The 114753-nt window shown below is 41.2% G+C and overlaps 5 protein-coding genes across 11 annotated transcripts; 4 read left to right on the forward strand and 1 right to left on the reverse strand.

Moving 5' to 3' along the window:
- The first annotated feature begins 2538 nt into the window (after positions 1-2538).
- anxa6 (annexin A6) lies at positions 2539-14451 on the forward strand. Of its 2 annotated transcripts, none has more exons than XM_028588926.1 (25): positions 2539-2646; positions 3634-3688; positions 5660-5744; positions 5889-5983; positions 6114-6227; positions 6333-6423; positions 6515-6594; positions 6713-6769; positions 8326-8419; positions 8886-8981; positions 9065-9123; positions 9310-9432; positions 9532-9590; positions 9892-9970; positions 10586-10667; positions 10754-10848; positions 11055-11168; positions 11719-11809; positions 11894-11973; positions 12150-12203; positions 12296-12389; positions 12507-12602; positions 12718-12776; positions 13040-13177; positions 14353-14451. In XM_028588926.1, exons 2-25 carry the CDS (start codon positions 3686-3688, stop codon positions 14410-14412), a joined length of 1998 nt encoding a protein of 665 aa, XP_028444727.1. In that variant the 5' UTR covers positions 2539-2646; positions 3634-3685; the 3' UTR covers positions 14413-14451. The 2 variants fall into 2 exon arrangements, with proteins under 2 accessions (XP_028444727.1, XP_028444728.1); XM_028588927.1 differs by having other exon boundaries at positions 13040-13162.
- Positions 14452-16126: 1675 nt separating this feature from the next.
- tnip1 (TNFAIP3 interacting protein 1) lies at positions 16127-34889 on the forward strand. 4 transcript variants are annotated; one of them, XM_028588920.1, is made up of 19 exons: positions 16135-16233; positions 21303-21447; positions 22594-22776; positions 23531-23674; positions 23830-23915; positions 24130-24189; positions 24931-25140; positions 26295-26389; positions 26849-27026; positions 27242-27334; positions 27471-27536; positions 29077-29208; positions 30963-31091; positions 31178-31312; positions 31417-31542; positions 31699-31782; positions 32274-32483; positions 32745-32829; positions 33221-34889. In XM_028588920.1, exons 3-19 carry the CDS (start codon positions 22629-22631, stop codon positions 33307-33309), a joined length of 2070 nt encoding a protein of 689 aa, XP_028444721.1. In that variant the 5' UTR covers positions 16135-16233; positions 21303-21447; positions 22594-22628; the 3' UTR covers positions 33310-34889. The 4 variants fall into 4 exon arrangements, with proteins under 4 accessions (XP_028444722.1, XP_028444721.1, XP_028444723.1 ...); XM_028588922.1 differs by having other exon boundaries at positions 32364-32483; XM_028588921.1 differs by lacking the exon at positions 21303-21447 and having other exon boundaries at positions 16127-16233.
- Positions 34890-35057: 168 nt separating this feature from the next.
- gpx3 (glutathione peroxidase 3) lies at positions 35058-44199 on the reverse strand. The gene is made up of 5 exons (XM_028588928.1): positions 43983-44199; positions 37365-37512; positions 37147-37264; positions 36474-36573; positions 35058-35603 (listed from the first exon to the last, which is right to left on the reverse strand). Exons 1-5 carry the CDS (start codon positions 44055-44057, stop codon positions 35385-35387), a joined length of 660 nt encoding a protein of 219 aa, XP_028444729.1. The 5' UTR covers positions 44058-44199; the 3' UTR covers positions 35058-35384.
- Positions 44200-46130: 1931 nt separating this feature from the next.
- On the forward strand, positions 46131-61607 carry dctn4 (dynactin 4). 2 transcript variants are annotated; one of them, XM_028589635.1, is made up of 14 exons: positions 46131-46354; positions 47072-47142; positions 47291-47469; positions 47996-48039; positions 48704-48811; positions 49602-49622; positions 52598-52671; positions 53684-53796; positions 53892-54001; positions 54108-54181; positions 54666-54720; positions 57807-57914; positions 59979-60076; positions 60163-61607. In XM_028589635.1, exons 1-14 carry the CDS (start codon positions 46220-46222, stop codon positions 60380-60382), a joined length of 1410 nt encoding a protein of 469 aa, XP_028445436.1. In that variant the 5' UTR covers positions 46131-46219; the 3' UTR covers positions 60383-61607. The 2 variants fall into 2 exon arrangements, with proteins under 2 accessions (XP_028445436.1, XP_028445438.1); XM_028589637.1 differs by lacking the exon at positions 49602-49622 and having other exon boundaries at positions 46132-46354.
- A 40060-nt stretch (positions 61608-101667) lies between these two features.
- On the forward strand, positions 101668-114103 carry synpo (synaptopodin). Of its 2 annotated transcripts, XM_028588944.1 has the most exons (3): positions 101668-102535; positions 106932-108994; positions 110946-114103. In XM_028588944.1, the coding sequence occupies exons 1-3, from the start codon at positions 102367-102369 to the stop codon at positions 112158-112160; spliced, it is 3447 nt and encodes a 1148-aa protein (XP_028444745.1). In that variant the 5' UTR covers positions 101668-102366; the 3' UTR covers positions 112161-114103. The 2 variants fall into 2 exon arrangements, 1 of the variants encoding a protein (XP_028444745.1); XR_003693506.1 differs by lacking the exons at positions 101668-102535; positions 110946-114103 and adding an exon at positions 103069-104475 and having other exon boundaries at positions 106932-107018.
- The last annotated feature ends 650 nt before the right edge of the window (positions 114104-114753 follow it).

Raw genomic sequence — 114753 nt, forward strand, 5'->3', positions numbered from 1 at the left:
CCTCCTGGCATCCACTTCAGCAGGCAGGAAGTGAGTAGGAAAGCAGCCTGTGTGGACGGTCAAAGTACCTTATGACCAAACTTAAAGCTCAGGCTTCCTATCTGCAGATCTCACAGGTTGAGATACGGTTTCCAGAAGGACAATGTGATAATGCTTAACTAAATAACATCTACTACGCACGTGATGTGCAGCTTTATGATCAGAAGGTTGATGTGGACCTCAGTGAAGCTCAGTTAATGATCATCAATGTGTCATTTATGGCTGTCTACTGTGCATTTAAAAGATGCTTTGCTTTATCAGATTACTGACAAATATTGCAAATATTGCAGTCCAGCATTCAAATTCACAGAAGTTAAAGCAGAGGTCAGGGATTTAAATGTGACTGGTCAGTTTATTTAGATACACAAGTTGTTTACCTTGTCTTCAGTCCCACGAGGAGTGACTGGTGGCTCTGTGGTGAAAACAGCGCAGTGAAGCAAAAATATCCGTGCTGTTGACTGGATGAAGGAAACATGATTTTTTAGTGCGATATATACAAGACTGGCCTGCGTGACCCTCCCACTCAATGGAATTACTTACAAAGTAGCCTTTCTCACTCGCGTCCAGTTTGGATCATAATGTGCTCATTATTGCATGGAAGGCACAGGGTGAGAATTGTGAACAGCAAATCCCATTCAGAATGTCAAAAATGCTTTTGTGCTCACTTCATTTGTTGTTTTGTTTTCACTAGTTTTTATTCCATTTTTTTTATTATTCATGAATTTGGGGTGATGGATAAATAGATATTGTTATTGCCATAATTAACAACTGTTAGTTTGGGTAAACATATCTAAAAGGAGAAGAAAAGACAAAATAGATTGTGAAATCATGGGTGTGAAATCAATCATAAAATATAAATTTTATTTAAAAAGTTTAAATACATAATACACACATTTCCTTTACATTATAACAACCTTATGAACCTTATTTAGTGTCCCGATGTTATTGAGTCCAATAATTGTTGTCTGTACAAGATTGCATTTGGACTGGCAAGTTCTTCCAGCTCTGTCTGAGTTACGGTCAGGTTCTCATTGTAATGCGTTGTCAAAGCAGAAGAGGTCAGTATACAACAATAACTGGTGCCTTCCACTGCCGTCTGTGTTTACCTTATATGGGCCCCTCTCCCTCTGAACACTGGCAAAGAAAAATGTAAAGAAGCTCCAGGATAATATGATATGATAAAATAAAGGAAAGCAAGTCAGAAACAACCATATGTTTTCCTGATAGGCTGTGGACAACAGGACCTGTTCAAGTAAAGGCATGAATGAAAAAGTGTCATCATGTTTATACAGTAAGCTGCGGTCAGGTGGTGTCAGGAAAATAAAATAGTAACCACAAAGCCAATGACACTGAGATTGACTTCCAGTCAGGATGAAACATACTGAGCCATGCTTCTGCTATGTGTGCCTGTGGTCACACCTCTCCTCTCTCAACATCTCTTTTGCCAAACTCCATACAATTCTTACCAATTATAAAAGCAGTAGATACAAAACTCTCTGCATAAAACATAACATAAGATACACCCATATAGGACATACACTGCCTGATCTTTTTAACGACAGATCATTTTACTGCAGCAGGTCCTAAAACTATTTGGTCCTTAAAAAACATTATGTTTATACTGAGATTGGGAAATTGGCTCATATTATAAATAATATAAAAAATAAACACTACACTATTCTGCAGATTGTTCAAGTTGTGTGTGTGCTATTATTGTTTTGTTGGCTACTGTAATCAGGCCCCACAGCTTGCTCAAAATGGCATTTTCTGTTTAAATACATGTTTCAATTAAATCTGGTGGCTAGAAATAAAAATCATTTCTGATGCCATATTGGCTACATAAAACAAGTTTGTATCAACGTCTGTGCCCCATAACCACTGAGAGTTAAACTGTACTATTTGATTCACGTTATCATTTTCTGCAGTCCACAATGCTGACATGGCCTCTCTCACCTGATCTCCCCCCCCCCCCCTCCCGGTGTCTCTATACCCCTCTTACTGGAACAGACGGCTGACAGGACAGAAATAGAGCAGGCGAGCTCTCCGCTCCCCCCCTGGTAAAATCAAATGTGAACTCTGCAGTCATGAGACAAAGTTCAGAAATTCCGACAAACGAGTTTAAAGTGAAAACTGTCTTATTCCAAGCACAACAGGAAGGTTTGCGTGTTACCGACGCTTGACGTATTTAAATAGCTTTTAAGTGTTTTTAAAAAAAGAGGCACACGTTTTGCAGCAAAATAAATAGGAGAATGCGGAAAAAAGATGTGCGTAAAATTGCGCAGCCTCCGTGCGTTTAGTTATAGGTCTGGATGTAACATATGTGTTTTAAATAGTAGGCTATTATTTACTGTAAGACATTGCTTCGCTACTGTATATTCACACACACACACACACACACACACACACACACACACACACACACACACACACACACACACACACACACACACACACACACACACACAAACACACACATAATATAAGAAGCTGCGCGAGAAAGCGACGCAGTCGTTGCGTCATAGAGGACACGTAACGGGACTGCCTGACCGGAGGCACAGAGCAGAGACAGCAGGACCAGGACCACTGGATACTTCATGCACACAGAAGGTAAGCCATTATCGTTGTTATTTGGAAACCTCTTAAGTCTTAAGCCAAACTATCGAAAGATTTGCTGTCGTTATTTAATATGTCAGAATTGCAGTAGACAGCAAGATTCCCCTGAACAAATTTAATGTAGTGAATTAGTGGATATAAAAGCGATATCCTATACTACAACGTCTTTGTATTGTTGCAGAGAAAAGTCTTAAGTTAGAGAGACCCATATTAAAACTCCAACGTTTATTTAATAGTGGGGTACAGAGAAGGGTGTGGCTCTGTATAGAGGCCCACTCTGATACTCCCCAGACCTTGATTCTGACATTAAGTTAAACTGTGCATGCTATTTTGGGAGAGGTTCACTTCTGTCTTAAACAAACAGCAGCATTTCACTCCCTTTTTTCTCAGTAGAAAAGCTAAACGGGTATTAGTTTACATTTGTCCTTTCTTTAGTTTGACCTTAGCTGTAGAAACGTAATTGTAATTTTAGCACTGTGATTTTAGAATCATAGTCAAGTCAAGAAAAGTTAACAGAAGTAGTTTTTCTATAGCAGCTGCCTCCATATGCTATACTGAATGGCTGCATTATTTGTTGGAGTATGGCAGCACGGAAAATGTGACTAAATAATTTCCCTGCCAATTGGCTTAATGCAAATTCCATCCGCCAATGTGTCATTTAGGTGAATGTGAGGTCTTATAGAAACATGATAGAAACTCGTCTCCCTGTTCTGTTCCTTGTGCTGTTCGGCTGTGCTCTTGCTCAGAATGACTGTATGAGGTGATCACTTGTAACCAGGCAGCACACTGAACAGACCACCTCATTAGATGTACTCAGGAAAAGGAGGAATCTTCATCATGCATAACATGTCTTTGCAACATAATTCCCTGCACACTGGAGGGTAATGACAAAGGACAGTTTTTTTTTTTTTTTTTTTTTTTTGCAATGCTGCTATCCAGCCCTACATCAGCATTTCTCTCTCTCTCTCTATCTCTCTCTAGCCTGAAACAATTGATTACTGCACAGCGTTGACACAGAAGACCAAATATAGAGATGGTAAGTGGACCGGACCTTTCTCATCTTGCATTATGTATGTATAATGTGGATTGTATCATACTGCTGAGCAGATCTTGTGTCAGTGGAACGTGCATGGTTTTGTCTACCATTGAAGAGGTGTGGGCAGAGTGAGGTCATTTTTCTGCCATCATGTAAGTCCTCCCCATCAGAAAGGCAGCAGTGTAGGGTCAGGTGTCAGTGCTACCTGTGGTGCCTGCACATCTGAGTCGCCAGCATCTTTTCAAAGGCTTTGTCGTCCAACGTTATTGTCCGAGCTGTAAGTCGGTGTCCTGTCATTCTGATCTTACTTGAGGTGAAACACACACTTCCTCTTAATTATACTCTGCACAGTTGGGGCCTTGGCAACCCAGCACCCAGTGAGGAAGGAAGGGGAAGAAATTTAGCACTTAACATTTACTCCACATTAGGACTATTTCCACATAAGAGCCATCATAAGAAATGTGATTAATTTAGTTAAAGGCCTGTTGCTAGGGGCTGATATTTGTGGACCTGTTGCTATGTGGGTGAAGCTCTCCAGCTGTCGTGAAGAGTGATGGTCGCCGTAGTGAAGCAGAGGATCAGAGCATGTGCAGTGGCCCCTCACCAGTGTGGATAGCATATTTTGGCTGACTGCCTCAATGCAGCAGTAATCTCTACGGCAGCAGCTGCAGTTTGAGCTTTCAAAATGCAGGCCCAGCTTTCTTATTTCCCACATTGAATGAACATCACAACTTCACATGGTCAAAATGATCATTTTCAAGTGTGCACTGTAGCTTTCATTTTAAAAACAATGTCCCAGATCATTATATTTTCCTTGCATGCCCAGTGGAGTTTGTATGCATACTCTGACATTTTGAGCTGCTGTATGACAGACCCCTTCAAAGATAGCTACTTTGCGTGCAACCTGACTCCCTGCTGCTGCTACAAGGCCAATGTCCCACCCCCACACGCATGCACCGACCACACACACACACACACACACACACACACACACACACACACACACACACACACACACACACACACAAAGACTACAGCCATGCTAGCGGCTCTGTGAGGCTGTACTTCTGCACAGCAAGGCATTGAGCTAAATGCTAATGCCAACATGTAAACATGCTGACAAATGACATAATCACAATGACAATATGCCTGAAATAATGTTCACAATCTTAGCTTAGTGGGTTAGCATGCTAACATTTGCTAATTAGCACTAAACACAAAGTATGACTGAGGCTGATGTGGCATTTATTTTGCAGGTTTTAGGTCATAAACCAAAGTATTGGACACGTTAAGGTTTTGACCTGATGATAGCACAAGATGAAAAGTTAATGTATCGCCAAAGTCATTGAAAATCTTCTTAAGGGGAACCTGAATGTTTGAACTAAATTTGAGATATTGCCATTACTAGAGAAAAAATCATTTTGATATACAGTATAATATAATATAATACAAATGAATGCTATACCAAGAATTACAGATTTATACCTTTAAGCGGACAATGTTGTTTCCCCCAGCTGTATTGTTTTTGGTTTTTGTAACTTTCTCCTGCCATCAGGGTTCAGAATTAACTTTTTTATTTACCAGCCAAATGGCTAGTGAATGTTCAAATTTTACCAGCCACTCAGTAGACTGCCATTGATATTTTGGCTGGTGAGTGAAGCAAATCTACCAGCCACTTACATATTTTACCAGCATTTGGCTGGTGCTAATTTTAAACCCTGCCTGCCATTATTCTTGTTGCTGTGACCTTAAGACTATCCTACTGGCTAGTAGCCTCGACTCAATAGCTACAACCCAGCTGGCCGCTGTCAACTCCAATATGACACACCCACAGTTAAGACTCATTCCCAAACATCATTACATATCCTGTATTCCTGTTACAGATACACAGTAGTATTTACACTTTGTTTTTGAATCATCACAAATAAAAATATCTCACTTCTGAAATCAAGTTGAACTTTTTTTCCCCAGGTGTTCAGAGGCACAATAACAGATGCTCCGGACTTTGATCCCACCACTGATGCTGAGGCCCTTTACAATGCTATGAAAGGCATCGGTGAGTGCCTCACTCCTCTGTGCTTTTTGGTCGCGGAGGGGAAAAGGTCATCTTTCATCTTCTCCACTTGTAGGAATGATCTCCCAAAGAATTTCACACAGCAATGATGCAGTCAAAAAGAAATTGTTCCCTTGTGTTCCTCAGGTAGTGATAAAGAGACCATATTGGAACTGGTCACCTCAAGAAGCAATGCTCAGAGGCAGGAAGTCGTTGCAGCATACAAATGCAGCTTTGGACAGGTCATCTCTGATTTTTGTTTGCTAAAATAGAAGAAAAAACATTCAGAGATAAAAAAAATAAAAAGTACATACTGTACATATACATTTAGACAGTAGTTAAAACTCCATTATGTTTTTGTTGTTTCGACAGGATCTGATTGAGGATCTGAAGTATGAGCTGACGGGCAAATTTGAGCGTCTCATTGTCAGTCTGATGAAAACCTCCGCCTACCATGATGCCAAAGAAATCCATGATGCACTCAAAGTAAGACATTTATCTCATAGTTAGATTCTTTATAATACTTCAGTCACATCTAATAAAGCAGAAGCTACTTCATATTTTTAACTTAACTTAATGCTCCTTTTTAAGGGAGTAGGAACAAACGAGAGATGCCTCATTGAAATCCTGGCATCTAGAAACAACAGACAGATTCTTGAGATGGTTGCAGCATACAAGGACGGTAAGGCCTGTTAAAAAAGATGTCATTTTTAAATCAACATATCATTTGCTTAGCATCTCTCAACATTTGAAACTGATGTCTGTGTCTCCAGCCTATGGCAGAGACATGGAGGAGGATGTAATCGCAGACACATCAGGTCACTTTAAGAAGATGCTGGTTGTTTTACTTCAGGTCAGTTCATTGAGGAGATGATGTAATTACCAGGGAAGTATCCAGTCAACCATACACTTACTGTCTTAGCCAAAGTAGCTGTAATCGCTGACAGATTGTTTTGGTGTGATGGTTCCAGGGGACCAGAGATGAGTCAGGAGTGGTGGACGCAGACTTGGTGGAGCAGGATGCGCAAGTGAGAATTTAAACACTTTATGATTAGTAGAGAAATGCAGCATGCTTGGGCTTATTTACTTTATTCAAAAAGTAATTGAATTTTTTTTTTACCTTTGCGTGTTTAATTGTCTTAAAAATCTTTTAAAGTAGCATGACAGTTGAATGGCCTCATTATAACACATTGTCACTTTGTACCAAAAGATTGTGCCTATTATTCAACACATTGTTGAAACATATATATCAACAAGACTAGGAGTCTACAGCCTACTGGATGCCAATTGTAGCATTTGACTAATGGCGCTTTTCCATTACATGGTACTTACTCGCCTCGCCTCGACTCTACTCGCCTTTTTTGGTTTTCCATTACGAAAAAAAGTACCTGGTACCTGCTAACAGGTACTTTTTTTAGTACCTGCTCAGTCGAGGTTCCAAGCGAGCTGAGGCGAGCCGAGAAGGTGACGTGAAACCCTGCAGGGTGCTGATTGGTCGGAAAGAAGCGTCACTGATCACTGCATTGCTAGCGAGAGACGGCATTTTTAAATAGTTTAGCCAGCGGTGTTTTTTTGCTGCCAGAGGCTCCACGCAGAGCTTTCTCCGTAGCATACAAGTGGCCTGATGGTTATACTGGTGCGCTGGTGTGTGCATGTGTGATGTGTGTGTGTGGGGAGCTAGTGAGCGAGGGAGAAGTGAGAGAGTGACGGCGATTATCTCAGCAGCGAGTAGCGACTCTAGAGTCATATATATGTGAGAGAAACAAAGCGAGTAGCGACTCTAGAGTCATATATATGTGACCACGGTGGGAAATCTGGAGCAGTAAACGTTAACTATCTCTTTGATATCATGTTGTTTACGGAGATGGAGAACCAGGAAATGCGTCAGGGATATGTCAATGGGAAAGCAAGCTACTAAGCCACGCCCACGGCAGTAGCTATGACGACCAGCCACGCTGAGGCGATACTAAAATCTGCAATGGAAAACAGAAGCACAGCGAGTCGAGGCTAGTAGAGTCGAGGCGAGTCGAGCAGGTACCATGTAATGGAAAAACGCCATAAGACCCTGCAGCCATGCTACTGTAGCGTCTCTGTAAGGCTGTTCTTTGACATTGCTGCTGGGTGCTTTGAGCTAAATGCTAACAGCAGAATGCTGACAATGACAATGCTAGCAGTTGTTATGTTGACCCATCTTAGTTTAGCATGTTAACATGCTAACATTTTAATTAGCACGAAACCCAAAAGTACAGTTGGGGAATTGCATTGATTTTGCAAAGAGTTTGACCTGATGATGATGCTAAATGAAAAGTCAGGGGATTGTGAAAGTCAGTAGATTTCATCCTCTAGGTACCATGACTGTCTGCATCCATCCAACAGTGGGTGAGATATTTTAGTTTAGACCCAGGTTGTGGGCCGACCAACCAACCAACTGACCAACATTCCAGTACCTAAAGCCCATGTTGTAGCATAGCCAAATTAACCGAATTAGTACCCATTTATGATGTTAATATGCAATTTACGATTAGGTAACTATTTTGTTTTTTTCTTTTACATTATCATCATTTGCTTTCTTACCTCTGCGTAGGATCTGTATGCAGCCGGAGAAGAGCAGTGGGGGACTGACGAGGCCAAATTTATCATGATCCTGGGAAGCCGCAGTGTGACCCACCTCCGCATGGGTAAGCACAGCTCTCAGGATAACTAACACCTCAGTGAGGCATCCACACATTCCCACAGTGACCACAAATCTCTCAGGAGTTAATGGCACTTTAAACGTTGTTCTCCTCTACCACTGTCTAATGCCAAGACAACTGTCTGAGGCCTGCTGTTCAGAACTGGAATTAAAACATGTGCATCACAGAGATGAGGTCATGAAAGATTAAGAAGAAATATGGCACAAGTGGAAGCCAATTGTAGCATCTGTTCATAGCAAAGAGGCTGATCTAGGCACAGTGGTGCTTTAAGCTAACATCAGCATGCTAATATGCTCACAATGATAATGCTAATATGCTGATGTTTAGAAGATAATATTAACCAGGCTCACCATCTTAGTGGAACCTTGGTATCATTATTCTTAGAACATTAAGATAACTCAATCAGCATGAGATAAATAACATTATAAAATGTTGTCTTCTGTTTGTTTAGTTTTCGATGCATACGAGAAGATTGCAGAGATGTCCATAGAGGACAGCATAAAGAATGAGTTGTCTGGGGACTTTGAGAGGCTGATGCTGGCTGTTGGTAAGAAACACTTTTTGATATGCGGGGTGTCAAGTTGTCAATTTAACACAGTGCGCTCTCTCTCTTCTTGGTTTTTCTCACAGTCCAGTGCATAAGGAATGTCCCCATGTTCTTTGCCAAGCGCCTTTACAAGTCAATGAAGGTAAACAAAAAGTAAAGTAGCCATTCAGTCTAGTTCCAAACTATTTGTAGACAGATATGCCTTGGTAACACAGTCACACAGATTTTTCTTCTCAGTGGCAGATATTTTGATGTGATATTAACATTGATCAGGACTACTTACAGTTGCCTTAGTGTCCTGACCCTGAACACTCTCCTTTATTTCCAGGGTCTCGGAACAGCTGACAACACCCTGATCAGGATCATGATTTCTCGCTCTGAAATAGACATGTTGGACATTCGAGAGTGTTTCCGTTTAGCATATGAGAAGTCACTTTATAACATGATTAAGGTTGGTTAAACATTAAAATTATTTTTTTTAAATTGAATGAAATAGCATCAGAAGATTGTACACCTATATCCTGATTCTGTGTATGTTTAAACCTCTCAGGATGACACATCGGGGGACTACAAGAGGACTCTCCTTAATCTGTGTGGAGGAGATGATGAGTAAGTTACAGTATGGCTGCAAGCAACAGCAGCAACCAGATGGGGGTGATAGAGCATCACTTTTCATGAATTATTGTTTTCTGAGGGGAGTATAACTACGTTTATTGACATATGGTAGAAGATTGGAACAGTGAAGAGACGTGAGAACTGCATGCTGAAGTTGATATCCAAAGATTGTCTGAAACTAAAGCAGCAGTGTATTTAATAATAGATCCCTGTCCCCAGAAATGCACCCACTCTGTACCACTTGAAGTTTTGGCTTTGCTGACCGTGTTGTCTTGTGTCAAACTGATCATTGCAGTTTAGCTGGAGAGTTCTTCCCTGAAGCTGCTCAGATAGCCTACAAGATGTGGGAAACAAGTGCCATGACCAAAGTCCAGGTTTGGGCCCCATCTGCTCCCACTTTAGATGTGTCATTGCATGTTCAGCTTGGTAGTGGCATGCTTCTAATTACCTGCTGGCCCAGCAATGACCTACTTCTTGCAGTGCAGTGTTGAGAGTTGTGCAGTTCTGCATGGACTTTCTGCCATGTCGACACAGCGAAGGCTTTGTGTAACTGTGGATAAGATCAGAATGCTGTTTACTCAAATACAAATTTTGCAAACGATTTTGTTATAATGCGCTCTCCAAACCACAGTTTGCATTGCTTTGTCCTTGGAGTGAATGTCAAGTAGATCTCAGCATTTTGCAACAAAAGCTCGTCTCACTAACGCTCTATAAAACGTAGATGTTTTTCAGCCTACCCACCTCTTCATTGTTGGTGGTGTCATGGCTTCTAACCTCAAGAGGGCTCACTCCCCCTCAACAATCTCTTTTCTCTTTTGCACATGTTGGAGAGTTTTGCAAGTGCTTTAAACTTACACAGCTGGGGTATTTATCATATTTAATTGAATATGAATGTATCAAGTTAAGCTGTCTCACTTTGCCACTCCACATTATGTGTGTACGTAATGATTGAATCTCACACTTCTAATCGTGTCATCCCACTACCTTAGCTGAGGCCAACAGTCCGCCCTGCACCCAGTTTTGACCCTGCTGCTGATGCACAAGCTCTGAGGAAAGCTATGAAGGGATTCGGTATGCAACCCTGAAAGGCACATTTACACTGCTACAACTTTTACAAAACAAGTTTTACAATTGTTACTGCCTATTACTTTCTACAGGAACAGACGAAGATGTGATCATTGACATTGTTGCACAGAGAAGCAATGCTCAGAGGCAAGAGATCAGACAGGCCTTCAAATCCCTACTGGGAAGGGTGAGAGAAATGAACTGTTGAAAATCAAAACCTCAACAAAAATAATTGACGTAATCAAGCTGGAACATATGTCCTACCTCTTCATATTACATGGACCACTGGATGATTTAACTCAACATCTCAAACTCAACCCAATCTCATTGGTTATTTGCTTTAAGCTGTTTCCTTCACATGTAACTTAGTGTGTTTTGATGTTTTGTCCTCAGGATTTGATGAAGGACCTGAAGTCTGAGCTGTCAAAGAACTTAGAGAGGCTGATCATTGGGCTCATGTTGACACCTGCAGAGTTTGATGCCAAAATGATGAGGAAGGCAATGGAGGTACAGTTGATCCAAGTCACCTAATAATTTTTTTTGTTTTGTTGATTTACAGTACAGTAAAAAGAGAAGCTTGTGGGTGGAAATTACACCTTCATAAATACACTGTTAATTATTTTCCAAATCTATGATGGTTGATGTCAGGCCCAGAGAGGTATAGTTGATGCTTGGATGGCATGACATTTACACAGAATGTATTTGGAAGTCAAATAACTTTGCATTTTAGGCATTTATAACTTATCAAACACTGACTGAATTGCCTCGTGTAGAAACCTAGAAAGGAGAATATGAATCATTACGAGGACTAAATATATATCAACGGTTTCAGGAAGATCTGTCATTAAAGTACAAATGGAGATTATAAAATGGAACAAAAATCGCTAAACATGGATTTTGTCAGTAGATACAAAGAGGCACAGTTCACACGCACTCTCTTCCTTAGCAGTGTGGTGTGGTTCTTGTTTATGTGGTTAGGGTTAGGATAAATTTATTTTTTGCATTTGTGAAACTCCCCTGCCTTTTTTGTTCTTAATACTCTTAATATTTTGAACAGGGGGCTGGGACAGATGAACATTCTCTGATTGAGATCCTGGTCACCAGGAGCAATGAGGAAATACTTGCCATGAATGCTGCTTATCAGAATGGTGAGTTTGATAAAAAAAAAAAAAGACATTCACCTCACTTTCTTGTACTGGAAACTTTTTACATGCAAACCTCTTACATCACAGCCTATAAGAAGTCTTTGGAGGAAGCCCTTCATTCAGACACATCAGGCTTCTTCTGCCGCATCCTTGTTTCTCTCGTGCAGGTAATGTTCATCATCATGAGAACTCAGACTGTGTTTTGTTTCCACGCCCACTCACTGGTTGCAGTCTGTCTGCTGACTGTAGCAAGCGAACAATTTAAACACAGTTTTCTTTCACACGGTCTTCTGTTACATATTAAAGGAAAACCAAACGTTTTAACCATCTTTACTGTGTTCAGGGTGCAAGGGAGGAGGGCCCTGCAGATGAGGAAAGAGCTAGTGCAGATGCTCAGGTGATTTAGTGTGTGAATCTATAACATTTTACTGTGCTAAAATATGAAATTAAAGAATGGGTTTACATTTTTGTTCGTCCTGAACTCACCAGGAACTTGCCGATGCATGCAATGCCGAATCTGATGAAATGGAGCTGAAGTTCATGAGTATTCTGTGCACCAGAAGCTTCCCCCATCTTAGGAAAGGTAAAGGTCAAGACAGATAGATCACAGTGGTCAATTACAAATCTAAATGTGTGTGTTTCTCCAAACAAAAAATATAATCAATCCATGATAACTGATCATACTCCTTGCCATTCACAGTATTCCAGGAGTTTGTGAGATGCTCCAACAAGGACATTGAACAGGTTATCAGGAAGGAGATGTCAGGAGATGTCAAAAATGCCTTTTGTGCTATAGGTAATCTTTTACTTTATTTTACTTTTGTGTGTGTCACAGTGCTGACAACTGTCACTACTGACAACAATTCTGTGAGTCCTCCTAACCCCATTTTTGCTCTCTCTTTTATTTACAGTTCGTAGTGTAAAGAACCAGCCCTCTTACTTTGCAGACCGTCTGTACAAAGCCATGAAGGTACTTATCACGATAATATGGCAGGTTAATATGCAGTTGTATAATTCTAACTGCAGCACACCATAAGGGCCTTGGATGCCAGATAGTGGTAAGGTCATATTTGTTAATGAATGTAATATATTTAGGTTTTGGGTCTTTCTCTTCATACTTTCTTGGTAATAATGCTGCTGAGTGCTCCCAGACAGTAGCACTTACTGTTACTAAACCCGAATAAACAGTACATAGAACATAGATACATAAGTATTTATTGATCTCCGCCGCAGGGCCTTGGTACAGATGACAGAGCGCTGATCCGCATCATGGTATCCCGTAGCGAGGTCGACCTTTTCAACATTCGCAAAGAATTCAAGGATACACATGATGTCTCCCTCCATGAATTCATCCAGGTAGAAACTATGATTGTAAGTTGGAGTATTTGTCAACTAACACTCCTGTTTGGTGTGTTGTGTTCTCATCCCATCTTTGTGTGAGTGTTTGTGTTGCACATCCTTCTTCTGCTGCTGTGGTGGTGGGGGATGGGGGGGGGGGGGGGGGGGGTACGGCAATCTATAGCTTCCTGTGGTGGACTATGGGTCTGTGGCTATTCCACAGCTGTTTAGGAATTTCCCTTGTATGCTGAACTTCCTCTATATCCGCTGTGTGATTGGCTGACAGCCACAGAGACAGGAAGTACCCAGATGCAGTTCTATAATAACTTACAGATGAAATCTGCATGACACCAATAAGCAAGTAGGGTGCCCTGGATTGGCTTTGTCAGAAATATTATCAGATTATGCAACAGCAAGGGTTGCTATATATTGTTTATTCTAAAGTGTGTATTTAGTGAACAAAAATTACAATCTTTTGTAAATGATTTTTTGAGATGTGCAGAACAGAAAGGGTTATGTCACTAACATCCCAGTGCAAGCAGGTGCATTTGAAAAAGAAATATTCAATGGAATAGTATTTTATGCTTATTCGCTTTCTTGCTGAGGCTGAGATGAGGAGATCCATACAAATCGATCCAGTAAAGCTATCTACCAGCAGCTCTAAAGCTACCAGCTCCAACTTTAGAACTGCTGGTAGGTGGATTTATTCATATAGAGCCAGGCTAGCAGTTTATCCTTGTTTCCAGTCTTTGTGCTAAGCTAAGCTAACTGGCTGCTGACTGTAGTTTCACATTTGCCATACAGACGTGAGAGTGATATCAAACTTTTCATTTAACTCTTTGCAAGAAATCCAATGACCGTAGTTCCCAAAATGAGAAGCTGGTCCTTTAAAAAGATCTAGTCTTAATAATTGTGAGGGTGAGTCTAAAGATATAAATCTGTATATATGAGTGTCAACCGATATAAAGGGTAATTCCACTTTTAACTCCCTTGTTGATTTAAGTTGATTTCATAACTTGTGGCTCGTGAATTCTGTTTGTCCCCATGACTCACATTCATTCAACATTAGTGAAACATAAACAGTGTTTTGCTTTTTTTGTGAGACCCTGCTTTCCATTTTCAGCTCTGTGATGACCAAATGTCAGCAAACAAAAGCAGGATTCCCCATTAATTCAAGTTCCTTTTGTGTGTTCTCCATCATTGTTCAGGGTGATACCTCAGGAGACTACCGTAAAACCCTGCTGGTGCTCTGTGGAGGGGAAGATTAAACTTGTCAAGTCTCTGCAGCTCCGTTCACAGACAAACAATCATGAGAAACCACGAGACTCAGCCTGATCACACAGTGAAACTGCGGTGGTTTATGTCAGTATCTTTTGTCACTGTCCCTAAACTGCTGCCACTCCTCAGCCAAACCAAGTGACCTATGACCTCCCAGCCTTCCAAGCCAGTTCTCTGCTCTCATGTCTGATTGTCCTGTCCGTCAGGATGATGTCTTTCTTTTCTTTTTTTTACACAGTCATATGTAACATGAAGATGTTCAAGTCCGTGTAGTAAGGTGCTTCACATGAACATCATATTGGAAATTAGCCAGTTGAATAGTGCCTTCAGATTGCAGGCCGTCCAATGATTACTGTGATTTTAAGGTATCATGTAGAATAAAATGATTAAAAATACAAAGAAATGTGTTTTATCGCTCTTCTTCTTGGAAAACATTTGAATACATTTTATTGTATAAATTAGATACATAAATGTAAATCATAACTCAAACTCACTGCCCTTTTTTACAGTATGTGTTCAGGGTGTTCAGGGTGGGGTGCCCTGGTCTGTGTTTGGCAGGGCAGTTCGATGATTAGCTGTGTTGATACTGGCAACAGCAATGGGCTGAGCATAATGAGAACTAGAATATTTAACATCAGGAAACTCCCACTTTAATTCAATGCCTCTTCTGCTAAACAATCTCATAAAATACCCATATGTTATTGTTGTTCATAAAGGTTAACTATGTGAAATAAAGGGTGGTATTTACAGAATAATAATTCATTCAAACTGATATTTTGATAGCAGCTAAAGTTGTGAGGCCTAACTCTGAACAAATCAGGCTCTTGTTAGCCCGTTCAAACACACTGTAGAAGTATAGCGTGACTTCATTGGCTACCTGACTACCATGACTGAACAGTTATCTATACCCCTACACATTTAAAAGAGCAAAAAGAAAAATAGTCGTTTACACTCAACACTTCATTTCATGTGTCTCAGTTGGACTTGTTTACTTGAAAGTGCAGTAAACTAAAAGTACAAGACAGCTGTTTCTGTTCTATGTCTCAGTTCATTGCGTATGTGTGAGCGCAGCAGCTGTCAGGCCATCTTTGAGTTAAAAGAGGAAAGAAGAAAAAAGACGTATGTGGCGAGGAAATCCCCTGCAGTATGCCAAAAAAAAACGAAGCAACAAATAGAGTCTGCAGCAGTAATTCACACTCGGGTTTTAATGGCACACCCAAGCTGAAATTGCTCCATTTGATGATAATTAAGAGAGATTAAAAGATCATGTCAATTGCACATTGTTAAATGCAGCCAATGACAAAATATACAATTTTGAATTTCCCTTTTGAGAGCTGGGGGAAGTTTGTGCTGTGGTGTTGTTCAGAGCAGCTTGCACAGCAGGTACATTGAAATTTACATATTTCAAAGCGTCCTCTAAGAGAGTTTTGTTTTTGTTGCTTTGGCCTTGGACTTTTTTTATCTACAGTCTCCAAGATTAGAGTGGCATCATGATGTGATATGTTTGTGGCCTTGTCTATTCATTCAGTTTTGTTGACATGCATTAATGAATGCATGCAGCATGACGTACGTGCAGCAAGCACCTGTACAAAGATTAATTAAATGCATTCAATTTTTGTGTGTGTGTGTGTTACTGAATAAAGGCGGGCCACACAGTTGGACAAACACCAGGTTGTGTTCAGGCTTTTAGCTACAGCATCAGGGCATTTTACTGGGTTATGGGAATTCCCCAAGTCTCACTGAAATTGCTTCCCCCCCATTCACCAGTTTCCTTAAAAAGTGCCTCTCTCCGACACAAGCTGAATGTGTGGGTGAGTTGTTGTTTATTTGTTTTAACGTTTTAGGTGCAGTAACGGAGCATAATAGATATATAATCATTTTTTTGTCACATTGTTTATTCAGGGCAGGTTGAATAACTTGATCTTGTCACTGATTAACAAGTGGTGTTGTTCTGTGTTAGAACATTACATTGGAGTCAAACGTAACATAATGAAAGATTGATTTCTGCCCTAAAACAAAATGCTGTAAGCTATATTTGTATGGTATTTTCTGTCTTAGGGGGTACTGTATTGCTTGCCTAAGCAAATACTCTGTGGTAAATGTGATTTTGAAAATGAATTACAACATAAATATGGACATGTTGTTAAATCCATGTAAAGAACAAAATAACATTTTTTAGCTTAAAAATAATAATGATAATGAATACATTTTATTTTTATTTATGCATAAGCCTGAGAGAAATGTATTTGGTAATCTGTCACACTGTTTTTTTGTTAAAGTCTAGAGTTAATGTAAATTAAAAAGTGATATACATTGAGGCATATCTGGTGGCAGTGCACATGTCCACATTTTTGGCATAGTGAGAGAGACTCTTCAGCGAAGATGTCCCTGGTTCAAGGCCTTCAGAGGACAGCGTTAGTCACTAGTTGGCTAACAAAAGGACATTTTGTATTAAGCAGCACAGAGCTAATGACTATCAGCTGCTGATTTCTGCTGTAAGGAGATGGGAGACTGGACTGTCCTTGTGTCTCAGCAGGGTGGGGTGCATACTCTGTACTTGTGACACTGTGGACTTCAATCTGACGATTACCCCTTCTCACATGTCATCTGCGCACTATTTTGTCTTTGTGAAATAAAGAAAATGCTTTAAAATATTTTGGAAAAAGTAGGTGGGAAGAGGAAACAAAGTTTGTTATCCAGGAGGACTAAATGATCTGTGACATTGATTTCCTATATCCTCTGGCTTTTGTTTTTGTGCTGGCAGGCCTGTTTATTATTTCAGCAGCCTGAGATTGGAACATTGTGCACCTATAAACAAGGATAAGGTGTTGGTTTGGTGGCACGCCGTGTGAACTGAATGTTTGCTTTTTCCTGTTGCGAGCTGATTACTCTTTTGGGAACACATTATTGTTATTGTCGGTCGTTTTAGTTAAAATAATTTTTTGGGGCTTTTCCCTTTATTTTTGAAAGTGGATAGACCAGAAAGGGGGAGAGAGATGGGGGATGACACGCAGCAAAGGGAAGCAGGTCGGATTCGAACCCCGCACCACTGTAGGACTCAGCCAACATGGGGCGAACACTCTTACTGGGTGAGCTAGAGGTCACCCCATATGTGGTTTTAATTGCAAGTAGGGCAATCTTCAATTGAATCTAAAGCAGTTTAAGCTGCATTGTTATTTATGAAAAGGAATTCATAAATGTTATTAAAGCACACATATTACAGTGTACACACATTACAGGCTGTCGACCCACTTTCTTGTATTCTCACTAATTCACTTATACTCTTTCTTTACAATTTTAGTGAGTACAGTAGTAGTATATTAAATCCTATTTTAAATTATTAAATGTGGAAGGTAATATAAGCTATTTAATTTAATTATATAAGCTATTTCTCTATCACAGGAGTTTTAACATTAGCTGTAAATCAGTATTAGTACGTTTTTGCCCTACAGAAATTAATAATGGTGGGCAAATTAAGAGAAAAACGGGTGTGATTCAGATTAGTTTATATGTATTCATCATAAATTATGTCATGCTAGTAACATAATTTGCAAACTGGGCGTTTCCTGTTAACACAGCATTCTTCCCGATAAGACCTTCAAGGTTGATGCTTTGAAATCATTATGGAGGGTGTTTGTCCTAATTGTCTTTGTGGACACGTAGCAGTATGTTTTTACTTGTGATTCATCCAAGACTTTTTGGTAGTTAAATTAATCAATTTGACCCATTAGAGAGCTTTAAAAACATGCACTACTGAGTTGGGATTACTAAGTATCCTAGTATGGATTCGTCTAATTGTGTGCAATCATTAGATGAATTGCATCAGAAATAGTTTGTGCTTCCAGCAGTGGCGGATCTAGAAAATTTTACATGGGGGGGCAAAGGGGTAGCGAGAGATCTTGGTAGGGTGGCAGGGGAAGACGGTACATGGAAACCCCCATACGTAAACTGCTATGCCCTACTACGCCACGCAACGCCCTGCTACGCCCTAAACTGCTACAACTATTATTTCTAGTCATAGTGCCATTATCTTTTTTGTTACTATAATTACCATTATTATGAATCATAATTCTCTATATCTGTATATGGGTATCCATCTGTATCTAACCGGCAGCGGCCACCAAGACCCTGGATCTGTCTGATGTTTCTGCCCAAAAGGAAGTTTTTCCTCGCCACTGTTGCACCAAATGCTTGCTCTTTGGAGAATTGTTGGGTCTTTGTAACTTAAAGAGTGTGGTCTAGACCTACTCTATCTGTAAAGTGTCTTGAGAAGAGTGAACTGTTGTTGTATATGTAAATATTCACATATCTAACCCTATAACATATACAACAGAATGGAAATAGCCAAAAAACAAAAAAAAGGTCATGTCATGACATGTTATGTTACTGTACTGCAATTTATATGTAAGGAGAATATAAACCAACCATATGGTCCAGGGGTAACTGCAGCCTCCTCTTCCTCTCTGTCATCTTCATCTGCCTCCTCCTGATCACTCTCTGCCTCTGTCCCTCTCTCTGAACCTGCAGCCTCCTCTTCATCCCTCACTGTCAATTCTTCCTTTCCCTCTTCTCTTTCACTCATTTCTGCAACCCCTTCTGTGGTCTTCTCCTGCTCTGACCTGCCTGGTCTCTCCAGTTTACTGTCTTCTCCTTCTTCATTTCCCTCCTTCTCTTCCTCCTGTGCACATCTCAGGATTTTCTTGGCTGGAAATATCCCCACTTTTAGGCTTCAGCTAATATCTCCAGCTACTCTGGCCTGCAAAAGTCAAGATGTGAAAAGCTCTTGTTATTCTTCTATTACATTACACTGTATGGCCCTGTAGCTAATATAAGTAGCCTAAAAAACATAACATCAGACGAGATTTATTACATGCACACATCAGTTATGTTTAGACTAGCCTTCTTAACCCCGTTGTATTTGTTGTTTTCCCAGTTTGACAGTAAAGGATGTTGCCTGGTTTAATTTGTGCAGCCGTATTGCCGTGATATGTGAGAGGAAGTGGATTTTATAGTACTCCTTAACTAATCATATACAAATGATCGGTCTCAGCAAGCACTGTGTAGTGTGTTGTAACGTTACGCCACCGAAACGGCGACCCTCTGTAAACGTTATGAATTCAAACATGCCAGTTTGTAATATTTTGTATTATGCTCTTCTTGTCTTTACTGAAATCAAACTAATCAAACAGCAGAATGCGCTTACAAACCACGACAGAGCGATTTGACTTTTGGCTAACGTAATGGACGCGCTGTTGTTGATGCTGACTCGCCTTTAGCAGACATTACATTTATTACAAATTTAACTTTGGATGAAACGTGTGTTTTAACTTCCCCTGGGGAAACTGACTTCACTTTCCGAGGCTCGGCTTGGTCGCTCCAGTCTTTGCCGGGATGCAGGGCCACCACACCGCAGCAGGCTCGCTGTGTGTGTGTGTGTGTGTGTGTGTGCGAGCCAGACTGTGCGAACGCCGCTCTGCACGTTTGATGCAGGGACGTAGCTAAGTATTTGTGGGGCAGGGGGCTAAGATTACATCTACAATTATTATTTATTATGAATTAATATAAATTAATTGTTTGTTTCAATGTTTTAAGAAGCCTGTGCACATAGTGGCAGTTTGTTTTTACAAGCAAAGTTTTTTGAACACCAAAGTTAGGGGGGCAGCTGGGGGTCAAGGCCCTACAGTGGGGGGTCAGCTGCCTCCCTTGCCCCCCTGTAGATCCGCCCCTGGCTTCCAGTTAACTGAGAATAATGATCTTCGTAAATATGACAGCGGATTACCTGTTTGTTTATTCCCACAAGATGTCACTATTGCTCTAAATCATTCATGTTTGTTCAGTCGGGAGCCTGAAACTAAGTTCTGACAACTGTGGCACAGGGCTCCTCAACAAACCTGTCCTAACCTGAAACTAACCTGTGACTGACAAAAAATAGACCAGGAAAACATGATATTTAAACTTAATTGTGGTTTATTTGAAAGTAACCAAAATCCCATGTAATATTAACGTATCACAGTCAAAGCTGAAATTATTAGTTAATTAATCAATTAGTTGATTTACAGAAAACTAATAAGTAACTATTTGGATAATGGATTAATTGTTTAGCATCATTTTTTAATCCTTAAAGATGAATATTTAGTGTATTGCTGTGTATAGTGTATTATTATTTTGATAGTAATCGGAGTGCCTTTAGGTTTCAGACTGATTTTTTGGACAAAGCAATCAGTTTGAAAACGTCAACTTAAGCTTCATGGACATTTTTTACTATTTTTGTTTTCTATGTTATAGACTGAACAATTAATTGATCAAGAAAAATAATCGGCAGATTAATCAAAAATGAAAATAATAATGTGTTGCCCAAATCACAATATGAAAATTACTGTATAAATCGCACAGCATCTTTCATACCAACTATATATTACTTGTTAACCTATAGTGTGGACTTAAAAAGCTAAGTGTAACTTAGTAGGCCTCCTAGTTCAGAGGAAATGTGTGATGCAATCACAGAAACCCCCACCAGCCCCTTCTCTAAATTTATCAATGAAGAAAGAAGTTATTCTGTGAAAATGGTCGGGTTTGTCCCTGCACTATGGGGGTGTAGGGGTGAGTTTCAAAAGGTAAAAAGAAGAATAAGAAGTTGTTTTATTAAAATCATTACGACTCAAGAGAAACGTCAGGCTTGTTTGGATGATCAGTTTTACTCATGCTCGTGCCATTGTGTCATATGAACAATTCTTGCTATGTATGAATAGTCATTTACATATTTAAAAATCCACCCTGTGTTATTCTAGTAAAATCTCTACCGTGAAATATGATTATGTGAAGCATTTTGCTCCATTGTTTACATTACGGTCAATGTTTCCTGTTGGTGCCCCGCTGACAGAGAACTGTACCCTGATTGGTCCGCCGGGATGTCAATCAATCGCTGTTTACATCAAACGAGGTGGAAATTCCCGGGTTACAGCATAGACCAGTAGACCACTTCCGCAATGTCTGGGCAGAGAGACGAGGCCACTGCGAGCTGAAAGGTATCCAGACAAAAGACACCTCTTTGTTCTTTTGTTTGTCATTAAACTCCGCTTTCCGACTGACTTAACATCGATAAAAGTATCTGTAGTGGGTAAAATAAGAGCTAGCGGCTTCCTGTCCCGCACTGTCATCTAGTGTTAGCTAGCCGAGAGCTAACGAAGATGTTGCTATCAATTTGCATGACAACAGCGAAAACTAATATTAGCCTTCTTCAGCCAATCAAGGTAGCTATCATTTGCTAGATTGTGCTGTATTTCACTCTCGTCTATTGTATATGTTTGTTAGCGGAGTTTTCGTAACATTTAGTATCTTTTTTTCTGTTTCTGTCCTTTTTACACTCGGATATGAAGGTTGTAGTTGTCATATTTAGCTATTACCAACACTAGCTAGCACATTCTTGCCATATGTTTCCCTCTGGCAGGGTTGGATCTAACGCCACGGGTGTATTGTTGATGCTTTTGTCCTCTCTGCTGTCGGTTGGGCTTTTATTTCGTCACCAGTCTTCCCCGATAGTTTATTCTTCCTGCTATAACGTTAAATTATAAACTGACAGAAGGGCAGCAATGGTGTTTTTTTAATTTTTTTTCTAGCTGGGTCACTCACAGTAACGTTACGTTACATACAGTAGTATGTCTGAGTGGGTGGTATTTATTTAATCTGCGATCAAAAGTAAAGGGAACATAATTTGTTATATTTCTGAGTGGTTGTAATATTGCTACACCATAAATTGTGGTTTAAGGGGATGTTTAGGTTATTTTCTCTCGTACTGTAACGTTACAGCTAATGTTTCTGTTCAACTGTTTCCTTCCTCAGCATAAACAGTTGCGTGTCGACATTTGCTGTTTGCTCTCATGCTGTACCTACTATACTTTCAAATTGCCTTTTATCAGCAGTACACGTTTAACTTAGGATTCAAATGTGATTTGTTTTCAATGCTAAAGTTGCTTCTCTTATTACAAAGGGTGGAGGACCACAAGTCCTCAGTCCTCTTATGTTTAAAGGTGTTACTATCAGCACTTTTTTTTTTTTTTTTTTGTCAGCTACCCCTGCATTTAAAAAAAAATAATAATCCGTTCTGCTGAGTAGTTTCTGGTGCTTTGTTTTTAATTAAGCTCAAAATAACAGTTTTTCTCTTCTCTCTGCAGTTCAGAGGACCATGTCTAGGAAGTGAACGACGGCAATGGAAGGGAAAGGCCCGTATCGCATCTATGATCCAGGTGGGAGTGAGGTCAGGGCCAGGGAGGAGGCCGGAGGGGGAAGCAGCTATCGACAGCTACTGGAGGAGAACAGCATACTGCGGGAGCGAATGAAGGGACTTAAGAGTTTAGGTAGGTTTCTAAAGACACTATGGTTACTTCAAAGCTGTGGATGGAGAGCTGCTCGGGGCGCTGTCCATGGGCAGCCCCCTAGCTCTGACATCTCTTCATTTAATGCATGTTCCCCTCAGGGATCAATAATTTAGTATAATATAAAGTGTGTGTGTGTATGTATGTATGTGTGTGTGTGTGTGTGTGTGTGTGTGTGTGTGTATATATATATATATATATATATATATATATATATATATATATATATATATATATATATATATATATATATATATATATATATATATATATATATATATATAAAAATAAACTTTATAAGTATATAACAGAAACGGTGTCCAGCATTTTGTAGCAGCACTAAATTAATCGTGATTTGATTTTAACTTGATGCACCCACAAAGACGGCTTCCGTAACAGATTACATGACTGAATTTCCAGTCAAAATATGCAAATGCAGGAGGGAAACTGTCGTGCAGCAAATTATGTGGAATGTAGTTCAACCTGATGATCTTCATTGGTAGTTTGTTGAAAAGCTTGCATGTGAGGTGAACGGCCTGATTGCTCCTTTTGTGACTCACCAAAGGATTGCTACTGCACGTAATTTCTCTCTATACTTCCATCATACCACATTTGATGTCTGCTCATGTTGATAGATCTAGTCTTGGCTAGTGTTTTTTGAAGTAATTAAGTTAAATCAAGTGGAATTCAAATGAAGGGCTGCTGGACAGAGACAAGATCTCTCTGAAACTTGCAGGTGATTTGCTGGAAGAGTCTCAGTCAGAGGCATCAAGGCTTCGGCAGCGAGTGGAGGAACTTGTGAGAGACAACGAGGCCCTTAAGTCCTCCAGCTTTGCCACCAGTCTGTGTATGGGAGGGCACATTCATGCTGAAACACAAAGTAGGTCTCACGTACTCAATGGTAATTGTGAATTAAACTTGTAGACATATTTTCATATTTGTGGATTATTACTCTGGACTGTTGCAATTAAACGGCATGCTGTTGTACTTTACTGAAACTTGCATTAACCTTGGTTTTGGTATGGCTTATTTCAGGTAGACCCTGTTTACACCCCACTGCAGAGCAGAAGGAGGAGCAAACAAGCTGTTTAGGGAAGACCCTTCAGCCTGAGAAGCCCAATGTAAGTCATTTGTACTGCGAGTGAGAGCTTTTGGTACAGGCAGGAACAACTTTATGATGATTTCAGAATTGTAAATAACATTAGATGCAGGCATTACAAGAGACGATGACACCTGGCAGCTCTCAACTGGAGGATGTTTACTTTATTCTTACAAGTTCATTGATGCCATTACAGTCACTGTGTGTACTATGATGCTACTTTTGGGTCTTAACAGGAGGCGTCAGCAGAGTTTGAGGTCGTGAATGTAGATGGGAAGACTTCAGAAGCCTTGACTGTACGTACCAGACTTTTTGTGACTCAAATGATGAATAATATTCCACTAGCACAGTAACAATTTTTTTTTTTTTTTTTTTTTTGTAGTTCCAAAGAATCTTTAATTTGACCAAACTTTTTAGTATGTTATGTTGAGATATCGCAATGCTCTCAATGCTGACTCCCAACAGGAATTATTTTTGCGTTATTTATTTAGGATAAATTCAACCTTGCCTTTTGATAGCCATTTCCTTAATATTAGGAACATATCCTTGGGGTGGTGACTCACAAACCAACTCAATACTGGTAGCTCCAGCCTGAGTCAGCCAGGGGAAAGTCCAGGATTATTACTGACTAGAATTACACTGCTGATTCATTCACACACTACATCCTAGAGGATGTGTTAATAGGACACTATGCCAGTATATTTGAAGCACAAGTTGCCAAAACTAATGTTATTGGCTAGCGTGTCGTATTGTAAAATTCCTATAGCTTTACTTCGCAAGAGTATCACACCTGAACAGAATATCTTTGGTCAAAGTGTTACCACAGGCAACCATATTCTGTGAGTTCCAAATTTAGATTCAACAGGATAAACTGGTTTGACTTTAGATAAATCAGCTGCTGCACTTCATAGAAATAGTAGCACGATGACTCTTACAGCGATGAGATCTTTCAGTCTTGTGCTGGTTGAAATACTTCTTAACTGAGTTGGCTTGAGAGGGAGGACTGACTGACTGTTTACCTGTGTGGTTATCTCCAGGCCGGGTCGGTGGCAGCCGTAATCCCTGTCCTGCCTCAGGAGAACATCGAGCTAGCCAGCCAGCTGAAGAGACTAGAGAGCTCCTTCAGCATATTCGCAGAAGAGTCCAACCCGAACCAGCTGTTAGCTCACCTCGGTCGCATGGCTGTGGAGTTTCACCATCTTTCCTCCAAGGTCCAAAAGAACGAGCAGAGGACTTCCCTCCTACAGGTACATGGCGCCCCACGACGACTGTATGACTGAAATAAATGCAGGCCAAAGCAACCATCCCGCTCTTGAGATTTAAGATAGTTCTCCAACATGGTTTTTTTTTTTTTTTTTTTTTTTTTTTTATAATGTAATGACCTACAAAGTTCTATTCTTTTCTGACAAATGTTATTTTCCCACTGCAAATGTAGTTTTGGTGTCTTAAACAGTCCGTGTGGGCTTTGCATTTGCATAATCGACTACAACTACTACTGGCACACAACACAAGCTTTCTTTTTTTGAACAAATTGTTGTTTGAACTGTAATAACTTAATTGCTATAGCACATTTCTAAACAATTTTACAAAGTTCTTTACAACATAAGCAGAGTAACAGTATGACATAGGAAAAAAAAAACACTTTCAACATAAATCTTGTTGCATAGATGTTTGCATAAAGAGGAGATTGTGGATTCGTAGCCAGTACCAGTGGAAGTGCATCAACACCTGGAGTTTCTGAAATGCATTCTGGCCTAATTTTAATATACAAAAGTAAAGCAGTATTTGCAGGGATTTGGTCTATATAGAAAAGTCGTGGTTTTCACTGAAATATAGGACCATATTAGGGCTGGGCAGTATATCGATATTATATCTATCGTGATATGACACAAGTGTTATCTGTCCCTGGTTTTAATGGCTGGATTACAGTAAAGTGATGTAATTTTTTTTTTAATTTACCAGACTGTTCTAGCGTTTCTATTATTTGCCTTTACCCATTTAGTTATTATATTCACATTCATGATTATTTATCAAAAATCTCATTGTATAAATATTTTTTTTTTGTAAGCACCAATTGTCAACCCTACAATATTGCCACAATATCAATATTGAGTTATTTGGTCAGAAATATCGTGATATTAGATTTCTTTTTATTTAAATTTTTTATTCATATCGCCCAGCTCTAGACCATATGTCTCAAAAAAAGAGTGTCTTGTGCCTTTTTTTTTTTTTTTTTTATAGGTGGGAGGTATTTCCTCACGAATCTGCTCATACACATGTACAGTATCCAACATAATTTCACTCAAGTAACTTTTGTGTTGTAGCATTGTGTTAAAGGTGATTGCTTCTGTGTGGGCATACAGATGTACAAGAAAAATCTATTTCTTTTTTGGTTTTATAGACTCTATGTGAGCAGCTCAGACAGGAGAACAATGAGCTTCGGAAGAAAATGGAAGAGGATCATCATATCAGGAATCGAGATTTGGAACAATTGAGGTAATGGGTTTCCTTCTCTTTTACATTTTGACTGGGCTTTGTTGCTTCTGCTGGAGCAGAAACGGTATTGTTAGTAAGGTCAAAGAGAAAATACATACATACATACATCAGATAATACAAATGCCTCATTCTCATTGCTCTTGTCTATTTTATTTTTTAACTGTGGGACAATTTAGTTTCTCATGACCTTTTTTGAATGCAACGGGAATCAACCCGCCATTAATGTTTTGGATGACAGAAACCCTACACAACTTTGACTTTGTCCTGGATGTTGACTGGTGACCATGGTTTCATTTTTGATGGGGAATTATTCCACTGCTTTCTGTTGGCGTCATTGTGCCCAGTGGGTATCGTAGGTTCTTCCCAAATGACATCCTGAAGCTGTGTGAAAACTTCAACAGACTCTGGGAAGGGACCTTGCTCACAAACACTATCATTTTCATTTTCTTGGCGATTCAGACAGGAGAATCAGAAACTTAAGGAGCTGGTCACGGGAGCAGCAGCAGCAGTAGCAGCAGCAACAGCAGCGTCGTCTGCGGCGCCATCTGACACCGAAGCTCCGGAGGCCAAAGAGGAGCCTGTGAAGGAGGAATCAGCCGCTGTAAGACCCAAGATGGAGGCCACCACACCGCAGAAGGTAGTTTAAATTCAATTATATAGTAAATAAAAATGTTTTTTGTTTTACAAATATACATTTTTTTTTATTTTAACATTTTTCTCTTTTTAGCAATGCAGGGTTCTTCTCAATGAACTTGAGTGATTTTAAAAGTCCTCCGCTCATTAACTCGTACCATGTGGGATTAGAGTAATGGAGGAATGTTGTGGATTAGGAAATGTGTTGTGTGCCCCCAGAGTGGAAAAGCTGCAGAGAAAACCCCAACTAAACCTTGTGATGTAGAGGTGTATGAAAAGAAAATCAAGCTTTTGGAGAAGCAGAGAAAGGATGTGAGTGTTTTTCATTATTTTTTTTTTTTTTTTTGCTCTTACTGCTCATCCTCTTTTGCCATAGGGGAAAGTCTGTGTGTATTTAGTTTCCTATATGTTCAGTGTCATTTGTTTCACTTTCTGTCGCTGCTTAAAGGTACTGGAGGTGAACAAGCAGTGGGACATTCAGTGGAACTCCATGAAGTCACAGTTTGAACAGAAGGTACAGTAATGACTTTACAGCTGTTGTGAAGGATGTGGGAAGACATCACTGTGTCCTTGACTGGTATAGAGCTGCTCAAGGAGAACTAATACTTAATTCTCTCCAAATTCTTCTAAAAAACATTTGACGTTTTTGTCATTTCAAAATCTCACCTCAAACATTTGTTTATTTTTATGAAATCCCATCATTTGACTTTTTAGGACCTTTTTGACATGCCACGGTTCTTATTAGATTCAAAGCAAATATATTCAAAGCACTTATAAATTGTACAGAAATCAATCTACATGTACAGTACAAAAAGTACATGGGAGTATTTATTCTGCGTTTTCCATGAAACTGTCCTCACACAATATGAATAATGTATGTTCTTAGATTGGACTGGGTTATTTATTGGTTACATAGGTTGAAAATAGGGTTGCAACAGTATAAGTTGTGGTATACTGTATGGTTTATTATTATTATTATTATTATTATTATTATTATTATTATTATTATCAGTTAAAATGATCCTTAAAGGAATGAAAACAGGCTTTGTGGCATGTGCTTTTATTTTTTTATAATTAAAACTTGAAACTATTTTTGAAAGGAACTATGTGTAAAAAGTCTGCAATTTGAAAATAAAATATTTTTTTCAATACATGTAGATAAGCAAATGTACATGGTATGATAACCGTCAATTTTCTTACCACGGTATACCGTGAAACTGGTGTACCGCTGCAACCCTAGTTAAAAAAGAACTCTATTTAACAAATTTTGCATTATGCCGGTGGAATAATTATTTTTCCTTTACCATTAATGGTTTTTTATTTTTTTTTTATTTTAAATAAGTGAAATGACAGATTGCAGGGATTTTGTAATCGGGGAATATCTTTAAAGAACAGGGGACTCTGATGTCGGTGTGCATCAGTATGTAGTGAAGAAGCTGCGTGTGTGTTTTCTATATGCTTGTCCAGTGGAAAGGTGCAATCTTGCAATAGCTCGCTATCTGAGCATACTTACCACAAGGCCTGTCACACCTCAGTAAGAATTCCCCTCACCTCTCTGGTACCCGCTGACTTCCTCCTGTGGTGCAGTCAGAGGGCAGCAGAGACACACACGTACACACTCTCACACATGTACACACTCTCGCACTCGTACTCACACACCTCTGCGTGTGCACACCCGCAATCATGAACAGACCTAGATTCACACTTTGTTGAGACGGGGACACCATGCAGCCTTTGGTTTAGACCACAGAACCCTTAGATATATCCATTTGCGTCACTAGGTTTGTTCATATTTTACACAAAAACAGAACTGCGTGTGTTTGCAAATGTGTCCTTGTTGCTGTGGTTTAGTTTATAATTTCACAACACTCATATCTAAGGCCGTATCCTAACACATGCAACAGCTGATGTTTATCTTAACCAGAGAGTTGTTATCACTGAATTATTATTTTTTTATTTTTTGGTTTTGTGTTTATGAGAATTGTCTCTTAGAACTGTGATTAGTGGACTCGATGAATGCTGTCCTAAACTAAATGGTTTACATCGTCCCTCAGATCACAGACCTCAGACAACGGCTGGCTGAGTCCCAGAAAACTGTGCTTGAGCTGGAGGCAGAGCGAGAGCAGAGGCAGCGCGACTACGACAAGAAGCTGCTGCTGGCCAAGTCCAAGATTGAAAATGTACAGGTGAGAGTGCAAGGACACAAAGCTCAGGTGAAATTGGTCTAACCTTTTAAAGGTGACCCATTACATGGCATTTTCCTGTTCATTTTGTGTTTGTACTAGAACATGTTTACATGCTTTAATGTTCAGAAACTAGTGCTGTCAGTTAAATGCGTTGTTAACGCAAACCCATTTTAATGGCGTAAATTTTTTTTTATTGCAAGATTAACGTTCTTTTTGGCCTTGCAAACTTTGTAGTTTTTTTTTTTTTTTTTTTTTTTCACATGCTGTTGCAACAACTAGTAACGTTAGGAAAAACTACAACACCACACTGGATCTAGCTAGACCGGAAACAAGACAAGAAACACACTTGTTTGGGCTTGCGAGCCGGCCAAAACGTAGTAGGCTAACGGTACATTTTGAGTGGATGGCGAGCACGAGATCCCAAAATGGATGCAATTAAGATTCTGAATGGAAAGTTTACTTTTAAAGAGTTGCCAAATGGTTCCATTGACAAGACCAAAGTGATCTGTGTGTTTTGTCGTTGTGAACTGAGCTATCATCGCAGCACATCCAGTCTGAAATACCATTTATGGCCAAGCACACAGCTGATGCCAATTCTCCGCCCCCCCTCGTCAAAGCCAGGCGACAAAAGCACAAAGCAAGCCGATCCACTTCTCCATGCTGATAAGAGCATTAAAATGAGAAAAATAATTGGACAAAGAGAAATCGAGGGACATTTAGAATGGATAAAAATGTGCAATTAATTGCGAGTTAACTATGACATTAATTGCGATTTTAAATATTTTAATCGTTTGACACCACTATTAAAAACACTTTATTTTTCTCATACTGCCCATGGCTAGTGCTCCTGTTCACCCTCTATCTGAGACCCTCTGTTGGAGCGTCTGTCTCTTTAAGCCCCCTTCCTGAAAAAGCCTGCTCTGATTGGTCAGCGGATTTACGTATCTCTGAGTCTCCTGAAATCTCCACTGTCTTTGCACTTGTTGCAGCTGGAGACTGACTGCAGCAGAGTATATAGCAGGAGGAGAAATCCCCAATAAAGGCTTCTAAACAAAATACTAAACCATCAGGAGAAATGTGACCCGAAATTGGGGAGAAATGACCAACATTGGCCACCAAGATTACAGCTATCTTCCGTCAGCATGCAGCCACTTAATAGTTAGCAGTAGGCTAATGTTAGTTTGTAAAGGAATGGAGCAGCACTTTCTACCATTTATTTAAAAAAAGGCTTCTGAACCAAATACTACCCAAGAAAGTAATGTGACCTGAAATTGGGGAGAATTTAACAACATTGGCAGCAAAGATTACAGGTTTCCCTGGTGTTAGCACGTAGCTACTATAGTAAGCAGTGGGCATTAATAGAATATAGCAGCACTATCTACAGTCAAAACAGGCTTCTGAACCAAATACTACATAATGGGAAATGTTTCCCATTATGTAGTAGTGGGGAGAATTTAACTTTGGCAGCCAAGATTACAGCTTTTACTGCCGTTAGCAACAATGTTAACACTGCACTAGCTTTAAAAAAATAAAATAAAATAAAATACTGGCTACCTGGAGCAGATGACCAATCATAGAAGGCCAACTAGGTATTGGCCACATTTAACATTATAACATTATAGCTAGGACAGAAAATACGGAAAGCAGAATAGGACGCCTTTAAAACCCAGGGCACAGAATCTGGAGGGGGGGAAGACAGCTTCAGGATACTTTTATGAAAGGCGTTTTCAATGTTTTGGGTGTGTATATGTCAGGGGGAGAAGGAGTGCCTCAACTCTGAGACCACTGAGCTGAAGCAGAAGATTCGCTACCTGCAAGATCAGCTGCTGCCCCTCAGCAAACAGAGGGAGTACCAGGAGAAGGAGATCCAACGCCTCAACAGAGTGAGTGTACTTCATCGCTCTCTCTTTCTGCAGCTCTTCCACCGATACATTGCCTTCTGTGTAATACTGGTTTTGTCTTACTTCAGGCTTTAGAGGAAGCCTTAAACCTGCACACCCCTTCATCCTCCCAGCAACCACCTGGTCAGGGTAACTTTGCAGATGCAGCCAATAACCTGAAGAAACAGGAACTGCTCACTCAAATTGCTGTACTAAAGGAACAGGTCAGACGAGCAACAACACATAATCACACATATGCATACATGCATTCTTTTGCAATTATACAAATATTCCCTCAACTGCTTTTTAATAATTTGTTTTACTTCAGGTAAAGATCTTTGAAGAGGACTTCAGAAAAGAGAGGAGTGACAGGGAGCGAATGAATGAGGAAAAAGAGGACTTGAGGCGGCAAGTTGAGAGACTCCAGGGTCAGATTACTAATTTGACCAATCAGGTAAGCTGTGTTTACAGCATACTCTCCTGTATATGTGGCATGATTATGCTTTTAGTTTTTTTTTTTTTTTTTTTTTTCTTGCATTGAATTACAAATATAACTGAAGTGCTCTCTAATGTGGGATTTGTTTTTGTTATTGTGTGTTCTGTTATTCAGCTTCATCAGGCGCAGAACGAGTGTCAGAGAGAACGTACGGAAAGATGTAAACTGGAGAGACTGCAGATGCAGCATCACAAACAGGTACTGGCTGCAGCTCAGGTCTGAGCCTGGTAGCGTTGCAGACCAATCTTAAATGAAATGGTGCCGTCAGCCTGCGTAGGTGATACGGCCATTTTGGCCATTCAAGTAATTAATTAGGGCCACGGCATTTACTGAAAGTTGCTCTACAAGCCGTCGGGATCCATCTTGCAGTAGGATAAGTTATTGTGAATCTTGCAGACTAGCGCCCCCCCCCCCCCGTGATAGAATACAGTCACATAGATGTTGACTGCAATGAGTTCATACTGAACAAATAATACTCCAGCACAAGAGCCTCACTCCGGCTAGGTTGTTTGTTGTTTGTCAGTGCATTTGGGATCAGCAGGTGGAACAGTCCTACACCTCAGTGGGAGGCAGCTGCAGTAGGGTTGAAGGTCAGCAGTGGCCCATGCCACGACAGGGCCACTGCGCTCGCTGAGAGTAGCGGCCGTGCACTGATTGGGGATCACGTGTGTACTTGTGATCCCTCGTAGGGGCAGCAGCAGGAAAGACGTACCTCAGACCCCACGTCAGGCTCAGTGAATGGCCCGCTGAGCCCTCCCTACTGTGGTCCCTTTGTGCAGGTGGGACCGCAGGGCCTTGAGGGCTGGCCCATACACTTCCCTCCCCGGATGCCCAATGCAGCAGGTGCCGCAGCCGCCGCAGCACCGCCCCCTGTACGAGACTTCCAGCCTGTCACCCCGGTAAGGGTCCTCTAAGGCCCCTCTGTCTCTGTCTCTGTCTCTGGAGTGACTCTGGTTCACTGAGGAAACTAGGCTACTTTCTCTCTTACCTCTACTCCCCTTAACAAGCAAGTTGTAATTAGGTCTACCTGTAGCTCAACCTAGCCACGCTTACATTCACTAACCATTGTTAGGTTAAGGCAAAGACTTTGAGGGCTGCTGTTTGTGATGAATGGGTGTATTTAGTGATTTCAACTAAGGTGGTGCTTTCTCTTTGGTCAGGGTTTTCCTTGGCAGTCGTCATTCCCGCAGCCGAGAGGGGCCAGAGCAGTAGGAGAGAGTTCAAGACCACCACCAGAGAATGCAGGTATGGTACAGCCAGCAAAGTACAACATTTTGTTCTTAATGTTTGTTATAAATAAAGATTTTGTAAGGTTTCATTGCTTAAAAAAATAATGGTGGTGTTACTCTGTATTCTTCCTTATTGTAAAATGCCATCAAAAGACCAGAACCAACAGTGTGTTTGTAGTGGTAGTCCATCTCTCAATACTTAGAATTCCCTGTGCTACAAATTTTAATTTATAGATTGGAAAATAGAATATTGCCATCATTATCCTTTCTCGCAAATCCTCATCGACTCATGAGATTACACCACAAAATGGTTACATGTTTACTGTATTCATTTCACATGAAAAGTGTGTAGCAGCAAAGTTTGTGACTGTGAAGATAATGCAGTCTTGTTCCTTTTGTGTCTGCAGATCAGTCCGCAGCAGCGGCGGCGGCGGCAGCAGCAGCAGCAGGATTTGGAAAAAGGGACAGACAGAACATTGACCCTGGAAAGCACTAAGGCATCACCGTACCCACCAAATGGAGTCTGAGTAGTAGCATGAAATCAGTTTGTTTTTGAGTTGACAGGTGTGATTTGATCTATAATTTTCCTACTGAACTGTAGATATCCTATTGTAATGTTGTTTATACTTGCGTTTTATAAGGCTATTTGTGAAACACTTCGCTATTCTGAATATATGTACATGAAATATTATTTAGATTTTTTTTTTTATCAGGAACTGAAATCATTTGTTAAATGGGTTGGAATAATTAACATTGTTCATTTTATTTTTTTCAGGAAATATACCTATGTGCTTGTATCTCTGCAAGTGTGTAACAACTTGACACTTACTTTACTTGTAGGGTTACATGAAGCCATTCCCCAATATGACTAAGACAACATATACTCATTCCAACAATGAATGAATATATAGTACATTGAATCATAGAATTTACAATGTGAATGTTGATTGATTTATGAGATTTCTTCCGTACCATCGATGTTATAGAAATGTCCCATACGTGTAACTGTTCAAAAGTGGTTGTTGGAAAAACAAATTTTGGGAAATGAATTTTGATGGTTTCATACCAAAAACATGATTGTGATTATTGATAATTTATTTATAACCTGCTGTTTTGATAGTTGCATTGACTAAGTGTAAATCATTGTCTTTAGTAATGCTGTTCTTTCTATGTTGTTAGTGTAATCCCAATATATTGGAGCTATTGACATTGTATGTTTGTATCAGACACAATACACAATGCACAGTACATACACAACCTTTTTTCCCCCCCATGATGATGGACCTAATCTCATTAAACACAACACTTCTACTTGACCACAATTGATTTGATGATTTGACCACTCATTCATAACTCATCTTACTGCATCCTGTACTATTGCCCACAGTTTAGCCCCAACATAGAGTAGCCAGAAGTTACAGCACCAAAACCTTTAGGCAGCAGCGATCCATTCATACATTCCTTGTTTACTTATTGAGTTGTAATCAGTGCAAGTAGTACACCTATTACTGCTCAAGCAACAGAACGGCGACGATTGTAATCAGTATTTGGAGGCCCTAGATCTAGTGTTGCAGTAGTACAGCCGCTCCTCAGAGGAAAACCTCTGCTGGGATAGCTGGCTTTGCGCTATGTGCCACTTTAACAACCAGCAATCCAGGCCGGGCCATGCAGTCTCGTGTACTGCTGTAACATTAAGTCAAGAGCCCTGATAACCAACATAGGATCCACACCTCAAGATGTGTGTTGCCATTTTAAAAAGGAAGATCCAATCTCAAATCAAGCCATTGTTTTAACTGAATACCCATTAAATTTCCTTTAGTATAGTGTATGTCAGGTAGTCAGACGAAGGGCTTCAAAATGTGTGCAGATGAATTAGAAAAGGCTCCAGTTTATCAAACAGGTTACAGGGAACAAATTCCTGATGAGTGAAACAAGAATTGCACTTTGAAAAGGTATGCTGTAATTACTGGCAGTTGTATCTTCTTGGTTTGTAGTACTTTTTCTTCTTTGCTGTAGGCAAAAGCACATGTGAGACTTTTTGTATTTGACTGGCTTAATAAATCTATTCTAAATGTCTATAAGCATCTTACCCTGCTTATTCATGTTCAGTTTTTTTCCCCATTTTTACAATAGAAATAGAAGTCGCGCCACATCGCCACATTGCTACATCATGTTCACCTTTCCATGACGTGACACCCAGATTATATCAGAATCTCGTAAAAAAAGAAAAGGGGAAAAAAAAGGTCAGGTCATCAGTGTGTTCTCTGATTTATTAGAAGTAAGTAACATTTAGGCTGTAATGACTAACAGGTCCTGGGATGAGAAGATGACATGATGCTGTGGGATTTCAGGGTAGCCTGAATGCACTCAAGAGCTGGCCTGAACCCCACACTCCAAAGAGGCACCACAGAGTTCCTGTTTTCAAGCCTCCTCTTCATTCAACATGCCATCTTCGTGTATCAGAATCTGTTAACATTTACTCTTTTACATTCTACACTAGCTCTACTTATCCTGTGTATATCATTACAGGTACGTCATTAGATGGACAATACCATATGTTGAATCGGAGCTCTAATTAAAAATCTGCTGTGTGTATAGTTGGAGAAGGTATTTGCGAATGTCAGCTTGGACCACAGAAATGTTGACACTTGGATGCCACCTCATTACTGGCTTTCCGTCTGGTCCCACCAGAAACTTTTCGAAGTTCCACTTGATGTCGCTGAGCTTCACGGGGTCCCAGAACATTCTGGTGGGGTTACCCAAGACGTCTCCAACTGGAGGACAGGAGTTCTGCATGGCATAAGGCACAAGATTATAACGAAAGATCAGCAATGTCTGCACTGTCAAGTGACCAACCACCTCACAGAGCTGTATGGGCCCAGAAATGACTTGGATTTGCAAATTACATCTATTTTCATGACGCTATAATAACTCCTTGTTCTTCGTCCATTACAGGAAACCTAGTGGGAATGTTTTCCAGTGGATCATACATCAAAATCAAAGACCTATTCATATCAGTTAATAGCTAGTAGTAATGAGATGTTTGTCTGAAGAGTTTGTGCACAGCTGGAGTACTGTACAGCATTAGCAGTGGTGGAAGAGTGTACAAATACTGTTACAAGTCCTGCAGTCAAAATGATAAAGAAAAAGTACAAAAGTATTAACACTAAAATATACTTAAAAGTACCAGAGGTAAAAGTACACATTATGCAGAATGGATCATTTCAATCATATTACTGGATTATAATAAGTGAAGCATGTATATGTATATATTGCTAATGTTGAAGCTGGTAAAGGCAGGGCTCATTTCAACTACTTTATATACTGACGGGTAGCTTAATAATATTACATCATAATTTATTAGTTTATATTTTGAATATGTAAAGTAACAAGTAACTAATGTTAAATAAATAAAAATAGTAAAAAGTACAACATTAACCTAAAAGTATGAAATAGCATAACAAGGGAAATACTCAAGTAAAGTACAAGTACCTCATAATTGTACTAAAGTACAGTGATAGAGTAAATGTACTTAGTTACATTCCACCTCTGAGCATTCATAATACACAAAAATATGCAGATATAAACTATAAAAACAGGCTACCTCCATTACAGTATACATTAAAGTTTTTATTCACACACACAGAGACCATAACGTACCTTAAGGAAAGTGAAAACCTCTTGTTCGTCTTTCCCATTTACATCACCCTTCTCGAACAGCAGGAAGTTTGGAACAAATCCATTGCCCGGTCTAACATGCCTGGAATCCAGAAAGAGGGAAGCTTATCAGTGGATGGGCCTCTGAGCACTTTGTGCTTGGCAGCTGCCCTAGATTCACTACAAGCTGAGAAAACTACACACAAGTCTATGGCAATGGCTTTGCTATGGATAGAAGATGACTGATGGAACCTGAGACATGCATTCTAAGCGTGTTAGAGAGGCCTCTAACAGAAACTGATCTTATTGCCAAAGAATGTTTTACCTGATTAAATGAAGCTTTGCTGATTGACAGAGGATTTACAAATATTGCAAATTCCTCTCTACATCCAGCTTTGAAGGTTTCATGTTACAGAACATTACAATATATATAGTGTTGTGTGAGATTCAAATTTAGGGGATTCTCATGTTTTCACATTTTTACTTTACAAGCTGAAAAACATTCCAGTATCAAAAAGACTTTTTTAAGTTTCCAAAAAGCTGACATTTTCTTTTACCTAACTGAAATGATATATGGCTTTAACCTACTTGTTTTGTTAGGTTTATAGTGTTTTCATTTCAGTGAGTTGTGGTTGATCGGATATTCATTTGCATTTAAAAGAGAAACATTTCTCACTTTAAACCTGGCAGAATTTCATGGTTTGTCCCTGGTTCCTGTTTCCCAAATTGGTTGCAAGGGAAGCCAAGAAGGGTGAGTCCAAGAGGTTTCATCTCCTCGTGTAGTGCATTCAGGTCTGATAATAAAAAGTTAAACGTATTCAGGTAGAGAAGCTTTTTTTTTTTAATATAAATACTGCAAAACAAAATAATGATGCCAATCGTGCCGTTTCTTACCCACATACTGGAAGGTGTATCCTCAGTACGTGGCCACGTTGATGAAGAGGACACTCTTGCCCGTGTAGTCACTGAAGTTCACAGTGCGACTCTGGTTTAGAGTCTTTGCCTGGTATTTGTAAATGGTCCCATGTGTGGATTCACACCGCTGGAAGTACATAGACAGGTCAACGCAGGTTATGTATTTGTTTTAACTGGCCAACAGCTAACACAATCATCCATCAGTATTTCTTTAGTGTAGACTTTTTGCTTATAAAAGATGCTTTCTGTATGTATGCATTTCTTGCATATGGACTGTAGAGTCTTTTACCAACTCCTACATTAGGCCAATGAGGTGGGACCAGGGAAGAACTTGGCACTAACTGCCAATAATCAATGTCTGCAATCGGTCTGCATTTTGGTGCGGTGACCCATTTATTTTCCTGACGGCCTGCTCACCGTAGCACAAGCAATACAGTCCATTTTGTTTTATTCCTGATTTAGTTACATTCATTTTCTTTTGCACACAAATCAAACAATGACACGCAACACTGACACGATGAAAAGCTGTCTGCTTTAGCCACACACCCGTGTATACCTAGGTGTTAATTACCTATATTCACAAAGGCAATGCTCCACCAAGTGCTCAAACATAAAACTGCAGATTAATTAGCATAACCGATGTGGTATAAACTAGGGCTGCAACTAACGATTATTTTAATAATCGATTAATCTGTCGGTTATTTTTTCGATTAATCGATGAATCGGATAAAAAAACAAACATTAATTTACATCAACTCAATACATGCATACTTATTGTTTTAGTTAATAGTTGTGTAAAGGTAAGTAACCCAAATAGATACAGACAAGACAGACAAGACAGACAGACAGACAGACAGACAGACACACACACTTATTCATTAAATTATTACCATCATTGTAGTAAGTGCAAGTTAAGTTCGTTTATACACCACACACTATTATATTTGTCAACAATAACTGATATGGGACAAAGCACATAATATATACCGATTGAAAAATTAATGGGCCAAGAAAGGCGAGTGAATAAAACCGTGTCTTTAGTCTTGCAAAGTATACCACCCTTGCTTTATTACTGTTATTACCGAGCTAACGCTAGCTTGTCATGCTAGTCTGCTGGATAACGAGTAAACAGCAGCACCAGAAGAGCTACTGGAGGGACAGTACGTTCCTCACTTCAGAACGGAACAGAAGTAGGATAGTGTAGTGACTTTACCCTGCTGTTGAACTCCCTCCTCATCATGCCATGCCGTGTCGCTTTTGCTTATCTTGCAATTAACACGTTTTTGATTTATTTTTTGTGAAATGCTCCCACACCTTGGATGACTTGGGTCATACTGATTTCTCTGCCTCCGCTGAGTGTTTCAGAACGTTACGGGTCTCTCCGGTCTCTCTCCGTATTTCCTGGCTCTACCCCCGCTCTCCTCTCCGGGAACCATCACCTTATCGTGGTGGAGAGGTTTGTGTGTCCCTATGAACCTGAGGGCTGTGTTGTCTGGAGCTGTGTGCTCCTGGTAGGGTCTCCCAAGGCAAAGTGGTCTCAGGGGAGGGGCCAGACAAAGACTGGTTCAAAAACCCTATGAAACAACGTAGAAGAGGTGAAGTTACCCTGCCCGGAGGAAGCCCGGGGCCCCCGTCTGGAGCCAGGCCCAGGTGGCGGGCTCGTCAGCGAGCGCCTGGTGGCCGGGTTTGCCACGGAGCCCGGTTGGGCACAGCCCGAGGAAGCAACGTGGCAACTCCCTCTCCATCCCATGGGCCCACCACCTGTGGGAGGAACCGCTGGGGTTGGGTGCGCTGCTACACGGGTGGCAGTGAAGGTCAGGGGCCTCGACGGACCAGACCCGGGCAGCAGACGCTGGCTCTGGGGACGTGGAATGTCACCTCTCTGTGGGGGAAGGAGCCGGAACTGGTGCGGGAGGTGGAGCGCTACCGGTTAGATCTGGTGGGGCTTACCTCTACGCACAGTCTTGGTACTGGAACCATACATACTGGATACTCCTGGATAGGGGTTGGACTCTTTTCTTCTCCGGAGTTGCCCAGGGTGTGAGGCGCCGGGCGGGTGTGGAGATACTCACAAGCCCCCGGCTGAGCGCGCCACGTTGGAGTTTACCCGGTGGGACGAGAGGGTCGCCTCCCTACGCCTGCGGGTTGTGGGGGGGAAAACTCTGACTGTTGTTTGTGCATATGCACCAAACAGGAGTTTGGAGTATTCAGCCTTCTTGGAGACCTTGACTGGAGTCCTGCATGGGGCTCCAGTGGGGGACTCCATTGTTCTGCTGGGGGACTTCAACGCGCACGTGGGCAATGATGGAGACACATGGAGAGGTGTGATTGGGAGGAACGGCCTCCCTGATCTAAACCAAAGTGGTTGTTTGTTGTTCGACTTCTGTGCTAGTCATGGATTGTCTATAACAAACACCGTGTTCGAACATAGGGATGCTCATAAGTGTACGTGGTACCAGAGCACCCTAGGCCAAAGGTCAATGATCGATTTTATAATTGTTTCATCTGATCTGAGGCCGTATGTTTTGGACACTCTGGTGAAGAGAGGGGCGGAGCTGTCAACTGATCACCATCTGGTGGTGAGTTGGGTCAGGGGGTGGGGGAAGACTCTGGACAGACCTGGTAAGCCCAAACAGGTAGTGCGGGTAAATTGGGAACGTCTGGAGGAGGCCCCTGTCTGACAGACTTTCAACTCACACCTCCGGTGCAGCTTTTCGTGCATCCCTGTGGAGGCTGGGGGCATTGAACCCGAGAGGACAATGTTCAATGTTTCCCTTGCTGAAGCTGCGGCGAGGAGCTGTGGTCTTAGGGTCTTAGGTGTCTCAAGGGGCGGTAACCCACGAACACCGTGGTGGACACCGGTGGTCAGGGAAGCCGTCCAACTAAAGAAGGAGTCTTTCCGGGATATGTTATCCCAGAGGACTCCGGAGGCGGTTGCAGGGTACTGAAGGGCCCGAAGGGCTGCAGCCTCTGCCGTGAAAGAGGCAAAGCAGCGGGTGTGGGAGAAGTTTGGAGAAGACATGGAGAAGGACTTTCGGTCGGCACCAAGGTGCTTCTGGAAAACTATTCGCCACCTCAGGAGGGGGAAGCGGGGAACCATCCAAGCTGTGTACAGTAAGGATGGGACACTGTTGACCTCAACTGAGGAGGTAATAGGGCGGTGGAAGGAGCACTTTGAGGAACTCCTGAATCCGACTAATACGCCCTCTATGTTAGAGGCAGAGCTGGAGGATGATGGGGGATCATTGTTTCCCAGGTGGAAGTCACTGATGTAGTCAAACAACTCCACAGTGGCAAAGCCCCTGGGATTGATGAGATCCGTCCAGAAATGCTCAAGGCTCTGGGTGTGGAGGGGCTGTCCTGGTTTACATGCCTCTTCAACATTGCGTGGAAGTCTGGGACGGTGCCAAAGGAGTGGCAGACCGGGGTGGTGGTTCCCCTTTTTAAAAAGGGGGACCAGAGGGTGTGTGCCAATTACAGGGGTATCACACTTCTCAGCCTCCCTGGTAAAGTCTACTCCAAGGTGCTGGAAAGGAGGGTTCGGCCGATAGTCGAACCTCAGATTAAAGAGGAACAATGCGGATTCCGTTCTGGTCGTGGAACAACGGACCAGCTCTTCACTCTCGCAAGGATCCTGGAGGGGGCCTGGGAGTATGCCCAACCGGACTACATGTGTTTTGTGGATCTGGAAAAGGCGGATGACCGGGTCCCCCGGGAGATACTGTGGGAGGTGCTGCGGGAGTATGGGGTGAGGGGGTCTCTTCTCAGGGCCATCCAATCTCTGTATGACCAAAGTGAGAGCTGTGTCCGGGTTCTCGGCAGTAAGTCGGACTCGTTTCAGGTGAGGGTTGGCCTCCACCAGGGCTGCGCTTTGTCACCAATCCTGTTTGTAGCATTTATGGACAGGATATCGAGGTGTAGTCGGGGTGGGGAGGGGTTGCGGTTTGGTGGGCTGGGGATCTCATCGCTGCTCTTTGCAGATGATGTGGTCCTGATGGCATCATCGGCCTGCGACCTTCAGCACTCACTAGATCGGTTTGCAGCTGAGTGTGAAGCGGTTGGGATGAGGATCAGCACCTCTAAATCTGAGGCCATGGTTCTCAGCAGGAAACTGATGGAGTGCCTACTCCAGTTAGGGAATGAGTCCTTACCCCAAGTGAAGGAGTTCAAGTACCTTGGGGTTTTGTTCGCGAGTGAGGGGACAATGGAGCGGGAGATTGGTCGGAGAATCGGCGCAGCGGGTGCGGTATTACATTCAATTTATCGCACCGTTGTGACGAAAAGAGAGCTGAGCCAGAAGGCAAAGCTTCACTCTGAGGCCATGGTTCTCAGCAGGAAACTGATGGAGTGCCTACTCCAGTTAGGGAATGAGTCCTTACCCCAAGTGAAGGAGTTCAAGTACCTTGGGGTTTTGTTCGTGAGTGAGGGGACAATGGAGCAGGAGATTGGTCGGAGAATCGGCGCAGCGGGTGCGGTATTACATTCAATTTATCGCACCGTTGTGACGAAAAGAGAGCTGAGCCAGAAGGCAAAGCTATCGATCTACCGGTCAGTTTTCATTCCTACCCTCACCTATGGTCATGAAGGCTGGGTCATGACCGAAAGAACGAGATCCAGGGTACAAGGGGCCGAAATGGGTTTCCTCAGGAGGGTGGCTGGCGTCTCCCTTAAAGATAGGGTGAGAAGCTCAGTCATCCGTGAGGAGCTCGGAGTAGAGCCGCTGCTCCTTCGCATCGAAAGGAGCCAGTTGAGGTGGTTCGGGCATCTGGTAAGGATGCCCCCTGGGCGCCTCCCTAGGGAGGTGTTCCAGGCACGTCCAGCTGGGAGGAGGCCTCGGGGAAGACCCAGGACTAGGTGGAGGGATTATATCTCCAACCTGGCCTGGGAACGCCTCGGGATCCCCCAGTCGGAGCTGGTTAATGTTGCTCGGGAAAGGGAAGTTTGGGGTCCCCTGCTGGAGCTGCTCCCCCCACGACCCGACACCGGATAAGCGGATGAAGATGGATACCCCCGCTCTGCTCTTTTTTCTTTTCTTTCGCTCCGCGCTGCTCCGCTCCACGCTGCTCCGCTCCACTCAATTTTTTTTTTTTTATCTCCGTGACTAGGTGGCCTAATAGCGACACAACGAATCGATAATTAAATTCGTTGCCAACTTTTTTAGTAATCAAATTTTATTGATTCGTTCGCAGCCCTAGTATAAACTAAACAAAGTTGTGTAATGGCTCCAACAGACTGGATGATATGTCCATTATTTGTTTTAGTTTATTATTCTCTACAGCACCCATTTTCTAGCCAATAGTAGGCCTTGACCGCTCTCACTTCATACAAATGTTTTATTATGGGTGGTGCGCTGTTGTAACATTTCAATCACCTATTCTTTTTAATGATTTTTTTTTTACCTGAGTCAATTTCATTGAACTTTTAAAACAACAAAAACATGAATTATATATATATATAATTCATGTTTTTGTTGTTTTAAAAGTTCAATGAAATTGACTCAGGTAATATATATATATATATATATATATATATATATATATATATATATAGTTAGATGCAGCCCTACATGTGTCCCAAATATATGTATAGATCTTATATTGAAAACAAATCATATTTGTAACGCACTGAGAAGATCAACCAAACAACTCCACTGTTTACAGCTCTGTGTGACCTGTTGCAATGCAAACATCGGGGGCTTATTTACCAAATTGATCCCAATGCCACCAAATAAGACACATCAGTAACTAACTGCGGCTACACTTTGACCTTCTTCCTCCTACTACCTCAGTAGTTATGTGGGCTAGGCTACTGACATTTGTCCAGCTGCAAAACACAAGCCCAGTGTCAACAGAGCCACAGAACATTGTTACCAAAGAACCAGAGGCACATTAACACTCACGGATCTCATTTTATTTATACCCATTGGGAAATAATGCCCTCTATATCTTGCAATAAACCATAAGAAACATAATTTTATACAGTATAAGAGGTGGAAAAGAGAAGCTGGGACTGTCTGTAACATGGGTGTCCTTGTTATGTTTGCTTTATATGTAATTTGTACAAGCATGTAAACCACTGAGGCCAACATTTGCCATTATTTAACATTACTTGTAGTTGATACACTTAAAAACAAGCTGCAGAAAACAGTTGTAATCACTCAGTGTGGATTAACTAACTTTTTGTTGTGCCTGGCAAGCCCAGATATAGTCACAATAATGTCAAAACCATATGGAATATAAGAAATGACAGGTGCTGTTAAATACCAAGCGAAATAGGGTAGAAGTTGGATTGTGATTTTGTGTTTTATACATTCCCTACCATCTTGTTTTAACATTTAGGTCCAAAATCAAATTATGACACAACTTGCATACAGGTTACAGCTAGCCTACTCACTTTGTAGGTCACATCATACATTTAGCCTAAACAAATACTTTTTCCTGCTTAAGATTAACACAGCGCAGGTGTGAACGGTGCATTATTATTAAATAGGTGATGTCATCTGGAGTCTATTGTTGTCATGTCTGTCTAGCCTATATCTATATGGATTGATAAAATGAAATTGCTGTGCGTGTCTGTGGATATCAACAGGTAGCCTACCTGGGTTAATGTTGCTTCGGCGGTGCAGGGTCGCAGCAGACCGAGCAACAGCAGCGGTAAGAAGCGTCGCATCATGCACTCCTTCCCCGAGACTCGACTGCTCGCTGTCCGCTTCTCCCTCAGGATAAATAACTCCTCTGGAAGGGGGCGAAGGTGACGCACAGCTGGCTAAGATGACGCCCCATGCTGACGTAACGGTGTACCGTGCAGTGATAGGCCCAATAAATGCATAGTTATCAGGTAGGCTAGGTAGAAGGTTAGGGTTAGTAGTAGGCCTAGTAGATAGATAACTCTTCTGGTTTCATAGCATTCACATGAGGAGGAGCCACTGTTTGAGAGCTCTCATGGGGGCAATCGACATTTCTATTATTTAGTAGCCCAATGATTATTTAACTGAATGAAGTTTTCCCTTCCCATAATTAATTGAATCTGCCATAAACAAAGCAGACTTAATCGACTAGGTATCTGTGTGTGAGCTGCCCATAAAAAGCATTCGTTGATACAAAGAAATTAAAATTATATAAGATACAAATGAATATAAGAGTCTATTGGAGTGGCAAGTTGAACTGAATCTCAATGAATAGATTATCATCACCTTTGTTGAAAAGAGGAGAACTACTGTTGGTTTGATTTTTATTCAGGGCTAATTTCTTCTCTGCAGGGTTTAGCTGTTGCCATGGTGAGCTACTTAGCCATATGCCCTGTGAGTGGCTGACAGGCCTTTTACACAGGGTTCAGTTTAGATAAGGCCACATTATTTGCAGCAGGGCAACATAAAGCCATAATAAATGTGTGAATTTTTCCAGTCTCTTTGAGGGATTTAAATATATATATTTCACATAGGCTTATCATGATCCCAGAGTGACGGACCCTGGCACTGCAATTGGAGAAAAAAAAGGCTATAGGACACTATTACAGCAGTGATTATTTATAATGAAATATAGGCCTACAGGTAGGTTACATTGTAGGCTATGACTCAGAACTGTAAGACCTAGCTAGGCCTATGTCCAAATTTGACTAGCCTATCTTTTACAGTTATAATTTTATTTAATTGGACTGGCAAAATGATTAAATAAAAACATATATGTTGACGTTTTCATGCAAAAATGTTGGAGATGTCCATGTATGATGTATCCCTATAAAAGGGTACCAAAACTTGTCTCCAATTACTCTTCCCCGCGTATTCTTAAATTGGTTTTACACTACCATATTTTGAACGAGTAAGTTTTAATTAGTACCTAAAGCATGAGAGTTACAGGATCACAAAGCAGAGACTAAGTTTCCCTAGCAACAGACAAATAGTCGGAGCCAGTCCACGTATCTCTTCCGCCGAGTGAGTCCCCTGTTCTATCCTTTCCCTAAACTCGTTGTCTTCTTGTCTTGCACCGCGACTATTATCTTCTCACAACACATGCCAGAGTCGGGGCCACTGTGCTGTGTTGCTTCTTCCCAGCTAGCTAGCGATTAGGAGCGGCCCGCGGCCCTGTCGGCTGAGTCGCGGCATCGGCTGAGTTGTAGCAACCACAATTAGGCCAAGTCATTTTACCATCTGCAGGCAGGCATCCTACCACACATAAACTTTGTTAACTTTTTGCTCGTCTACCAATGGTGGGTAACAGAAACAAAATGCCGACCAAAATATTTGTCTTTCTTCTGCTCACACAAGCCGTAGGCTACATCCTGTTCCTGATTCTACTTCTTGTTGTACTTTTCTTGAGGCCACTCTGACCTTAACTACCTTATTTACCACTTAAGCTAAACCAGTTTCCTTTGTTGGGAATGCAGATGTGTCTCGCCCGGAGAACTTTAACCAACACCTCTATGACTGTTGCACAAAACACTATCAATTATAATCTCTTAAGGAGATTTTGGTCTATTTATTTCTGTATCATACCTATAACTTTTTTTAGCATATAATAATCTACAAAAACTAGTCTGGTTTGAGCAAGAATGGCTGCTGCTCTTGGTTGAAAGCTGAAACCATAACGTTAGGCTACACAGTAGATATAGCTATATATATATATATATATATATATATATATATATATATATATATATATATTTATATATATCTATGAGTTCATCTCTTCCTGGGTGTGGGGCAGTTTCAATATTGACCACATGAGGTCAACATTGAGCACACCGTTTCTGTTTCCTCAAGGGCCAGGCAACTAGCGGTGACATCAATACTAGCAGTACAGACAGTGAGCCCACGGACTCGGTTGTGCTGCTCTGAGATGGCGTCCCTTCTGCAGCCAGATAGAGTTGTCTATCTGGTTCGTGGAGAGAAAAGGATTAGAGCCCCTTTATCTCAACTTTATTTCTGTCGCTACTGTAGTGAGCTACGGTCTCTGGAATGTGTGTCTCACGAGGTACGTTGACGTTTTTCCCCTCATTATGCTCAAGCTAGCCGTTAGCTTAATTTAGTCAGCAGCTACTTTGTTGTTAGCTGGCTTGCTAGTAGCTTTGACAGCTAGGTGGGATTAGTCCAACCAACTCGCGCATTGTATGGCTAAGCCGCATGCCAATCAAGTTTTTTTCCCAACAGTCTACTCATCTCATTGGCTGCATGCGACGGTTTAACTTCCGTGGATCTTAGCGTTATGTTGAGCACAGCATAAATGAGCGAACAACTTTCCATTTTTGAGCTCAACGTTCAAGTGTTCGCTTAGCTCATACACAAATAATATGTCCGACAAGTAAATCTATTTGTTAACAATATTAGTCCACCCTAGCTATCGTCCTCGCTATCAAAAAACATCTTGTTAACGTGGCTCAGTTATGGACACCACACCCAGTGCTTTAGGTTTTGCACCTATTGCAACTTAAGATCACAATAGTGACTTTTCTTTGTAAACATGGGATTTCTTAACGTAACAGAGAATACAAAAAACACCAAGCTTGCCTCCTGAAAACAATATTCAGCTCCCATCTTCGTCATTGTACCACACTGCCCAAATACATGCTAACGATGTTCGATGCTAGTCTTTGATGACCCTAGTTAGGAAGCCACTGTGTAACAATAACTTTAATATGTGGCTGCACAGTTTGATTGACTCTTCTCTTGTACCCCTGTTTTTGGTGATCAGGTGGACTCCCATTATTGTCCAAGCTGTCTGGAGAACATGCCATCTGCGGAGGCTAAGCTTAAAAAGAACAGGTGAGACTGACATGCAAACACATACAAAAAGCTACATACATACAGCACTCGTGCAGATCACTGTTGACCTGACTGGTCTCCATACTTTATCATATTTATGTCATTAATACCCTTTCACTCATTCCTGATTATCTGTGCTCTGCTGTAGGTGTGCAAATTGTTTCGACTGCCCGAGTTGCATGCACACACTGTCTACGCGAGCCACAAACATCCCAGCTCCTCTGCCTGATGATCCTACCAAGACGGCCATGAAAAAGGCCTACTACCTGGCCTGCGGCTTCTGTCGCTGGACCTCCAGGGACGTGGGAATGGCTGACAAATCAGTTGGTGGGTGCTGATATAATAATAAACACATGCATGTGGTCAAAATTGTAAATTGCAATAGTATTTTTAATATTAGTTGTAAGCACTATGTATGTTCTTTTTTTCCCGTTGTGTGTTACTACACACTTTTTGTTTTGTATGTGTGGGTATGTATGTGTGTATGTATGTGTGTTTGTATATCTATGTGTGTGTATGGGTATTTTGTGTGTGTGTGTGTGTGTGTGTGTGTGTGTGTGTGTGTGTGTGTGTATGTATGTATGTATGTATGTATGTATGTATATATATTTATTTATTTTTTAATTTAGTTTTGTTCGAAATAAATAAATGAAATAGTTACAGTATTTCAACTTCAAATACCAGTAAGAAGCATCAGCATTACAATAATAATAATTGTAATGCTCTAATAATAAGTCCTGCTATACATCTACATTTGCTCATTAACTCAGCTCATGAAGAAAGCTGTTATCGGTTGTATTATTTGTTATGGCTGTCTTAAGTCTCATGCTTTGGTTAATTTTGTTCACTGCAGCCAGCGGTGGATGGCAGGAGCCAGAGAACCCTCATACTCAGCGGGTAAGTTTTCGCCTGTAGTCATTTAAATTCTCACAAGTTTCTCACATGTTTCCTGATCACGCATTACTTGTTTTGGAATAGATATGTCTCTGAATCAGTGACAGAGAGTCGCCAGAGGCAAAAGCAAACTAAGTGGTTGCTTACTTGCTGAGGCCACAAATGACAAACCATAAATGCCCCCTTCTCAATTTTAATAATTTTATGTGGTTATCTAGAAAAGCAAATGATCTAGTAATTTTGTGCATTTTATTTATACACCTTCAATTTTTCCAAGTTCTTTTTAGTGTTTTAGTGATTGTAATAGGAGTTGATAATTATTCTGCACCACATTTTACAAGTTAAATTAAAGTCTGTCAACCAATTACACAATACCTGGATTATTGTGTGACATAAAAGTACATCACATATGTAAAATCCTGGTGTGCTGTATTTTACAGTTCGAATAGAGGGGAAATTTGTATTGGGCATAGTGCTACAATCGGTTGCTTCACAACACAAACATGTAACAGAGGCGTCTATTGCACAGGTGGTCAACGTGTGTTCCCTTTTAAATTATATTTACTTACCTCAAACCCTGCAAACTGTTGTGTAACTGGACAATATGTAGTGCTAGGGCACTGGGTAAAAAGAAATGCATTGATGACCAATATTTTGTTTCCAACAGATCAACAAGCTGATAGAGTATTACCAGCAGCTGGCCCACAGAGAGAAGCAAGAGAGAGATAGGAAGAAGCTGGCCAGGAGACGACAGTGCATGCCTCTGGCATTCTCGGTACTCTACTCCATCTGAGCCCAGTTCAGCCTTTTCACAAATTCCATACCTTCCTCTTAACCTTTTTAAATGTCAAACAGCTGTTGTCTCACTGTAATCTCTCACAATGTGTGCAGGTACTGTCGGAGCAGAATTTATATCAACAATTATATGCATTTAAGAGATTTATTTTATACAGATGTTCTACCTTAATCTCAATAGCATTACCAAAGTTATACTCTAAAGTATGTGCCATTGAGAATATTACATGATTAGCTCATCTTTAATCAAAGCAGGATCTATATCAGCTGCCGTAGTGCTTGGTTGGAGTGCAAGATTTACACCATGTCTATAGTAAGGCGGATAAGTATGAAAATGCTGTTTACTTGTGGAAACAACATCAACATTTTTGGGTTGTGTTCAAAAAGTTCTCCATCCACATTGAAATTCCAAAACAACAGCAAAAAGTCAGCTTAGTCCGTCTGTAGGGCAAAATAATTTAGTTGCCCTGGTGTGGACATGGTCTTCATGCTTCTTGAGCTTGTTGGCTCATGGTTTTACACCTCCTGCATTCTGCTTCTACAATAATTCACATTCAATAATGCAAACCCGTCTTTCCTATTGTGTAATGGAACCATTTGAAACACTTAACGCTGTGATGTCCCGCATTTGTTTTCCATCACTGATGCATGCTGTTGCATGTCACCAAATGCCACTAATGTTTGCTAAACTGCTTTGGTTTCACCTTGTTCTTTATTCTCTCTTTTTTTCTTTGCTAATGCACTCTGACATTTTGATTTTTGCTCCCCAGCAACACACTATTCATGTGGTGGTGAGTTGTATTTTTCACAACTTGGATAGTCTTCTTTAGAGTAGCACTGTCTTCTCTTTTACCTCTGTTTGTGTCCAATCCCTTACTGAGTAAGCTCACAGATCACATGTATGTCTCCTTGGGTAAATGAGACTGAGATCCACACAATGGGAGCCTTTCTAGGGGTTAGAGCACACGTGTCAAACTCAAGGCCCGCGGGCCAAATCCGGCCCCTTGCTAATTTCGATCCGGCCCCTATATACAGACGTGTTCAAATTTCACTCCACTAATTCCCTCCACAAAATTCCTTTTCTAATTCCCTCCACAAAAAATGAAGAAAGCACAATTTTCTCTGAAATAACTTGAAACTGACAAAAGTATTTGGCATCCACCATTGTTTATTACATATTTAATAGAAATCAGACTTTGCTTTTGATTTTTTTATTCAACATAATATTGTAAATAAGAAAACAAATGAAAATGGCATGGACAAAAATGATGGGACCGCTAACCTAATATTTTGTTGCACAACCTTTAGAGGCAATCCCTGCAATCAAATGTTTTCTGTAGCTCTCAATGAGACTTGTGCACCTGTTAACAGGTAGTTTGGCCCACTCGTCCTGAGCAAACCGCTCCAGCTGTCTCAGGTTTGATGGGTGCCTTCTCCGGACTGCAAGTTTCAGCTCTTTTCATAGATGTTCGATAGGATTCAGATCAGGACTCAGAGAAGGCCACTTCAGAATAGTCCAATGTTTTGTTCTTATCCATTCTTGGGTGCTTTTAGCTGTGTGTTTTGGCTCATTATCCCGTTGGAGGATCCGTGACCTCCGACTGAGACAGAGCTTTCTGACACTGGGCAGTACGTTTTGTTCCAGAATGCCTTGATAGTCTTGAGATTTCATTGTGCCCTGCGCAGATTCAAGGCACCCTGTGCCAGGCACAGCAAAGCACCCCCAAATCATAACCGAGCCTCCTCCATGTTTCACTGTAGGTATGGTGTTCTTTTCTTTGAAAGCTTCATTTTTTTTTAATCTGTGAACATAGAGCTGATGTGACTTGCCAAAAAGCTCCAGTTTTGACTCATCTGTCCAAAGGACATTCTCCCAGAAGGATTGTGGCTTGTCAATATGCATTTTAGCAAATTCCAGTCTGCCTTTTTTATGTTTTTCTTTCAAAAGTGGAGTCCTCCTGGGTCTTCTTCCATAGAGCCCACTTTTGCTCAAAAAGCGACGGATGGTGCGATCAGAAACTGACGTACCTTCACCTTGGAGTTCAGCTTGCATCTCTTTGGCAGTTATCCTTGGTTCTTTTTCTACCATTCGCACTATCCTTCTGTTCAATCTGGGGTTGATTTTCCTCTTGCGGCCGCGCCCAGGGAGGTTGGCTACAGTTCCATGGACCTTCAACTTCTTAATAATATTTGCAACTGTTGTCACAAGAACATCAAGCTGCTTGGAGATAGTCTTTTAGCCTTTACCTTTACCATGCTTGTCTATTATTTTCTTTTTGATCTCCTCAGACAACTCTCTCCTTTGCTTTCTCTGGTCCATGTTCAGTGTGGTGCAGACAATGATACCAAACAGCACAGTGACTACTTTTCTCCATTTAAATAGGCTGAATGACTGATTACAAGATTGGAGACATGTGTGATACTAATTAAAGAAACTAATTAGTTTGAAATATCACTATGATCCAGTTATTTATTATCTTTTCTAAGGGTTACCAACAAATGTGTCCAGGCCATTTTAGAATATCTTTGTAGAATAAGCAATAATTCATCTCTTTTTCACAGCTTCTTTGCTTTATTCTATGACATACCAAAGGCATGCAAGTATACACTATAAAATAGCTTTCAATTTCATCACTTTTCAGGAGGAATGAAGCATTATTTCAATGAGCTGTAAGGGTACCAACAAATTTGAGCACGTCTGTACATTTAGGTTCACAATACATTTTGGCCCAAATACTTTTTTGTCACTTTTCATAACGTTTTTTTTTTTTTTTTTTTTACACTTTTTCCAAATGTTTTTGGCATTTTTCTTCATTTTTGTTGACCAAACTGTAAGTGAGAAGACTATATGAAACATGCAATAATACAGTCAAAGATATTTGACTTTTCCCATGACATAAAAGCAATAAACTATATGTCTGGCCCTTGATGTGATTCTCATTTTCTAGTGTGGCCCTTAGGGAAGTTGAGTTTGACACCCCTGGGTTAGAGGGATAGAAGAAATAGAAGACTGTGTTAAAGTCTGTGTAACCAGATCTAAATATTTGTTATACTAATTAAGTCCTGCACCCTCAGTCTGTCAGTTGTCAGAGAGTAGGGCTGGGCGATATGGAGAAAATCAAATATCACGATATTTTTGACCAAATAACTCGATACCGCAACGATATTGTAGTGTTGACTATTGGTGCTTTCACAAAATATTTGCACAGTTAGATTTTTGATAAATTATCATCAGTAATGTGTGGATTTAATGACTAAGTGGGTAAAGGCAAATAATATAACAGTTACAAGTCTGGTAACTTCAGAAAATGACATCACTTTACTGTAATGCAGCCTTTTAAAACCAGGAAAAGACACCACTTATTCTCACACATATTACCATATCCAAAATCTAAGACAATATCTATTATCATATCACGATATTGATATAATATCGATATATTGCCCAGTTCTATCAGAGAGTCTCTCCCACTATCCTGGGCAGAAGGCTCTTGTTTGGTCTCTTACCACAAGACAAATGGAATTGTTTTTGGCTTATTTGTTTATTTAAATGACAAATACCATTTCTTTCCAATTTCTTTTTTAAGTAAAGTAAAAAAAATCCCCTTTGTGTGTGTGTGTGGGGGGTCAATACTTTGTGTTAAAAGTAGTCCTGTAGAAAAATGGTTATGTAATTTCATAAATTGTCTTGAGTTCTCCTTTATTTTCAATGGGGAAAATGCCTGATCTTGTCTCTTCTCCCCCCCTCCCCCCTTAATTCACTCAGGAAAAATATGGCCTTGGAACCAGACTGCAGAGGCAGAGGCCTGGAGCTCCCATATCAAGCCTGTCTGGCCTTTCGTGAGTGGTCTTTTGTCGTATACAGGGAATTACTGCTGCTTTTGACTCAACACATGGAACATTTATTTTCATACTATAGTACATGCATATTATTGGTGACTTAGTTTAATAGATTTCTTACCATCCAGCAGCCATTGTTTTATTAATTTCAGTTAATTTAATTTGTAGAGCCTTGAAAGAAACTTGGCTTGAGATTCATAGGTAATCCATCACAGCGAACAGTTCCTCACCCTTATTTTTTTCTCAAATTTACGTCATCACCAATACAGTTGTGAGTGATCACCATCTTTATATTCCACCACCGTCTGGGATGCGTTCTATGGACCCTGCTTTACGTCTGGAAATTAATAATTGGCTGACACAAGGCACTTTATTGACAAAGTTTGCTGTCAGATCCAGCAGACGCGTAAAACATGAAAGTAATTATGTGTAGTTGGTCTCTTGTCTGAAAAGGTTGCCATTCAATAGCCAAGTCTAAAATCTCAGATGTCAAAGTGTCCTAGCAGGCACCAATGCTGAATTCTCAAAAGTCTCTTTTCTCAACTGCATAACCATGCAACTTTAATTTAAACTTGACAAAGAAATAGCTTCTGGACTGCTAACTGCATTACCTACCTCACATATTGGGTCAAGTCTTTGCAAGTTGTTAAACCACTGGCTACCAAGAAAGTACAAAAGAAGTCTGAAGCCTTACTTACATGCTGGGAAAGTACTCAGTGGCCAGTGTTTCCTGATTTCTCCCCCCCCCACTACCTGCCACTACAAAATCAACATAGAGGAAACACTGGTGGCAATTTAAGATAAACATAGGTTATTAGTAGTTAATGTGCTAAAACGAAAAAAATAAAATAAAAATTGTTTTTGTTGTAAAGTGTATATTATCTGATTGGTGTAAACATTAGAAAATCTCACTATGCTTTCAGTTTACATTAAATTGAATTAAATTAAATCTTATAATACATATAGTAGATACAACAGAATGTTGATAGCAGTATTTGTGTAACTTCACCAGCCTTAAAGAGGGTGAGGACCAGAAGGAGATCACCATCGAACCTGCCCAGGCCCTAGATGAAGTGGAACCCCTGCCTGAAGACTGTTATACCAGGCCCATCAGCTTACCGGAGGGTAAGAGTTTGTTTTGGGCTCATTAAACAATGCTGATAGTTTGTGTCTCTCAAATTGTGGTAGAGTTGAATCTAAGTTGTGTTGTGTCCTTCCAGTGACCACGCTGCGCCAGCGGCTTCTGCAGCCAGACTTCCAGCCTGCAGTGGCGTCTCAGCTCCACCCCAGACACAAACACCTTCTGATGAAGCGCTCACTACGCTGCAGGGTCGATACCACTTTTGTGTTTTACTCTCCTGTAATCAATCAATGGCCGTTGTTTTTATGTAGATCACATTTGATAACATTTTGTTATCTTAATTTCCTCCTCCAAGAAATGTGAGCACAACTTGAGCAAACCAGAGTTTAATCCTACTTCAATCAAGTTTAAAATCCAGCTGGTGGCTGTGTGAGTACTGCTCATCAGATTCTGTCCTAAACACATGTCTTCATAATGTGGTGATCCTTTTATTTATTTATTTATTTTTTATTAAAAAATATAAATCCGCCTGATGTAGTTTAATTAGATTGAGGTCCTAAAGTTACATTGTAGCCAAGATCAACTATAATCACCTGTTCAGGAAATTATTCATGCAAAAGTAGCTCCATCTTAAAACACATTTTCTTATTGTTAAAGGGAAAATAACCAAAAATGGTGTCCCGGAAAATAAATCCAATTGACTGATTTGGGGTAATCCATACGGCACAACTAGCACGTTGTCGTTCTCAGGTTCACATTGTTTGTGAATGGTTGCGTTTTAGCTGGTAGCACCAACGATCAATTCTCTGCTTTTAGTGAGTGTGGCTGAATGCTGTGTTGAACAAGGCCAGTGTGTTTGAGTGTAGCTTTGATTCATTGGCTATTGATTGGCGCTGTGTTGTTCCTCCCACAGGAGTTACATCCCTGAAGTGAGAATTATGTCCATTCCAAATCTCCGGAACCTGAAGGTCAGTGTGTGTGTACTGGTTCTAGAACGTTTAATAGATATTTTTAATGTCATATTTATTCTGTTCATAATCTTAAAAGCATTTCTGTATGTTTCAACCTGGACCCTAATTTCCCATGTATTTGTGTCTAAGTGACTAATGGGAACAACAATTCTTTTTAAATTGGTCCAGTATTGGAGAGCCATGCAGCCAACAGCTGCAAAACGGGTTGCAATGTAATCCTATGGGGCAATTACGAACTATTAATGTACTGTACGTCTACTAAAAGTGCTTGTTTTGCCACTGACCGGCTCAGATTGTTATTACAAGTGTCTGAAAACATTATGGAAAGATGGTGAAGTCTCGATCGGAAATCTCACGAGGTGCCTTGTTGCTGGAAGACAGCGGTGTGGAACGTGAGTGAGAGAGTTGGAGAGAGCAGGGCTGGGTAGACTGTGTTGTGTTAGCTTACTGAAAGCAGAGCGTTTTGTTAATTAAAAGATTTTCAATTTCACATTTTCAAATTCTCGAGCTACACTTTGTGCAGCTTTTATAGACAGTACCTTTTGGATACGGACAGTTGAGGCTAGTTGTGCTACAGCTACAAATGGATCTTAACACTCCAGTTCATACACTGTGCAGACCATCGGGTCTGCAGTGACCATTTTTAGAGGGGATGACTACTGGCAGCCAAATAGGAGAAGAAATCCTATATCAAAGCACATTTTCCTAAAGAAAAATGTTGTTGCCAGAGTGGAGAGCTGCAGACAGAGCGGAGGTAAGCTAATGCTATTGGCTAGTTTTTGTGTTGACCTGGCAACAGTAAGTTACACACGGCAGCATGGCAGTTTAACGGAACACTTTAGCTTATTCACCGTATCCCCCAGAGTTAGATACATCCATACATACCCTTCTCATCTCCGAGCGTGTCGTAACTCTGTCTGATGCACCCACCGGTAGCCTAGCTTAGCACAAATCCTGGCGGTAACCGGGTCAATAAGTGACAAAATAACGCCAACATTTTCCTATTTACATGTTGTGATTTGTAAAGTCACAGCGTGTACAAATAACAAGGTCGCATGAGACGCAGCCATCTTCTAACCGTATATAAACTGGGAATTATATTCTCAGAAGGCGAAGCGGAGTGATTATTGCAACACCTGAAAAGCACTGTTGTTACTCTCTGCTCCTCACCACGGGGCTTCTCGTGTGCTGCGAGCATATCACTCCGCCCAAGTAGCAGAAGTAGCAGTGCTTCGCCTTCTGAGAATATAGTTCCCAGTATGTATACAGTTAGAAGATTGCTGTGTCTCATGTAACCTTGTTATTTGTACACGCTGTGACTATACAAATCACAACATGTAAATAAAATGTTGGAGTTATTTTGTCTCTTATTGGGAGCAGTAGGCTAGTTGGAGCTGGTTACCTCCAGGATCTGTGCTAAGCTAGGCTACTGGTGGGTGCGTCAGACAGTTACAACATGCACGGAGATGAGAAGGGTATGTATGGACTCCTCTACCTCTGGGGGATACAGTGAATTAGCTAAAGTCCCAATAAGTTGGCGTGTTCCTTTAACGGAAACTTAACCATCTTTCCATAATGTAGTCAGACTCAGTGGCAAAAGCAGGCACTTTCAGTGGACATACAATGACGGTCGCTGTTGCCCCATAGGATTACATTGCACCCTGGTTCCCAGCTGCTGGCTGCAGTGATGTTCCCATTAGTAAAAAAAATAGGGTGCAGTTGAAAAATACCGAAATTCCCCTTTTTAACCTCAAGAAGTTGAGTCTGTAACATGCTGTACAGGGCCTAAAGTTGTCAGGCACTATACCTGAGCAGTTTTACATTTATATAATACTTAATTTAATACATTGTTCACATGTCCTGCAGGGCAGCATTTCAGGCTCACAAATGGTTTCTCCCTTTACCCCCTGCACTGCACTAACTCACCAGTAACTAAGCTTTTTGAGCTCAAGTCAAGTCAGTCTCTGTTTTTATTGTCCTACAGGGAAATTTGCTTTGCAGTTCAGGTATAAAAACTGTCACTCAGATCTTGGAAAAAAAAGTGCATACGTTGTTAACAAATAAAATAAATGTAACAAATGAAATACAAAATAAGATAATAAATGACATTTAAACATTACAGAGGCTACTAGCAGAGTGTATGATGTAAGAGTGAGGTATTGTGTTTTGGGGGGGGGGTTGTAACACTAAGGCTGGCTACACACTGGCTGCGTTGCATGAGCATGTCAGCTGCGTGGCGTGTTCCTTTATATTTTGGCTCCCATGATAACCGGTTAGAGCTTACACACTGCCTGCGTGACACGCATGTCTCAGGCGCAGCTCGAGCCGCGCCGAAAACGCGTGCATGCTAGAAATAGAACCAACGCTTATTTTGACATGCAAGCGTGGTGGAAACGTTTCCAGGCAAAATAGAATAGGGAAAGATGTTTATATGTCATTGAGACACACATACATATCAATAAATGACATGTTGATGTTTGAAAGTCTCTAGGTTTTGATATAAATGCAGATATAAATGTAATTTAAAAAAACAAAAAACAAACATGCCGAACGAAATATTCTGTAGCCTATTTTGCCGTTGATACTGCCAACGTTGTCTTTGCTGTAATCAAATCAGTAGTTTAACATGGTATTATATTTTATCAATGGGAAACATACATGTGTACAGACAAGGCTAGCAGCAGCAGCGCCGTGTCCGACACGTTTCTGGTGTGTAAAGAGATAGAAAAATCCATGCAACAGAAACGCCACGCTCACGCCACGCAGGCAGTGTGTAGCCGGCCTAAGGAGACACCGCATCTTTTAGTACTTGTCAGCGTGATGCCCATAGATCGAAGTACTAATACAAGAGTTGGTGAGAAAAGGCTGACATGCACCTCACGGCCTAAAAACCTGCTAGCTACAAGCTTACCTGATCAGGACAAAACCTTGTCCTCAACAAGAATTGCTAGTTCTACATTTACTGAGTTAGATGGTCTACTCTATTGATCAAAACAAGACCAGGCCTTATAAGTGAACTTAGCTTTGAAAGGTAATTTAGGTTCAACTTTTGTCTTTTTCCTCATCGTCTTTTTCCTATTTAGGAGAGCCAAGTGCTGCTGACCCTGACCAACCCGGTGGAGAACATCACCCACGTCACGTTGGCTTCCTGTGAGGATGACGATCCTGATGATGTCAATAGCACTGCGAAGGTATTTAACTCTACGTTCTCCTTTTTTATTTGTTGAAACAAACTTTAGTCACAAAGTGTTCCAACTACTACTAAACATTGACACTATGATTTAAATATTAATGGTGTGAATCCATACTGAATCTAAAGAACATGTTAAATCTGAAAGTGGTCTCTCATGGCAAATCTATAGAGAATGATAAGCTCTGCAGACTTAACAGCTAAAAACCCAGATATGTTGAGACTGCACTTGGCCAGTGAACATTTGTCCTAAATTTGTCAAATAGTCAGAAACATTTCACTGGGATGATAATTGTGTTCTATGTTCTCTGCTGGGTACGCAGTTGTTTAAACCAAACCACTTTATGAGGCAATAATATGTCAGGGCTGTGTGTTTATCTGCTTGTTTGGGGGGGTACTTCTGCCCAACATGGTGGCCAAACACCAATAAATGGCGCTGGCATCATGGCTCAAATACAGAATATAACAAAAGTGCAAAGTCACAGACTGTGGCAGTTGTTTACCACCTTCCTACTCTTAAATATTGCATATTCTATCAAATCCTGCAATCTTAGCAGCCAGCTTCAGAGAGCGTGGGGTGGTCTGCTCCTTCACACATCCTGTTCCTTGTGGAGTAGGTAGCCTTGTCATCATCTTATATGCAGAGCAGTTGGGTCCCATTTTTACCTCCATCTGTCAGCTGTCACACGCGGCTAAGTGTGCCGTGTTCCTGTGGTAAACGGTCTGCTGAGCGGCCAGCAGCTGCTGCGAGGCTCTCGGAGACTACAGGCTGTTTGTCTTGGCCACTTTAGTGATGAAGTCATGGGCCAGACTGGGTAAGGAAGAGCTCCCGGCCAAAACCGAGCATCTCCATGACCCATTTCCATTCACATAGTGGCTAAACGGAGTGCAGTCCTGTCATTCTGCTTGATCTGATATTCAAACACCTGGAGGGCAGCGTAAACCACAGCGAGCCATGCTTGGCTGATTTTATCGACCAGCTTTTTCCCAGGCTGACTGCGCTCACCTCTTACATGTATATATTATGTGTGAGCATATAGTATTTAAGTTTGCTGATGACTATAAAGGTACAGGATATTAATTTTACAGGTAAATGTGATCCAAAGTCACACACTGCACTAATATTACTGACTTGTTTTCTGAGCAATGCAAACATAAGTCACTTGTATTCAAATCACATTTTGGGATTGCACCACTTTTAAAGAGCTGAAAGTGGAACTTTTATAAACTTAAAGTGGAAACATAAAGTGGTCATGCATAGAGCCCAAGCTGTTGTCATAGGGACTCCTAGATCGGACCAGAGCCAACATTTTAAAGTGATTATTTGGGTCAGTATTATGACCGTAACCCGAATGTTTATTTCACGTTTGGTTAATTTGCCGTACGTCATCTGCCCATTCCTGAATCCATCCATCTTCGTCTGCTTATCCGGGGTCGACCGTTCCTGAATGATTTCTTATAAGATTTATTTATTTTATTAGGACAATGCACATTAATCAATCTTTTTAGCAACCCATTTTCTGTCCAAACGTGTTATATATATATATATATATATATATATATATATATATATATATATATATATATATATAAAAAAAAAAACAAATTATATATCTTTATTTTTTCAATTACATTGCCTCTTCTTCCTCATTGAAAAACTAATCCATAATCTGTGAATATGCAAATATAGTTTGCTTCAAAACTTTTAACTACTGGGACTTCCCAAGTTAGTGTTGAGGTCACAAAATTATGATCGTGAAAACAGTACAAGTCTCAAACTCAGTTTTAAAGGTGAGCACAGAAAAACTTTGCTCCTTCAGCAGATGAATTGTAAAACAACCTTCTAGTGAGCGTCTGCACATCCATCATGCTGCACAGTGAAGGGGAAACTTCCAAGTGATGCAACAATAAGCAAAACACATTTTTTGAGTGGAGAGTTTTTCCCAAAAACGCATACATTGACATTGGCTTGCTTCAAAACAGAGAAGCTATATGATGTTTTAAAATCTAGGTTGACTCATCCAATTGTCTGAAAATCACGGACTGTTGGAACTGTCTCTTCTAGGTTATGGTACCCAGCAAAGAACTGGTCTTAGCAGGAAAGGATGCTGCTGCTGAGTACGATGAACTGGCTGAACCTCAGGACTTCCAGGATGACCCTGAGTAAGTTAACACACACACGCACACACACGCACGCCGAGAATAATGCGAGGTAACTCTTTGCCTGACCACCTTTGTTCTTTCCACAGTGTTGTTGCCTTCAGGAAATCCAACAAGATTGGTTTCTTCATCAAAGTGATCCCTCAGAAAGAAGAGGATGCGGACGTCACCGTTTCATTTAAGATCCGACACGACTTCCGTAACCTCGCGGCTCCCGTCAGGCCGAGCGAGGAGGGAGCCGAAACCACCGCCGAGGCCATTTGGCTCACGCACCACGTAGAGCTGAGGCTGGGACCACTCGCTCCCTGAACCCGAATACTTGGTTTACTATCAATCAGTCCTACTGTTCTTTTAACTAATTTCTGTAAACCTGTGGGATGAATTTAATTTACAAAAATGATTTCCGATTCTGCTCATTGATCTGTAAGAACTATTTATGATCTGCCTAACATACGGTTGTTTCAGAGTTGTAGCTCAAGCTGCGTCACCAGATGTACCTTGTAGAACATACAGTGATTGCATGATAGCCCAGTTTATAAAACCACAGGAAACCATGACTGACTGCAGACTGAAGTGCATCACGTTTAACTTGACTAACTGATTATTTTTTTTGGTTAGCCAAAAACATGGCGATATATAGTGTTTCACATCATCATTCTCCTCAGCTTAAACACTATAGCATCCATTGGTAAAAAGCACTTTTAGTGCGAGGTTACCTACAGGAAACGGAACCATATATATAAAATGACTTGTTAAAACATGTTAGGCTTTGTTTAGAAATTCCACTGATGTGCTTACTTTGCTTGTTGTGCTACATACAGTATTTTCTTAAATGGCAAAGCAACTACAAAGTTTGTCTTTTTCAAAGTATTAGCGGTGGATTTTTGGAGTGAAATATTAGTCTTTATAGTTTGTAGAAAATAGCAGTTTACGTTCAAAGATGAGAGGTTATACGTTAATATAACGACATCAAGATTATAGAAGTGGTAGAGAATGAATGAGCAGAATCAGAAACCAGTTGAGAACAATCCAAACAATCCCGGACCGTGCAGCACACACTGCGATTTCAGCTTATGTATCCTCGTCAATATTCTTTTCTGCAGACAGTAATATCGTATTAAGTCGCATGCTTCAACTATAGTAAATATCACACACGTTAGACAAGTCATCACAGTTACTGATCCTGAACAGAAAGGTAGGTTCTCTGGTTGAAGGTGAGACCTGCCCATACTTTTACTTTTGTCTGAAGTCTAACAGTAACCATCACTAGCACTATGGAGAGGATGTATACGAAGCTCTGTAAAGTACATGAAATACAAAGTGTTCATTATTTAAATGTATTGAGACACTATCATTTTTCTTTTCTGATTTTAAAAATGTATTCCTGGTTTGTAGAACTCGCTGACCTCTGTGGCAGTGTATATCGTAAGCTGCTGTTATTTTTGGTCTCAAGTGTGTTAGTAAAGCATAGCCTCACAACACTGTTAATCTTAATTCTGTACCGGCTAATAAAATAATGTGATACTGTAACAGACCTCTTGACTTTTCCTTTTTTTGAGGGCTGACATAACTTTTAACCCTTGTGTTGACTTCGGGTCACATTGACCCATTTTCGTTTTTATATCAGAAAATATGGTATGTAGAAATGAGCGCTTAAAATGTGTAGAAGAAAAATTTAACAATTTAAAACGTTGGAAAAAGCAAAAATAATCCTCACCACAGGATGGCACTGCAGGCAAACAGATGGATAGCAGCATGTCCGAGGGCTTTGGAAAGACTCGAGCATATGTGTTCTTTAGTATGATCTTGAATTTCCCTACAAAATGAAACCGTATGTATGTCTAATGATAATTAGGATTGACTGAGAAGGTACAAGACACTGATCCAAACAGAAGCATTTGTATAATAATCCAAGCAATGCTGGATGTTGTTTCTTTTCAGGATGTGAGTCATGAGGATAAAATGTCTACTTGTCAACATTAGGGCTTAGATAATAATGGAATGTGTGTTCCAACAGATAACGTTTTCTATTTAACACATATCAGCCCTGTTCAGTAATGCTTTGCACAGTTTATTGCCTCTGAAAAGGCAGACCAGATATGTGCACGCCGGCCTGTTGCAGCTCTCCAATTGTGGCCTGTCTGCTGTGTAAACAGACCCACTCCGTCTGGGTAATAAAGCCATGATTTTCTTTTATCTTCGGCAGATCTAAACCGCTCAGAAGAGTGGCCTGTGTGAGAGCCATAAATCACCACTGAAGATGAGATAATAAAGCACGCATGGGGCGAGACCGTACCACTGAAACAGCCCAGGCTCCCACTTCAAACACAGCTGATGATAGCAGTAGCTGACTTTCAGTGCACACAGCAGTGGTGTGTACCTGCTGTACCACATGCTGGGAGGTCGCTCTGCTAGAAATCTCATATTGCTATGCTAAACTTGTATATAGTCATGGCCTTAATTTAATTCAGATAATCAAAGAAGACAGTGATTGAAATTTACTCATATTGCATATGGCAGTGGAGATTTAATGCGTTATGAACAGACCTTGAACAATCCCCCAAAACTGTCTGGAAGACAAATTTTGGATTCCTCTGGTCAGGATAATATTTTCCTGGATCCAAGACTCCAATTATTTCATGCTCAGCATCAGCGTGTTCTTATTTGTAGAACCTCATACTGTAAACAGCACAGAAATCTGACCTGTGACCATGTTATGGGGATTAGAAATGAATAGCATAGTTCTCCAGCAGTGTTGAGTATGTAAGTGGTTTAGTAAAGGGCTTTCATGTCTCTCCTTTGCTCTCCTCTCACTCTTGTTTTTCGTCTTTTGAAGACTAACAGCTTTATTTATAAAGACAAACCCGGCCAGCCTTGACCAGATGAGAAATTCCTCACTGAATTACAAGTTTGACTGCACCCAGGACCTTTCCACAATTACGTCATCGCCCAAATCGCCAGTAACTCACCCGCAGAAGAAGCATGACACAAACAAGCGGAAGAGGTGAAAAACTATACCTCAACAGAGGCAGTAAATTCCCTCCATCTAATAAAAAGATGGCATATAGTAGCCTGCACGACTACCATTTCTCTTTGTATTACCCCTCTCACGGATCAACTGTACAGTGTGTATAATATGTATGAGTATATGATGTGCTTTCTTCATTAGATCTGTCAGGTGCATGGATATTGCTATTTTTGCTAGTCTCTATTTTCCAGAATAATTTGGACATGTCCTGTTTCTTGGCATGAGGAGGAGAAGCACAAACGCCCAAGAGCTTTTTTCGATCATTTCCCCTTTTTTGTTAGGGTGAGCAGTAGGCCTAGAGGTGCTGTGAGTGATTAATCGCCTCCTTCATTTTCTGCTCACCAGACCATCATCTGGTTAATTAGGGGTAATGGATGATGTCTACCCAGACAAATAACTGTAGGCATGTGGGCTTCCAAAGCTTGGAAAGCCAAACCTGTGAAACATTAGCTTTTCAGGAGGAAAAAATAACTCTCCACGATCCTCTTTTTTTTTTTTTTTTTTTCTTTTCTCTCCATCTCCCTCCATTTCCTCTCGCTTTCATTCAGTCTGCATTCTGATGGCTGTAGGTTAGTTGGAATGTTGACTTTGGACGCCTGGTTGAAAAAGATCACTCTGAGAAAGCAGCTGACCTTCGACACCCCCTCTGAGCCCCTGTCAGACTGCAGGCTCGCTCTCTGCGTTCTTTTATTATTTGCTCAATTGTTCACCGGGTGCATTACGTGTGTTAGGGCACAAGTGTGTCAGCACCCTGAGCTAAGGCCAGTGCCACAGATTGGGGCCCCCGGGGGAATCACCGAAGCAACGGGAGGGCTGAAAGTCTGCTGTTTTCTCCACATCTTCCCACTCAGTGGAGAGACAATCAGGCAATCAGGATTAGTCTCATTTTAGTGAAAGAAATTAGATCGCTCCATTTTTTGGTCACACAGTGTTCTGTGTGAGCCGGCCGCCGATTAGCTAAATTATGCTAAGTCAAACGGCTGCTAGCTGTAGCTTCATATTCTGCGTGCAGTTACGGTAGTAGTATCAACCTTCTCATGTAACTCTCTGTATGAAAGCAAAAAAAAAAGTGCTTTTCCCAAATTGAGTAAGAGTTGATTTCCACTATAGTATGTCGCCTACACTTATGTAGTACTTATGTGTTGACACCATAATCCTAGGCCTGAATTTTCCTAGAGGCTTTGGGTCTCTTTGCACATCATTCTGGTCACAGGATATTTCACCCTGAAACACCAATGAGTCATTGACAGTGACACTTATTTATTTGCCTATATTAGCAAACAGAGCAGAGCTTATGATCCTCTGACATTTATAGAAAAGAATCATGCATTTGCACCTGCCACACTAAGATCTTAATTCAATGATGCCCAGCACAAGAAAATGCTCTGTGGTCTACCAGTATCCACCCAAACAAGGTTCAGTAATTGCCAAAATGAATTACATGCCCCAAAGAAATCCAGCCACACGCTAGCAATAATGCAAGTTCAATAAATAGAGGATTTCAATTAGGGCAACACTTGTAAAAAGCACTATTGTTGTCTCATTGTGGACGGTATAACCGGAGGCTTCTCGGGCAGCTTAGCCCCATTAGGTCTTGCTGAAAGTGTGTTGGCAGCTTGTGGATAGATGCTGAAGACAAAGACGGCTGGTTTCCGCTGTGCAGCCGTCCCAGGGACGTGCAGCCAAACCCACAGAAGCTCCATGACCCGCCGCCACACCACAAATATTGTATATCCACATCCAGTGTATACACACACAAGTTCTCATCACTGAGCAGTGCCGTATTTCACCCAGGAGAGGCTAAGTTAAATCAATGTAGGGAATCAATGAGAGCTTCATTGGATTTACTGTGCAGGAATATGAAATGTCAAAGTATAGATGTGGATTTGTTGTAGACTCTATCAGTGGCATATTTCGCAGGCTGAAGAGGCCCTAAAAATCCACTGTAGTTGGACTTGAGGAGTAAACATCAACAGATTTTAAAGCTTTTACTGTATATCCACATACAGTATTCGTGTCATGTCCCGTTTTGCTCTAATTTGATGTTTTCATTGGTTCTTGTCATTTATTCTTTGTTTCCTGTTTTACTTTGAAATACTCACCCCCTTCTCATTTCAGATACCTTGCTTCCTAGCTGTTCCTCATCAACCCTGCCGTCACCTGTCCCTCGTTATCACCTTTTCCTGTATTAAGTCCTTGTGCTCCCCTTATCTTTTGTCAGTTCTGCGCTTGCGGTCCTTGCGGGGGTGTCTGACTGGGTAGGGAAAGGGAACCTAGTACCCAAAAAGATGCTAAAATGAATAGCTGTGGATAAGGGGAGGGGACCGTGGAGAATGCCTTTCTATAGGGCCCAGAAGTTTGTCCTATGCCCTTGGTTCCTTGTTGGATTTCCTCCCTGTGTTCATCGTGCCAGGTTTGTTCTCAGTTTAGTTTTTGTTTTTTTCCTTTGTACTTTAATTTACTTCAGTCTGTGCCTTCAGTTTTGTTGCCTGCCTGTTTTGTTCTCGGCCAGTTCTCTATATATGAGAGACGTATAATACATGAGATGTATTGAGAAGTTCCCAACCTTTGGCTTGGGACCCCTCAAAGTATCCCAAGATAAAACCTCCTTCTGGAATATTGGATACTTTCAGCTTTTCAGGCCTTTCAACAATACATCAAATGAGACAAATCCAGGAAGGAAGAAAATCACTACTCCCATCCCACGACTACATGCCATAACCTGTGATGACAGGTCACAAGTAGTGCACAAACCAAAAGGTTGAGAACCACTAATTAGAACCGTAAAACAGTATTTTAGTGGCATGTGCACTGTATACTGTCACCAGCAGTTAGTGGATGGAGGACCAGTTGAATACCCTGCAGTCAAGGGGGGTAGCTGCAGCTTATTCCGCCAGGCAAGATAAAGACACGGATGAAAAAATTGCTTCTGGCCAGTTCTCCATCGTATACGGATCACCAGAAACATTCGTTGGCAACTATAGAAACAGAGCCGTCCTGCAAATCCCAACGTTCTGAAGCGGGACCGATTGGTGGGGATTGCTGTGGACACATGGCGATACACTGGTAAGAGCAAATTAAAGGTGCAGTAGGTAAGACTTATAAAACTAACTTTCTGTCATATTTTGCTGAAACTGACCCTATGTTCCAGTAGAACTACATTAAGCAGGTAATTAAAAAAATCCAGCTCCTCTGGCACTACCTGCAGCCTGTAGGGTGATTTGCAAAAATCCACAGCTCCCTGTTCAGATTCACCAATCAGGGCCAGAGGGGGAGGGGGGTGTCTAACTGCGTGTCAATCACTGCTCAGGCACACACATTCATTCTCCCTCGTGGGGGGAGGGGCTTAGGAGACCGTTTGGGCTTTAGCAGAAAGGGGGGGGAAGGACTAGCCTCGTGAGACCGTCCTGATCTCGCAAGCTCCAGTTTTCCACTTGCAGATCAGTCAGGCATCTTGAGAGAGACAAAATTTGGAGCCGTTCGCCGACCGACCAATCAGCGTTGGTTTTGAGGCGGGTTTAGGTGTGACGCAACGAGAAGCGTCTATCACCAACATAGGTGGCAATAGACAGATGGTTTATCCAATCAGCTAACCAGTATTTTCAGACAGCGGTAGCCCTAATTCTGTTAGCCGCTTGCTAATGCTTTTTTCTCTTGGATCCTTCTTTTGGAATATGGACCGGGAACCTGAAATGGTGCCTTTTTATTCATAAATTCTCGTTACACAAACGGCAAATATCCTTTAACGACATGTTGCTTGCTTGCTGAGCTAACGAGCTATGCTTTGCCTGCAGCAGCAGGGGTAGCCTGACTTGTGGTTGTATTTTCATACGCTTCGTTGATCTGATTGGTTGATTTGGCCCGTCTATCACCAACTATAGGTGGTGATAGACAGATGGTTTATCCAATCAGCTAACCAGTATTTCCGCCCCTTCCCAAAAGTTCTCCAACGGTAAGTTCCCAGATGGATAGGCCGAGCAAATCCGAAGCAATCCATCTGACGGAGTCAGGTTAGGGAGGGACTGAGAAGTTGTCGATGTTCAAATTCTTTGGCTAATTCCTGGATCTTCACAATCCTACATACAGCACCTTTTAAGTTTAATGTATCCGGCTAGTTTAAATGGCTAACATTACTGTATTGTGTGAACAGTAACTTCAGTTAATATTGTATGTGATGTTTTCTTTTGCGGGGAATTAGCCATTACGGAGCTCGCCTACATGCAAATGTTCCTTCTCGAGACTTTTTTGAAGAGGCACCGTAGTTTCTTCTGGAGCTTAGCGCCACCTAAGCTGGTTGTGATTGGTTTGAAGAAATTTTTTTTTTTTCTTCTCTTATTCACAAATTTGTGTTTGGGGTAGCCTGACCTTAATCCCCAGCGCTGTGGAGATAGGTCTGGCAATGCTAGACTACAGTTTAAGTAAACCTATTGTTATATCTACCATTTTGTCAGCAAGCAAATACTGACAGAAATCTTTTATCTCTTCCTCAAATGCCCTAGGATTATTATCTGAAGGTACTCTTTATTATTTTAGCCGCTTTGTGATTGATTTATGTTCGGTCATTTAGTGAGTTTAGGTTACTGCCAGCCAAGCTAGCCAGTATGCTAGCTGTCCAAAGTTTTGCTAATACAACATTATAAATAACCATTGATTTACTGCACATTGTTTGTATTTTACTCTTGTGGACTTTATACTATATACTTAGTAGATAAGTTTTTCTTCCTGTGAGAACTTAATATTTGTTACTTCCTGGCACGAGGGACAATCCAACCAATGTTATACGTGTAACACCTTTTGTCATTGTTTTTATGGTAGGCTATCATCTTTCTCTGACTTGTAATCATTGAATTTGTTGTCTGTTTTGCTGTAAATTGCTTCCAGTGAAGACTTGAAAGTCCAGCTCTTTGTCTTCAGCCCTTATTGGAAGTGTGTTTACATGTGCAACTATACCCATAGTGGGGGCAGAAGACTTATGTCTGAACTACTATATACAAAACTATATGATATAATTATAATATTGTAACATGGCCATAACCTTGCAAGACAAAACCTACAAATACCGCGCGTTCATACAGTACATGAAGCATTTAATTGCATATTTACATGCAGACGTATGGTATGATTCTTGTAGGTTTTGTTTGCCAAACTCCTTTGGAGTGTAAGGTCTCATTACATTTCCTGCATAATGAATTATCTAGCAGATGATGCAGCCACAGATATAGGGGGATGCATTTTGAATCAGTATTCTTTATCTTTAAGTCCAAAATGATCTTGTTTCCACCTGCACACACTGCTAACTCTAAACCTGCACCCACTGAATTAGAGTATCATCTGTAAAAGAGTTTTATAGATACTCAAGCTCAGCTGTGGAAACAAAGTCAAAGTAAAGATCCCACAGGGACTATCGGCAGAGACCAGAAGGAATTTAAGACTCGATTATACTTTGCAATCCCCAATGAAACAATTACACTAGGAACATCTTGTATATTGAGATCATCATGACACACAGTTTGTGTGATGAGGGAAAGCCAATTGTAGTCAGAGAGGGTGTTTGAAAAGTAGAAGAAAAAACCGAATCTAAGAGGCCGTATTAACCAAGCTTTTTTAAAAGCAGAAACCGAGATATAAATGAAATGGAGCCCAGATAAGGATGACAAGAGGACGTAGACTGCATTCACTAGTGTTTGAGGTAGGAATGTCCAAACATTTATTATTTACATAAGGATATCTGCCGTCTGAGTACCCTGGTTGCTGTTTATTTACAGATTGGACTGAGGAGTGTTTCACTGTCAGGACGTCCTCAAGCATTGCCAGGCCTAGTCAGTGGTTGAAGTGGCTGCTGAGAGGATCTGGGTAGACTGGGGTTTGTTGGCTCTTGTCTAAACCATGTTGTTCTCTTTAATTTCCTGTTGATGGGGCTCACAGATCTGATTTCCTGCCTACGCAGGAAAGATAATCTTGCTGCCAATCCGCTGACTTCGGTGGGGGAGAATTTCTCTTCAGTGAGCCACAGCGACTTTATCTAAGACCCCCCCCCCATCCCCTTCACCACCTTCACTGTTGGAAGATAGGCCTCGCTGTTATGTGTAATTTCATAATTTACTTTTGATAATTTCCTTTTGATAAGCCTTTTGTGGGAGAGTGTGTATTGTAGAGCATGAAAATGAAAGAGAGCCAGTGTAGGTATACAGTATAATACATTATACTAGGGCTGCAACTAATGATTATTTTCATTGTCAATTTTTCTGTCAATTATGTTCTTGAGTAATCGGTTAGTTGTATGGTCTGTAAAATGTCGATGAGTGTTTTCCAAAGCCCAAGATGAAGTCAACAAATGTCTTTTGTCCACAACTGAAAGATATTCAGTTTCTTTTCATAGAGGAGTTAAGAAACTAGAAAGTTAAGAAACTAGAAAACATTTAAGAAGCTGGAATCAGAATCTTCCATTTTTTTTATTTTTTATTTTTTTTAAATAAAAAATGACTCCTACTGAGACTCCTAATGAAGATTGAGGACTGGGAGGGAGCGAGGAGTCCTGAGGGAAGAAAATATGTCTTCAAAGGAGGGGAATATTTTGGTCTGGGACCAATCTGAAGCATCTGTCACTCCTTTCCTGTGCAACATCCTCCATGGTAATGGTTGAGACCTAGCACCAGTGACTCCTCATAGGATCTCACTTCTTCAGCCGCTCATTTGAATTCACATTGGTCTTCTTGCACATGTGTTTCTGTAAACTATTATTTTTGTTTTGAAACAAGATCTACAATAATGTGATCATTAGCAGGGCTACGAAATGGAACGTGTGTGTGCACACAGCAGCTCACCCACTGCTACAGGCGTATGGGAGCGCAGTGCAGGCCGTGCAGTAGTAATACATCCCCGACATATTTTCCGTTTGCCAGAGGATGGATGAGCTTGACCCCTGAGTACTTGACCCTGTTCACCCTGAAGCAAGAGCAACACATTCCCCACTGTATCAACATCACTCTGTTCAGCATTAAAAAGCTTTCCGTTCGCTGCACGTTGAAAGAGGGACCACCTCTGAGGTGTAGTTTCATACAGATTAGAGTCACATGGAGACTTTTGTGTTGCTGCTGAGATATTCCTTTTTAAATGAGTAAAACAACATGTGGGTGTAAGCCTAAGGACTGCAATGACTTCATGTTTGTGGTGTAGCTTGCACACCATTGTTAGCAGGAATTTATGTCCAACATGATCGGTTATTTTCTTCCCCTTTACTGAGCTCCTAAATATTTTCTCGCTGAGGGTTATCATAACATGACCTCATGAAAAGTGAAACAAAGCATTCCTTCTCCTGCGCACAATAGAAATCGACATCTCTCCCCAAACATTTTCATTCTCTCCCTTTTTATTCACAGCTTTTATAGATGCCTTTTACTTTCTTCTCCCTTTTTCTTTGTTTCTCTGGCCATTTTTCCATTTGTCCAGCCCTCCTTCTTTCTCTTCTCGTGGGTCCACCCAGCCCCTAATTAGAGGGGAGTCAAAATAAGAGTGGCGTTGCTAAGCTCGAGTCGAGCAAAGCAGGTTTGCTGCCAGGCGAGAAACCTTTAGGGCACGTTTGCCAGCACACAGCATTTAAGTGGGTCACGAAACTGAAACCCAGGCACGAATTTTTGTTAGCGCTTAAAACAGCCGTCTGGAGAGAATGAGCTCCAACCAGAAGGTCAAACATTCCCTCAATCAAGACCCCCAAATCCCAGACACCTCGGGGACCGTGATGCTGAATTTATTAGTGAGCTTTTACATTTGCTTGATCACCTGTGGGCTGGAACAGGAGAAGGTGGTTTTCTTGAGTCAGCCTGAACAGGAACTTGGTACTGCTGGCTATTTATTTTCTCATTTTCTTATTCAGCACTGTAACTGGAGAGGCCCAGATGGCTGCCGCTGGCTGGATTGGCAGGCATGTATTTCAGGCTGTTTATATTTGGGTGTGTCTCCAGGGATACTCTCATAACTTACATGGGTGTTATTTCAATACCCGATGAGTTTACAAACAACACTGCATTGCCAAAGATTTGACTTGATGTTTTTCATTCTTTTTATGGATTTTTTTTATTTTTTGTTACACATTATACTTGATAGATTGATAGACTGAGGACTTTCTCAGATTTAGATTTTTCTTCGTTTCTACACACCAATTTTTTTTCTTCTTTTTCCTGGATGCTCTTTTAAACATTGTACCCTGGCATTAGTCCCTTGCTAGTGAGAAAGAAAACCCAGTATTATAGTATATTCGGCTGCATGTGACAATATGATTTTAGTTTTGCAGTCCAATAACCTGAGCTGAACCCATTTCTTTCATGTGTTCGTCAACCTCTGCAACCTATGGGTGCGCAGTTTCTGCAAAAAGAGGTATTTGTCACATACTTGTTTTTAATTGGTAGTGTGGTGTTGCCTCATGTTACTAAAGGTTTATGGGGGGAAATATGGTAGAACCCAAAACTGTCAGTTAACCTTGGCTGCAGCCAGTAATTATGGCATGCCATTGGAAAGCACACATGATGGTACTGACTCAGATTTAGGAGGCAGAATGCTGGTTTGGATTTAATCCCAGAAGAAATGGTTCTTTTTTTGATTCTACACACAATAATAACCTTGTGTTACACTGGTTGTGTCGACTTGATTGCTCACATTGACTGCCTTTAGTACGGTTAGTTTTTTTGTCCCGTGATGCTCTCAAGCTCCTTGCACAAAGAAATAGCCAAAACCTTTAAAAAATATAACTCAACATTTTGTCAAAATACGCCTTTTTGCTTTCTTGCTTTCTTGTCGAGAGTAAACTGGGATGATCAATACCGCTTTCGAGTGGTATCGATTTTTTCATCTAACTCTCGGCAAGAAAGCGAGTAAGCTTATTTCCCAAGTGTCAAACTATTCTTCTTTTTTTTTTCTTTCTTTCTTTCTTTCTTTCTTTCTTTCTTTCTTTCTTTTTAAACGCAGTTGAATTTTCTTTTTCTTTTAAGCATCCAGCTGTGACTTGCTTAACCTCTCTTTCTGATAAACTTCCACTGCTCTTCTAGTAACTTCCTCAACATTCATTCCCCAACTATTTGGTCTGCTTAAAATATTAGGCTCAGGCCTATAAGACGTGATAGGTCTCAGCCGAAAATCTGAAAATATACAGCCCACACATTTAAACATTGCTCCATTTCTCAGGAAATGTTTGGCAGAATGAATAGTTGATTACTCTTTTGTCTGACCTAACTTGTGCTCTACGTGCTAGGAGGAGGAGGAGGAGGAGGAGGAGGAGGAGGAGGAGGAGGAGGAGGAGGAGGAGGAGGAGGAGGAGGAGGAGGAGGGTAAGCTTAGCAAAGTACTGTCCTACTCATGCTCACTGGCAAACAGGTGGCCAGGAAATGAAACATGGAGAGTGCTGCTATAACACCTAACCAACCTATTTTATTTCAGTCAACCACCACATCCTCATGCACTGCATCTCTCAACACACACCCACAGTCTATCATCCTGCACACCCTCTGTCTATCCTGTCCAAATCGTGTGTCATATGCTCACATGCTCATATGACCTTCCATTGAAATAGTAGGTGTGTATCTTGGCTCATGGGTACAGCTTTTAGTGAAATAATGATTTGCTACTTTAGCTCATCTCTGATCAGCATTATTGCACCTTAGTACACTAGAGGATGCTGTTTTCATTCCATCCATCCATCCATCTTCATCCGCTTATCTGGTGTCGGGTCGCGGGGGGAGCAGCTCCAGCAGGGGACCCCAAACTTCCCTTTCCCGAGCAACATTAACCAGCTCCGACTGGGGGATCCCGAGGCGTTCCCAGGCCAGGTTGGAGATATAATCCCTCCACCTAGTCCTGGGTCTTCCCCGAGGCCTCCTCCCAGCTGGACGTGCCTGGAACACCTCCCTAGGGAGGCGCCCAGGGGGCATCCTTACCAGATGCCCGAACCACCTCAACTGGCTCCTTTCGACGCAAAGGAGCAGCGGCTCTACTCCGAGCTCCTCACGGATGACTGAGCTTCTCACCCTATCTTTAAGGGAGACGCCAGCCACCCTCCTGAGGAAACCCATTTCGGCCGCTTGTACCCTGGATCTCGTTCTTTCGGTCATGACCCAGCCTTCATGACCATAGGTGAGGGTAGGAAAGAAAACTGACCGGTAGATCGAGAGCTTTGCCTTCTGGCTCAGCTCTCTTTTCGTCACAACGGTGCGATAAATTGAATGTAATAACGCACCCGCTGCGCCGATTCTCCGACCAATCTCCTGCTCCATTGTCCCCTCACTCGCGAACAAAACCCCAAGGTACTTGAACTCCTTCACTTGGGGTAAGGACTCATTCCCTACCTGGAGTAGGCACTCCATCGGTTTCCTGCTGAGAACCATCATTCCTTCACCCATTTAATAGATTCATGATGTGCCTTGTCTTTCTAAGTTTGCATTTTAGCCTTGATCAGAGCAAGACGAAATTGATTCAGTGATTTTTTATTTTTTATTTTTTTTGGGGGGGGGGCGGCAAAGAGAAGCTGGATTTCATCATGACGGCCCCGTAACTCATTTTCCTGAGTGGAAACTGAAACAAAGGGGCATTCACATGGCACGCTGCTGACATCTGTTTCAGCATCATGTTAAATAAATCTTTTTGTGCTCAGCTGCCATGGCATAATCTAGATGTTCTGCCTGTCATCAAAGTCAACTTTGCCTGTCTGCTTTGATGTCCTCCATATCACTTTTGGCGTACAGTAATGCCTGCTATGACTAGTCTGATCGGAGAGATGTTACATCTTTCCAGATTTTTCAGTGGTTTGTTTGCAACAGTGTGACGACCGCTCATGAGTGATCTGAAGGGAAATTTGAGTCAAAGAGCGGAGAGCATTGAGACAGAAACCAAGAAAGACAACATCAGGGCTGATAAGACGCTTGGCTGCCTGCCCTGTACACAACAAAAAAAGCCAAATTCTGCCATATCAATTTTGGAAATACCCACCAGACGCTGGCTGTCTGAGTTCATATTTGTGTTGGTTAGCTCTGACCTCGCTCTGCAGATGTGAAGGATTCATCGGGCTGTTGTTGAAAGGCAGATTTAGCACCCTGCGTCCAGTTAGTCAGCCAACCAAGCCTGGGCCTGCTCCATGCCCACTTTCTCCACACATCTGTAAAAGCTTAAAACTCAGTGGGCTGGATCACAGAGACAGAGCTGGGCTTTGTTAAACCTCAGATTCTCTGCCAGGACTCGACCTAAATGGATTAGACTCTGTCAGAGAGCACCAGGGGAGGACCGAGTTCACTGCCCCCCACCTACAGCCCCAGTCCCTGTTTAGTTCATCAGAGCACAGGTCTGCACAGTGCCAGCTACTGGGCCACTGCTCTCCATCCCACTGAAGAGGTTTTCTTTGAGAGCATTGGAGAATAGAGCCAATGCAGCCAGCAGAGTCATGGGTATGAAAACACTACAAAAGACTAAACAAAGACGGAGAGGGTGGTCTAAATAGACTACACAAATGCCTCTCTTCATTTGATGACTTTGGCTTTTCAGTAGTAACAGCTTACCCTGGTATTTCTGTCTAAATGCCTCCTCCTCCTCTATTTTCTCTTTCTGTCACCTTCCCTTTCTCGTTTTTCTCCAGGCCTCTCACCCGGCTGCCATATAATGGCATGTGTTTTGATTGGTGCAGCACGGGGAAGCCGGGTATTGTCTGGACAGGATCTAGGCTGAGATCAGCAGAGAGATCGGATGGTGGTTTAGGGCAGTGCTCGAGCTACCAACGTCATCTTTGTTTTAGTTGGACCTTGCGAACACTTGGCTAATCCTAGAAAAGAGCCAGACATGCAGGAAATAGGGACTTATGAAAACAAGCAACTTTGTTCGGCATCATTATTATGTTGAACTCATTCATTAAAAATATGTTGCTGTTGATTATGTGTCCAGATGTTATCGAACATCTTGTTTTCATTTGGAGTACACTAAGATAAAAAATAAAAGAAGCAAAACGATTGATAACTGGGGATAATAATATTAAATTCTGATTACTTTTTCCTGCTATTTCCCTTCTATACATATTTTATTTTAAGGGCTTTGAACTCAACCTTTACGTCGCTAGTGGTGTCTTGGCATCCTGGATGGCTGATTTCATGGTTGGTTATGGCCCACCCCATTGTTTGTCAGAAGTGCACAGGCCTGGCTGCCTCTCACTGTGCAAAAGGGGGCTGACACTGAAAGGATACAGACAACTGATTTATGTTTTCTGGCAAAAAAGTAGACAATTAATTCCTGGCTACAGGCTCAAATTACAACATGCTTGGGCTGTTGTGGCAGGGGTGCCTGACCTGAAATAGCTGGTCTGTCAGTGCCATGAATCCGTTATGATATAGAGGGGTTGGTAGCCAATATGAAACAGAGTGTGAATGGTAATATATTCCATATGGTGTTCCACGCTTTAATCGACACAGTGAGTAGTCTAAATGTTTCAAGACTTCTGTTCAGATTGATTAAATAGGCTTGTGTGATGGACGTGTGCACATACTGTATAAATAATTATTTGGATTTTTCATATATTTCATTATATTATCATATTTTTCAGTCCACTAATGACTAATAGTTTCTGTAATTTCTATGGTATTTCACAGTCTTTACCACATTGCTATTTGTTGGCCTCCATTTTAAAAGTATTGAGTATAAAAATACTAGAGCCTGTAAAATACATACGTATGTAAGTTTGTAAGTGTAGAACGTCATTTGTTCAGTTGCACAGTGGTTCATTAAATGCTAACATCAGAGGATGGTGTTTAGCTGCAATGTTTACAATGTACACCATCTTAGTTTAGAGTGTTAGCATGCTAACATTGTTCATTAGCACGAAACACAAAGTACAGCTGAGGCTGATGGGAATGCCATTAGTTTTGCAGGTATTTGGTCATAAACCAAAATATTGGACAAACTGAAATGTTGACCTGATAATGGTGCTGGATAAAAAGGGAAGGCGTCACCAAAGTTATTACAATTAATGAATGTGACAGGGATCACCAAAGCCAGTAGGATACGTATCTGGGAACCGTGATTGTCTGCACAAAATTGCATGGCAATCTATCCAATAGTTGTTGAGATATGTCAGTTTGAGACCAAGTGGTGGACTGACTGACCAAAAGACAGACAGGATAGAGGCAAAGACACTCATACTGTAATGGTTGACAGTAAACACAGAGCAGGGAGGTGCAGAGCTCTGATGGACTGGAAGACATGAAGACGACACGTCATGATGACTCAGTTGACAGAATTTATGTCTTGTATTACACATTGTACTGCTGTCAGAGTGACACACTGGCCAGAGGGAGAGTAACACAGGAATTATAATATGTGCCCAGCTTGTTGAGATAACTTCCTCTCCTTCAGGGGTGGACTCCACCTTGCCTGATGTTCTGTGGGATTCAAGGCCTCTGTGGCTTTCCACTGTGTGTCATTTCCTCCCTGGAATCAGTGGATTAGTCATATCACTTCCTAATGTCCTTGCCAGGCAGTGGCCCACTTGGCTGCAGCTCTTCTTTGGCCATGGCTGCTTTTATGGCCTTATGGTTGTGCCACAGTCAGCACATGTCCACTACTGTCAAAAACATTATTTCATTTGCTTTAGAATTTCCCTTTCCTTATAACTGTTGGGAAAGTGCAACTGTTATCTATTTCATTATAATTCCCAGGCTTTGAATGGCATTTGGCGAAGGACTTTATTGTGTGGCCAAAGGCAGACAGCACTTATCCAACAATCTTTCAAAACCATACCCGTATATGGTGTTGGTTAAACCATTAAAGAAACATTTACTTGCTCATTTGATGGTAAGTTCAGCTTTGAGTGATAAAAGTCAGGAGTGTATTTCAAAAATTCAAAAAGTATTAATGAGAAAACAGTTGATTCAACACGTTATTCCCTAAACTGAAATGCTTACTGTGAGGCATACTGCTCTCTTTCCTGAACGCTCGAGTTGGCCGCTTGTTGGATGAAAAAAAGGAGAAAAAACCAACCTTTTCCATCCAGCTCCAAGGCAGCCCCTGGATGTGCATGTGGAAGTTTTAATGGGAGTCAGATGTGCTCCTAATCAAAGGAATATGGTGGGAAATGTTAGTGAGCCCAAGCAAGGAGAAATGGGACTACAGGAACTGTGATAAGACTCAAACGACAGTAACAAATTACACTTCTTGACTTCAGAGCCAACAAACAAATTCACTGTAGGCCTCGAGTTGTTCTTTTCTCTGCTGGGAACATGGTGATATGATTGAGTTAAATGCCATTTTATGAGGTGCTGTACATTATGGGACTAAAGACAAAATAGCTTGTAAAACCGTGACAAGCTGTAGACTGTATAGTGGCTACAATATTAGCATTCTTACATATTTTTTATTATTATTAGCTATGCAAATTGATTTTCCTTATATGGCTTGGTATTTGGGATTTTATTTAACATAGCCAACATTTTCATAATAACAATGGATCAGAAGATGTGTAATGTAGGGGGGGGGGGGTCGCTTGTAGTGATGATCCCAGGGAGAATTATCACCTACTGAACTCCCAACTCTACAGAACATTTTAACTTTCAGCTCATTGTTTTGGTTTTATGGCCCACAACTTTACTATTTTTGTTCACTCCCACCACTCTCATCAGTGCAGAACTTTGACCTAGGAGACCCCTGTTATATCCCCTTTGAAACTAAAAGCCAAGGTTGAGCTATTTGACTTTTAGTAACAAACGTAACTATGTCCCGTTCTACGTCACGTGTGTAATAACATCATACTTCATTACTTAGTACTTATGTATGGAAGTAAAGTAACGTAACAAATTTGATACATTTGATGATTTTAACCCTTTAAAGCCCAAATTATTTCCTTATTCTATTTACACATTCCACTAAATTCACAAATACTGTCTGGCTAGCCTGTTATGCTCCCTTATTATCATACTAAAAGGACCGTAGAAACCATCGACCATGTGAACATGGTTTTTAAAAAAACATTTACAGATTTTCTTAAATTCGTAAAGTTGAAATATAGCAGCTAAGGGTTAGTTAGGTTAGCCACATTGACTTAAAAGGTGATGATATGTCCGTGTTGTGTTTACATTTTGTTTCTGCTGCCCCCAAGTAGCCAACAATTGTGTTATTGCATGTCCTTCTGCCTCTATTGAAAAGTAATCAATTGCATGACAAAATAGCGTCTTTTCTATTGAAAAAGAAAATCTTTTATATTGAAAAATAATCAATTGCATGACAAAATACTGTCTGTACTAGCAATAATGTAAAACTATAATAAATATTACTGGCATTGAGTTTTGACTGATTTTAACTGCGTTCACAGCTTCTCTTTAGCATTGTGTGTGTGTGTGTGTGTGTGTGTGTGTGTGTGTGTGTGTGTGTGTGTGTGTGTGTGTGTGTGTGTGTGTGTGCTATATTTTCAATATAATGATTTTCTCTCCACAAAAGAAACTGTTACTGTTGCTCAGCGTATATTTTTGTGCTGATGTTGTGTGTTGTGTGTGTGCTTTCTCTATCCAGTGACAATGGCATACCACCTATCTAATCATCCACTGCACCCGACCTCGCTCTGTCTTTCTCTCACTCCCTCGGCTTTCCAATCATTCATCCTACTTTTTATATATTTCAGTGCCTGAGCTTGCCCCGGGCATATTGACCCCCCAGTCAGGCAACGGCATGAAAATGGAAGTGATGATGTCATGTGCTGATACGCGTTCACAGGAGAGGAACAAACTCGACTATTTGTCTTTGTCAAACCACAAGCTCCTTTCCTCTGCCTGTAGACTAAACACACTTGCACACAGACAGGCATGCACTGTGTGCTTGCATGCTCATGAGTGCACACAATCAAATGCCACCACAGACATAAAAAAACACAAAAAAGACTCACACATATTAAAACATCCACTTGAAAGTACTGTATATCTAATTTGTCACTCATCTGCCAATCCATAAGGTTCCCTCTCTTCTGTGGTGACTTTAACTGTTTCTGAAGCTTTGTTTGCATCCATCTGCCTCTCACAGACAGACGAACCACAGAGCTGTGACTTTAACTCCAATAAAATAACCCTAGGTCATGCACAAAGAGCTTATGGGAAAGCAGCACTGAGACTTTAGATCCCTCCAACTGCTAAGGCATTGGCTCGATTATAAAAGGATAATTCATTGCACTCCATTTTCAGAACCAATCTGGCTTGTTCACAGAGAATATACAGTGGTGTGAAAAAGTGTTTGCCCCCTTCCTCATTTCCTGTTCCTTTGCATGTTTGTCACACTTAAGTGTTTCGGAACATCAAACCAATTTAAACAATAGTCAAGGACAACACAAGTAAACACAAAATGCAATTTGTAAATGAAGGTGTTTATCATTAAAGGAGAAAAAAAATCCAAACCATCATGGCCCTGTGTGAAAAATAAACCTAATAACTGGTTGGGCCACCCTTAGCAGCAACAACTGAACAAACGTGCAATGAGGAGCGTCCTGGAGGAATTTGTCATCTTTGCAGAATCAAATTCAGTTACATTAGAGGGTTTTCGAGCATGAACGGCCTTTTTAAGGTCATACCACAACATCTCAATAGGATTCAGGTCAGGCACACAGACAAAGTCTTCATTTTGTTTTTCTTCACATTCGGTGGTGGACTTGCATGGTGTGTTTAGGATCATTGTCCACTGCAGAACCCAAGTTGTTTCAGCCACGAACAGATGGTCGGACATTCTCCTTCAGGAAACAGCAGAAAAATCACGGCAAGTCTTCCAGGTCATATTAAAGACCATCACATGCCACCACCATATTTTACAGTTGGTATAATGTTCTTTTTATGAAATTTGTTCACGCCAGATATACTTGGACACACACCTTCCAAAAGTTCCACTTTTGTCTCATCGGTCCACAGAATGTTGTCCCAAAAGTCTTGGGGATCATCAAGATGTGTTCTGGAGAAATTGAGACGGCTTTGATGTTCTTTTTGCTCAGCAGTGGTTTGTTTGCCATGCAGGCCATTTTTGCCCAGTCTTTTCCTGATCCATCTGACCTTAACTGAGGCAAGACAGTTCTTTGGACGTTGTTGTGGGGTCTTTTGTGACCTCTTTGATGAGTCGCTGCTCTTGGGGTAATTTTGGGCGGCCGGCCACTCCTGGGAAGGTTCACCACTGTTCCATGTCTTCGCCATTTGTGGATAATGGCTCTCACTGTGGTTCGCTGGATTCCCAAAGCTTTGGAAATGGCTTTATAACCCTTTCCAGACTGATAGATCTCAATTACTTTCTTTCTCAATTGTTCCTGAATTTCTTTGGGTCTCGGCATGATGTGAGCTTTTAGGATCTTCTGGTGGACCTTACTGTGTCAACTATTTAAGTGATGCCTTGATTGTGAACAGGGTGGCAATAATCAGGCCTGGGTGTGGCTAGAGAAATTGAACTCAGGTGTGGACAAACAGTTATAGTATGTTTTAACAAGGGGGCAAACTTTTTCACACAGGGCCATGATGGTTTGATTTTTTTTCTCCTTTAATAATAAACACCTTCATTTACAAATTGATTTTGTGTTTACTTGTGTTGTCCCTTTTGTTTAAATTGGTTTGATGTTCCGAAACACTTAAGTGTGACACACATGCAAAGGAACAGGAAATGAGGAAGGGGGCAAACACTTTTTCACACCACTGTATATGGTTTTAAGAGTACTAATAAAGCAGGTGGAGTAGGAAAAACCAAAATAGAGAGTGAAGTAAAAGAAAGCAACTGTCACAAAAATAGGAGAGCATGTAGGAAGCCTGTCAAAGCCTGTTTTGTCTATTTACAACACACTCATTGCTGCTGTCTGGAATGCTTGCATTTGACTGGAAGAGCAATAATCAAGAGAGCTGCAGGCTATGGCATCCACACAAGAGAGGTTATGGGTATTCAGCAGTTTGCATGAATTACGTTTCTCCCTCAGAAATGCCAGTGGGACAAAAGCTTAAAAACATGCTTGTGTGGAATGCCTAAAAAAAAAAGAGCCTCTGTGTCTGTTTTTATTTAGTGCGCTGCACGGAAGGGCCACAGCGGTATCATCATCCAGGTGGGTGGCTGGTAACAGTGGATGAGGGGTTTTCTTGAGGCGTAGTTTTTCCATTAAAATTGTCTGGTTAAAAAAAAAATAAAACATGTCTTCCTAATTGGTCATTGTAAAGAGCAAAGACAAGTTTTCTCTCTCAAACACATATGCTGAGCAGATGGGATTGAACCTAACCAGCATTCACAGGCAGTTATGGATAAACAACTTGGATGGCCTAAGGTGTAACCTCCTCTTTACAATAACAAATTAGTTCACTTTAAATTGAAAAGGACACTTCCTCTGCACGCTGTGTGAATAATTTGGGTATTGATTCCACATTGTCCTGCCTTGCAAAGTGCCTGTCAGAGGTCAGGCGCAGGAGCAGACATGATGGAGGATCTGGTATTTATGGGAAGAGACGATGATGTCAGAGCAGCAGCGTCTTCTCCAGACATCCGGTTGAGGTGATGTCTGCTATCAGTAACGCTGAATACACCTGAGGCTGATTTAACAGTTCTAGTAAAGGGGTGTGTGTGTGTGTGTGTGTGTGTGTGTGTGTGTGTGTGTGTGTGTGTGTGTGTGTGTGTGTGTGTGTGTGTGTGTGTGTGTGTGTGTGTGTGTGTGTGTGTGTGTGTGTGTGTGTGTGTGTGTGTGTGTAATGTTTTTTGACTCCTCTTCTGTGCTTTCACAGACTGAATCATCCATCTGTGCAATTTAAGAAATGTTTTCAGTCCTGTCTGGTATTTAGCTTCCCATGTGAGCCATTTTATGAGATATGTGTCATTTACAGTCACAGTTGATGGAGAAGATCCTGAGGAAGAGCTTCAGTTGCTTCTTTACTTTTTCTATGCTTATAAAAGAAATTTCACCATGCAAGAGACGTGTGTGAGGCTGTAATTATCATTACGCATCAGAAAACAATAGTTGGAAGGATAAAATACAGAGACTTTGCCATTCTTACATCCTTCCCACTTGGGCAGAAGTGTAAAGTTAGTCAGGCATTTAGATTAACTAAGTTAAATTTTTTTGTTTTCTTTTTGTGGCTCCTGCCATAGATTCTATCAGTTTTGATAACACTGTACAGACAAAAGTAATTACTGAGATTTTAGGTCTAAAATGAATCCAACAGGGCAAAAGCATGAACAGCCAGACAATCTTACAGGTTCTAAAAAAAACAAAACACAAGGACACATGAAACAATCTTTACCCAAGCTCTCCATTGTAAACATTGATAACACAGTTTATAGACCAACTCCTGGGTCAACCTAACCTACCATACTGTGTAATGAGGGACTATTGGTGACATCACAGGTGCTCTTTCAGTTTAACCGCTACCCCTATGATTTTCTGACTGCTTGTGTTTGTTGCTAGCCTGGAAACCAGACAAATATGCAAGCTCATGTTTCATTTGCTCTGGGAAATATGGCTGGTGTGTACTGATATGTCCGGCTCAACTCTACATGTCAGACTTGGCTCAACTTTAGTCGAAGCTGTCGTTTGTAAGCCTTAACTGTAAAACACAGCAATGGTAGAGAACAAGGTCATGCATCATTCCAGCACAGTAACGCATGCTTTGGTTTGCTTTGGCTTTGGTTCCATAGTGATTAATAGCAACTATTAAAAAATAACTACTGTATATTGAATGCTGTTAAAAAAGAACAAAGACTGACAATGAAACAGAATTGTCTTTTTCCAAAACTTCTATTGTTATAATTATTATTATTAATTAGGATTATACAAGTAAACCTCTTAAAGAATCTACTTGTGCAGAGTGAAATAAATAATGAGCTGTATATTTTAAGAAACAATTACGCTGCCATTAGTGTTTACATGACCACTGAGCTGTGACTGGCATTGACAGGAGTTCAGAGAGTACACCGCGGATGCTGAGTCCTCAGCATGAGCCGACCGTAATTTCGCCTCCCAAAACACTGAGGCATATAAAGCTAATTAGCCAGCTGATAAATCAGAATAACCAGAGAGAGATTCTGGGATGAAATAATAGACCATAAGCCAACAGATACAAGCAGGGATTATCACCTTCCTTTTAATATATATCCCCCCTCTGCTGGGGATGTCTGTCCAGCTGCCCAGTGGCACCAGTATGCTCATTCATCACACAGTAGCTTCTATTTTCTAATCATATAATTATAATGATTAATAATGATTATTATTAACTAATAATTTTTGAACTTTTTCTACCCATAACATTAAAATAAAAAGGTATTAAAATGTGATTTATATTTGTTTTTGTTTTTAAATGTAAAGGTTGTCATTAGAAATCTACAGTACATCCTCTCAGGCTCAACTTCAGATGTACACTTCCTGCATCGCTACATTTCAGACGCTCTTCTCTTTTCCTTACTGTGTTTTTTTGTTTTGCCGCTTGTCTCAAACTACAACACATTTAAGGAGGTTTCCTATCACAACTCAAATCATTTGTGGGGTAATTTATAGCAAGTCTGGGCTGTGATTATCTACTTTGAACTGCCTTCTGCTACATACAATGTTAACATGACCCAAACAGTAACTTAATGGACTACAGACAGAACGGTGCACTCTGCTCTCTGCTCATCAGAATCGATGAAGCACACAGACTGTCATAAATTGTTACAGAAGATTGGATATTCGCACTGGAGGCACTGGATTAAGCTCAGCCAACTTTTACCCTGGACTTCTGGCAGACAACCAAAAGTGGGCATAAGTGGACATAAACCCAGACCACAGTCAACCTCGACATTATAACTGGAGAACAGGTTTGAACTTTTAATAAATCTCAATGAGACAGAAGTGGAGAGGACTACTGCTGAGTTTGGAAATAGTATTATGGAGAATGCCGGCTGACAGAAAATAAGCAAAAAAGGCTTATGGGTTTGGGGAGACAGATTGGAATTTTATTAGTGGACTGCTGCAAATGGTCAACAGTGGGTTCAACCAGTTCAGCAGACTCTTAGAACTCAACACATGGCTCATCAAAACCTGTGGTCTCAAAGGGATCAACTACATTTATAACTTCTTCTGGGGATGCAGGCATCTTTTCCGGGCATATAGCCTCCGCCCAAGCAGATCTGGAGTTGAAGTACTGATGGACCATTTTTCATTCAGTCTGTGACACCCACCAGCCAGGCCTAATGATGATGCCCTCATGACCCACACAGCAGCTTCTGTGTCACAAAGACAAAACACCACAGCCTCAATGTCAGCATGTTGACAGCTAGCTTATGAATTAGTCTCCTAATTCCTTCTCTCTCCTATGCCTCACCCCTTTTAGGATTTGATAAAAATGCAAGTGCTGGTTAACACTGGAATTACATTCATCCCTGGTCACTGCCACCCCAACCAAGCACAATGTGTAACACCAACCTTGATAACAAAGACGACAAAAACAGAAAACAACTCTCTCCTGCCTGCGCTGATAAGGCCAGCAAGGTCACCAAAGGTTTCATGTTCCTATTCCTGTTTAGAGAAGTATTAAAATAAACAAGAAGGACGCAACTAATTCTGCAAGTTTATCAAATGTTATTATATTTGAATTCCTCATGCCGAGCTCAATTCCTAAACATCTACAAGCCACCTAAATACAGTGCAAACTGTTTTGATGACTTGCTGAACTGCTGTCTATCATCTGCATTGACTTTGATTGTGTAGCTATTGTTGGGGATTTTAACATTCATGTTGACAACCCCCAGGACAGCAGCACTAACAAACTGTGTTGTATTCTGGATAACTATGGACAGAGCCCACACACAATAAGGGTGCATGGCATCAGATCTTCTGCAAATAATCAACACTTCTCTACAGGTTATTTCCCACAGGCCCTGAAAACTGCAGTCATTAAGCCACTCTTAAAGAACAATCTAGACACCTTACTAACAATTACAGGTCCAAATCAATCCTCTCGGCCTAAGACCCTCTTGGACCTAAACAATTGTCATTATGTTTTCCAGTCAGAATTTGGACCACAGCACAGAGACTACTCTTGTTAAAGGTGCTGTAGGTAGGATTGCAAAGATCCAGGACTTAGCCAAAAAATTTGAACATCGACATCTTCTCAGTCCCTCCCCCCTTTCTGCTAAAGCCCAAAACGTTCTCGTAAGCCCCTCCCCCACAAGGGAGAATGAATGTGTGTGTGCATGAGCAGTGATTGACCCGGCCTTGATTGGGGCATCTGAACAGGGAGCTGTGGATTTTTTCAAATTGCACTACAGGCCGTAGGTGGTGCCTGAGGAGCTGGATTTATTTTATTTTGTTTTTAAATTACCTGCTTCATGTTAGCCTAGAAATCTAGACGCACCCTAGTGGCAGCAAATTTAATTTGCAGCCAGGGGGGTCTAGGCACTCTCTGTTGGCTTGCGAGCTGGACAAGGTCAATCACATCGTGTATAAAGTTGGTGGGCGGGCTTATGGCTGCTGCTGCTGGGAACAGCTTCTGGAAGACTTGGAGTTAAGCTTTTCTTTGAGAAAAGAACAAAGAACGGCACTGAAATCCTTCTTAAAAAAGAAGGATGTGTTCGGAGTTTTGCCGACCGAATATAGCAAAAGTTTAATCTATCAACTAGCTATGCTACCTTCTTCATTGCTCTACATGGTTGTAGCGCTATCCTATTGCGTGCAGAGGGAATTTGAAAGACAACCGTTTATCCCGCCCCTTGGATTGAGCCCTGTTAACAGTGAGTTCCCAGACCCAACATCTTGATGTGGGTCTGGCTTGTCAGGCTAGCTTCATGTACTTCTACTCAGACATAGGGTCAGTTTCAGCAAATATGACAGAAAGTTAGTTTTATAAGTCTTACCTACTGCACCTTAAAGGTCTTAAATGACGTCTACTTAAACACAGGCAGTGGAGTAAAGTTTTACGTTGGTATGAATCCTATTTGAAGGATTTTCGGGCCTCTTCTGTTAAATTCAATTACATTTTATTTATAGTATCAAATCATAACAAGAGTTATCTCAAGACACTTTACAGATAGAGTAGGTCTAGACCACACTCTATAATTTACAAAGACCCAACAAATCCAATAATTCCCCCAAGAGCAAGCATTTAGTGCAACAGTGTTGAGGAAAAACTTCCTTTTAGGCAGAAACCTTGAGTGGTGAGGTATACTTCCTTTAAGGCAGAAAGCTCAGACAGACCCAGGCTCTTGGTGGGCGGTTGTCTGACAGTGCCAGTTGGGGGTACAATGAACCGTGGCAATTATAGTCACAATTAAGCTAATGGAATTATGACTAGAAATAGTAGTTGTAGTAGTTCATAGCGTAGCAGGCACTGCAGGGCGTAGCAGGGTACCGAGCAGGACCACGGCGGCAGCTGCAACCAGGATTTAGGTTTAATATATATACATGTTCCCACTATAATGTAGATTATGGAACTATGCAGACAATACACAGATTTACATAATGATGGTCCATACAAGCACTAAGTGAGTGCATTCAATAAATCAACTACTGAATGTGTCTAAATGCAGAGATGTTCACAAGTCATTTTTTGGAAGTCCAAGTCGAGTCTCAAGTCTTTTGCCACGAGTCCAAGTCAAGTCTCAAGTCTCTGGCCATCTGATCCGTCCCTAACACTGTATTGTTAAATCTTATGAATTCAAAGCATGTCCTGTAGCTACCATCTATACAGTATAGTATCAAAATCCGTTGTAGGATAACTTTATGGGGTCTACTCCAATGCAATCTGAAGAAACACAAATTAAGAACTCTGTTTCAATTTCATAACTGTATTTTTCAACATTTGGTATCTGCACCAAAGAATATATGTTTGTCTGTGTTACTAACTGGCTGTAAAGCCTAACCTCATCATGATTAAATTTTTCAGTGTTCAAAGTTTGAGGGAAACATCTGTATTGAAGTTTATCATGTGTGCTTTAATGGAGCTAGCTTAATTTTGTTACATCCAGACCTTACATTGGGTCTCCAACTTAGGACATCGTATAGTATAATCTTCTGCTACTTAACACTTGCCTATAGCCATCGGACCTGGTGAAATACAAATATAAACTATAAAGATACAATTTGCCTGTTCCCAGCATTAGCACAACACTAGCGATGGTTAGCTTGTTACCTGTGACGATATATGCTAAATTTAACATCTCTTTCACATTAGCAAGTGACTGACCTATTTGGGTGTGTTTTGAGATGCCTCATGAAGTTTGACGTTGTTGATCTGGCTTCATTGATTTTGGTGCCACACACCTTGCATGTAGCTGTTTGCTTACTGCCACAGTTTACAAAGTTATTAAATGCCAAACTAATGACAAAAGGCACAACTCCAGGAGGACTTTGTGTCGCCATCGTCAATGCATTTTTTGATATGTGAGTGCGCGCACATAGGCATAGCACATGAGTTACGTTGCACATTATGGCAAAGGGCAGGGGACATGCAGCTATATATATATATATATATATATATATATATATATATATATATATATATAATATAAAAGAAAATAGAAATACATGAATACATTTAGATTTAAAAGCAATACTTGCATGAAAACTAGCTGTTTTCAAACTTTTGATGAGTCTAAAAGCTCAAGTCCGAGTCAAGTCTGAAGTCTTTTGGGTCGAGTCACAAGTCAATTCTGAAGTCACAGTTTGTGTGACTCGAGTCCGAGTCTCAGACTCGAGTCCTCTATCTCTGCATAAATGTCCTCCAGTTAAACAAAGATAAACAATTGTCTTTGGACCCAAAGAAGAACAAGTAAAAGTGTTAACCCAAAAATGCCAGGCCAGAAATCTTGGTGTAGTCATGGTCTTAGACATAAATTTTAACATCCACATAGAGGCAATTATAAGAAAATATTCAGAATTAAAGGACTTTAGAAAGGTCTCTAAAAAGTTGATCAGACAGCTGCTGATTCAGAACACTATGTTAGCTTATTTTTATCTTCAATTTTATTTTGTTTTACTCTTTGCAAAAAAAAATTAAGTTTAAGATTTAATTTCCTTTTTTAGAATTTTCCTTCATGCCTTTCAGTCTTGTGTAAAGCCCTTTGAATTGCCTCGTTGTTAAAAAGTGCTATACAAATAAACTTAGCTTCAGTAAAGTCATTACAACTATACCTGGTTATGATTGGCTGCCATCACTGACTAATGACTAAAATGTGTCCAATCAGACCAGTTCTCAGACTTTGGGCTGAAAAATCAGTCATTATTCTCATCCTGAGAAATGAAAGACATGAAGGAGATTGTGATCACCCACCCACTCACTCACTCACTCACTCACTCACTCACTCACTCACTCACTCACTCACTCTCTCAAATGACTCATAACTCATAAAATGGCTCACATGGGAAGCTAAATACCAGACAGGACTGAAAACATTTCTTAATTGCACAGATGGATGATTCAGTCTGTGAAAGCACAAAAGAGGAGTCAAAAAACATTAACTCTTTGAACTTGGTACACCACCTTTCTCTATGCCCTTGTGAGCTATGATAGACTGGCCGGGTGATTCAGATGACTGGAGCTTCACTCTACGCTCTGTAATGACACACACACACACACACACACACACACACACACACACACACACACACACACACACACACACACTCCATCCACATGCGTGCATACCCTGTACCCCAAAGTGATGGCCAAAACTTTGTCTATGTGGCTCCCCACCACTTCCACAATGAGCTCCAGTATTCCTTTACTTTGTAGGATTCCCAAAAAAACCTTTTTAAAATTGATGTTCACACAGATTTTCTTTGCATGTGAACTTTCCTGAATGTGTCAAAACTTTCCATTACATACAACTGTGATCAAGTTGCCTGTAACTTTTACAGAGGAAATTCTTTCCTAAAACTTCCTGGGGTTTGAATTGGGGATTTTTTAAAATCTTTTTTACTGACACAAACCACTATTGAATACGTCATTGTGGTTAAACAGGCCAATCCCCGAGGGCCATAAAAAGAGTCACCAAGCTCCCACTGCTTGTGGGTAACTTCCATGACACTTAGCAGCCGGTTAATCCTAAACACAAATTGTCATGCATTTAAAGCATCATGTAAAATCTTATTAAATAGGCCTAACACAAGTGGGTATCTGCAACTTTTCTGGTCAAGGCTTGTGCAAGTCGCACCTTAATGTTGGGCAGAGCTAAAAACTGTTGAGAGTATGATGGGACATGTTGCCGCTCATTATCAGTTCCTGAGTGTGATTTTCTATTTTTATTTTTTTATTTTTATTTTTTTCAGGATGTAGGGGAGGCTGTCTCTGTTGCCGTTTGTCCCATCTGTCAAGCGGTTGGTAGACAGCTCAGTGGGGTCCTCTTTAGGCACTGTGGTCTCTCGAGGCTGTCCAAAGAGGATTAATAACCATCTCCAGCATCTGATGAAGCAGCTTCACCATGGCATGGCCCGTCCATAGGCCTCCATGGACTCTTTTAGCACTTTTTTTCCTTAATGGAAAAGTCATGTCCATGCCAGTGTCTGCACCGAGCTCAAAGTAATGGGATCCACTGCAGGCCAGTGAAAGACCATTAAACCCATGGCGTGACAGTGATGAGCAGAGCATACTGTGGAGACTCTGCCTAAATGTGAACAGCAGGAACACCTATTCCAGCCTGACTCACCTTCTGGCAAACCTTGAGGCATTACCTGGCAGCTGAAATGACACTGAGCTTTAGCTTTTGCTCTTTGATGACATTTCTATTTAAAATGCCCCATGAACTGATTTTACATTATGAATGAAATCATTCATCAAGACTAACAACATCATTTAACATGATTGTTTTTGCAGCTGCAATATTTGTACATTAACTCAGCAAATCTTGTTACAGTAAGTTATTCCCAGGTGAGAGATTGAAACCTTTTCCAGTGGCTTATTTCTCTGAGAAATGTAGAAGAGGCTAAGAAAACTGAACATACAAAGCCTCTAGTGTCTTGAGAATACATATGAGCCCACAGAATGGAAAAAAAGATTCAACATAGTCTCTTAATTCAGAGAGTAAAAAAGTGAGAAGGCCATGCAGACCCCAAATGGTATGAAAGAGGTATGAAGGTATGAATTGAATTGCTTCCAGACACACAGTGCAAACAGAGGGGGGTACAAGGTACTGTAACTGGACAAACACACCCTGAGAGATTTCTGATGGGGATGAATATTATTACAAGTCTCTGTCTGGAATTACTGAAATTAATTGTGGCGTTGGCATAAGCAGCGCTGGGCTGTCTACAGAGACCACGTTTTTTTACAGTGTGTTCAGGGGACAGGCAGCCCGCGGATAATGAGGAGATGTTTGTTGTATGTGACAAAAAATGTTGTAGCCTAAAAAAAAACGTCCCATCACTTAGAGCACCTTAAGTATTAGTACTATGTATTTCCAGTAAGTGAGATTGCATCTGACACGGACAATCTCCTGTTGTGTGCTACATATGTAAAAGGAAAACTCCGGACTATGATGGGACTTTATTTTTTATTTTACTATATTATATTTTATAGTTCATATGTGAAAAACTAACTAATCTCAATCTAAAAATTTCTATGTCTGAAATTACTGAAATGAATTGTGGCGTTGGCATAAGCAGCGCCATCACACTGAGCACTGACCCATAATCTCAAAGTCTTAATTCTTCAAAATTAGGTCAGAGCAAGACAGAGGAGAGACTTGAAAGTTGCTCTATGAGTTTTGGTTAGATCTTCAGCAACATGAAACATTGTGGCGACAGCCCTCTACGCATGTCACCATAAATGACAGCTCCAGGACTGGGTTTAGCTATTCTTAAATCCATTACTAGTGTTGGGAGTAACACGTTACAAAAGTAATGCAATTACAGTAATGTAATCCTTTTTGCTGTAACGCAGTAATATAACGCATTACTAATTACATTTCGGTAACATTATACCAGTTGCAATCTCAGTAACGCGAGTTACAACGCATTTTAACACAACATTTAGTGGTGTTTTGTTTTTTTAAGAATTCACCAACACCGCAAAACATTTCTTCACAAGAAAAATAAAGCCGTGAGTATTATTTCCTGTTGCTGTATTCGATGGTTGAGATGACTGCAGAGGTAGATACATTTGCGAGATGGATATTATTTTCAGGAGTTATTACGCTGCGTTGAAGCGAGCTGTCTCATCACTGTTCCCGTGGTCAGAGCCAGAACCAGAGACGGGACGGACAATATCTGTGTCCCAACAGGTGACGGTACGTCAGCTGCTGACTGATAGAAACATGTCGGGAATTAATGTTTAGGCTTGCTACACGTAAATATCATTGCATTTTATCAGCCGTGCAAAGTAACTATGCCGTACTTCAATACAACTGTAAGGTACTTTTAATTGAGTATTTTAATTTTCTCCTACTTGTCTATTGTACGTTTTACTTCTCTATTTGTATAGCTTTAGTTACTTTGCATATTCATATTAATTAATTAATTAATTAATTAATTAATTAATATTCATTGTGTAATTGGTTGCTAGGACTTTTCGAAATGTTCAAATCAAAAGCAACCAACTATGTAAACAGAAAGTCATTATAACATCACAAACTGTAGTATTACTTTCAAAAATAGTTTTAGTTGGCCAAATGATATATCAAACTTTTGAAAAATGTATGCATTATCTTATTGGAGATGTATGTCTTTCAGAGTTGGTAGTATTTATGCACTTTAGCATGAGCGGGAACTATCTGATTATCCCAACCTAACTGACGCTACTTACTGTAATATTTAATGTGACGTTATTAGCACAATGTTTTGCAATATGATGTATTTTGTGTTCTTTTTGGGAAATGTAATTCAAAATCTTCCTATTTCAGTGTCAGGTCAGCTATGTCGACCATATTTTAACAGTATTTTACTCTTGAATACAAACGTGATATATAAGCTAACGTTAGCTTTGTCAGAAGTCAGTAACAGTTACAGCAGTTTCTAAAGCCGCTTTAAACATGCACTGCAAACCTGAAATGATCTACACATTACCTGGTGGAGCTGTGAGAACGCAAATGTCCCAATCATTTGGATCGGGCTCTGAAACGCTGTAGAAGTCTGGACGCAAGCATAAATGTAGCAAAAGATATGCATTTTTAAACAAAAACGCATTAGTGTGGATGTGGCCTGTTTAATCTTTGATGGAGCCCAAAGTGTGCAAATTCACAGCAAGCGAGCGTACGATTTGATGATGTTTTAATGCGACTCGTGCAAAACCGCAAGAAAACAAAAAAGAAGGGGTAATGTACAAAAGACAGCAACGGAAATGTCTAACTGGAGAGACAACAAGTCAGACTTCAATGAAAGGAAATTCAAGGAACGGCGAGGGACTCAGTTGTTTCTCACCAAATTACGAGCAGCTCCATGACCGGTGTAATCTGCGTTATGTCCTGTCTGCTGCAGGCTCTACCCAGAGCCACCCCTCATGTAAACCAAAGTATTTAAGTATTAGTTCTATGTATTTCCAGTAAGTGAGATCGCATCTGACACGGACAATCTCCTGTTGTGTGCTACATATGTAAAAGGAAAACTCTGGACTATGACGGGACTTTATCCCTCAGACATTGTCCGGAGTTCATATGTGAAAAAGTGTAAAATATTCAACAACAACTAATCTCAATCTAAAAATTTGCTTCTGTGGTGCAACTCATTTTTATTAAGTGATGTGTTACAGTAATTACCACTTAGAAAGCACATTTGTTATACATTTCATTCATTTATTGGTTTGCACACATTCATATAAAAAAAAAAACAATACACCATAAATCACAACATATGTCTTTCACATAGAAAGAGTGTATGTGCTGGAGAGGTCAGAAACCCCTGGGGGGCTTATAGTGAAACCTCACCACATCACTAGAACGTAATTTGTGTGTCACACACACACACACACACACACACACACACACACACACACACACACTCACACTCACACTCACACTCTCACACACACACACACACACACACACACACACACACACACACAGGTTTGTGGCAGTATCTTTGTGGGGACCCGTCATTGACATAATGCATTCCCTAGCCTCTTACCCAAATCTTAATCATCACAACTAAACCATAACCATAACCTAATTCTATCCCTAATCCTAAAACCAAGTCTTAACCCTCAAACAGCCCTTTAAAGTTGTGGGGTCCAGCATTTTGGGCCCACAAAGCTGTCGGGACCCCACAAGTATAGTGGACTCCCAGTTTTTAGACCCCACGAATATACTTAAACAAGAACACACACACACACACACACACACACACTGGTGCCTATGATTTCCTGGCATTTCACTACATTACACATGCACAATGACTGTGGCAGATATTTTGGGCTCACGCACTAATGTCCTTCGCAGGAGGGAAGACGAGTAAATATTTTGTCAGGACCTTGCATTGTGTGACACCGATTAAGTCTTTAGCTTGCGTGGCAGTGAACCAGATCAGTGTTTGGCATTTTGTTTTTGTCTCCTGGTAAATTTTGATTACATTCTGCAGAGCGTTGATCCAAACAAAGAGTGAGCCTCTTGTTAGGAGAATAATTCCTGCCTTGTTCCTATTCCATCTGCAGAGCGGCCTGGCTACTAAGCAGAAAGGCATTTAGATGGAAATGGGCTGAACTGAACCAAATCAGACGGGAATGTCACATCTATTGATCCATATACTGATTTGATGGATAAAGGGCTTCTATGAAAAGTGCAGGTTTAATAATTTGGGAGCTGAAACCTGATTGGCTGGAAGGAGGTAGCATAGAGGAGATAAAGCATGGCTTCAGCAAAGTTACAGTATGTGTGAGTGTGTGAGTTTTTTTTTTTTTTAAATACTTGAGCTCCCACCCACTTCCATTTATTCTTTAACACTTAACATTGCAATAGAGTGCATAAGGAATACATGTTGCAGGACATTCCATTGAATTAAGTAATGTCCTGTACAGATTACAACCTTGACTGGATGTGAAAGACCTCTTGTTGTGTACTGCTGCTCACAGCCAAATCACTGATCTGTGATGCCTACCTTTCATATTAATTCAGTTTCACTTAACAGATACTCATTCAGCTTTTAAAATGTGACATACATGGTCTTCTGGTGTCCATATATGGAAACAAGGAATCAAAGTGCATGTTTGTTCTTCCACTAATAAACTGAGACTAAATCAAACTCCCCAAACTTCTTTTTTTTGCCACATCCGGTGTTTGTTTGATTTGGCTACCGGGAGCCATGTGAACACTGATGATTGTGATGTTAAACTGAATCACAACCAGAAATTTATTACATTAAAATATTACAAATCAAAACCAGACGAGCTGGCAGTGAAGGAAACGGTGATTGTGTCCAGGGCAAGCCTGTGACATTCGTTTGCAGTTGTTTCAGATTCTCTCATGTCTGAGCAGCATTGTTGCCAAGAACATATTAGGAAGAAGTTGATGTTGCCATATAGCTGATTAGATTTTTTGTTATGTGTAAATAGCATCGTTGGCTCTGCCTGTGTTGCAACATTACCCAGACAGACAGACTGAGCCAGCTGATTGTGGTTTGGGCTCAGGCTCAGTCTGTGTGTTAGTGCACAGGGGCTCCCACCGTATGTTTCTGGTGCTATGGGTCTAAGTCTGCCAAACACATACAGTTCATAAATGAACGCACACACACAATGTAGACGCACACACACAACAACAAAAGGACTCCAGGGTGCACTAGCAGCTCCGATGCCCTGCCCAGTCTGTGGAAGCAATTTAGACCACTAAACTATGTTGTAGTGGGACTTGTGCCACGATGGAGTATATTTAGTGTATATATTGGATTTGGGGAGTTTGTGTGGGTTGAATATATTAGCTGGCGCCAGGCTGACATCCAAGCTAGAAATGATCAGAGGTGGAAGACCTCTTGTACTTAACAGTACAGGAGTACTTAAAAGTAGTAAAAGTCATTCATTCAATTTTTTACTTGAGTAAAAGTACAAAAGTATTAGCATCAAAATTTACTTAAAGTACCAAAAGTAAAAGTACTCATGCAGAATCGCCCCTTTCATATTATATTAAGAGATAGATTACAATCATTGATGCATGAATGTGTACATCACTTTGAGATGTTGGTGGGGCTAATTTCAAACTACTTTAAGTGCTGGTGAATCCCCCGGGGAAGTTTTATCATAACCTATAATAATACATCATCATTTATTTGTTGATTTATATTTTGTCTCATTAATCTGAATCTGCAAGGTAAATAGTAACTCCATCCATCGTCGTCCGCTTATCCGGGGTCGGTAAATAGTAATACAAGTTATTAAATAAATGTAGTGGAGTAGAAGTATGAAGAAGCAGAAAATGAACATACTCAAGTAAAGTACCTTAGTATTGTACTTAAGTACAGTACTTGAGTAAATGTATTTAGTTACTTTCCACCACTGGGAATTAGACTTTTGGAGTGTCTCTTTCTAATGAAGCCTTACAGTAGTTTACATCATCAAACCACAAGTGGACACACCCTCATTTTACCAGGCTTTATTCATCTCTGCTTCAGACCACAACACCCTCTGAGGTAGTTTATGAGAAATACAGATGTCTGGTCGACTGAAAATAAACAGAAGCAGCGCTGAAACATGAGTGTGCCTTAACCGAATTAGTCCTGCATACATACCGTATCCCAGAAGATTGGTAATCAACACTGTCGGTATGCAGTTGTACTCTTATGAGATGTGAGCTCGACTGAGTTGCGCAGCATTATCAATGAGAAACATCTACCCATCAAAACATCCACAAGCATGGTGAATATTCTCTCTTTCTCTCTCTATGTTTATACTGAAGCTGTGCCTTTGAACAGCCCCATGGCTGTATCCCATTACATCTAGAGGGATGAGCTGAGGGTTGGTATGGTGAGCAAGAAAGCAGAGAGGGGCCTGTGTATGATTCTAATCAATGCAGGCCTCGGCTGTAGCCAACGCTCTTTAATAACTTCTGTAGATGGATCCGACTTGAGAGGGAATGCAAACCAGATCTCTTAGGAAATTCCACAACACTCTCTTTGCAGCAAAAGCCCCTCTTCTGAAGGAATGTGCGCTTACATTTCCCCTCCGCTCCCTGCTCTCCCACACACACAGCTGCCCTTCAGAGAGACACGCCAATAGAGCATAGGCCACTGAAAAGGCAGAGAGGGAAAGGAAAGATAGACGCCGGCTAATGGCTGCTCTCCCAGCTGCATGGGGTCTTGCACATATAAACATGTCAGAAATGTTGTGGCAAAGGAGAGCGTACACAGGAATGGTGATGAAGAGAGGGAGATTGAAGGGGGGGGAATAGGTAGCCTAAAGTGAGACTATAAAGAAAGGAAATACAGAGATGAGGAGAAGGAAAATCGATCTGGGCTGACAGATGTGTGAGGAAAGAGAAGAAAATGACAGAAGAATACAGAGAGGGAGAGCGAGAGCAGAGGGAAGGAGTGTTGAAGGAGGAGAAGAGGCAGTGCTAAGACATTACTTAAAGTAGCCTTGAGGTGATGGATTGTCTGAGCAGTTTAGCAGCACCATCCATCAGGTGAGGAAAGCTGGTGAAAAAGAAAAGTTCAGATAAACAAATGACATCAAAATCATCACCAAAAACACCTTCAGAGTCATCAAAGATGCTGGAGAATGCTTTGAAAATGATCCAACCTGATTTGGGAAGTAGAGGTTGGTAAACTCTGTGTGACCTACTGTTTGAAAGAGTGGTGAACCGCAAGCAGAGTAACTGCACCATTAAGTAAAGTTAGCTTATCCTATGTCTGGAAGGAGATTAAGATGATACTCCTAAATCTCGGCAGCTGTTCAAGATACTTGAGTGGCTACAAGTTGTATACTGTATATCAAATATGAATGTAACTGTCCATGAGTTATGTGTTCTGAGCAATCTGCACACATAGTAAAAAGCCCTGTAGGCTCTTTGTAGCTGATGTTTCTTGTCTTAAGTCTGTGTTTGAGTTTTATTATTCAAAAGCAGCCAGGGACTGCATCCACAATTTCTGTGGGTTCGTCTAAATTTTTCTCGCATAGTTTTCACTCTTTATTTGGATTTCTCTTCCCGGTGTGCATGGCGGGAAAATGAGTTAAGAAAGGAAAAGAGGGTTGGAGAGGGGGGAGGGGGGGTGCACTGGTCCCTCAACATCCCTGTGCTGAATATGAAAATATATTATAGCATAATGTGTTCAGTATGCAAGCTTGAAGGAAACCATATGAAAAGATCCCAGACAAAGAGCCTTCTGTGTTCCAACTGACCCCCTCCCACCCTCATCCTTCGTCTGCTTCAATTGAGAGAGAGAGAGAGAGAGGAGAGAGAGAGAGAGAGAGAGAGAGAGAGAGAGAGAGAGAGAGAGAGAGAGAGAGAGAGAGAGAGAGAGAGAGAGAGAGAGGTAAAAGGGGGAGTTGTGTGTGCAGAATTGTAGGAACTGAAAAGGGGCAGTACACACACTCGCTGCCTCACACAGCCAGACCCACCGGAGTACAGGTGAGCAACACGACTAAACCAACACACACCAAACAGGAAGGAGCACTGAATGCTGGAATTTTATCTGTTGCTGTGAAAGTGTGATTGCTGCAGACTTTGTCACCTGCAGCCCATTATATTTAGCTTTACGGGGTAAGACACTATCTTTGTTTGGAGAGGGAGAGAGAGTGCAGGGGAAATGCAGTGAACTGAAGCAAAAGTGGAGGGAAACTTTGAAAGTCTTTGTTTGAGTGGATGACAAACATCTGTGGCCGCTGTTTCCCCCCGCCCCCACCCCTCCGTGCAGGCTGCAGACTTGCAGAAGGAGGTTGACTGGCTACATTAGCACTGTGGTCACTGATATCCGAGCCTATTGTCCTGACCGTGTGGAGCCTGCTGTGTAGCCAGGTTATAGACTTGAACTGCACTGTGTAACATTAGATGGTGTATCCAATGAAAGACCTGGCTGGAGCTGTATTGACTTACATATATAAGTAATTGTTTCCTGTTAACACAACAGGTGAGGCCCATTAACTTCTTTACAGGGGGGCAACTGAAGGTTTTCTTCAGCCATATGTTACCATAGATATATTCACTAATGATACCCGTTTAGACTGCTGTGACAGAAGGTGCTTTGAAACTGTAGAAAACTTGTTTTGCCAAATGTCTTACTGTGAAGAGAATAACAATGCTTAAAGTCAGTACCACCCAGGAAATAATTCCTGCAGCGTTTATATTGTTTGCACACATTTTACATTTTTAAAAGTGCTTGTACTTTCCCCCTTTGATGTTTAACAGTTCAGATTAGATGTTTGAGAAGGTCCCCTCTTGGCACCAGATCATACACACCTACTTACAGTTTTTATCGTTGCCTCTTGATGTTCTCCACCTGTGACTCTGAGACTAGGATGAGCGCTACATGAAGCAGTCACTTTATTACAAGGTTTTCCTCTGCATGATTTATGATTGCACCATTCCTAAAAGTGGAAAGGGAAACAGAGACATTTGTGACTTTTATAGGAGTCTGTGCCTCGCAGTGTGTGTTAGATGTCAGTCATCAGCCAGCACAAGCCGAGGCATGTTGACTATCACAGCCTCCTGAGGAATTATGAACCAGGAATGCCAATTTTGGAGCACTACCCAAAATTATTTCGTAGTGCTGTGAGGGCCCTTGAATGGTTCTTTGTCTGAGCAAGAGCGAGAGAGAGAGCAAAGGGCCTTACTAAAGCCATTTACGGCTAAATGATTTTTGCTTGCCATACAGTAAAGGATCTGGGCAAAAAGGAAAGAGATAACAGATGTGTAGGAGCTCTGCCCCGAAGGGATTCAATCATAAAGGCTTGCCAGTCAATGTTGTGACCAGATGCCTCATTGTAAGCTTGGTAACTGATACAGTTTTAAGTCTTACAGTAGGTGGAATGCACACTCACCTGACATCCACACATCTCACATACACCAACACATGTGCACCCAGAGCAACTGATGGTGTACAGATTACATACCTGAGGTGAAAATGCATGCAGTATATGAGTTATAATGCGGCTGACATGCTGTCTACAAGTTGGCTATTGATGCAGATGTGTAATAAATGTACAAGACAACGGCCATGAGGGACAAATGAATGATTACAGTTTGTGCGGCTGCCAAAGCCATTTCTTTTGTGCGTCATCACTATGCGAGACATGCTGCAGAGAGCCGTGGGATAGATTTGCTGTCCACGTATGGATCCATCATACGTTGACGATGTACAGGAACTCTGTGATTACGCACCAAAGTGGCCTACGGGCCAGACTGTAAATGATAACCCTGGCTCTTATCATGGAGGTCAATGGGTAGCACAGGAAAGCTGTGCGGGGGTGGGACAGGTGTGCACTGTAAAAAAATTAAAAATAAATGATGAATTTCAAGGTAATTGGAGGGTGAGAGGAAAGAGGGATGACATCAGATCTCAGGTATGGCAAGGAGATAAAATCAGTTGGAGTGGGGTAGAGATCACAAATACAACAAGCAAGCTGGATATTATTAACAAGCTGGGACCAATGAAACCGATTTTTTTTTTAGCTAAGTCTGCATCTCTGCTCATGTCAGTGTTGAGTATCCTACAGCTGTTCTTTGTCAGGCGGTTAACAAATATTTGCAGACCGGATCAAAGACAAGTAATCAAACTATATTTTAATCAATCCCGTACAGCAGTGTTAGGACACGCCCTCAACATATGTTCACCTCTCTGTACTCATCGATTACAGTAAACATGAAATCCTGGAACAACAAAGACAACTGTGAATAAAGAAAATGTAGCATGATGAGTTGCTAATCTAAAAAGACAATGTCGGTCTCCGAATGGGGTCCAGATAGATCCAAGCACATCTGGGGGAATCAAAGAGCTGTTGTCAGTGTGTCTAAACAATACCGGCCTTCATCCCTTCTCACTTGACACGATCACGCCAGTAAGTGCTGTTTCTTTTCTGGAGGGAGGTGGGCCAGTGTTTTGTTTGGGTTGATTGTGTTCAGGAGGCTCATCAGCACTCCTCCTACAGACTTGTCATGACTCAGCTGTCATGCCAGAGGAAGAGTGTCTACACAAAACAATCTTCCAAGGGATGCAAACAAGTTCACACCTTCAGAAAAAGGTGAATGTGAGCGTGGCTGCTATGCCTCTAAGGAAAATAATGATTATGTGTGTAGTTCCCTGCACAGCGCTCCCACTCCTGAGTGTTCCAGTGGTGACTCAGGAGCAAAAACAAATGCCATCAGCTTCAAGGAGAGGCAAGTCTGATCAAGGAGAGAGACGTGCAAACACTGGCTTATCATTACACACTTTGCCAGTGGGGATTATTAGCTTTGAAGGGGGAACGTGACACTGTGGATCTAATGAAATGCTTTATCACATGAGAGGGATGGATGCCACAGATGTCAATGTAGGACATTTAAATCTTAAAAAAAAAAGTTTGTTTCTTTGCTCCTTGCTGCGTGGAAATCTTTAATCCACATTCACTTTCTTAGCATTCTGTATCTCATCACAGACCCCGACGCAGAGAAAAGCTCTTTTTTTTGGGGTGGGGGTGGGAAGGTTTAATACACATTTTTGACCTTTGGAGACATCACAGAGAACAGAGTTTATCACGTTCAGACATTTATAAAGGCGTCTCCTCACTTCCTTTTCCACCCTTTTAGTCTGACTACAGTTCAAAGTGAGAAGGCTGATCTTCATCTTTGAAGACAGAGAATTGGACTTCAGTTGTCTCAAAAATGGACAGGTTGAGATTTATGCTTTTTGGAAGTAAACCAATGTTCACTAGAAGGATCAGATGAGCCAAACTGAGTATATTAAAATGTTCTTCAAGCCACTGTTCTTTCTTTTTGGAGTCATCCTCTCCAATTTGTTAAAAACTGCAGACTCTCTGTCAGCACAAAGGTCAGGTCATTTGGATTGCTTTCTTGAAATCATCACAGATAATACTTTAAATCCTGTACAAAGCCGTGGGTTGAAACTCATGTCATTACACAAAGGGTGATGATGGAATAATCGAGTAGGATTCTTGTACCAGCTGTTTGCCAAAGCTGCAGTTTGCCAAAGATGTGGGTAGATGTTACATTCGGCTTTTGTCGTTGCAAATGTCACATTTAAATATCATAGGCCTAATTGAAGAAAAGTGTGCATAACTGAATTTTAACCTGCATATGTCTCTTTTTTTGCAGGTGGTTCTAGACAGAAAATGGACACGGAGAGGAATTAGTTAATCATCTACAGCTGAAGTCTGGTCCGCCAAACTATAAAACATTTTTACAGACTGGGTGAATGATCAGAACCTAGACATCAAATCTTTCCTACAAGGAGCAAAACAAACAAACTGAAAATCTGAACGGTGGAGCTGCCGACCGCAGAATTACTTTATTCGTGATAAATTCTTAGTTGTAGTGTGCCGATGCATTTCAGTATTGATCAAAACTACCACCAGAAGAAATAAGAACTTTCCTTCTCAATTGTGGTTTTGCAAATAAACAAAAGAACAAAATTGAGTATCCTTCCTTTAGAGGCTGTGTCTGGCTTTAATGTAAGAAATAACACAGAAAACCAGAATAAAGCAACTTGAAGTGAATATATTGGAGCTCTGAATACAAAACAGAATGACCTTTCCAGAGTTCAATGTTATTCCTCACATGCACCTAACAGCAGGAAGCTGCCATATACACAGTTCCCATTCACGTCACTGTAGAGTTATGATCTCCAAGATAAAGGGCTGATCCTTTTCTCCGAAAGAAAAATAATCTGCAGGCTGGAGATTGGGACACAGACGAAAAGCATGTTTTGGTGACTAAAATAGCCGAGGAGGAAGAGCAACGTCTGGGAAAGAAAAAAAGGAGTATTGGAGAGATTCTGGAGAGACTGTTTCTCAGCCCTTTTTGCCAGATTTTCAACAGACCACAACAAACTTGTGCAATTTTCATGGCAGTTGTCCATGGGAACTCATCCAAAGCACATCGGAGCTGACCCTCCTGGGAGGTCCTGTTAGATCGAGAATAATACTTCATGAACACCAAAGTAAGAGCGCACTTTTTACGTCAAATTTCAGCTGACTGCAGGACAACATTTGGAAGGATTATTGCTGAAAGGGGAGCTAAAACCGGAAGCAGCAACTTGGAAAGCTAAGCTACTCCTTTCCTTGTCCATTTTTGTGTTTTCTTGTTTTTCCAAACACATTCACTTCCTGCCAGCAAGGACTAAAACTTTCATCTTCCATCTGGAACGACTGACTGGAACGAAACGCTCACATAGCTCCCTGCCGAGGGCTTTTGTTTTTTGCTGCAGCAGAAGCATTTCACCGTGGCGATGGAGATGGAGAAGGGACATGCGTCTATCAGGAGAGGAGTGAGCTGGAGTCCAGGAGGATTGAGGAAACCTCTCCAGGCAACACAAAACATGCACACTCCTGGGACAGAGTGCAATGCATCACGGGAGACAACAGGATTCAACAAAGAACAGATGAGCCGGAAAACAAGTAAGCGTTTGTTTATCTGGCGTTTTGCCGTCCTTATTCGGGGAGCCCAGGCAACAGCAAGAAAGTGTATTGTTACTATATTACTTCATTACACAGAAATGTAGTTGTAAATACATTTCCGGTGGTTTGTTTGCAGTGCTGCCTTAATGCTACAGTGTGGCTTGAACTGCAGTATATCATCATATCAGAAAACCTATAACTAAGGGTGAGTAGACAGCAAATAGAGAAAACAGGCAGCCCTGCCTCCTCAGTGCAACTTGACACAGCGAAACTCTCTTTGAAACATCTGTTTCCATGCCGTAAAAATACAGGCTGCCCTAACAGCAATGGAAATGCAATCATGCATCCCTGCTAAAGGCCAGTCTTAATATACAACACAGCCACTGGCAATAAAGGGCTAACTTGGGGTAAAAGCTGTTTGGAAACTTCTTTTTTTCTTTTTACTTTCACAGCTGTCAACCCCTCTCCCCCAAATTAGTATGAAAAAGAGGAGTTCAAACTTCTTAATAACACTAACAACATTTTGTTGTTAAATGGCAAAATGGAAAAACACTGAAAGAAATACTCAGCTGGAAGGATAATTACCTCTGGGCTGTAACAGGTCTGTCAGATATAATATTCAAAGAGAGTTAAAAGACATTGTGTTGTGAGGAAGCATAACAAAAAAGGTCATGTCCATCTGATAACCTGATATAGATCTATAGCCTCTCTACCTCCAAAACTGTTCCCATCACTCATTACTCGCTAATTAGTTTCCTCAAATGGAACACAGATCACCCAAAAACAACACAGAAGCACAAGTCAATAGTCGACTGCACCTCTGCAGAGACATTTCGTAACTCCACAAAAGTAACACTGCGAGCAGCAGAGCTTGGTCTTTTATTTCCCCCACTGAGAGTTTTAAGTCACATTCAGTCGGGTAAAATCCCAGGACCCCTGTTAATCCTTGTCTTTCCATACCGCTTCACACACATCACCCACGGGGGCCGGTGCTGTCATCCTGCTCACCCCACAGCCATCGCCCGGAGAAAGATAACATCCGACAGGGTAATCTGACCTTTGATACACAAATGCAGGGTTGGCCCCCTGATTTAAATCCTCCCTCTGTGGGGGCAGTTTGCCGTTCGCTCTCACCCACGCAGGGATGAGCGGATGGGATGGAGGGCAGAGGGATGAGGTAGGGAAAGAAAGAGGGGGTGAACAATGAGATGTGGAGGCTCTTGCATCATTGCCGAGGGCTGAGTTTTGTCTCCGCTGGAGGACAGGAAATTCCTATTGTGGGCTTGCAGGTTGGAGCTTAGGGCCCAGACGGTTCAGAGAGGGCAGACACTTGGTTGGGGAGAGTGCACAATAAACACACACTTACATGGTGATATCCAGACAGACAGACAAGGAGGGCAGCAGAGGTCAGGAGCTGGATCTCTGGAGTCTTAGTGGTCCAATCCATACATATACTGAAGTATCTTTGGTCAGACACTTCTTCTTGCCATCACAGGACATTAGACAGAGATAAGCCGCTCAATACTTGCCATTGATTGGACACCTTTCCAGAACTGTCAAAAAAAAGGGAAGTCTGTGTGTGCAACTAGGAAAACATCAATACTTTGGCAACAGAAGCCCTGAGCTCTTTCCTTAGAGGCATGTCTCCGTTTTTGTAATTACCGGGGAACCCTGTGGATGGTGGAGGTGCACATTTGAAAAAGTGAAACCGAGCTGGAGGCTGAATGACAGACAGCACAGCCTCCAGCTACAGACCACCTCCCTCCCTGCCTGCCTGCCTGCCTGTGTGCCTGCCTGTGTGCCGGACTGCGGAGAAAAAGAAATCCGATCCCGTGTCTCGCAGCAGAAAGGGGGTGTGAAAGCGATCAGACGCAGTTAAATTGAAAACTCTTGTGGAAGTACAACAAAACAGCGGAGCTCTGAATTTGAACACGAAAGAGGTAAGGGATCTGGCACTAAGCAAGATAAATTCAACGTTCAGTTAACTTTGAGGAAAGTGGAGAACCTGTGCTTGCCGGTTTTGTGAAGATATAGCTGATATATGACTTGTTAGTAGCAGCGGTTTATTTTATTTTTTGTAACTGAAGACATCGACTACCGTCTATAAACTTAAACAGGTGATTTGTTTTCTCATAAATATATATATATAACCGAAGTCACTGAACTTTTGAACTGTTCTGTGTCATAATGTTCTTATGAGATCTGTAACATGCGCTGTAACTTAAAGAACATGAATTAATTTCTTCAACCCAAATGTATTTCCGTTAATTGGCTGTTGATTAACATCCCCATTAGTTTACATATTAGGCTACTGGGAATGCCAAGGTGTCATTTAATCAGATAATGACCAACTTTTTTTCTGAACAAATGTACTCAACTTAAACAAAGGCCACATTCTATAAAGAGTAAGCTATCACTTTTTTTTCACTTATTTCGGTCATTTCTATAAATCACTGATAGGATTTGCACCTGCGTGTTACTTGATAACCAGTCTGGCTGGCTCCCATTGGAGGTACTGAAGGTGTTTACAGTGAGGGAGCATTTCATTTTAAGCCTCACTGCTCCGGCTCTGGTATAAACAGGTAGTCTGAATTATAATAATGAAATGGCCAATAAAAATGTTATTTGGGCCTGTGGTGGAACTGCCACCCATGTTGATAAAAGGCGCTGAGTATACAGTTAAGTATACCATGTGGTAGGTTCTCTGCAGCAGTCTATAAAGGAAGGTGATTTATGCTCATGTCAATATGGTGAGAGGACTGCTTGTTTAAAGGGTTGTGTAATAATGCTTTCATACTTATTATATTGCTGTCACAAATATGTAAGGTGGTTGATATATCTCCCTCTAATAGTGTCACAGTCTGTCTTTCCTCTGTCAGCGTCAGGTTGATTGATTAACCACAGTTGATGCTGACATTGATGTATTCCCCCTGCAGCCATAACCACCGCCATCATCAAAGGGTATCATTTAAAATGCACTGCAAATGTTCATAATCCAAATTGGCCCTATCGTCCCTCTTTATATATTAAAACAATGAGATGATAAACATATGCTATTGAACTTTAGATGGGTTCATGTAAAAGGACCTCATGGGTCACCAAAAAAGAGTTAATTTAATTTTTGTGAGGGCAGACTGAAAGTCTGTAAAATCAATGACAGATGCATATTATTCCTTTTTTACTGGGGAAAAGATCATGTTAGCTTTATACTCTGTGCCAGGAAAAACTGCATGCAGAATGAGCTCTATAGGAAAGCTTTACAAGTGATTGATTTACTCATAATCACTGTGATTGGCACATGATTAGATCAAATAATGTAGCTGTCTGGATCCGTCACCTTATTAATGATTAAAAAAAAAGTCATGGCTGTGCCAGCTGTCTGACAAACCTCCAGGAGAGACTGAATATGAATATATTCCACCAGTCAAAGTTGCATAAAGTAGATGAATAACCTACCAGATGTGTCACCACAAACAGTTATTCTCCTTTAAAATCTCAATCAGAGATTTATAACTCACGGTTTTTATTCTGTTTATAAAAAGGCAAAGATGCAGCTTTGATTTTCCTCTTGTAAACTTTGAGGCATGATGTAGTCCCTATATTTAAGGTGGGAACACTTGATTGTATAGTATTGTATAAGATGTCATTTTTGGAAGCCGTAGATTGTAAAAATGGTCTATTAAGGGTTCAAGCTGCAGTATTGCAGAAATTAAGTACAGAGAGAAACCAAAGGCATGTTGGAAGCTCAGGCAGGGAGTTTTCTCAGCGGTGGAGGAATGCTCAGGGAGGGACTACTGCAGATGGCAGAGGAAATAGCTCTGCTGCCTGGAATGGAGCTCTTAAGCTCAGAAAACAAACAGTCAATTTGAACATAGACATCATTTCAAGGTAATCAGCAAAACGGCAACATCAAATAACAATTTATTTTGGTACCGTAGGAGACATTGACCGACATCTTTTTATTAACTTTATACAACAAGCTTATTAAAACGTTTCTCCGCCTACGTCTGTCAGTTCATTGTCTGCTGAGTCAAGTGTCCACAAAGCCGATTTTTCTCGCTGGATTATTTGGAATCAAAAGCGCTGCAAAGAAAAATCAAAACCATATGGTGCATAAACAAAATGTTTTTAAAGAGAATATTTAATCCCAGACTTGTTAAAAATTTGTCCTCGCTGGTTTTCTCTATAAAAGCCGTTTGGTTCAGCTTTAATAAGATGTTGAGGGAGTTGTCTTTGTTTAAACAGCAGTTGCAGCACATTGCTAAGTCTCCCGAAGTTATGGTCCCTTTTATCATAAATCAAACATCTCTGTTGTGAATGGGGAAAAGTCAATCAATCTCTTGCTTCTCTCATTGATCAGGCTGTCCACTTTCTCTCCTTGTCTCTTTCACTCCAGATCTGACCAGGAGCGCCAGTTTATCAGACAAGGAGCTAAAGGAGGCTCGTGTCAGGAGTCAGATCATCGCTGCACAGCTCACCGTCCCTTCCAACTCCACCTCCAGAGGCGTGCAGCTCTTTAACCGGCGCAAGCAAAGGGTCAGCGCCTTCACACTCGAAAGCTGTGGAGAGGAGTCAGGGGAGAGCAGAGCTGAGAATGTGAAAACAAACCCCTCATTTAACAAACTAACATGGGCAGAGAGGAGCACTGAGGAAAAGGATAGAGACCTGAACTTTAAGAATAGCAAGCCAGTCTTGTCACCACCTGGGAGAGTACATTCAGTGGGTGGTATCATGGAGGAACCAGGTAAGGATTTCTACAAGGAAGACGACATGGAGGACAATGTTATCCAAGAGAGGCATTTCCTCCCTGTCAAGGAAGAGCAGGAGGAAGAGGATAATGCAAGAGATAAAATCCATGAGGAGGACAAAGTCAAGGATGAAATTCCCCCTGGAAGTCATTATACTAATCCAGTTCTGATGGGGCATGCTGAAGGTGAAGCAGAGATAAATGGGGGCCACACAGGGCCACTTCCCACTGGAAAGCTTCATAATGGCTGCCACAGTACCTCTGGACCTGAGAGGGTGTCTGTTACCACAGCCAAGCAGACAAGCACCATCATCAATCGAACTGCCAGGCCCTTTTTCTCGCCGCTGACGGTGCAGTCTCCAGAGGCAGTCAGCCCGGTCATGGACATTCCCCCTCCTCCTTCTTACAACACTCCTCCTCTCCCTGCTTTCACTGCTCCTCAACCTTTGGCGTTCTCACCTCCACCTCCGCCTCCGTCATATCCCACACCTCCTCTACCGGCCTTTACAAGCCAACCCCCGGAGGCCTACTACTCCAGTCCACCTCCTATGTCTCCTGTCATGTCTCCTTCCTCACCTCCACCATCTCAGTTCCCTGTGTCTTCTGTATCTCAGTACCCACCCATGCCCCATTATGGCCCTCCCACAGCCCCAAAGCCCTCCACCTTCGTTCCTCAGCCTGCTGGAGAGAGGAAGCCGATAGCACCGATCAAAACGGGAATACTTGAGGAGGGTGCTGCTAGAAGGGGAAGTAGGAAAGCAATGTTCACATTCAAAGAGAAGACAGTGGTGGCTCCGAACCCTGAGCTGCTCTCTCTGGTGCAGGGGGTGGATGAAAGGAAGAAGCAAGGATGTAGATCTGTGCCTGAGCCAGCATCCGAGGAGGAGTTGCTGGCGCTGGGTGCAGAGGCCTCCAACTTCCTCGCCAAAGAAGAGGACAGGGTAGAGGAGACAAAAGCTCCAGAGTGGGCTTCTTGCCTCAAGACCTCCAGGACTCGTCCGAGGGCAGAGCACAGGCCAGAGCAGACCCTCACCAATGTATCAGGAAAGGGGGCTGAGCTGTTTGCCAAGCGTCAGTCCAGGATGGAAAAATACGTTGTTGAGAAGCAAAATGCAGCACAAATTAGGTCTCCTTCTCCCACCATGTCTCTGCCACCATCTTGGGTGTTTCCGTCAAACATGCCCGGCAGAGTCAAGGCCATTGCTAAAAACTCTGACATGAGTGCTCAGCTTTCACAAACCCTAAAGGCCCAACAAGCAGTCAAGCAAAAACCAAGGGGAAAAGCTCCAGCACCAGAGCCAATTCCAGAGCCGCCTCCTTTAGAAAATGGCTGCTCCAAGATAGAGATGGACCTGTCAAGGCACCAGCCCTACCAGCTTTCCTCTTCCCTCTTCATCCTTAACCCAGTCAAGGACCCCATCAGTGCCCTACCCAGAAGAGCACCACAGTCCAAGAGCCTGATATCTACCCAGTCTTTCTCTAGACAGTCTTCCTTACCTAATAACACTCCTTCTCACTACAGTACCCAGTGCATGTCTCCACAGCTGCCTCTCAGCCCCACAAGAGAAGCAGAATATCCACCAAATCCAGCCTATGGGCAGCCAAGGATCAGCTCTCCTGCCTTTTCTCCAGAGCGAGTGTCCTCTCCTCGGTCAGGGGTCCAGGCGCCAAAGCCCACATTTTCTGCCAAGAAGGCAGGGATTGCCCCACAGGTGTGGAAACCCTCTCTGTACCGTTTTTAGAAAATGTGTTTACATCAGAGGGATGGTTGGAAAACTGAAACGTATTTTAGTATGGCTAAAATTAGCAGTTTGTTGAACTTTTCTGTTCAACTCGTGCCTTCTTCTAGTACTATCTCTTGTATTGTAGGTATATAACAGAGTGGAATTTTTTAACGTGTGGAATCCGTTTTAACCCTCACGTATCAGAAAGCAATTGATGTAATGTTTAAGAACACAATAATAATTGCAGTTAGGGCCAGACCTTATCTAAGTAAATACATCCTAATTGTTAAGTGAATCTCTAACTGTATTTTTTCCACAGTAACAAACACATAAAGAACAGTATTTACCCTCAGTTTAAATAAAAATGTGCCTTGATGTAATCAGATAACGTGCAAAGCCGTTAAGCACGTCAGTTCTAAAATACTCTAATTTTCAATACGTTTTGAAATATGATGAGAAATAACCTCACACTTTTTCCACTTTGTCTCTCAACTCTGTGGGCACCAGGGTGATGCTGCTGCTCAACAAAGCACTTTAACAGATGGTCTGGCATCTGCTTTATGATCTGTGATTTGCAATTTAATGCCGCTCACTGACATTAAAGAGAACTCCTTTTATGTCTTTATGTCTTCAGGGTAATTTACTCTGCTTTTCAGCTTTTTCTACCTAAATATATGGTGTGTACTTGGATTCTTTAATGTTTCAAATCTGCAGGCTGCATACTAATTTGCATCATGGACCTACATATATATTGTTTTTGTGACTTAAAAGAGTATTTATTTAAAGGACGTCATCAATCACAGTTGTTTTAGACTACAGGGTTTATGTTTGTTTCATTTCCTAAACTTTGATTCACTGCTCTCTTCTGCTGTTATCCTGTCTGTTATGATTGATTTTTTTGTGTTAGCGTGAGTCTCTCCTTCTCTGATTAAAACTTTATGCTAACACACTGCTTTGACCTCTTTCTCCTTTTTTCTCATTTCCTGACTTCACTGGCTTCTTTCAACCATTAATTTCACATTTCTGTTCGCGATTTCACTTTCCTGCCTTTCCTGCAATCACTGCAAACACTTGGAACACAATAAACGTTATGCCTCCGTTGAGTACACCGATAATTTGCCACAAGAGACAGATCTATTTTGGAACACAGTATGTGACCTTAAAATGAAAATGATTATTTCAGCTTGGCATTGCAAGATATCTTAGACCTTAATAAGAAAGGCCTGACCCTTGGTCTTGTTGGTCTTGAGGGGCTCAGACATTCAGACAAATGGAATGACCTTTGACCTGGGCCTTGTTTCTTTCACAGAGTCCCTGAAATGTTGAAATGTGACCATTAACATTAAACCTCAAAAGACCATAACTTCTCATGATACTGAGCACAGCAGTTCAGTCTAACACTAAAGACAGTCTTCATATTATTATCACGAGTGGTGTTAATTAGTAGGGTATGATCACAAGATGAAATGCTGCTCGTGCTGCAGTTGGGTAACTTCATATCCCTGTAAAGGTTAACCACCTCAGGAAGGCCAGATGACAGTAACGTGAGAGAGACACTAAAGACTGGGCCTATGGGTGCTGGCAGCCAGGCTTAATGAAGAAGAAGGGAGCACACAGAGATGACCTGAATGCCACTGGGGCTCACATTGAACACATGAATACTATTTTACCAAAACAGATTTATTTAGTATAATTTAAATATGTCTTATTGAATAGAGATTTTTTTTTTACTATAAAAGTGGTCTTTTGTGAGTTAATGCAAAACAAAACATCTTGTCATGGTCAAATCAAAATCTTTGAATTTACTTAATGAGGACATTTATTTATACCAAAGTTGTACAAGCATTATACAAAAATGTCTCTTATCTTGTGTTTTGTGTTTTTTTAAATGTATGTTTCCAAGAATCTAAAAGATCTATTATTTGTCATGGTCCAATAGACACCAAAGGAATCCTCCCCAGTTGAAACCCCCAGCGAGACTCCCACGCCAACCAGGACGCCCAGACTCACCAGACGTTTCAGCAGCCCAGAGGGCCCCGCCACTGGGACCTGGACTCCCAGCCTCCAAACTAATCGGCCCTCCACCACCATCTCTAGCCGCTCAGTTACTTCCCCTATATCCTCTCCCAGGGGCGCAAGATGCCAATCCCCAATGGTCAGTCAGAATATCCAATTTTCCCCGGTTACCTCCACTGCAGCATCCAGATCCTCTCAAACATCTGCAGCCACCTCTTCACGCTCTCTTCCTTGGGGTTCAAGATGTCAGTCCCCAATGGTGAGCCAGAATACCCATTCCTCCAGCATCTCCTCCATTCCTGGTTCCAAACCATCACAAACGTTTACGACTACTTCCCCTCTTTCTCCTCCTTGGGGTTCAAGATGCCAGTCCCCAATGGTCAGCCAGCATACCCAATTTTCCACTGTCACCTCAATGTCCATGTCCAGACCCCCCCAAACATCTACAGCCACATCCCCCTCTCCTCCTTGGGGATCAAGATGCCAGTCCCCTATTGTGAGCCCAAATACCCAGTCTTCCAAAATTCCCTTTGTTCCTACTTCCAGACCAACCCAAACATCTACAGCCACATCTCCTGTCTCTCCTCCTTGGGGCTCACGTTCCCAGTCTCCCGCACTCTCTCAGACCAGTTTATCCTTCCCCGCCACTAAACCTCTGTACACATCTTCTGCCACTTCTCCTGTTCCCCCACCCAAAGACAGTCGCTGCATGTCCCCCATTGTTAATAACCCAGACTCTAGAGCCAACCATCGCCTCCTGGCCAAGAACATCATCAATGCAGCCAAACGTAAAAACAGCCCTTCCCCTGGAGCACTGAGCGGTCACAGCCTCCCCATCTCCCCTCTGGGGAATTCCCACCATGGCTACGACTGTCACAAACCACCCATCAGCCCTTTCCAGTCACGGGCATTTGGGGCTCAGTCCCCTACCTTCACCAGCCCTCCTCCAACCCCAACACAGAGGATCTGCTCCCCTGTGAGGCTCTACAACACTCGCTCCCTGACTGACTCTGATGCCTCTGTTGAGTCTGAAGACTCAGGCCTCCGATCGCCTGGCCTGCACTCCTACAACACCTGTCCCCGCGGCTGGGGCGGTAGCCTGAGGGTGAAGAGAACCACCGTCTCCACTGACCTGTGAGGGTGTTTCTGAAAGGCATTCAAGCATGACATCAGTTTCATAGACTTTTGGGGCATTTGATCAACCAGTAAAGGAGTTTGTGATGGCATTTCATCAGACTAATAGAAGATACCCTTCTGTAACTTTGAATACCGATCCTGGACAATGGTAAACATTGTATCAAGGTAGTATTAGTATTTTGTATGACTCACATTCATAGCATGGACTGACAAGAACAAGCTTTTTACATAACGCAGTTGCTGTGGCTTGTACGCTTCTTACATACCATAAAGACTCAAAATACAGTAACCAAAGATATTACACGTTCTACACCTTTACAACATACATACATTGACAGCCACTGTTCCGGTTAAATAGTGTTTAAGTAAATCTGTTTTTAATGTTATTAATGAATCATCATTATGTTTGCTGGTCTGACGCAAGTCCAAATGGGAAGAGACTTAAAAATGTTAAGGTATAGAAGGGACATATGGAATGAATAATGTATAAATATATATAGCTCATTGGACTATACAGTAATTTGGTTAAGGAATATTGATGTAGATTATACTGGGTAAAATGAGTTATTTAACCCATGACAAAAAAAACAGTGGTAGATGGGGCACATGCTATTCACGTTATTATACATGGTCACAGTATTCACCACAGTTTGTTATCCATTTTAATCAATGGGAAATCAATCATATGCATAATTATCGCAGTGCAATATTCAATTTAACACAGCTTATGTTATGTATGTTATATGTTGCTTTATGTACTGCATTTGCTAAAACGAATGTAATCTTTACAGACAGATTGACAGAGAATGAGATGAAGAGATGAAGAGTTGTGTGTGGAGGTTCGATGGGGCATTGACGCACCTGTTCAAACACTGTTTCCATGATTCAGGAGAAAGAAAGATTCCAAGTTTTTTTTTGCTGAAGTTTAAATATTGATGAACAATTCAAAGAACAAATATTAGCCGTCAATGTGCAAATGAAATGGCATATTGATTGTAGTATTCATATTGGTGGTTAATGTTTGTATGCCTAAATTTAAGTGTTGTCGCTTTTGCTGACCACCTGTAATGTCTTTCATGAGGAACACATTAACATATTTTGTGCCTGTACTTATTGTACAAATTGCCTATTTGGATGAGGTTTAGGAGCAAATGCGTATGTACTGTAAGAGAAGGTACAACAAAACGTTGTTGAAAAAAGGTTAGATGAATGTATGTTGTGAAGTATTAATCTGTGTTTTTGAGAAAAGGATAAGAGGAATGGATTGTATTTTAAATACATATCGCTAATGTACATTCTCTTTAACTTCTGAAGTTTCTTTTTATAATTGATTTGCACTTCTGTTCATTCCATTTCATTGGCTAAATTGGCATTGTTTAAAACTTGATTTGTCATTCAAAATAAAACCAGCAAATAATGATCCTACTGTTAACAATGAGACCATTCTTGCACAATTCAATACCTTGATGGTGGCAATTAGCTGTAAACCTTCAAACCACATCTGGCTTTCTGTTTACACCATTCTCATTTTGCCCAGTCCTGTACCAGCACACACACAACAGGTTATTCCTTCACTCCTTGACATCCATGCCAAAAGCATCAGCACATTTCTCAATATTTACTTCTGTGTGTCTTTTGAGTGACAGGGACACCTGCTACATGGTGACCTGGCTCCTTCAACAGGATTAAGTCTATTACTGTCATGGATTGGTTTCAACCTGCGTCTCCTCTGGACAAACCAAACACAGCTGAAATCCTCAAACACAGAACGTAATCATTGCATTTTTTGAGTTTTGCATGCAGGATTTTTCTGGGGTGGGTTCTGTGATTGCATGCCGGCATTTTATTTTCAAAACAGCTAATTTTTCTCTCAATTCATAACTGTATGATGTATGAAAATGAATGCTAAATAAAGAGTGATGACACACCAATTCAAATAATGTATATGTATGTTTGTCTCTTGTGTTATTATTAATATACTTAAAATACTGGTACAATTGAAAATAATGAAAGCTGTACTAGTATTTTTTTAATATACAGTACCAAATGAAACTAATTGGGTAATTCATGGAATTAATTCATATACAACACATTTCTCCACACATGAATACTGTTAAATTAGTCTTTTGCTTATTTAAGTCATTTACCCTTATTGTACTTGTAGTAAATAAGGTAAAAATATGTGACAAATTTAGGACTGCAGTAATCCTGTACAGTACCACCTGAACAAGTATTCATATTTCATCTGGTCCTTACATAACTCCTTAATGCACAGCCCCTCCATTAAAACTGTTTGATAGTTGAGTTTGTATATTTTTATGTTTAATTATTTGATTCAGATGTTATGAATTGCCAATTTCTAATCAGAATCAGAAAGGGTTTTATTGCCTAGTACGTTTTTTACACATAGGAATTTGTCATGGTGTTGTTGGTGCATGTCACACATACTCTAAATATAAGAAGGATAAAAATAATATAAACAATATAAGTATAAACATATATACACAGTATATATTAATAAAGTTAAAAATAGAATGTAAAATAAAATAAAATAAGTTAAAGTCACATTAACAAAAAAGCTACAAACTTCTTGT

This window comes from Perca flavescens, chromosome 10 (assembly GCF_004354835.1).
Source record: "Perca flavescens isolate YP-PL-M2 chromosome 10, PFLA_1.0, whole genome shotgun sequence".
NCBI lineage: Eukaryota > Metazoa > Chordata > Actinopteri > Perciformes > Percidae > Perca > Perca flavescens.

Bases quoted from the DNA above. Each gene is read 5' to 3' on its own strand.
- dctn4 (XM_028589635.1), top strand. From the start codon at position 46,220: ATGGCGTCCCTTCTGCAGCCAGATAGAGTTGTCTATCTGGTTCGTGGA. The intron at 52,672-53,683 runs GTGAGTGGTCTT...TAACTTCACCAG, and splicing joins TCAAGCCTGTCTGGCCTTTC to CCTTAAAGAGGGTGAGGACC. The intron at 54,002-54,107 runs GTCGATACCACT...TCCTCCTCCAAG, and splicing joins AGCGCTCACTACGCTGCAGG to AAATGTGAGCACAACTTGAG.
- anxa6 (XM_028588926.1), top strand. The intron at 6,770-8,325 runs GTGAGAATTTAA...ACCTCTGCGTAG, and splicing joins TGGTGGAGCAGGATGCGCAA to GATCTGTATGCAGCCGGAGA. The intron at 12,777-13,039 runs GTACTTATCACG...TCTCCGCCGCAG, and splicing joins GTCTGTACAAAGCCATGAAG to GGCCTTGGTACAGATGACAG.
- synpo (XM_028588944.1), top strand. From the start codon at position 102,367: ATGGAGATGGAGAAGGGACATGCGTCTATCAGGAGAGGAGTGAGCTGG. The intron at 102,536-106,931 runs GTAAGCGTTTGT...CTTTCACTCCAG, and splicing joins ACAGATGAGCCGGAAAACAA to ATCTGACCAGGAGCGCCAGT. The intron at 108,995-110,945 runs GTGTGGAAACCC...ATGGTCCAATAG, and splicing joins AGGCAGGGATTGCCCCACAG to ACACCAAAGGAATCCTCCCC.
- tnip1 (XM_028588921.1), top strand. From the start codon at position 22,629: ATGGAAGGGAAAGGCCCGTATCGCATCTATGATCCAGGTGGGAGTGAG. The intron at 31,783-32,273 runs GTACTGGCTGCA...GATCCCTCGTAG, and splicing joins AGATGCAGCATCACAAACAG to GGGCAGCAGCAGGAAAGACG. The intron at 32,484-32,744 runs GTAAGGGTCCTC...CTCTTTGGTCAG, and splicing joins ACTTCCAGCCTGTCACCCCG to GGTTTTCCTTGGCAGTCGTC.